Source organism: Neofelis nebulosa, chromosome 8 (assembly GCF_028018385.1).
Source record: "Neofelis nebulosa isolate mNeoNeb1 chromosome 8, mNeoNeb1.pri, whole genome shotgun sequence".
NCBI classification, from domain to species: Eukaryota; Metazoa; Chordata; class Mammalia; order Carnivora; family Felidae; genus Neofelis; species Neofelis nebulosa.
This window is the reverse complement of record NC_080789.1, coordinates 7576456-7679909: the sequence shown is the minus strand read 5'-3', so window position 1 is coordinate 7679909 and position 103454 is coordinate 7576456. Positions and strand designations below refer to the sequence as shown.

The following is a 103454-nucleotide window of genomic DNA, read 5'->3' as shown; positions in this document are numbered from 1 at the left end:
GATCTGAAGCTCTAAGGGCTTTTCCCACACAGTTAATAGTATTATTGGCAGCTTCCTCAACCTGCAAGAGCCTTGGGGCAGGTACTCTACCCATCTTGACAGCATCTTTTCCGGGATGAGGCTATCACAGGTGCTTCATTTTCCTCATTTGAACTGGATTGCCATCAGAGTTCCTGGATATTTGCTTAAAATGAGTCATCATTTGAGAAGGCCGAGATGCTCCCAATTAGGCCTGGTGCTATTCCTGTGCTTATTACAACTAGGGCTGATCAAATCAGTCTGGATTTCCCTTGGGGTGATTTCCCAGCCTCTCTTTTCCAGTTTTACTTCCTGTGGCCTTCCTTGGCCCTCTGACAAAGACTTCCTAAAGGGAAGAGGAAGGTGGAGGTAGGACATCTTAGGTGATCTTTCCTGCCCTCGCCTAGCTGATGGATCATAGGATTTTCAGGACTGGAAGGGATTTTTTTTTTTTTTTGCCCCTAAGGACTGGAAGGGAATTCTTAGCAGAAACAATAGCCTTCAGGGTGCCTGGCTGGCTCAGTTGGTAGAACATGTGACTGGATCCCAGGGTCGTGCGTTCAAGCCCCACATCGGGTATGGAGCCTCCCTAATGAAAGAAAGAAAGAAAAAAAGAAAGGAAGGAAGAGAGAAAGAGAGAAAGAAAGAAAAGAGAGGTATTAGAAGGTAGTGGGGGCCTAGTGGAGCTTGTGGAGAGCCAGAGAGTAGATGTTCTGCCGGAACATCTTCACATTAAAGCTAAAATCGCAAAACAATCCAGATTCTGTTTGCTGCTCCTGAATCTAGATTCTATCTCAAACCACTTTAAAATGGGAAAACTGGGGGTGCCTGGGTGGCTCAGTGGGTTAAATGTCTGACTTCGTTTGGCTCAGGTCGTGATCTCAGCCTTCGTGAGTTCTAGCCCCGCATGTCAGTGCCTATTTTGGATTCTCTGCCCTCCCATGCTCATGCTCTTGCTCTCTCTCTCTCTCTCAAAAATAAACATATACACCTAAAAACGATAATAAAATAAAATGGGAAGACGGGTTTAAAAAGGAGGAGGAGGTTACCTGAGGGTTCACAGTGAGTCAGAGGAGTCCAGAGCCACCATTGTTTCCAAACAGCAAATTTCTCATCTCTCCTCTCTCTCCAACTCTCTCTTTCCCTTTCAAGTTATCACCTGAGAGCTAGTTTGTTTTCCAGGCCCAGCAAATGGCATCATAGCCTTTGACAGATGGATAGAGCCATCTTAGGCCACCCCTTTCTCCTTTTCAGCAGACAAGAATTGAGAACGAGAGATGTTAAATAACCTGCTCTAATTACACAGTAATTTAGACAAGAGACAGTGGATTTTTTTTTTTTTTAAATAAACTGTGCCCAACATGGGGCTTGAACTCACGCCCCTGTGATCAAGAGTAGCTTGCTCTTGGGCTCAGTCAGTTAAGTGTCTGACTTCAGCTCAGGTCATGATCTCGCTGCTCCGTGAGTTCCAGCCCCGCATCAGACTCTGTATTGACAGGTTCAGAGGCTGGAGCCTGCTTCAGATTCTGTCTCTGTCTCTTTGCCCCTCTCCTGCGTGCTCTCTCTCTCTCTCTCCCTCCCTCCCTCTCAAATATAAAATAAAACATTAAAAAATTAAAAAAAAAAAAGTAGCATGCTCTACCAATTGAGACAGCCAGGCACCCCAAGATAAGAGACTGCAGAAGCCAGATTGCTGGGGTCCATTTTCAACACACATGCAAAACAAGTCATTTTGTGAGTATGAAGCGGGGATAAGGGGAAGGGGAATGTTTTAGATCTTTCTGTCTCTGTTGTGCAGCTCCCCCCCCCCTTTTTTTTTTAAAGAATGTTTTGAAGAGAAAAGCAGGCTGCCTCTGATTAGTTTGGTTTACTTTAACTGAGTGTTTTAAATTCCACTGTGGAGCCTGAAAACAATCTTAATTGCCAATTGTAAATGGAATAAATAACAATATTTATACTGGTTTCCTGAAGAGCAAACCAAGGCTGCAGACTTGCCATTTAGTGAGATCAAAAACAAATGGCTGAATTATGCCAGACATGTGAGGAATGTGGAGAGACATTCCCAAGATCCAACCGGGTGCGGGTGCTCCCAAGGCCGCTAGAGAAAGATGGTCCCTCAAGGGTCACCTCCCCTGGTGGGAGGGGTTTGCTAGATCATCTGTTAAAGACCACTCAAACCACATTCTCCCCTGGGTTCAAGCCCAGGGCTCCCCATCAGAATACATGACCTTTTCAAACTTTGATGACTAACCATAATTAAAATAATTCATTCACCCCCACAAATCCTTATTAAGCATCTACTATGTACCAGGCACCATTCCAGCTCTGGGAATCCAATGGTGAATGAGATAGAAACGGATGGCATCTGTAGGGGAGCTTAAATTTGGGTCTAATGTTTACAGAGATTTTCCTGATACCAAATGCTTTCTGTGGATTATTTTCTCTTTTAAGAATTCTTTTGTTCCAAAATGAAAATAATGTTTTAAATGAATACTGACAGAAAATTTTAAAAATAGTATAAATGCAAGAGAGTCTTCAGAATAAAGTTAAGGGTGGGGGTGCCTAGGTGGCTCGGTGAAGCACGGGACTTTGACCCAAGTCACGATCTCATGGTTCATGAGTTTGAGCCCCGCGTGGCGTGATATCGAACCCTGCTTCAGGTGAGCCCCTCTTCTCTCTCTCCCTCTGTCTCCCTCTTTGCCCCTTGTGGGATTCTCTCTCCCTCACTCACTTGTGCCCTCTCTCCCTCAAAAAAAAAAAAAAAAAAAAAAGTTAAGGGGCACCTGACTGACTTAATTGGTAGAGCCTGAGACTCTAAACCTCAACCTCGGGGTTGGGGTGGAACCCCACGTTGGGGATAGAGTTTATTAAAAAGAAAAGAAAAGAAAAAATTAAAAATTACCTGTCTTAGGGGTGTCTAGGTGGCTCAGTCGGTTAAGCATCTGCCTTCGACAGGTCATGATCTCACGGTTTATGAGTTCGAGTCCCACATCAGGCTCTCTGCTGTCAGCACAGAGCCCACTTTGGATCCTCTGTCCCCCCAACTCCCCGTCCCTCCCCCGTTTGTGCGCTTTCTCTCTCTCTCTCTCCAAAATAAATATTTTTTTTAATCTTAAAAAAAAAAAATTGTTACCCGTTCTGTTTTAATGTTTATTTATTTATTTTGAGAGAGAATGCTACAGCACAAGCAGGGGAGGGGCAGAGAGAGGAAGAGGGAGGGGGAGAGATAATCCCAAGCAGGCTCCATTCTGTCAACACAGGGGCTGGATCTCATGAACTGTGAGATCATGGCCTGAGTCAAAACCAAGAGTTGGATGCTTAACCGACTCAGCCACCAAGGTGCCCGCCCCTGTTTTGTTTTGTTTTTAACAAAAATGTCATGTAGATTGTTAGGTGGATGGATGGATGGATGGATGGATGAATAGGTGATAAAGTAACATAGCAAACTGTCAACAATTTAGCATAAACTAGGGCATGTGAGTATTCACTTACAGTCCTTTCAGCAATGTGACCATGTTTTTAATTTTTATTTTATTTTATTTTATTTTATTTTATTTTATTTTATTTATTTTTTTTTTTATTTATTTTTGAGAAACAGAGTGAGACAAAGCGTGAGCGGCGGAGGGGCAGAGAGAGAAGGAGACAGAATCTGAAGCAGGCTCCAGGCTCTGAGCAAGCAGTCAGCACAGAGCCTGATGCGGGGCTTGAACCCACAAACTGTGAGATCATGACCTGAGCCGAAGTCGGATGCTCAACCGACTGAGCCACCCAGGTGCCCCATTATTTTTTTAACGTTTATTTATTTTTGAGACAGAGAGAGACAGAGCACGAACGGGGGAGGGTCAGAGAGAGAGGGAGACACAGAATCTGAAACAGGCTCCAGGCTCTGAGCAGTCAGCACAGAGCCCGACATGGGCCTCGAACTCACATACCGCGAGATCATGACCTGAGCCGAAGTCGGACGCTCAACCAACTGAGCCACCCAGGCGCCCCTATTTTTATTTTTTTTAAGTAGGCTCCATGGCCAGTGTGAAGCCCAATGTGGGGCTTGAACTCACAACCCTGAGATCAACACCCGAATGGAGATGAAGAGTCAGCCACTTAACCGACTGAGCCACCCTGGAGGCCCGTGGCCTTGTTTTATTGCCTGCATTTCATCTCCTGTATACTAGTCTGGTGGGTAGCCTCTAGGTTCATGGGTCCCTCCCCTTCTCTCTCCCTCTTTTTTTTTTTTTTTAACGTTTATTTATTTTTGAGACAGAGAGAGACAGAGCATGAACAGGGGAGGGTCAGAGAGAGGGAGACACAGAATCGGAAACAGGCTCCCGGCTCTGAACTGTCAGCACAGAGCCCGACGCGGGGCTCGAACTCACGGACCGCGAGATCATGACCTGAGCCAAAGTCGGCCGCTTAACTGAATGAGCCACCCAGGCGCCCCTCTCTCCCTCTTTTTAAAAATGTTTATTTATTTTTGAGAGAGAGCGAGCAAGCATGTGCGCAAGTGGGGGATGGGCAGAGAGAGGGGGACAGAGGATCCGAAGTGGGCTCTGCACTAATAGCAGTGAACCAGATATGGGGGTCATGGGGGTCGAACTCAGGAACCGCGAGATCATGACCTGAGCCAAAGTCGGATGCTTAACCGACTGAGCCACCCAGGATCCCCCACTTCTCTCTTTTTAAGTCACTCTCATCTCTGAGAATCTGAATTCTATGATTAGTTCCTAGAAGAACATATTACTTAGTTTTAGTTAGTCGCACATTTATCAATGTTTTGCACGCAAGCGCTCATTTAATCCTCAGAGTGACCCTATGGGGAAAGTACTCTTATTATCACCAACCTAAGCCTCAAGTTGTACTTCCCTTGCCCCAAGTTAAGATCCCCTGCTGGAGGGCTGGGATCTGGGACTTTCCTGGAGCTGTGGGGACATGGGGTTTCTCTGTAGTCTAGGACCCAGTGTGGGGCCTGGCAATGAACCTTTGTGTTTGTTGAGTGAAGGAATAAACTTTGCACATGGTTGCGGCAAAGGTTGCCATGCACTCAGACTCTCCTCAGTCCTCTCTGGCGGCCAGACCATGGCAGGCCTAAGCTTGGTACAGGAGGTGATCCCTGGAGAAGGGATAAGTGAAAGACATAACTGTCATTTCCTGAAAGGTGAGACCATGAGTGTCTGACTCTCCTTCTCTAGCAACCCTCTCCGGTGATTGGTCCTCAGATGTTATAAAGGATGCATCCAGACTTAAATTGTCTCCATCATGGCGCAGTGGTCAGGCTTTCTAGGGAGACAGGCCAGGGACTAAATTCTGTTTCTGCCTCTTTCTTAGCTGTGTGACCTCAACCAAATCACTTAACTGCTCTGTGTGTTTTTTCACCTCAAAATAGGTAAAAACAGTCCCCACCTGATAGGGTTTTGCAGGGGGGGGGGGGAGGGGATAAGAGAATCAACATGTACAAAGTACTTGGCCCACAGTAAGTAAGCCGTGGTCTACTGCTACTTAGGCTTTAATGTGAGGACGCAGAGCATTTGCTGCCCCATAATTTTGGGGCTTCCCAGAAAACAGCCTGCTGGTGCCAGCCTCGAGAGTTTTCTTTCAAAAACACCACCACATAGGGTTGACATGTTGTAAAGGCCATTTACCATCTCAGGCGGCTTAGTTTAGTTGATCTCCAATTGAAAGGGGGAGCTGATGTCCAGCTGAATCCCCTTTAAATGACGGACAGTCTTTTAAGAATGTTATTGTCCTGGCAGATTGGGATGGTGGAATTATATCATTTACCAGCTAGTTCATTTGAGGCAAGGTGTGGTGGTCCAACTGGCCTCAGCATTCTCCTCCGTAACATGGGAGTGATAAAAAATAGTGGTGTCTAATGTCATCAACTGTCAAGAGTGTTTCACTGTAAGTTGTAAAGGGGTTATGTTTATTAGGTGTTCTTATCCTTATTTTTAAATTTTTAAAAAAGTTTATTTATTTGCTTTGAGAGAGAGAGAGCAGAAGCTTGAGCAGGAGGAGTAAAGAGAGGGGGAGAGAAAGAATCCCAAGGAGGCTCTGAGTTGTCAGTACAGAGCCCGACGCGGGGCTTGAACCCACGAACCGTGAGATCATGACCTGAGCCAAAGTTGGACGCTTAACTGAGCCAGCCGGGCAACCCTGTTCTTGTCCTTATTTTACAAATGAGAAAACTGAAGCTGTGAGACTGTCTAGGGTCCCCCAGCTAGCAAGTGGTGGGAGCTGGGACTCTGACCCACCTTGGCCTTCCTAATGCCAACATACCACCCCACCTCCCTAAATTGCCAGGCTATACATGTGGCTGCCTTCAACCCATCATCTTGGGGACACCTAGGTGGCTCAGGTCGTGATCTCACGGTTCGTGGGTTCAAGCCCTGTGTCGGGCTCTGTGCTGACAGCTCAGAGCCTGGAGCCTGCTTCAGATTCTGTGTCTCCCTCTCTCTCTTCCCCTCCCACACTCACACTCTGTCTCTGTCTCCCTCAAAAATAAATAAACCTTAAAAAATTAAAACAAAAGCAAATATGTGGTTTCTGTAAAAAAAAAAAAAGTTTCATTTTAAACGAACCCCACTCTGAAGGTCTCTGGACACTGTTTTCATTTTTTAAAATTACATTTATTTGTTTAATTTACGTCCAAGTTAGCATATAGTGCAACAATGGTTTCAGGAGTATCTCAGCTTTTCATTTCTGAATAAAAAATCCCCATCCTCTTCATGCCAGAAGCTACCTTTTATGTTCTTTAATCTTAGAGTATCTAAGAGACAGAAAGCACACACAGAAAAAAGAGTCTGAGAAATTTCGGATGGTGCAGGTGCATCCCCCACCCACCCCCCCACCCCCCCTTTCAAGGCTTCCTTAAGGCAAATAGTAGAAATCGTAGGAGTATGTGTAGAACACACAGGCTCTGGAGTCAGAACTGCCACCTTGGACGGGTCACTCTCCCAGCCTTAGTTTTCCATCTGTAAAATGGGCATGCCAAAACCAACCTTCCAGGATCATTATGAGAATGAAGTAAATAGACACAGCCCCAGGTTCTTGTCCCACCTAGCCCTTACCACAGTGTGTTTAAATGTTTAAAATTTGTTCCACCGCTGTATCCCAGCTTCTAAGATGTGTCTGGTACAAATGTTTGGGGAAAAGATAACATTTATAAAAGTCCACCAGGCTCACAGCTGATCTTCAATAAATTAAATGCACACATACACACGTGTATATACACACACATAGTATATATATACATACATACATACACATACGTATACATATGTGTAAATATACGTGCATATATATGTGTGCACAAAATTAAGAGGTGGAAAGAAGGAAATCTCTCACAGAGATGTGGGAGTCCTCCGGAATCAATGGAACAGGTAGTAATAGCGTGGATGACATTGTATTGGGATCAGAGGCTCTGGGTTCAAATCCAGTCTGGTCCTGACCAGCTCTGAGGCAGTACCAAGCGTGCAAGAAATACAGCCAGTCTCTCTGGTTAATCTCCCTTCACCTATTGGATCTTCCAAGCAGCCTCAAATGCTTTCTGGAAAGATCTCACACATAAAACACCAGCCGATTGAGGGTCTGATTCCTCTCTGAGCCTCCAGTCGTCATCCGTGAAAAGGGCACAAGCAGCTAAGGTTTGGGGGAGCCTGCAGTGAAAGCACCTGGCAACCCGGGGGGCCTTTTACACCCAGGGGGAAGGGCCGTGGCGCGGAGTCTGACCAGCATCAGTCCAGAAATGCAGACTTGCCCAACGAAAAAGCCCTGAAAGGGCAGGCCACGTTTAAAGAAAATAAAGGTGGATTCCAGGCATGAGCTTACCACGGGGCAGGGGGACTTCCCCGCCCCCAGGTGCGCCGCCCGCGCCGCCCACCCCGGGCGCCAGGCGAGGGAAGCCGCGCTCTAGGACCCGAGGAGGAAGAGCTGCGGGGAGACGGTGCCTCCAGCGGGTGCTGCCGCGAGCGGCCGGCCGAAGGGGCTGGAAATGAAAGTAAAGCGCTCCGGAGCCACATGGACTGAGCTGCCGGGGCGGCGGCGCCGGGAGCAGGATGCGGCCGCCCGTAATTAAATAGCATTTACTCTTATTATTACTAATAATAATAACGTAATCATACCTCTAGTCATAGCATACCATTTATCGGGCTCGGCGCAGGCCCGCGGGGAGCGCAGCCCGGCCGAGGTGAGTGCTGCGCGGGGCCCGAGCCCGGAGGGGCAGAGGCCGGGGCCCGACCGCGTCCCGGCGGCCGGCGGCGGGAGGGCTCGAGGGCGCCCGGGGGCCGGGCCGGGCCGGGCGGAGGCGCGGGGGATCCGGGCCAGGCCGGAGCCGCGCGGGGCCACCTGGAAAGTGCATTTTGCAGAAATAAAGCAAGAGCCGCCAAATCCTCATTTCCTCCTTTTTGGGGCTTCCCCTCCCCTTCCCCGTGCCTTGCCCCAAAGTTTCAAAGTTGTGCGGCCGGGGGCACCTGCCGCTGGGTGATTTGGCTGTCCCTGCAGCTCCCGGAGGGGGGGGGGGGGTGCTTTGGAATTTTGTGTCGTGGGGGGCTCCCGCCCCGGCGCCCGGAGCTTTGGGGTGCGCGGATGCTTTGCCGGCCCCCGCGAAGGGGGCCGAGGAGGCTGGCAGGGGCGTCTCTGGCAGCGCGCCCCTTCCTTTTGTGTGCGCAGCGCCAAGAGTTGGAGGGACCGCAGCAAGGGCCGTGGACCGCGGCCGCCGACGGGTCGCCTCTGCCGGCTGCCGCGGCCACGCGAGCCCGGGGATCCGGGGCCTGCGGCCCGGCCCAGGGGGAGGGGGTGGCAGGAAAGGGGGGCGCGGTCTGGGTAGGGGGGAATTTCCGGTCGCAGGATTCATCTCTGGGCTCGAAGGAGTGATCCGGCCCGGCCGCCGGGCGGGGAGTGCGCGGGGATTGCGGGGTGGGGGTGGGGGACGCAGCTCCAGCACCTGGGGGGCGCCCCGCGGGGATGGGCGCCCCGGAGCCGCGGACCCCGGTCTCGGACCCTCCTCCCACTCTCAGAGGGCCTCAGGAACCCCTTCGGGCCAGCTCCCTCCTACCCTCCCCCCCCCCCCCCCCCCTTTCCCCTTAAAATCTGTCTGGCTCGGATGTTTATAAGATGTCTGGTTTGGGGGTCTTTCACACAGACAAAGCAGTTTTCCCAGGAAGAAAAAAAAATCGTAGGAACGATTTACTCTGACCCCGATGGCTGGGGTGCCAACAGGGCATCAACGGGGAAGAGAAGGGGCTGGGGGCCGGAAAGGGGGGCTGGGGAGTCTGGGGTAGAAAAGCCTATTGGGCCTGGAGTGGGGGCCTGGGGGCCCACAGCAGCTTTGTTAGGGATTTCATGTCTCTTAGGTTGCACACACAGACTTTGGTGCCTAGGTACCAGACTTTGAACCCCAACTTCTTACCATTTTCCTCAGCGTCTGCAATTCATCCAGCCCCATGAAAATAGCAGAATGCAGATCCTTGGCTTTTCATACAAACACGATAATTATAGTACATTTAGCAACTGTTTAACCCAAAATTCCGGCAGAATCTTTCCGTCTACTACCAAGACTACTACAACCCCTCTCCCCACATACAACCAACCATACCCGCCAAGGTCTTCTTTCCCCCTTTTGACATCCCATAGAAATTAGACTGCATACAAGTGATGCATGGCCAAAATGCTATTGGAACAGGTTTGAGGCATGGGGTACCTTAAGCTGGGAAGGAGAAACCTATGCTCAGGAGGGATGAGATCTGAGCATGGGGAGAGATTTTTGTTGGTCCTTGAGCTGGGATGAGGTTTGTGTTCTGTGGATGCTGTGAATTACACACTGTTGGCTTTTTGTTTGCGATGGACAGTTAAGAATGTGGGTGTGGGTGGATTATTTGGGACTAAGAAGCTCTGTGGGATGAGCTAGTCTCTAGGTATAAGAAAGTTAAGGCGTCAGTAGGTTTGGCTTGGAGAATCTGAAAATAAGAATCCCTTAAATAGCACTTTTTGGTTTATAACAAAAGGGCTTTCACATATGCTGGCTCATCTGTCCTCCATAGCAACCACATCAGGTGGGCATTTTTCAATCCTCATTTTCCAGGTGGGAAACCTGAGGCTTATAGAATCAAAGGTCTCTCTGTCACATAGCAGAGCTAGGATTCCCACTTAGTTGTCTGGCTCCAAATCTTCAGTCTTTCCCAGAGTCCTGGGCCACCGTAACAAGTTAGTTTTCAAATGTCTCCTGTGAGCATGGTGAGGTGCTAAAGGGCAGGCTTGGGGTTGAGTTTGTCACTGAGAGCCTGACCGGAACCCACGATAGGACCAGGAAATGCTCTAATACCAGAGTCAATGCAGTGGGAGTGAACAGGAGAGAGAGCTCTCAGGGTAACCTGGAAAAGTTAGGAGAGGCTTCCTCCAGGAAGTGGATCTTGAGCTTGAAAGAATGGGGAGGCTTGGCTGGGGGACAGAAGAGGAAGGAATTCCTGAGCTCACCATGGTTGCTTCTGTGCTGGGAGGTTGACGTACATTCTCTCTGATTCTTACAGTGGTACCATGAGGAGTGGGCATTCTTCTTTTTTTTTTTTTTAAGTTTATTTATTTATTTTGGGAGAGAGAGAGAGAGAGAGAGAGAGAGAGAGAGAGAGAGAGAATCCCAAGCAGGCTCCACACTGTCAGCACAGAACCTCATGGGGGCTCAAACTCACAAACCATGAGATCATGACTCGAACTGAAGAGGGGTGGGCATTATTATCTCCATTTCACAGATGAAGAAACTGAAGAACACAGGATTAATGCGGCTGGCTCGATGTCACCCAGTTGGATTTGAACCCAGGCCTTTGTGACTGTTGAGTGTGCTACGTTGGAATCGATGTCACAATTGGGCCACCTCCATTTCGAATATGTAGAGACCAGGATAGTGTGACTGGGCAGATGCAGTGGGGATGGGGGCTTAAGCCCAAAGACCAGCAGGCTCTCCAAAAGGCCAGGGAGTTGTACTGAACTACCGTATGTCCCAGGGCCTGGTCCTGTGAAAGTATTTAGGAGATTTCTGGGGCGCTTGGGTAGCTCAGTCGGTTAAGCATCCGACTCTTGGTTTTGGCTCAGGTCATAGTCTTGCAGTTTGTGGGATCAAGCCCTGCATTGGACTCCACACAGTCAGCAGAGAGCCTGCTTGGATTCTCTCTTTCCCTCTCTTCCTCTTCCTGCTTGTACTGTTTCTCTCTCTCTCTCTCTCTCTAAATAAACCTAAAAAAGAAAGAAAGTACTTAGGAGATTTCTGGAAGCATGCCTCGAGAAGGCAGGATGAATGGTGGTGAAGGAGGTCTGGGCCCTGAGTGTGGAATCTGAGTCCATTTCCCTAAGGCCTATGGGTGTCTGGCTTGACACCTTGAAGTAGCTTGTAGATTGGAAAGGACGAAGATATGGTTGATTAACCCGAGCTTCCCAAGAGCAGAACTGGGTCTGATTCACCCCCTGTGCCCCAGGCTCAAGTGGAGGTGCCAGGAGGACGCTTTCGGCCAGTGTGTTGTCATGTTGAATTATACCCCAAGTGTAGAGGAGGGAGGTTTATTTTGCCCCAGGGTGGAGGGTCTTTGTAGAAGTGCCATTCGAACATTTGAGAGATGGGTTCAGAAAGGCCAGAGAAGGCTTTCTGAGAAGAGGCACTGAGTCGGGCAAAGGCAGCGTAAACAGCGGGGCAGGTCACCTGGTGCGGCCACCATGTGGGTGGCAGGCATGAGATCAAGTTCAAGTCAGGCTCTACCGCTGTGGTCCCTTGGGCTCTCTGGGCCTAAATTTCCCTTTCTGAAAGCAAGCCTTGAGGTTTGATAGTGTGTGTGATGGTAAGCTGTGGGAGATGCCCAGTGCCTGAACTGGAAGTGGAGGGGTTTTTAAGTTTGTCATCACTTAGCCATTAACCAATCCAGCAATTACTGATAGTCAAGCCCTGTTGTGAGTGTTTTTTTCCTAGATGAGCTTACTTAATCTTTGTAACAGCCCTGAAGGTAGGCACTGTGATTGTCCCCATTTTGCAGATGAAGAAACTGTCAAGGGAGGTTAAGCGGCAGAACTGGAGAGCAGACCCGGACGACCAGGCAGCCTGGCTCTTGACTTGGCCCAGCGTGGGACGAGGGGTGGCTGGGAGAGGCGGGGCAGGGAGGGGAGAGCGACAGGGCCCCCCCCCCCCCCCCCCCCCCCCCGCAGTGGTAACTTCAGGTGGAAGAGGAGGAGGTGTCCTCTGAGGGGGTCCTACTGCAACCCGAAGCCGGAGCCTTGGCCCAGGCTGATGAAGTGACTGCTACGTGTCTGCTCCCAGGAGCCTCCACAGAAGCCAGCTCCTTTCATCACATTTAATGGCCCATAGAAAACGGGCTCGGTTTCCTCTTCTCTGTCATCACCAGCTCCGGGGCTCCTTCCCGTCTTATTTATTTCCCTAGGAAGTCTGTTCCCCTGCGAGTACCCTGATGGCTTCTGCAGGTGTACGAGCACTGTGTCTGCGTCAGGCTGTGGGGACCACTGCTGCGTTCCAGAACCCAGCTGTAGCCGACTTCAGTTCGGCCGCACATCCCAAGCCCCGGATCCGAGGTTGACAACGCAGGCTTGACGGCAGCATCGGCAGTAGTGACGCCAGCCACCGCGTATTTAAGGCTGCTGTGTGTGGCCTGGCGCTCTCTGGGCCTTCTCTTATTGACTCTGCTTGACAGCTCTTGGAGGCAGGAACACGTATTAGCAGCCCCATCTTGCAGATGAGGAGATTGATGTTCCGGGATCACATGGCTGTGGTAGAGCAGGGAGTCGGCGGGGAGGGGTCAGACGGAGCCAGGCATATGACACCCCTGAGCCCGAGGTCTTTGCTGCTATGCAGGAGAAGTGCCTTCAAGTTATTTTGTTAGTTAGTTAGTAGTCTGTACACCCAACGTGGGGCTTGAACTCATGATCTCAAGATCAAGGGTCGCATGCTCTGCTGACTGAGCCAGGCAGGCACCCCTCAAGTTATTTTAGTCTCCATGAAGGTCTTTTCTTATCCTTCTGGAAATCCCAATTATCTGTTGTTTGTATTGTGCTTTTGGCCATATTCTCATTAATCCTCTTGATGCCCCTTTACGGTAAGAAGTCCCTCTTTTGCAGAAGAAAATCGAGGGGTCCAGCCTCCAGCTCTTGCTACCCTGTCCCTGCTATGACTTTGGAAAGGGGACAGGGTGTCACATTCCCTTGGACCGAGAGCCACGTCTTCCTAAGTGCTGGGGCCGGCCAGCGAGCATCCACTGAGCACTTCCTGTGAAGGCTGCAGGGGGAAGTTGAGGCTGTGACCCTTCTGGGGTTAACAGAGGTCCATCTGTGCTCTTGTTCTCTGGCGCATTCCATGTCATGCCCTGTCCCCCTGCAGCCAGAAGAACTTAGGGCAGGGAGTCCAAAGTCCTGAGTTTCACTCCCAGCTGCAGCACATACTAGCTGCATGTTCAGGGGCACAATCATATCACTCTTGGCCTCAGTTTCTTGTTCTGTGAAATGGCCTCACTGATTCAGTCCTACCTTCCTTGAGTTTGCTGTGAGGCTCAAATGAAGAGGATTTGAAAACTATAAAGGCCACTGGTGTGACAGCGTGGTTGTGGTGGCCATAACCTCCAGAATGTTCCTGAATCTTCTCCACTGCCTACCTCGATCCAGGCCTGGACCACTGCCGTAGCCTGCTAACTGACCTTCCAGCCTCACCTCTTGTCATCTGTCTTCAGTGCAGCAGCCTAAGTAAGGGATCTTCTCAAGATTTAAGTAGGACCTTGGGGTGCCTGGATGGCTTGGTCGGTTAAGCGTCCGACTTCGGCTCAGGTCATGATCTCACGGTCCGTGAGTTCCAGCCCCGCGTCGGGCTCTGTGCTGACAGCTCAGAGCCTGGAGCCTGTTTCGGATTCTGTGTCTCCCTCTCTCTCTGCACCCCCCCCCCGCCCCCCCCCCCCCCCGTTCATGCTCTGTCTCTCTCTGTCTCAAAAATAAATAAACGTTTAAAAAAATAAAAAAATAAAAAAAAAAAAGATTTAGGTGGGACCTTGTCACTCCTCTGCTGAAAACCTCCCAGTAGCTTCCTGACTCAGAACACAGCGCTGGCTCCCCAGTGTGGCTTGCATGCAGCCTTCTAACCAGCCTTACTCTGCCCCTCGAAACTTGCTTCCTGCTTGGCTTGCCCTCACTCCAGCGCTGCAGTCACACTGGACTTCTGTCTTTTCCTTGAACATTCTGAACTTGTTCCCACCTCAGGGCCATTGCCGTTGCCGTACCTTCTGCCGGTGCACACTTACCTACCTTCTGTGTTCCCATGGTGGGCTCCATCTTATTTCTCTTAAATGCCACCTTCCTGAAGGGCCATCCCTCAACTCCCAGCACCGCTACCCCCTGCCCCCCATCACTCCCTGCCACATTTCCTATTTCAGCGTGTTTGTCACTCTCTGTAGCTTTGTCTTGTGCATTTAACATTGCCCTATTTGTCTTCCCACGCCTGGACCACATGCTCCACGAGGTCAGGGACATTATTAACCCTGTTCCCCCAGCATCTGGCATATAAAGGTGTTCTTTGGTTATTTGTTGGATAAATGAATAATAGTAGCAGGGTGGTCCAGATCAGCCCTTGCCAAAAAAGAGTGGCCTAGATAGATAAACTGCAAAGGAATTGGTGTTGACTGATCAAAAAGCGCTTACAGGGTAATTTTGCAAGTTGCCAGCGCTCTCTGACAGTACAGGTTCAGCAGAAACACAAATTTCTCATCTCCTCTTGGACGTGGGGGTTAGGGGCCCACGATATAAACCTGCAAAGCAGCCTTGCAAGTTGGGTATCATTAGCTCCCTCTTCCAAATGACAAAACAGAGGTTCAGAGAGGTGCCCTGAAAGCCAGCTTGGGGCTGTGGCGGACTCCCGGGCTCAGAGTCCTTTGCACTGCCCCAGCCTGCCTCTCTGTCTTCAGACAGTGAAGCGGGCTGAGCAATCCATGGAACACTCTTGGTGCCCAAGTGGTATGACCACAAGGATTCCTGAGCTTCTGTGCACAGGGCCAAGTGACTTCTCAATTGCTCAAAAGAAAAAGCACTCCACAATAGTAAGTGATCACTCTGAGCTATGGGACTCTGGATGATTTCTCCCCGCCCCACCCCCCGTGTATTATATTTGCCCATAATTCCCAAGCCTTTTGCAATAAGCTTGTTTCTTTTCTTTCCTTTCCTTTTCTTTATTTTCTTCCTTCCTTCCACTCTCCCCAGAGCCTGACCATGCTGGTGCCAGCAGTGTGAGAAATATAGAAATGCATCTCTCTTGTTTTTTAAAATTTTTTAAGGTTTATTTATTATTTATTTATTTATTTTTGAGAGAGAGAGAGAGAGACAGAGCACAGTGGGGAGGGGCAGAGAGAGGGGGAGACACAGAATCCGAAGCAAGCTCCAGGCTCCAAGCTGTCAGTGCAGGGCCTGATGCAGGGCTCGAACTCACGAACCGGGAGATCATGACCTGAGCCGAAGTCAGATGCTCAGCTGACTGAGCCACCCAGGTGCCATGAGCTTCTGTTACCTTTCTTTGAAAGAGAAGTTACTTTAAACATCTCATCTTCCCTTGATAGCTGGGAAGTTGTGAAGAAGCTGGAGCCCAGACCTCTGGAGACACAGATGTGGGGTTGAACCCTTCCTGTGCAGTTTGGCCCCCAAGTAGCTGGGAGGGTAAGGCAAGAGAGTAAAAGCCCTTTGTAACTGCTGACTCTTAGTTTGGCTTATGGTGGCGCCGTGGGGGAGGCCTGAGGGAGGTTTCCTGAACTTTGGTTTCTGTTCAAGGTAGTTAAAAGAAAACAAACTGCAAGTTGCTGAGGCCTGTGGGTGGTCCTTTTCTCTCCGTCATTCCTTGACAGGTGGTTTCTGGTGGAGCCTGAGGTGGTACCTACGCTTCTTCTGGCTTTCTTCCTCAGCTGCTGGGTGGCCTTGGGCAAGTCGTGGACTCTCCAACCCTCACCTCTTTTTAAAAGATAATTTTTTTCTTTTCTTTTCTTTCCTTTTTTTCTCCACCCTCCCACCCCCATCCCCACCCCCCGTCCCTTAAGTAGACTTCATGTCCAGTGTGGAGCCCAACCCGGAGCTTGAACTCACAACCCTGAGATCAAGACCTGGGCTGAGATCAAGAGTTGGATGCTTAACTTACTGAGCCACCCAGGTGCCCCAAGACTCTATTTTATTTTTTTCAAGCCTAGCTTTTCTGTGGAGAGTGGACATGGTGCCACCTACCTTTGAGATTATTGTAGGGATAAACATGATTCCTTAGGACAGGGCTTCTAAATCATCTCTGTCCTGCAGACCCATTGGGCAGCCTGGGGAAGCCCGTGAACACCTTCTCAGAATACCGTTTTTAAGCGGATAAAGTAAAATATGCAGGATTGCAAAGGAAACCCAATTCTCTCGAACCGTAGCTGGGCTTTTTATCAGTGCACTGAGAACCAGATCTGGCAGTGAGTCTAACATAAGCGCCATAATTCTGAAGTTGTGATGAGTGTGAACAATATTTTGTTGTGCCTGCAGTAGCTGAAATGTGAAGGAGCTGGGATTCCTAGCACGACACCATTGCAGCGTGTTGCCTGCCTTTGTAATTGAAGGGAATGCTAAATACCAGGTAGGGGGTAGTGAAAAAAACTTCTAAATGTTTGCCCATCCAAGTTCGTGGACTCCTGAGTTCTCTCTGGGGGCCGCAGGCCTAAAACCCTTGGCATAAAAGGTGGATGACACCCAGCACATAACCTCCAGAAATGAGCCAAGACCCCTGCTCGGCCTCTTTGGAGCAGAGGGGCCTCAGGTGGACAGACAGGGTGCACGGGGACCGTGGGGAAGGGATTCGTGCAGACCCGGAATTCTGACTGGTGAGGTCGAGGATGGCGAAATTGAACCTTTGCTGGTCTCTGAGTAAGCTGTCACCTTTGAGCCGGGAGGTCAGAGTGTGTGGGCTCCAGAGCCCAACTGCCGGGGTTCAAGTCGCCACTCTGTCCCTTATAGCCTGGGTAACTCTTGCAGGTTAGTTCACCTCCTTGTGCCTCGGTTTCCTCATCTGTAAAATGGGGATGGTGATAGTATTTTCCTGTGGCGTGTTGTGAGAATTATGTGTTCTATTTAAAGCTCTTTGAACAATATCTGGTAGGCGAGAGCGCTTACTAAAGGACTGAAATCAGCACCTTTGCTGTTATTCGAGGGCCTGTGAGATTCCGCTCACATAGCTGGAGAATAGGTTGGAGAGCGCGGCTTCTCTGTGCTGCCCAGAGATGAATCAGATGCAGCGTCTGCCTTCAGGAAGCTCAGGGTTCAGGGAGAGGGGGACACAAGCGCACGCTGTCCTTTAGCTAGGGTAAGTGCAATGGTTGTGCCGAGCTGGGGTGCTGTGTTAGCTGGGGGTTGGGGAAAGGGTCTTCCCGGTAGAGGAGCCACCTCAGCTGAGCTTTAAAGAGGCGCCGGGCACTAGCCAGGGTGGGAAGGAAGCAGTGGGCGTGAAGGCTGTTCCACACAGAGCGGGCAGCTTGGGTTTGACACTGTCGGAGTGTGACATTCCAGGCCAGTCATGGGGCCGGAGGGAGGCGAGGTACTTCCTATGGTGTGGTGTGCCTGGGGGGAGCCGCTTGGCCTTCGTCCTCCTGGTAGTGGGTGTCGTGAAGGTTTTGTTTGTTTTTCGATTTTTTATTCACAGGAAGTAGCAAAAACAGTACAAAGAATTCCCTTCACCCAGCCTCGCCTGCTGATGGCATATGGTGGTTGTACATTATCAGAATCAGAAAATCGGCATTGTTTCATTGTGAGACTACCGAGCTTATTCACCTTCCATCTTTAAAAAAAGGGTTTTTTTTACGTTTATTTATCTTGAGAGAGAGAGAGAGAGAGAGAGAGAGAGAGAGAGAGAGAGAGAGAGAACCAGCAGGGGAGGGGCGGAGAGAGAGAGGGGACAGAGGATCCACACTGACAGCGGAGAGCCTGATGCGGGGCTGGAACTCACAAACTGTGAGATCATGACCTGAGCTGAAGTCGGATGCTTAACCACAAAGCCACCCGGGTGCCCCACCTTTCATCTTAAAAAAAAACAAAACAAAACTGCATTCATCTGTGCGTGCGCCTATGTGCACCTGTTAAGGGTTTTGAGCAGGGGAGTGACGTTGACATGTGTGTTAGGCAAATATCCTCAACCACCAAATGGTAGACTGGAGGGGGCTCGTTGGAGGCTGTTAGCAGGAGCTGCTGAGGGCCTGAGACCCGTGGTCATGGAGATGGCAGGAGGAGCTGCAGGGTGGAGGATGTTTCAGAGGTAAGGGTGGAAGGAACTGGGGACTGAGAACTGGATGGCAGTTGGAGCTATGAATGGAGTTTGGGGAAAATGGAGGAGGAGCGGGAGCAGGGGAGATGCTGCGGAGTTTGGATTGTGGCAAGTTGGAGGAGCATCCAACTGGGATGGGCACCAGGGAGGACTTTGTGGACACATGGGCATCCGAGCTGGGTCTTAACGGATGAATAGGAGTTGGCTAGGTGTGTGTGTGTAGGGAGAGGGCATTCCAGGTAGAGCGCCTAGGATTAAGAAAGGCATGGAGGTCATGAGCGGCCTGGGTGTTGGACATCTAGGTGGCACTGCCCAGGGGTTAAGAGACATGAATCTGAAATATTGGGGAGGGGGTGAGCCTGGCAGGAGGAATAGATTTGTGAGTCATCGACGTGACTCACAAGATCATGACATGCAAGAGCTCCTCTGGGGAGAGCATGTAGAGGGAGGAGGACAGAAGTGCTGTCCCTTAAATGGAAGCTCAGGTGCGTTGGTCTTGAGACCTGGGCAGAGGAAGAGGAGCCCCTGACAGAGCAGGAATGGTCAGAGAGGTGTGAGGAGGATGTGGCAGACGCAGCCGAGAATGTACTGAAAAAGGCAAGTGAAGAACTGTCCCTCTACGGGACTCAGCAACTAGAAGGTTCCTGGAATGGGGAGGACCCTTGGCAAGCACCTTCGGTGGAGTGGGACCGGGGCTGCTGAGATTTGAGGGGTGCAGGGGGAGGTAAGGCTCTAGAGACAGTATGGACAAGAAATGTTGCCAAGGAGGGGCGTCTGGGTGGTTCAGTCGGCTAAGCGGCCGACTTTGGCTCAGGTCATGACCCCGCGGTTCATGAGTTCGAGCCCCACTTCGGGCTCTGTGCTGACAGCTCAGAGCCTGGAGCCTGCTTTGGATTCTGGGTCTCCCTCTCTCTCTGCCCCTCCCCTGCTCATGCTCGCGCGCTCTCTCTCTCTCTCTCTCTCAAAAATAAATAATAAAAACATTTTAAAAAGTTAAAAAAAAGAAAAAGAAAAGAAAAAGAAATGTGACCAAGGAAAGGAGGAGAGGTTGTGTATGATCCAGAAGGGGAGGCAGTTACTTGGAGGTGGGAGAGACACCAGCATGCTGACAGGCTGCGGGGTCCTGGGACTGGGTCCTGTTGCCTCATGGGCAACAGAGATAGTGATATGTGTGGGCCCTGGGGCCAGGCTGCCAGAATTTGAATCCCAGCTCTATCGTGTACCAGCTGTGTGACCTGGGGCAAGTCACTTCACTTCTTTGTGCCTCTCTTTTCTCCTCTGCAAAGTGAGACTAATAGTCTATCTCACAGGGGGTGCTAGAAGATATTATGTATAAAGAGATCGTGACGTGCATAAAAAAAAAAAAAAGAGAGAGGGAGATCACGACAGCCTCTGGCATGAGGTAACCACTCAGAAAATGTTATTATTACTTGATTATTTCAAGTATTTCTGTTTTTGTCATTTATTTAACACTCATTGGTTCTTTTTTTTTTTTTTAACGTTTATTTATTTTTGAGACAGAGAGAGACAGAGCATGAACGGGGGAGGGTCAGAGAGAGGGAGACACAGAATCCGAAACAGGCTCCAGGCTCTGAGCTGTCAGCACAGAGCCTGACGCGGGGCTCGAACTCACGGACCGCGAGATCATGACCTGAGCCGAAGTCGGCCGCCTAACGGACTGAGCCACCCAGGCGCCCCTCATTGGTTCTTTTTTAAAAAATTTTTAAAATATCCATTTATTTTTGAGGGAGAGACAGAGTGCAAGCGGGGAGAGGGGCAGAGAGAGAGAGAGAGAGAGAAGGAGACACAGAATCTGAAGCAGGCTCCAGGCTCTGAGCTGTCAGCACAGAGCCTGACAAAGGGCTGGAACCCATGAACCAAGAGACCATGACCTGAGCCGAAGTCAGACTGGGCCACCCAGGCGCTCCAACACTCATTCATTCTTATCTATATAATGCCTGGGTTGGATGAGTTAATATTCATTCATCCATTTCTTTTGAATTTCTGAGTCTTTCATCTTCAAACTCTTCTCCAAAGTGGGGGGGGGGGGCGGGGGGTGAGGGGGGAGAAACACAAAAAGCAAACAAACAAAAAACCCCTTCATGGTTCTCAGGTCAATGGTTTGGTCTTTTTCTTGGGAAGAACAGCCCATGGACATTCGGGCAGACCTGCAACACTGGGTTTAAAACCAGGCTGCTGGGGCGCCTGGGTGGCTCAGTCGGTTAAGCGGCCGACTTCAGCTCAGGTCGTGATCTCGCGGTCCGTGAGGGCTGTGAGTTCGAGCCCCGCGTCGGGCTCTGTGCTGACAGCTCAGAGCCTGGAGCCTGTTTCAGATTCCGTGTCTCCCTCTCTCTGACCCTCCCCCATTCATGCTCTGTCTTTCTCTGTCTCAAAAATAAATAAATGTTTAAAAAAAAATTTTTTTTTTAAACCAGGCTGCTGGTTCCCACTTGGGCTCTGCCCTACTGGGTTGATCTCAAGTCAGTCATCTCATTTTGCGTTTTAGATTCAAGGTGAATACTCTGTGGGGAAAAAAAAATCTAAATTATTCTAAGGTGTACAAAGCAGAGTGTTCTGTGTCCTGTTGCCCCTTGGCAGGTCCCAGTCCCCAGAGAGAACCAGTTAAATTGGAGAATATCTTGCAACCTTCTCGATGTAAACACACATTGCACACAGATGTGATCATACGACACACAGTGTTCTGGAATCTGCTGCTTTTTTTCTTTCTCAGTGTTGTAGGGCGGCATCTCCATGACGATGCACGTAGATTCAATAGCTGCACTGTACGGGGTATTGTGTAATTTAACGGATTAAGCTAATTCTCTACTGGTGGACATTAAAGTTCCTTCTAGCTTTTCACTCTTTAAAAAAAGACATCCTGTGCAAATATAATTGGGTGCTTGTACAAGGATTTGGGTAGATTAAGTTCGCGGAAGTGAAGTTTCTGGGTCGAAAGGGCGCTTTATCATTTAGAAGGAGTTTGGCTGCAAGTAACAATTCCTACCTCAAACCCGGAGTTTATTATAATCTCACGTGATTAATGAGGCGGAGCAGTTCCAGGATCAGCTAATTTATTGGGCTGGACACGTCATTCAACAGCTTTGCTCTGTCTTTGCGCTCTGCCGTCCCAGCGTGTGCTTCTCGATACTCCCCGTCCTACAGCAGCAAGTAACAGATCATTGCTTCTGCCCTGTACTAAGTGTGAAGAAAACCGTTCCTTGGCTGACTTCCCTTCCTTTCTCATTGGCCAGGACGATGTCACATGCCCTTACCTAAGCCAATCACTGGCATCCAAAGGGACTGTTGTGATTGGCTTAATCCAGTGCAGGTTCACCTGAGTGACTGGGAAAGGAACAGCCTTGGGGCTGTGCAGGGAGGAAGAGGGGCAAACCCGCCGGCTTCCTGGTTTTGGTAGATGTTGCTACGCCGCTTCGCAGCGATGCTGTCATTTCGCCCTCTCAGTGTATTTGCAGTGTTGGAAAGTGCCCATTCCTGCACCTGCATCCACTAGGCTCTCTTCTCACCGTGCTCTCAGAGGTGAAAAGTTGTTGCTTATTGTGTGGTTCTTTTATCAGTGAGTTTGAGTGTCTCTTCTTCATGATTCATGTTTCCTGTGGGTTTCCTGTTTATGTTCTCTGCCCCTCTTTTTAAGTAATCATAATGATTATAAAATAGTAATGGTTGACATTAAATGCTTATCCTGCCCCTGGCATCTCATTGAACCTTCGCAACAGCCCTATAAAGAAGGTATTAGTAAAAAAAAAAAAAAGAAGAAGAAGAAGAAGAAGGTATTAGTATCCCTGTTCTAGAGATGCGGGGACGTGAAACACAAAGAACTCAAGCAGCTTGTATACAGTTAATAAAGAACAGGTCTCGAATTTGAACCCAGGTATGAACCTGGGTATGTGGTCACAGACTGTGCTGACATGTTGGAATTGTTTCCTGTTGGTTCCTTAATTCATGGCTATTTCTGCGAAGAGCTGTTTGAGGTAGGTCCCGCTTGAAATTCCCAAATTATAAGAACATGGACCTAGAGTAGGGGGGTGGGGACTTCCCTACCTGGCAGTGGGGTCCTGGGGAGACTTGGGCCTGTTTTCTCCCTTGACATTTTTTATCCCTTGCACTTTTTTTCTTTAAAAAGATACAAGATTCGGGGTGCCTGGGTGGCTTAGTCAGTTGAGCATCCGACTTCGGTTCAGGTCATGATCTCACAGTTTGTGAGTTTGAGCCTTGCATGGGGCTCTGTGCTAACAGCTGGGAGCTCAGAGCTTGGAGCCTGCTTCAGATTCTGTCTCCCTCTCTCTCCACCACTCCCCCACTTGCTCTCTGTCTCTGTCTCTCAAAAACAAATAAACATTAAAAAAAAAAAAAAGACAAGATTTGGGGAGCTGGGCGGCTCAGTCAGTTAAGCATCCTACTCTTGGTTTCAGCTCAGGGCATGATCTCACAGTTTGTGGGTTTGAGCCCCATGTCGGGCTCTGTGCTGACAGCATGGGGACTGCCTGGGATTCTCTCTCTGCCCCTCCCCTGCTCGCTCTATCTCCTTTTCTCAAAATAAATATTACAAAAAAATAAAATAAACTCGTTTAAAAAAAAAAAGACAAGATTTGGGGAGCCTGGGAGGTTCAGTTGGTTGAGTGTCTGAGTCTTGATTTTGGCTCAGGTCACGAGCCCCACGTTGGAATCTGCACCGAGAATGGAGCCTACTTGAGATTCTCTCTCCCTCCCTCTCTCTCTCTCCCTTAGCCCCTCTCCCCTAGACACACACAGTCTCTCTCTCTCAAAAAAAAAAAAAAAAAAAAAAAAAAAAAAAAAGACAAGATCCATTGGCCCATGTGCTCCTTGCTCTTCTAGCAAGTGCCCTGAGCATGTCTCACCCCTACCCTCACCAACCATGCCCTACCCCTACCCTCATCATCAAGGAACTCACCTCCCTCTTCAGCTGAGAACAAATGATCTTTGAACCACTGTCTCAGTCTGCTGGGGATGCTGTAACAAAATACCATAGACTGAGTGGCCTAAACCACAGAAATCTATTTTCTCACAGTTCAGGAAACTAGAAGGCCCAGGTCAAGGGGCTGGTGGATTCAGTTTCTGATGAGAACCCTCTTCCTGGCTTGCATATGTCTGCCTTCTCATTGTGGCCTTATCTGGCCTTTCCTCTGGGTGTGGACAGGGAGAGAGAGGGAGTGCTCTTTAGTGTCTCTTCTTTTTTTTTTTTTTTTTTTCCCAACGTTTTTTATTTATTTTTGGGACAGAGAGAGACAGAGCATGAACGGGGGAGGGGCAGAGAGAGAGGGAGACACAGAATCGGAAACAGGCTCCAGGCTCCGAGCCATCAGCCCAGAGCCTGACGCGGGGCTCGAACTCACGGACCGCGAGATCGTGACCTGGCTGAAGTCGGACGCTTAACCGACTGTGCCACCCAGGCGCCCCTCTTTAGTGTCTCTTCTAATAAAAACACTAACCCTGTCAGACCAGGGCCCCCACCTTATGACCTCTGTGGAGGCCCTATTTCCAAACAGTCATATTGGGGATTAGGGCTTCAACATGTAATTTTGGGGGGATACAAGCATTCAGTATATAAATTCTGCCCCTTACCCTCCTCCCAATTCATGTTCTTATCATGTGCAAAATGCATTCATTCTGTCCCAACAGCCCCCAAAGTCTTAACTCATTCCGGCATCCACTCTAAGTCCCAAGTCTCATCTAAATATCTAAATCAGGTTTCATCCAGAGTAAATTCCTCTCTGGCTGTGATCCTGTGAAACCAGACAGGTTATGTGCTCCCAAAAAACAATGGTGGGACAGGCGTAGGATAGACATTCCCATTCCAAACGGAATCGGTCGCAAAGAAGAAAGAGGTGAGGTGCTCCAAGCAAGTCTAAAACCTGGTGGGGGCAAGTTCCATTTGCTTTGAAGGCTTGAGAATCCTCTTTGGCTTGCTGTTCCTTCTTGCTGGCTCACTGGGGCACAGCACCAGCCCCCCAACGGCTCTTGCAGTGGGTCACCCCCTGCAGCTCTAAAAAACGAATTGGCGGCCCCACCCAGGCAGCTCTGATGATCTGTGGATCGGGGTCAGACTTCCTTTTTTTTGAAGGATAGAGCGTGTTTGCATCCAGATAGCTCTATGGTCCGGTCCTGTAGAATTCAAGAAGTCCAGCAGCCTTCCTGCATTCTGCTGTCCACTTTTCTCTGACCCCTTTGGTTCTAACGGGCAGAGTTTCTGTTGATATAACCCCATCTCTATTTCTGACTTCTGCCGCTAGCTGATTAAGTCTGTGGTTCACACCCATACTCACCTCATCAAATGGCTGTTCAGCCACATCCTTACTGTTCTCTTCAGAACACGTGTTCCTTTTTTTTTTTTTTTTTTTTTTTTTGCGATATGAATAGACTGAGAATTTTCCAGCTCTTCGAATTCTGGTTCCTTTTGTTTAACAAATTGAATTCTTCAATTCATCTCTCATCTCTCAAATTTTACTATAAGCAGTAGGGAGGACCCATGCCACACCTTCCATACTTTGCATAGAAGTCTCTTCTGCTAAATATCCATTTTCATTGCTTGCAGATTCTACCTCTCAGAAGAAACTGGAACACAATTTATCTATCTATCTATCTATCTATCTGTCTATCTATCTATCTATCTATCTAAGTTTATTTATTTATAATCTCTGCACCCAGCACGGGGCTCAAACTCAACCCTGAGATCAAGGATCGTGTGCTCATCCTGCTGAGCCAGCCAGGCTCTCCACTAGAACACAATTTAGCCAAGTTCTTTGCCACTTTGGGACAAGGATCACCTTTTCCTGAGTTTCCAAGAACTTATTCTTCATTTCCATCCGAGGCCTCACCAGAATTGCCTTTAACACCCTTATTTCTACCGGTCATCCCTTCGTGGCAATCGGGAGTTTTTCTAGCTGCACCTCAAAGCTCCCTGAACCTCCTCCATATGTTTAAGGTATTTGTTACAGCAGCACCCCACCTCTTGGTACCAAAATTTGTACTCGCCTACTCAGGCTGTGGGAATAAAGTACTGGCTCAGAGCTCTACCCTAATGACCTCACTTAACTTGAATTATTTCTTAGAGGCCCCATCTCCAATACAGTCCTACTGGGGATAGGGTTTCAACGTACGTATTTGGCGGGGCCACAAACATTCAATTCATAGCAACCACCCATACAAAGGTTCTCCCAGAGGAAAGACATTGGGAAGGAGGGAGGGGTGTGGGGACTCAGGTGTTTGCTGGGGCTTGGGGGGCTTTTGCTTATTTGGCACTTTAACAAGGCTGTCCAATGCCCATCTCTCCAGGCCCTTTGAACCCAGGCTGTAGGGTCACTGTGTGGCCTTGAGCAACTTTCCTGGCTTCTTGGAACACTTTTTCCCTCCCTGATGGGGTTGTAGTGAAACTTAAAAAAAAAAAAAAAAAAAAATCACATTTATTTAACGATGTCTCATTTTCAGGTACGGTAAAGCCAGACACAGAGCTGCTTTTTTGTTCAAAACCTGTGACTTCTCATCTTACTTTAGGGTGAAGCCATGGCCCTTGCTCTGCTGATGGAGACCTCACATATGGTCTTCCCTGGTAATGTCACAGACCTTCCCATACACCACTCTTCCCACTGCCCACTCTGCTCCATCCACACTGGCCTCCTTGCTCTTCCTCAAATACACTGATCAGTCTCTACCTCAGGACCTTTGCACTCACCATTCTTTCTGCTTGAACACGTTTCCCCATGTGGCTTGCTCCCTTCCATCATTTTGATCTCTGTTCAAATTTCAAAGTTCAAACTTCCCTGAGTCTGCTATATAATTATAGCACCCTGTCACTCTATCACCTTATTTTTTTCCTTTCCTATGTGTATCCTTCCTGTGTGACATTATACATTTATTTCTTCTATCTCTCCTCCACCTGCACATATACTCTAAAAGAGGACTTTGTCACTTTTGTTAATTGCTAAATCCCCAGGGCCTAGAACATTTTAGGAATCCCTTAAGGGCTCATCGCACGGGTGGCTGGCTGGCTGCCTCCAGTGAAGCTCCTTTTTCTTCATGTTGTGGCTGTGGCCCTGCAGCCTGGTTTCCCCACTAAACTGTGAGGGGCAGGGGTTTCGTTTCTGTCATGGCTGAGTCCCCTGCCTCCAGAGCAGAGCTTGGCACAATGGAGGAGCCACTCACATTTAATGGCGGACTGAGGTCCTGATTGTTGCTCTGCCCACTTCCCCCTGCTCGCACAGGGCTGCTGCCTGGCAGCTGCTGTGGTTTTCCTTTCCAGGTGGTATGCTTCATACTTTACTTGCCCCTTCCATCTGGGTGTCTGGCACTTAGCAGGTGCTCTTTAGCTTACTTTCTGAGAGGCGCACGACTGGGCAAACCCAGACGTAGTACCAGACCACGCAGCTCTTGGGGTGGTCTGTCCCCCTCCTCGTTAGCAGGGCCCACGAGAGCGACCAGCAGAAGGTCCTTCAATCAGGGAGAGGTGAACCCAGTATCTGGTACATGGTAGGCACCCGGGAGACGTGGGTTTCCTTCCCTTCCTGCCACCTGACCTTCCGGCTTTCTCCTAGTTGTGGGCCAGGCCTGCTGGCTGACCCTTGTTGGCAGCCTCGAGGCGGGTTGGGGCCTGGGCTTCCCCATGCTCGTGTCTGTGCAGATTGAGGGGTGCCACAGGGACTTGTTGGGGGTGGGGGGAGGCTCAAGCCAGTCTCAGTGTGAGTGTTTCTGGACAGGTGTCCTGTAAGGAATGTCCATTCTCTCCCAGTCTCCTCAAGAAACTTGTCATTCTCCTTCACATCCAGCTCAGGAACCACCTCCTGCAGAGCCTTCCCCGGTTCCCCCAGTGGACCCACCGCTCCTTCCTCTCAGGTCCCAGGCCCTTTGCACCCACAGCCAGCCTGCATCACAGCTGACGGCCCACCTGTCTTTCCCCCTGCCCCCCCGCACTGGACCAGGAGGTCCTGGTGGGCGGGACTGGGCCTCAGCCACCAATTCATTTTGTATCTCCCCTGCCCCCACGCCTAGCACCAAGTAGGGAGGGCATAAATGTTGGTTAGACTGAACTGTACCCTCACTCTCCGGGGCTCTCTCAGAGGATACTAACTCACCAATGTGTTGGGGGAGTCAGAAAATCTTCCCGAAGGAGGGGGGATTCCCTCCTCATCCTGGGCCCCAGTAAGACCTGGGCCTCCAGCTTGGTGTTAGTTTGTATTACTCTGAATTTTAGCAGTGGTTATACTCTCACTGGAGAGGGGGTGTCTGAAGGCCCAAGCTATATGCATCTCCCCCAAGCATACCTGGTTTCTGGCTGATCTTGCGTATGGTGGCACTTTTTTTAAGCACTGCAAGGGCCCAGCCCCTTGGGACAGCCCTACCAGCCTGGCAAGATTGCTTATGAAATAAAATCGGTTTGCCAGCCCTGGCCTAGGGTCTGTACTCTCAACTGAATGACCCTAGAGTGGTCGATAATAGATCCTAGGACAGGACATTGGAAGAAGCATAATATTTTCACACAGAAGTCTTCCCCCAGATTGCCCCAGAGACCTCTGCCTTTCCTGGGCCATGAGTATTCAACACCAAACACGGGCTGAGGTGCCTAGGAAGGTTCCTAAGTGGTTCTACCTCTACTGTACCCTCGAGGAGGGAGAGCAGCAGCCTCTTTCCTGACCTAAAGTCAGCATTTCCAGGCCTGGCCCCCACTTGCTGGCTGCAGGCCTCGTGACCTCTCCGAGCCTCACTTTCTCCATCTCTCAAATGTAGGTCCCAGATCGGCTCAGCCCCGAGGGTCATCCGAGTCAAGATCAGATAAAATGTGAGAGATGTCAGGGATTTCATGAACTATTGGATGCAGCCTGACAGACGGCCTTCCCTTCCCTGACACCAATGAGCCAACTCCTATTCACCCTTCAAAGCCCAGTTCAAATGTTACCCCCTTTGTTTCCCAAATGTTTCAACTTTTTTGTGCCTCATCCCAGCCTGCGTTTACCACAGGAGTCTGGTTTGGGGTGGGGCTGGTGGGATGTTCTTGCCATGTCTCTAATTAGGTTATAAGACCTGGGTGCAGGTGGCCACGCTGGCCTCACCTTATAAAATGGGCCTGTAGCAAATGTTGAATGCCCCCCATAGAAATCCTGACCTACAAGCTACCACTTGTAAAGTGTCTGCTATGTGCCAGGCTCTGAAATGAGGACCCTCCTCTGTATTCAGCCCACCAGGAGGTGCTGTTTGTAATCCTCGTTGTACAAAGCAGGAAGCTGCTGATCAGGGAGGTAGAGTAGCCTGCTCTGGGATTTGAACCCTTCTCCGTGGCGCGGGCACACGGCAGTGCTGCTGCTCTGGGTTTTTGGTGGTCAGAGAGGAGGATCCGCCCGAGGCTGTGTGCGGAACCTCCTTCATAACCACCTGGGGCAGGGAGTATTTTTTTCCTTGGCATTGGATGCAGACTTAGGAATTCTCACTTGGGATGGATCTGGGCAGTGCTTGTTTCTGGTAGGTCTGCTCAGACTCCAGGGCTGGGAGGAGACTGGACAGCACTGCCCTCTGACTGCTGCAGTTTTCTGAGAGAACTACAGGCTGAACAGGGCTGGGGGAGGGCAGGGGGGCAGCCGCTCCCACCTGGTGTGAGCTGGTGTGGGGGTGTGGGGAAATGTGACCAGTGGGAGAGAGTCCGTGAAAGAGACTCGGAGTTAAAGAGAGTCATCAGACACTCTAGGTAGGGGAGGGCAGGGTCGGATTTGTGGGCCTGAAAGCACCCCCCCCCCCCCGCCGTGATGGCCTCAAGGAGGTGGGGGGGGGGGCAATGAGGCAGCTGGTCCCCTTGGCTGGGGGCAGGAAACAGCCCAGGTGGTAGGGAGGAATGGGGGCTGGATTCTGACCTAGGGCAAAGTGACGGGGCTTGGTGGTCATGGCCGTGACCAAGCCCTGTAGTGCTGGTTGTCTAGGCCCATGGGGGTCTGCTCCCCTGCCACAGGTCTGCTGCCCACTCTGGGCCACACTGTGTGGTGACGGGTGCACCCTTGCTTCTCCCACCAGGTGAACCTCTCTTCCAGGGCCAGGACTGGTCTCACCCATCTGTGGTTCCCCAGGCTCCCAGGAAACAGGACAAATGGGTATATGATGGTCCCATCAAAGGGAGGGAGAGAGGGGCGCCTGGGTGACTTAGTCCGTTAAGCATCCGACTTCGGTTCAGGTCATGATTAGGTCGCAGTTAGTGGGTTCACACCCCGCGTTGGGCTCTGTGCTGACAGCTCAGCGCCTGGAGCCTGCTTCAGAGTCTGTGTCTCCCTCTCTTTCTGCCCCTTCCTCCTTCCTTCTCTCTCTCTCTCTCTCTCTCTCTCTCTCTCTCTCATGAAAAAAATGAAAAAAAAGGGAAGGAGAGAGACTGCATGGAGGAGCTAGGCTTTGAAGGAGGAATGGGATTTCCTTCACAGGATGGCTGCCCAGGTGGAAAGAAGTGCAATGGCAAAAGTTGGGGGACAGGACGACTACCACAGACCATTCTGGCTGGAGGCCTGGAGGGGAGCTTGAGTGTGGGCGCGATGAGCACTGGTTTCCTAGACAGGAAAGCTGAGGACAGAAAGACTGACCAAGAGGTGTGCTTGACAAGGCAAGGTGGTCAAGACCCATCACTGCCTGCCTCCTGCAGGAGAACAGGGTCATCCCAGGAAACACCTGAAGTTTTTTTGCAGGAGGGAGGAACAGGGTTGGATAACACATATCCCCAAGGTTGTTGGACTTTATTTATTTATTCATTCATTCATTCATCCATTATTTTTTTTTTTTATGTTTACTTTTGAGAGAGAGAGAGCACGAGCAGGGGAGGGGCAGAGAGAGAGGGAGAGAGAGACTCCCAGGCAGGCTCCGCACTGTCAGCGCAGAGCCCGATGAGGGGCTCAATCCTGCAAACCCTGAGATCATGACCTGAACCGAAATCAAGAGTTGGTTGCTTAACCGACTGATCCACCCAGGTGCCCTGTGGTTGTTGGACTTGTCCTGCTCCAAGCGCTCTGCACGTGCTGTCTCCTGAGCCCTCCTGACAGCCAGTGGTGCAGGAGCTGCCTTCAGCCCCATTCTCCCCATTAGGAGACCATGGCCCAAAGTCACACGGCAGGTGTAAATGCTGGCATTCACACTCCCATCTGTTTGAGTCCAGAGCCCTGACTCATGGCCCTGGCAGGGCAAGCAGATGTCTAGTGGGCACATGGGCCCTGGCCCTGCCCAGTGTGAGGATCTGATGTGGAGTCTGAAGACTCGTGTGGCTTCACCCCTCCCTGGGAAGGACACATGGGAGGAGCGAGATCCAGGGAACCGAGATTCCCGATCTCACACTCTTAGAGCCTCACAGCCACCCTGCCAGGCAGGGCTTATCAGCTGACAAGTTACACAGAGGAGGAAAGTGAGGCACAGAGAAGTGAGATGGCCTGCCCTGGCCACACGGTGTCTCACAGCTGTGGGCATGGCCAAGGATGTGGCATTTGGTCTAATAGAGCTGTTTGCCTGCTCATTGGTTGAGTGGCCTTGGCAAAGAAATTTCATTCTTTGTGCCTCCCTGTCCTCATCTGTAAAATGGGTTAGTGACACCTGCCCCTCTTACTGGACAGGATTGTGAGGATGTGGTTGACTGGATGGAAATAAAGAACAAGGTAAGGAAGTTTTAGAAGGTATTAACACACTTGCTCCCTCCCCAAAGTATCTGGGTGTTTTTATACCTGTTTTTTTTTTTTAATTATCTTTTTAAAAAAATTATTTATTTATTTTTAAATTTACATCCAAGTTAGTTAGCATATGGTTTCAGGAGTAGATTTCACTCCTGAAACAATGATTTCAGAAGTCGATTCTTTAATGCCCCTTACCCATTTAGCCCATCTCCCTTCCCACAATCCCTCCCTTAACCCCGTGTTTGTTCTCTATATTTAAGTCTCTTACATTTTGTCCCCCTCCCTGTTTTTATATTATTTTTGCTTCCCTTCCCTTATGTTCATCTGTTTTGTATCTTAAAGTCCTCATGAGTGAAGTCATATGATATTTGTCTTCCTCTGACTAATTTCACCCAGCATAATACCCTCCAGTTCCATCCACATAGTTGCAAATGGCAAAATTTCATTCCTTTTGATTGCTGAGTAATACTCCATTGTATAGATATACCACATCTTCTTTATCCATTCATCCACCGAGGGACATTGGGCTCTTTCCATATTTTGGCTATTGTCGACAGCGCATGCTATAAACATGGAGGTGCATGTGTCCCTTCGAAACAGCACCCCATATCCCTTGGATAAATACCTAGTAGTGCAATTGCTGGGTTGTAGGGAAGGTCTCTTTTTAGATTTTTGAGGAACCTCCGTACTGTTTTCGAGAGTGGCTGCACCAGCTTGCATTCCCACAAACAATGCAAAAAGGATCCTCTTTCTCCGCATCCTCCCCAACATCTGTTGTTGCCTGAGTTGTTGATGTTAGCCATTCTGACAGGTGTGAGGTGGTATCTCACGGTGGTTTTGATTTGTATTTCCCTGATGATGAGTGATGTGGAGCATTTTTTCATGTGCCAGTTGGCCAGCTGGATGTCTTCTTTGGAGAAGTGTCTATTCATGTCTTTTGCCCATTTCTTCACTGGATTATTTGTTTTTTGGGTGTTGAGTTTGATAAGCTCTTTGTAGATTTTGGATACTAACCCTTTATCTGACGTGTCATTTGCAAATCTTCTCCCATTCCGTCGGTTGCCTTTTAGTTTTGATGATTGTTTCCTTCCCTGTGCAGAAGCTTTTTCTTTTGATGAGGTCCCAATAGTTCATTTCTGCTTTTGTTTCCCTTGCCTCTGGACACATGTTGAGTAAGAAGTTGCTGTGGCTGAGGTCAAAGAGGTTTTTGCCTGCTTTCTCCTCAAGGATTTTGATGGCTTCCTGTCTTACCCATTTTGAGTTTCTTTTCGTGGATGGTGTAAGAAAGTGGTCCAGGTTCATTCTTCTGCATGTCGCTGTCCAGTTTTCCCAGCACCACTTGCTGAAGAGACTGTCTTTATTCCATTGGGTATTCTTTCCTGCTTTGTCAAAGATTAGCTGGCCATACGTTTGTGCGTCCATTTCTGGATTCTCCATTCTGTTCCATTGATCTGAGTGTCTGTTTTTGTGCCATGTTTTTATGCCTTTTTACACCTTGGTGCCCCTGCTCATGCCTTCGTACCAGCCTTCTGCTGATGCAGGCCCACCTTCCCGGCTGCCCACCATCCTCTCTCTGTAACCACCCGATGGGGGGAGAGTGAGGGCCACACTGTGGGGCAGAGCGTGGAAGAGGCCCGTGAGTGGCCTGGACGGAAAATGCTGGCTTGAGACCAGGCAGCTTCCAGCCCCTTTCCCGCGGGGTGATGGAGCCCCAGGCTCAGGTTCTGACTCAGGAGGAGGCCCACCCCACTCTGGGCTGCCACTGGGTGGGAGCAGCTGATCCCAACTGATCTTCTAGCCCATACATAGTGCCACGGAAGCCAGCTGGGCCGTCTGGGTCTGGCGGGGAGCTCCCAGCCCCTGGGGGCTTTGCCCTAAAGACCAAACCTCTAGCTCTACTGCCGAGCCTCCCTTCTCCTTAAGCAGTTTCCACTCGCTGCCTCTCTGGAGCAAGCCCCCTGCGCGTGCTCGGTGCCATTCAATTGCTGTGCAACTTCAGGCCTGTCCTCAGCCTTGCAGAGCCTCTGTCTTCCTCATCCAGAACATGGGTGATTCCCTCCCTTGCCAAGACAGGGCACACACCATGCCATCTGGCCTGCTCCAGGCCAGGCTGGTTCAAAGTGCAGAGGGGCTGCTGGTGGTAAAAGAGGATGGCCTGGGTTCAAATCCTGCCTCAGCTATGAGCGGGCTCAAGACTGGGGCTCCCTGAACTTGTTTTCTCCTTGATAAAATGGAGACAAAATGACACCTGCCTCGTGGCACTGTTGAATGATTCAAAGAAACCCTTATACAAAGTGTGTGGTGCTGCATTGTAGCTATAGTCACTGGCATCGTTTTGCATTTTCCCTGTCTCTTCTCCCTGGACTGAGTTTGCTGTTCAAACAAGGTGTTCTCCTGGGACTTGAGGGTATCTGGTGCAGCACTGCAGCCCAAGCCATGTGTGAGAAAGGGCAGGAGGCCTCCATGCAGCTCCCTGCCCATCAAAGGAACAGCACAGAACCAGAGTCCAGTGGGGCCTGGGCGTGCAGGGCAGGAGCTGCGTGGTCTGGTTCAGACGGTCTCTATAGGTCACTGCCCCTCAGCGTCACCTGTGAAATGGGATGAGTGCAGGAATGAGAGGGAGCGCACAGTGGGATGGGGACTGCGACCAGCCACCGGCCCCTGCTAACTGATGGACTGTTCTCTCCCCCAGAGACTGATGGAGAGGCAGAGACGGAAGGCGGACATCGAGAAGGGGCTGCAGTTCATTCAGTGAGTGTGGGGCTGGCTGGGCGGGTGGGGGGCCAGGGACGGCCATGCCCGGGCTCTCTCCAGCTCTCCCTTTTCTTCTCACTCATCCTTTGCTGCTCAGGCTCCCTTGTGTGCTGGGGAGTGAGGAGATGGGTTGTGCTAGGAAGGGGCTGGCATGGCAGGGGCTGGGCGGCCGGGGGGCGATCTGTGAAACCACCCCCATGCACACACACTCCCTGACCCTGGTCACCCTTCAGTCCCGCTCAGCATACCACTGTACCTTCGCCCTCCTTACACGCTGGCACGCTCCCTGTTAATTCTCCCGCTTGCCTGTGCACAGCTTATAATCAATCAGTAAATCAGTTTCCACTTATTAAGCACACCTCTCAGGCTCTGTGCTGGGCCCTTCATGTCCATCATCTTCTTAATCCTCACAACAGCCCAGTGAAGTAGGTGGTCTTTTCTCCATTTTGCTCAGAGACGTTAAGAAACCCGTTTATGGTCACACAGCTATTAAGTAATAGGATTCTTTTTTTTTTTTTATGTTTATTTATTTTGAGAGAGAGCACAAGCAGGGGAGAGGCAGAGAGAGAGAGGGAGAATCCCAAGCAGGTTTAGCACTGTCAGTGCAGAGCCTAAGGTGAGACTCAAACTCACGAACTGTGAGATCATGACCTGAGCTGAAATCGAGAGTTAGACACTTAACCGACTGAGCCATCCAGGCGCCCCCAGTGATAGGATTCTAACCCAGGTCTAGCTGACCCCAAACCCACATTTCTTTCCATTATTTGTCCCTCAAACACATGCCATGTTTGTTTTTAATTTTTTTCTTTACACACAAAATATTTTCAGTAAATTTTTTTTACCTCTTAAATAGATCTCCAGAGGCGTATTTATCACGACACTAATGAAGTGTAATCTGCAGGGCCCCTGATTTGTGTGGGTCCTTTCCAAAGCCCTGGAAGGCTCCCTTAGCAATTCTTAGTTTCTAATTTTGTGTTCTTTTTCTTTTCTCTCTCTCTTTTTTTTTAATGTTTAACTATTTATTTTGAGAGAGAAAGAGAGCAGGGGAGGGGCAGAGAGAGAGGGAGACAGAGAATCCCAAGCAGGCTCCTTGCTCAGCAAAGAGCCCACCATGGGGCTCGATCCCAGCACTGAGAGATCAAAACCTGAAGGGATATCAAAAATTGGACCAGGAAAAAAAAAAAGTTGGACCGATATCAAAAGTCGGATACGGGCACCTGGTTGGCTCAGTTGATTGAACCCCCGAGTTTGGCTTGGGTCATGATCTCATGGTTTGTGAGTTCAAGCCCTGTGTCGGGATCACTGTTGTCAGCGCAGAACCCACTTCCAATCCTCTGTCTCCCTCTCTCTTTGCCCTTTCCCCCCGCTTGTACTTTCTTTCAAAAATAAACGAACATTTTAAAAAAAGAAGAAAATATTTTTTTAAAAAGTTGGATGATTGGGGCGCTTGGGTGGCTCAGTCGGTTAAGTGTCCGATCCAGATTTCCCCTCAGGTCATGACTTCGCAGTTCGTGAATTTGAGGGCGCGTGGGGCTCCACGGCAGAGCCTGCTTGGGGTTCTCTCTCTTCTTCTCTCTCTCTGCCCCTCCCCCCCTCCCCCGCTCACTCACTCGCATGTGTGCACACGCTCGCTCTCTCTTTCTCTCAATAAAGTTAAAAAAAAAAAGTTGGGTGATCAACTGACTGAGCCGCCCTGATGCCCCTTGTGTTTCTTTTCTTAAATAGGAATCCCCACAAAACTAGGATTTATGTCTACAAACCCTCATATAAACTCCCCAATTTTGTTCTCTCACACTGACCTCTAAAACACCACCTGCCTCTTCACCACAGACTGGGTCCCTTGTCACACACACGGTGTTCCCATCGCTCTGATGGTGCTTGTGTTGACATTCACATGCTGTCCTTCCTCAGCTTGCAACACGGTCACTTTGTCTTGCTCAGGCCACTGCGAGGGCTGTGGCCCACCTTTCCCTCTTCTCTAGGCCAGTCTTCCGTTTGGGGGAGGGATTTTTTTTTTTAAGTTTATTTATTTATTGTGAGAGTGAAAGAAAGTGCAAGCAGGGGAGGGGGAGAGAGAGAGAGGGAGGCAGAGAGAATCCCAAGCAGGCTCCTCACTGTCAGTGCAGAGCCCGATGCGGGGCTCAAACTCACAGATCGGGAGATCATGGTCTGAGCCGAGATTAAGAGTCTGTTGCTTAACGAACTGAGCCAGATTTGGGGGGAGTGTTCAAATTTTATTCAGAGGCCAGTCTTGCAGATACAGTGTTTCGTAAGAACTCTGTCTTTATCAACGTTTTTTTTTTTTTTGTTTTGTTTTTTTTTTTAATTTTTGGGACAGAGAGAGACAGAGCATGAACGGGGGAGGGGCAGAGAGAGAGGGAGACACAGAATCGGAAACAGGCTCCAGGCTCTGAGCCATCAGCCCAGAGCCTGACGCGGGGCTCGAACTCACGGACCGCGAGATCGTGACCTGGCTGAAGTCGGACGCTTAACCGACTGCGCCACCCAGGCGCCCCAAGAACTCTGTCTTTAACTTAAGTCACTGATTTCTCTGGAGCTGGACCTTTGAGCCCTGCCTTCTGAGTCTCCCCCCCCCCCCCCCCCCCACCTCCCTGGGTGAAGTCCATACCTGCGAAATGAGACAAGGCCCCTTCCCTCACAGAGGCATTGTGCTGGAGGTAAATGGTAGGTCGCTCTGTGTCCTCCTTCCCCTTTCCAGAGAGGAGCTCCTAGAAGGTTCAGCAATAGGACAGCCTCCCGGGAACCCCTATGTTAGTCTCCTAAGAGTTTGCTTTACAGGGTAACACAGTAGGACCTGCTGGTTTTATTTTTCAACATTTTTTTTTTTTTTTTTTAATTTTTGGGACAGAGAGAGACAGAGCATGAACGGGGGAGGGGCAGAGAGAGAGGGAGACACAGAATCGGAAACAGGCTCCAGGCTCCGAGCCATCAGCCCAGAGCCTGACGCGGGGCTCGAACTCACGGACCGCGAGATCGTGACCTGGCTGAAGTCGGACGCTTAACCGACTGCGCCACCCAGGCGCCCCCCTGCTGGTTTTAAAATTAACTTTTATCACATGTAGATTTTGTGTGCTTAGCATTTATTAGGCACCTCTGGGCACGGAGCACTGTAGGAGCTGTGAAGCAGCTTGCATGGGTGGGGTGGCACTGGCTTGTGTGGATGAGGTAACCTTCAGGTCAGAGTGTGCCCTACTGACCCGGGAGCTGGGGCTGGAGGGGAGAGGCTGGAGGTGGGAAGCCAGGCAGGAGGGTAGCCGTGGGGCCTGCCTGGGCAGTACAGGGAACAGGGATGGGCCCTGGTCCCTGACGGTGGGGAAGCAAGGAGGGCAGGATGGGAGCCCCATTGTCACAATCAGGGACACCACCTCCCTCACACACACAGGGGAGGGACCTCGGTGTCTTCTCTCACCCCTTTGGCTGACTGGCTCAGGCTGCTCTCTCTTGCCCAGGTGCCAGCAGCAGCTCTGGGCAAAGGAAAGAGCCCCAGCCCTGTGCTTTAGTCCCGGCTCTGATGCCGACCTGCTGTGTGACCTTGGCTGAGTCACTGTCCACTCTGAGTGTCTGTTTTCACCTCTGTGACATGAAGGACCAGGAGACAAACCCCAGGTGCTCTTCCAGCTTAGCCCTTTAGCCTGACAGATGTGGCTCTGTTCTCCTGGACTGATGCTTTCTTCTATACTGAGCTGGCATTTTGTGGGCCACAGGGGAGGAGAGGGTGCCCACAGCCCCATCTGCTGGGCTGGAATGAGGAGTCAGGCTTTGACCTGGCGTTGGCCAAGGTCATGTGTGTTTGGGGGGCTGGGATGGGAGAAGGGCAGAAGCTGTCCAACTGGGGGGACCTGAGGTGGACTTTTCCTGCTGCCTGGGGCCTGCATTTACAAGTTTAGCGTGTCGGGGGCATGGTCATTCCCAGAGAACTGGTTTCTCAGGAAGAGGCCAGCTGGCTGGCCTTCTCAGCATCTGCACCCGGAAAGCCTGGGGCAAACACAAGGCCTTCCTCCCTCCCTTCCAGCAGAAACGGAAGACCAGCATGTGTTGGTCTGGGGAGAAAAGGCTGCTGTTCCCTTACCCCAATCCACCAGGTGACATCTGAGGTCTGAGGTAGAGGAGCCCACTCCTGGAATGATCTGGGGCCTTTGGCTCTGGCTCCTGGGGCCTCCATGAGGCTGAGACCCCGGGCTCACCCAGACTCTGTGTCTCTCTCCTTTTCCTGCTAGGTCGACACTACCCCTAAAGCAAGAAGAATATGAGGTGAGCATCGGCGGCGGGGCCGGGGGAAGGCAAACGGCAGGGGTGCCCCGGAGAAGGAGGGTGTAGAGGCCGGGTGCCAGGGCTGGGGCCGCATGCAGACCCCTGAGCCCCCTCTACACCCCACTCCCTGGTAGGCCTTTCTGCTCAAGCTGGTGCAGAACCTGTTTGCTGAGGGCAATGACCTGTTCCGGGAGAAGGACTACAAGCAGGCCTTGGTACAGTACATGGAGGGGCTGAACGTGGCCGACTACGCTGCCTCCGACCAGGTGGCCCTACCCCAGGAGCTCCTGTGCAAGCTGCATGTCAACAGGGCCGCCTGCTACTTCACCATGGTGAGCCCGCACCCCCCTCCCCTCTTCACCCTGCCCGCCGTTTCCCGCAGATGCCCAGCCAAGCTGGACCCACACCCCAGTGAGCCTCTGCAGGCCCGGCTCCTCCACCCCCGCCTGTGGGAGTGTCACCGCCTGCTTCCGTGGCTCTCAGCCCCAGCTGCACCACAGACTCACCTGGAGAGCCCTTAAAGTGCTAATACATGGTACAAAAAGTGGTTTGTAAGGATACGGATGCCTGAGCCCCACCCCCGATGAATTAAGTTAGATGTTAGACTGTTAGACGCTCATCAGGCTGGCCTGGGCATGGATAGGAGTCTGTAGGGAGTCAGGGCTGAAAACCGCTACCCTCATCGTGCACTGCCTCTTTCTGCAAACCCCTGGCCACTCCTGCTCCTTCCTCCTGGGCTCCCTCCCATCTCCCCCCATCCTCCCGAAAGCTCTGGCCTCCTCCTCTTCCCTGTCCTGCTTGCTCACTGACTCAGTCACTCACCAGATCCTTAGGGATGCTCTGCTGTGAGCTCTTTAGAGGACCCCCTAACACCTCTGCAATCCAGAGTGGACTGTTCTGGATAAGGTGCCAGGTACCTGTTCACACCGTGTTCTGTACCCTGAGCTGCCTTCTTGATTTCACTTCCTCTCAGAGGTACCTTGATTACTCTTGGGCCGTGAAGTTCTCAGCTGAAGGCAGATATGGAAGTAGGTGTGTCTGAATGGCCAGGCTCATTGCTACAGAATTTGAAGGCCATCCCCCAACCTCCAGTGGCCTGCCAGTGCCCGTTGCAGCCCCCTGAGCTGGACGTACAGTTGCCCTTGACCAGAGTATGAATGTCAGAGGTGTTTCCTGGAGCTCTGAAGCCCCCTCCCCGATCCTCTAGCCTCCCCCCGTCTCTGTAGGGAAAGGGGTGGGAGGGAGGTAACCAGAGCTGACCGTGTGGCCTCCCACTCCTCTCCGCAGGGCCTGTATGAGAAGGCACTGGAGGACAGTGAGAAAGCGCTGGGCCTGGACGGCGAGAACATCCGGGCGCTGTTCCGCAAGGCACGTGCCCTCAGCGAGCTGGGGCGTCACAAGGAGGCATATGAATGCAGCAGCCGGTGCTCCCTCGCGCGGCCCCACGTGAGTGCCCTGAGTCCTGGTGCAGGGCTGGGCTCTGCTGAGCCTGTGTCCCCCCCTGTGCCATGGACCGGCAGATACTGATATTTACACTGAGCTCTGGTTGTGTTTCAGGCACTGCTGAAAATACACAGTGTGTATTAACTCACTTAATCCTTGCATCAGCCCTTTGAGTTAGACGGAGGAACTTACCCGGGAATCACAGCTGTGGGCTGCAGAGCTCACACTTGAACCCAGGCAGTCTGATTCTAGAGTTGGCATTCCTTTTTTTTTTTTTTTTTTTTAATTTTTTTTAATGTTTATTTTTGAGAGAGAGACAGAGCATAAGCAGGGGAGGGGCAGAGAGAGAGGGAGACACAGAATCCAAAGCAGGTTCCAGGCTCTGAGCTGTCAGCACAGAGCCCAACGTGGGCTGAAACCCACGAACCGCAAGATCATGACCTGAGCCGAAGTCAGACGCTTAACTGACTGAGCCACCCAGGAGCCCCTAGAGTTGGCACTCTTAACCTCTAGGGTTGCAATAAGGACACAAAGGGGTGTCACATGTGTGGGGGTCCTGATGTCCAAGCTGTCACTAGGTGGGAGAGAGGCAGGGAATTGACCAGTAGTGAGCCTTGCTTGCCCTGGCCCACACACAGCTGGGCGCATGCCCCCTCCTCCTTTATTCACCCACTTCTTAAGTACTTAAGTATTTACTAAGCACCCACGAACTACCCAGATCTGTGCCCTTCAGGGACCCACAGTCTGCTGGGAGACGTGGAAACATCCCTGGGGTTTAGGTCTGACTCCACCACTGACCCCCAGCATGACCTTGGACAAAACACTTCCCCCATCTGCTCATCAGCTCCTTGTCTATGAAGCACCCCTCCTATTTTATCCCTGAAACAATGAGTGTCAAAGGGCTCAGAAAAGGCTCAATTCTGCCCAGGAGTGATCAGGATCTTGGAGGGCTCCCTGGAGGAAGGTGGGCTTGAGTGGGACCAGAAGAAGCAGGAAGGATCTGGTGGTCAGAACAGAGAGTGGGAGGCCATGTGCATAGTGGTCAAGGATGTTGGTGTCAGAGGGCTGGCCTGGGTTTGAATTCTAATCTTGGGTTAGCCACCTACTAGCTGTGTGACTTTGGACCCACAGCTTAGTCTCTCTGAGCCTCGGTTTGCGCCCCTGTCAAACGGGGGTGGTAATATACCAGGCATCATAGAGCTATGAGGATGGAATCTGAAAATCATACAGTAGGTTCAGAAAACATTCGCTGTTACTGTCCTTTTGTTTATTAGTCATGCTTCTCCGATTCAGCTTAGTTCACAATTGAGAACCTTTCTTATGGCAATAGTCCCTGGTCCTACAGCGTTTCCTAGTGTCCCCAGCAGGTCCACATCCAAGTCTCATGTCTGCCATTCCTTGGCAGGCAGGGTGGTGCTTACCTCACTGTACAGGTGAGGACTCCGGGGCCCAGTTAGGGCCTCTGACTCTGAGTTGGGGGATCCCCCCATGCTCCAGTCTTTGTTGGCAAATACTGGCTGAGCCCTGCTCCGTGTTGGGTACTGGGGACCGGAGATGACTCAGACTCTGGCCCTGGGTTCCAGGAGCTCGTCAGGTAGGGAGGTGGACAAATGCACGGGGTATTACAACATCCCTGTTGCCCCTTTGCTGCCTGGACCACAGTCACGGTTTCTTTTTTACTGGTTAGTCTCTCCCACTAGACTGGAGCCTCCTCGAGGCCTGGGCCCCATCTGCCCTCTGCTAGTGGCGTCTCTGGTCCTAGCCCTTGCCTGGCACTTAATGCATGTACAGTAACACAGCCTTGGAGGGAGGAAGGGATGCTGGGTGCTGTTATCGAGCACTAACTGTGGGCCGGCTGGCTGTGTTCCAAACTTCCTGCATTCTCGCTCCCGTGGGCCCGGGCACGACCCACATGTCCTTCCTTGCAAAGAGTTCCGGGACATCGTGTGGTGAAAGCAGCAAGTTGTAAGTCGTAGAGCGATAGGTGTAATGTGATCTCACTTATGTTAAAAAAAAGAAAAAAAATCCTCACAAAACAAAACTGAGCATCCTTTATATCCTTTATAGCGTCCTGAGCATCCTTTATAGCATCCTTTTATATCCTATATAAAGGATAAAGATATATCTTTTGTCTGTAGGCACGTTATGCACATTCCTGGAAAAGAGCTGCAGGGCAGCACGTCAGACCACAAGGCATGTTCCTTCCGGGGAGGAGCCTAGTGTGAGGATGGGGAAGGGGGTGATCCAGGGGAGCTCTTGCTCTCCCTGCAACATTTCAACCATCTACAGTAGAGTGACACTACGCCTTGCTGAATTTTAGAAATAGAAAGATAATTTAATTTTGCCTCTTTTTCAAAAAATTTTTTAAAGTTTATTTCTTTTGAGAGAGAGAGAGAGAGGGAGTGCAAGTGAGGAGGGACAGAGAGAGAGAGAGAGAGAAGAGAGAGAATCCCAAGCCAGCCTAGCACTGTCAGTGCAGAGCCCGACGCAGGGCTCAAACTCATGACCCCATGAGATCCTGATCTGAGCTGAAGTCGGATGCTTAACCGGCTGAGCCACCTAGGTGCCCCTAGAAATAAAAAGATAATTTTAAAATCCAAAGCAAAAATTATTCCTTTCCCCTCCCCACAGTGAAAGGGAAAAAGGGAAGCGTGGGTTCTGGTTCAGCCCCACCACATGCTAGTCGTGTGACCTGGGCAGCCAATGACCCCTCTTAGGGCCTCGCCTCCTTGTCAGTAACATGGGGTGGGGCGCTCGGCTGGTTCCATCTGTAGAACTTGGGGTAACAGCAGACCCCCCCACCCCTTCCCTGCAGTGCTGTTCAAGGTCTCTGGAGCACAGCTGCATGAGCTAGGGCAGACTAACCCCCTCCACCCTGTGTCTTGCTGTTGCAGGATGAGAGCGTAACTCAGCTTGGTCAGGAGCTGGCTCAGAAGCTTGGGCTTCGAGTTCGGAAAGCGTATAAGAGGCCCCAGGTAGGTGGGCTCTGGGTGCTGGGAGTCCACGGGGGTGGAGATGGGGAGGTCTGAAGGGAGCCCAGGCACCTTTGGGGAGAAGTGGGGGAGGGTGGCCAGGGCCAGGCCAGGACAGAGAGGAATGATAACAGGTGATCTTCCCTCTCTGTTGGCCGAAAGCCCTGGACTGACTTCCAGAACCTTTTGGAAAAAGGAGAGAACAGTCAAAGCTTCCAATTCACCTTAGACACCAGCTGCTAACACCTCCTCCTTCCCCTGCCCTGGCCGACTTAAGCACCCCCGAGATGGCCTGAGATGACACCGGTGTCTTTTCCGCCTCATGTTCTCACATAACCTCTGTATAGTGCAGATATCTATTTGGCTCGTTTAGATCCACACTTATTCACTTGGCACCTATTGTATATGCCAGGAAGCTGCATGTAGGAGAGGGTACGGCTCTAGAGTCTGCTGTGACCTTGAGCAAGTTAGTTCTTGCCCCCCCTGTGGTTTTTACATCTGGAACATGGGGATGATTATGCCCATCTCAGGGGGTTCCTGGGCGGATCATCAAAATCAAAGAATGTTTGATGTGGCACCTGGCACACAGTAGGAGCATGTATGTGGAGGTCCGTCCTCTGCCAGGTCACAGTTACAGGAAGAAAACGTCCAAATCTGCTCCAGAGAGAGAACAGGTAACTTCTGACAGGCCTTGGGGCAGGGAGCCTTAGGGCACTATGGACGCTCAGCTGCCCTAATTGATGGGACCCTGAGCATCTTTCCTGAACCTTCATCTCTTCCCACCTCTCTATTCCCTGCAGGAATTGGAAACATTTTCTCTGCTCAGTAATGGCACTGCAGCTGGCCTGGCGGATCAGGTAGGATGGGGGCTGGGACCCCAGGCCTCCCTCCCTGCCCCCAGTATCAACCTATCTTGGTTCATCCCTCATGAGAGCTTTGGATTCACTCTCTGGGGGTATCACGCCCCCAGCAGTGGATCCTGGGCCATTAGATTGAAGGGCTGGGTTCAATCTGTCCCGGCCCCCACTGATGTGAGCCATACACCTGGCTGATAGCCTGGGCCTGGACCAGACTAATAACACCTCTGGGACGCACAGCACCTCCACCTCTTAAGAGGGGCCTCCTGTGACCACAGGGGCAAAGTGTGGGGACAGGCCGCGGCCACTATGGGCAGGGAAGTCTCACCCCCACCCTTCTTTTGCTGTTTTCCTCCTCACTGGCCATTCTGCATCTAGGCCTCTGGGTCTCAAATGTCTCCCCTCCTCCATACCCTGCTTTCTCTGCCTTTTCATTTTCAAGGCCCAGCTCAAGTATACACCCCCCACTGAGACCCTTCCCGATACCCCTGCCTAAGCAACTGCCAGGGAGATGCACAGAAGTGGGGGTCAGAGCTCACACCTGAGACTCCTTCACTTGAGCAGAACCTTCACTTCTGAGCCTCAGTTTTTAAAGCTGTGAAACGGGGGTGTTTTCCCTCGCCCAGAACGGGAGTATACCCGGAGGAGTGTGGCACCGAGGGAGTTGAGGAGCAATAATTGCTGAGACTACAGCATTACCCTGGGTTTGGGACGTCCCCACTCCTCGGGGCCAAGACCCTTGTGCCACCACCAACAGACCCGGCTCACCCTCGGGGCGGTGCCAGGGCCCAGCACACACACTGGACTCTCCCACTGCTCGCCACACATGCTCAGGTAGACTTCGACGCCTTTTGGAAGACCAGGGACGGGCTCTAAGAGCGCCGGTGGAGGCTGGTGTCCTGCCTTCTTGTACGTAAGGGGAGACTGAGGCACAGAGTGAGGAAGGGACTTGGCCAACATCCCACAGCAAAGCAGCAGCAGGCCTGCCTGCCTTCTTAGCGTTAAGGGTTTTCATTCACTCACTCAGCAAACTCCCAGGGAACCCCTTCTTGGCCCTGGGCTGGGAGCTGAAACATAGCTGAGTTAGGCACATCCTTGCCCTTGGGACTCCTGGGTGCTGAGGGAGACCAGTGTGGATCTGCCCGTACAGCCCTCCTTGTGGATCGTAACCAGATATTATTGAGCCTGGCACATGCTGGATGCTCAAAAAAAAGCTATAGCATTTTGCTCTAACAAATTGCCGTGAACTACGTGGCTTATAAACAACAGTAATTCATTTCTCACAGTTTTGGAGACTGGGGAGTCCAAGATCAAGGTGCTGGCAAATTCAGTTTCTGGTGAGGACCCACTTCCTGGTTCACAGATGGCACCTTCTAGCTGGAACCTCACATGGCAGAAGGGGCAAGGGAGATTTCTGGTGTCTCTTTTATAAGGGCACTAATGCCATCCATGAGGGCTTCACCCTCAAGCTAATCACTTCCCAAAGACCACACTTCCTAATACTATCACTTTGGGGCGTAGGATTTCAGCATATGAACTTGACATTCGTTGAACATATCACAAACATCCAGACTATAGCACTGACTGACTGACTGAACAATTGCAAATAATTTCACACTGCTTGAGGGAGGTACTGCCTACCCCTATTACCAAGGAGAAACCAAGAAGTTGGGTGACTTGTCTGAGTCCACTGAGCCTGGACTAGGTACATGGAAAAGAAAACAATCATGGTTCCTGCTGTCAAAGAGCTCACAGTCCAGGGTGAATGGACACTAGCCTGATTATTTCTGGTTACAAACCATCATGAAAGCTGTAAAGACAACGTGTGGGGAGCCATGGGCCATTGGAATAGGGAGGCCTGATTTAGACTGGGCATCAGTGACCTTTAAAATGAGACCGGAAGTTTGCGGAGTAGGCAGCGCATGGGGTGCTGGTAAAACAACATTTCAGATGGGGCGGTATATGAAGGGATTTATTGAGGGCTCCTATGTGCCCAGCATAGAATTGACTGGAGATACAGCTGAGAAAGAAATAGTCAAGGAGCCCCACCCTTGTAGAACTTACAGTCTAACTAGAGGAGACAACAAATAAAAAGTGATAAGTGCGGTGGAGAAGGGGGCTGGGGAATGCTGGGGCAATTGGGAGGGGTTGCAGTTTTAAACAGTGAGCAGGGAAGACCTCAGTGAGGAGACACTGGAGCAAAAACCTGAAGGTGAGGGATGTGCCTTGAGGAGGTCTGGGGGACCAGGCAGACGGAATGGCTAGTGCAAAGGTCCTGAGGCAGGAGTGTGCCCAGTGTGTGGGGAGAACAGCCAGGAGGCCATATTGGCTAGAGGGGACTGTGCAGGGCTCCTCGTTCCTCTTTCTAGAGGGTTTAGGGAGGCAGGGAGTTATTCAGGCAGATCTTTTTTTTTCTTTTTCTTTTTTTTTTAAAGCTAGCTTCCTTCCTTCCTCCCTTCCTTCCTTCCTTCCTTCCTTCCTTCCTTCCTTCCTTCCTTCCTTCCTTCTATACAAATAGGGGAGGGGCAGAGCGAGAATCCCAAGCAGGCTCTGCGCTGATCAGTGTAGAGCCCAATGTGGATTCAGATTCGCAAACTATGAAGAGATCATGACCTGAGCTGAAACCAGGAGTCAGCCACTTAGCCAATTGAGGCACCCAGGAGCCCCCAGGCAAATCCGATTCAGAGTTTCTGGGTATCAACAGCTCCTGCCCCATTCCTAGAGCTCAAGCAATGGGGGCTCCCTTCTGTTTTCTGCTGATAGTGACATGTTGTACCTTAAAGGACTACTCTGGGGTGATCCTGGCTAGGTACGTGATGGGGTACCCCTGCTCCTTCCTTCTCTTCCCACGGTGACTGCCCTGGTTAAGGCCACATCCCAGTCTTCGAGGTTGGGCTAGCCTCCCCTTCTTGTCCCCCAGGGTGAACTCTGACAGCCAGGCCTCATGAGTCTCTCCCCAGCATGGAGACCCTCGGTGGTTATTAATTAAAGCATCTGTTTAGAAGTAAAAACTCTGGATACTCTTGCTTGGCGTTCAGGGCCCCCTGCAGTCTAGATCTGCCATCCCTCTCCTTCCTCACCTCCTCCTCACGCACCAGATGGTGTGTGTGTGTGTGTGTGTGTGTGTGTGTGTGTGTGTCCTCGGCTCCTTGACAAGCTCATCTGAGAGCAGGACCATGGCTTCCTCTGTTCAGTGCCTCTGCCTGGCGCCACTTCGGAGTCAGGTCAGGGATGCCCGGCTCCACAAGGGCCCGCCCTCAGTGCCCACTGAGTCTGTAGCCAGGGGACCACAGAGGGTGCCACTCATGGCATTGGGCACCCCAGCCCCTGCCAAACCATCCCCGCATCCCCGCAACCGTGCTGGGGCCCCCACCACATGCATAGGGGCCAGGGCTGGCCATGGGGGTCGGGGTCTGTGAGGAGCCCAAGCAGAGTGGACTCCACAGATCCTGCCTCTGTGGGCCACATGGTGCTGCGCGTGTCCACATGCGCACACGCACGTGCATACGCCCAGTCACATCCACACGCTTCTGTGTCCACATACCACGCACACACAGCCACATACTTACATGCATACGTACACACACAGTGGCCTAAGGCTCCACAGAGTAGTGAGGGGGGAGCGTTCCAGCCGGATCCCCTGACCCGGAAGCTTGACACACACACCGTGTGTGAGCCTGGCTGCGGGGATCCTGGCAGGGGTCCCCGGCACAGGAGTCCCAGTCATTCAGCCGGTCAGTCATTCCACGTGTGTGACCGGCAGTGGGGACTCATGAGCTGCAGCCACCGGGAGCTTCTTACGACCTGGAGGTGACACGGGCAGGCACGGGGTCCGTGCCAGCGCTCCCGTCGGCAGCGTGAGGGGCGAGACACGAGGGAGGCCGTGAGTTCTAGGAACAGATTAGAACCCGAGGCAGCCTTGGTTGGGGAGGAGGGAGCCAAACTCAAAGACAGAGACACAGCTCGAGCACAGGCCTAGCGGCAGGAGAGAGAAACGCGTATCCCAGGCCACAAGACTAGTTCTAGTTCGGAAGAAGCCGGGCGCTACAGGTCTTGAGCGCACCCTTATCTGAGGTGGCCACTCCACCTCTCGGAGAGCTGCTAGGGCCTGCCATTTGGTGACAGCCACGGGCACAAGGCTCGCCGGGGCGGAGGTGCTCCATACTCGTTGCTACCTGAGTGTCCCTAGCAGGAAGGGGCAGGGAGAGATGATGGGCTGGAGCTGGGTGGCTGGCGGGGGCCCTGGCGAGCCCTGGACAGCACCGAGCAGGGAGACGCCCGGCCGTCCCTAGAGACGTTCCTCTGGCACCTCTGTCCCCACCTCACGGGTTTCATATGCTTCCCGTGGGAGTAGCAGCTGTTTGTGCAGCCAACGCCCGCCCCGCCCCGGACGTTGAGCGGCACAACTTCTCCGTGCAGGGCCAGGCTCCAGGGCACAAGAAGGAGGTATTCTGTGCCGGTGCCCGGGCTGGGGTCAGACAGCCCCTCTCTGGCCCCGGAGTGGCCGCGTCCCTGGACCAACGCCTCCTCTGTGTGGGGGGAGAACACCTCTCAGGGCACCTGGACCTAGGGCTGCGCTTGTCTGGCTGGAAAGTGCGGGCCCGGCCTGGCGTGAGGCAGGGTCCTGGGTAAGTCTTGTTGCTCTTGGTGCCACTGTAGATCCACGGGGCCACGTGGCCAGCAGTGAGGCTCTGGTCCCCCTGCTTCCCTCGGTGGGTGCACAGAGAACGTGGGGTCGCCCAGGGGCCCCGCTGGGGAAGGGGAGGATGTGCCAGGCTCGAGAAACGACTCGGCCCGCAGCCAGAGGGGGACGCCAGGCAGGGACGATGCGGCAGGCGAGTCTGTGGGGACAGAATGTGGAGGCTGGTGAGCGAAAACACCCAGGCCCCCCAGGCCAGCCTCCTGACAGACACAGAGAGCACTTCCTGTGTGTCAGGCACTGTTCTGGGTTCTATGCAAATGTCAAGTGATTTCAAACTTCTAACTGTCCTAGAAGGTGGGCGACTGTATTATCCTTACTCCACAGAAAAAGGAACAGGCCTAGAGAGGCTGAGGAACTTGGCAAGGCCACAGAGCAAGCTCAGGCCCAGCTTTCCCTCCAACAGCAGGTCCACCAGTGGCAGTGGAATCTCACCAGGGCTCATTCGGCCTGGGGCTGTAATTGGGGGAGTGACACTGGTGATTCGAGGGGTGGCACTTTTGCCATACAGCTGCAAACTATCCACGCAGGGCACAGGTGTAGGAGGGCTCAGTAAAATCCTAGCCACCCGGCCCGGGGTATGGACCCTATGCTGTGACGGGTAAGGAAACCGAGGCTCAGAGGTTATATCTCTCCCTGCCCGGGGCTCTCCTCCAGCAAAGGGCAGATGTGAGACTTGTGTGACTCCTGCCTCCTGACTCTTGCCTGTCCAGACCCGAGCTTAATTCCAGCAATAGGGCAACTGGGTGGCTCAGTCGGTTGAGCATCCAACTCTTGATCTCAGCTCAAGTCTCGATCTCAGGGCTGTGAGTTCAAGCCCCACGTTGGGTTCTGCACTGGGTGTGAAGCCTACTTAAAAAAAAAAAAAAAAAAATACCAGGGCGCCTGGGTGGCTCAGTCGGTTAAGTGCCCAACTTCGGCTCAGGTCATGATCTCACAATTCTTGAGTTTGAATCCCGTGTCGGGCTCTGTGCTGACAGCTCAGAGCCTGGAGCCTGCTGCGGATTCTGTGTCTCCCTCTCTCTCTGCCCCTCCCCAACTCGTGCTCTGTCTCTGTCTCTGTCTCTCTCTCTCTCTCTCTCTCTCTCTCTCTGTCTCAAAAATAAGTAAACTTAAAAACTACCAACAATGGTCACTGAGGTGGGGTACCGTGGAGGAGGTACCATGGCCTTCCCAGCCCATGTCTGCCTGACCCTCTGTGTCTTTCTTCCCACAGGGAACTTCCAATGGATTGGGGTCCATAGATGACATCGAAACAGGTAGTGTCCCTGATTTGAGGGGACAGGGTGGAGATGGGACCCCAGGGAAGGCTCAGATGCTCCTAGCCTGGGCCTGAGGGCTCCCTGCCCTGGGGTTTCCCTCTCAGGGAGAGGAGGGTGGGGGGTCTGCCACACAGTAAAGTAACACTGGTCTCATGTCCTCCACTCCAGGCCAGCCCCTCTCCCAACTGAGAGTCCCCTTCTCTTCCTCACTGACTTCCAGGAAGAGTCACATTTAAAAAGTGTCCCTTAGAGAGGGCATTGCTTAGCCCAGAGGGACAATATTCAGGCACTGGGCCAGGCCCATTGGAGAGATATTGTAGGACTGAAGGACCCTCTCCTGTTTTGTAGAGGCCTTCTTTCACTATGACTGAGCCTCCAGGCATGGGGTCAGGTGGGCGGGACAGGCAGGATTCCTGACAGGAGCTAGGGAAAGGAGGGAAGGTATTGCAGGAGAACCCTAGGGCCCTGGATCACCTCCCCATCCCACCCCCGACCAAGCAGGACCCCCTGCAGCTACTGAACCCTCCCTCTCCCATCCATAGACTGCTACGTGGACCTGCGAGGCTCCCCGGCCCCCCTCCCCTCTACCCCCACAATGCCCCTGTTCCCTCACGTTCTGGACCTGCTGGCCCCCCTGGACAGCAGCAGCAGGGCCCTCCCTGGCACTGAGAGCCTGGACGACTTCTCCGACGGGGATGTCTTTGGTCCGGAGCTGGACACCCTCCTGGACTCACTGGTGAGCCATGCTGCCACCATTCTTCTGCTCCCCTGATCCCCTCCCCTTCCCCAGGGCCCCAACACCTTCATCACCTGTCCCACAAGGGGTGGAGGGAGGGTCCCATTCCCATGTCACAGTTGGGGAAACTGAGGCCTGGGGAGGGAAAGGGACCCGCTTCGGGTATAAACCTGAAGCTCTAGAATACACAACCAGAGGGACCACAAAGATCCTTAGCTCCACTCGTGGGATGGCTCTGGGCTGAGGCACGGAGGAGTTGGCTTGCCTGGGGTCCACAGTGCCTGTCTCTGCCCAGGCCTGGGTGGTCGAGTTCTCCTCCAACCCCTCCCTCTGTTCCCCACCTCGCAGTCCCTGGTCCAGGGAGGCCTGCCTGGCAGCGGCGTGCCCAGCGAGTTGCCCCAGCTGATACCCGTGTTTCCCGGTGGGACCCCACTGCTGCCACCTGTAGTGGGTGGCTCCATTCCCGTCTCCAGCCCACTGCCCCCTGCCTCCTTTGGCCTCGTCATGGACCCCTCCAAGAAGCTGGCCGCCTCTGTGCTGGATGCCCTCGACCCCCCAGGCTCCGCACTGGACTCCCTCGACCTGCTGCCATACTCGGATACCCGGTTGGATGCCCTCGACAGCTTTGGGTCGACCCGTGGCTCCCTGGACAAGCCCAACTCCTTTGTGGGTGAGACCTGGGTGGGCACATTCACCCCCACCCCCTTGACTGTTCAAGTGCCACCACATCGCCAATCTCTGGAGACTGGAGTCAGGATTATGGCTCTATTCGGCCAAAGCCCAGGCCCTCTCACCCCATTGTGGTCCAGAGCCACAATGGCCTCTGAGTTGCTGTGTCTCCTGCAGTGCTCAGCACAGTGTGGGGCTGAGGCCAGAGGGGTTGGGTGTCTTGTTCAAGATCAAACAGCAGAGCTGGGATAATCCAGGACTCCAGACTTGCAGTATGTTGCTCTGTGCCCAGACTTCTGGGGCAGGCTGGTAGGATCCCATGGGGATGTTCCTGAGGCTGGGGAAAGCAGTGCGAGCCTGCAAGCTCCTTCATCACCACTCTGAGCTGGGTGCCAGGGACCCAGAGAGGAAGCAGACCTGTCTGGGCCCTTACTGGACCAGCTTTCTGACAGTTGGACCTAGCCCAGGGGATGAATCTCTCGGGGATCCATGAGGCTGCAGGAGCACAGATGTGCTTCGCTCAGCTCTGGGGTCAGAGGAGACTTCCTGGAGGAGGTAATGGCTGAGCGAGGTCTTGAAGGAGAAGGTCTTAAAAGAGCAGTAGGATACAGGCCTGCCTGATGGACAGACTCTCTGACAAGCAGAGTAGTCAACCAGAGGAGAAGGGCCTTGAAGACCTGAGGCTGGTGTCAGAGGACCTTTGAGCCAAGCTGAGAGCTTGGGCTTTCTCCCAGGGGGAGTGGGGACCACAGCAGGTAAGCACAGAATAGACATGTGCAGGCTGGGACACTTCTCTGTTCCTGGGCAGTGATCTTGAGAGTAGAGTCAGGGGATCAGCACAAATTAGAAGTGGATGTGTGGCCTGGGGGGTTCCTACAAGTTAGAAATGCATACAAAGAAGTCCTCAGAGGGCTTCTCACGCCCTTCAGAGCAGAATAGGTGACCTCTGTGTTTTCTTGCCCAGAGGAAACCAAGTCCCAGGACCATCGTCCCCCAAGTGGTACTCAGAAACCAGCCCCCTCGGTGAGTACTTGGCCCAGATCCGCGACCAGGCACTTTGGGCCCTCCCAGGGGCGGCAGGGAAGTGGTTGTGGGCTTGAAAGTAGGGGTGAGCCTTCTGCATGAGATGGGGTACTGCATCTCCCAAGGAGAGGCACCCTCAGAATGGATGGGCCAGAGATGGTCTCTTCCTAGCCCTTCTGGACTGAGCCGCCTGCTGGCAGGGTGAGCTGAGGGCACGGCCCAACCCTTGTCCTACAGAAGAGGACGTTGAGGCTCAGAGGGGTTAAGTAACTTCTCCGGGGTTCGTAACACCCCTGTTCTCGGGACTCAGCCAGGTTCTGAGTTTAGGAGAGCACTTGAGCAGGTGTCAGGCAGCCTGCGCTCTGCACTCTGGCCTCAGCCTAGACACGAGCTGTGTGGCCCTGGGGAAGTAACCTAACCTCTCTGAGTCTTGCCTCCTCCCCCATCTGCTGATGTGTTGGGGGCTTGGGAGATAGAGGCTGGGAGTGGGGAGGGCATGTGCACAGGTCCCAGTCGGGCCATTCCTGTTTCTCTGCTTTCATGTTGGGCTTTTGCTCAAAGGAAGATTCTGGGCCACTGTGTACCCCCACTAGGGTATTCTGATCCCTATGTTATAGATTCTTGGATCATGTTACAAGGAATTCCTTGCCCGGGAGGGTAGGAGAAATAGGAGGGTAGCACTGAACTACAGTTCTGATCTTGGGTGGGTTGCGGGGGGCGGTCACGGGGTCCCCCAGCCTCTGGTGCCCAGGCTGGCCCTGGTGGCTCTGGCCATGGTCCAGTGCCCAAGATGGCCACCCTCCTCCCATCCCAGCCAGAGCCCTCCATGCCCAACACCGCCTTGCTCATCAAGAACCCCTTGGCTGCCACCCACGAGTTCAAGCAGGCCTGCCAACTCTGTTACCCTAAAACAGGTAATGTCACCCCTCTGTCCAGAGATATTGGGAACCTGGAGAGTATCACATCCCCAAATAACAGAACCCTCGTGTACCCGTCAGAAGCATGGGAAAACAGAATCCCCGCCGGGTATTTCAAGCAGGTGGGCGGGGGAGTTTGGATGGTATAGAACATGGGAGTTTGGGCTTTCGAAACTGCTAGAAGGGCTGGAGGAGCGGAAGCTGGGAGGCTCCACTGGCCTCTAGGCTGCTCTTCCACAGGCTGAGGACCAGAGTCGGGTTGTGCTGCTCCACACAGCGACCGGGGGGCCGCTGGACCTTCTGGCCTGAACCACAGCTGCCCACAGCCCGGAGGCTGGTTCCTGGCCATGGAGTGGAGGCCCACCGGCTGTTGCAGGGACACCTTGGCCCACACCTCACTCCACCTCCACCTCTTGGTCCGCTTCTCACGACTGCATCTCCTTGGCGAATGCAAACTTTGCCTGGAACCCAGGTGGCAGAGGAGTCTGGGAAATGTGGTTCCTAAATCCCCAGCTCCCAAATCCAAGGGAAGCTACAGAAGTTTGGAATAGATGCCCAATGCCTAGAGACCATTTTCAGCACACCTGGAATCTCAGAATTCTAGACTAAGACTCATTTGCCAGAAGCCCTGAAGTTTTCATGGGATACTCTCTTGGGATGCCAGGGTTAAAAATCTTAGCAGTCTAGAATTCTCTGTCTCAGGGGTATTAGGGTGAACAGGACCTTAGAGGTTGTCTAGTTGCTGTCGTCTACCCCCTACAAGACCTCCCCCTTCATCCCCCTGCCACGTACATGTCATCCATGAGAGTCATCTCACCGAAGTTCCCAGGGGCTTGCGGGGGTGGGGAACAGAGCGCCATCTTGTTGGATGGCTATGCCCACGCCGAAGTTCTTCCTCACAAGGACCTCGGACTGCCTCCCCAGTCCACACGCCCGCTGCCCCTGCGCTGAGAAGCTGACAAATGCCCCATGAACTGCTATGCGCCTGGTGCTGGCACAGCCAGGTCATTCGGGGTCCCCACAAGGGCTGATTCCTCACTGTCAGGGCAGAGGAGGCTCTGCGTCAGAAGACTTGGCAGGAGCAGGGCGGGGGAGGGTGAATCGGGGCAGTGCCACGCTGGGCAGGACCAGAAAGGGGCTGGCCTGCTCTCTGCCAGGTACTGTCTTCACGATACCTTCTAGGGAAACACAAAATGTCTGGCTCACTGGAGGGTCAGGAAGGGGGCTGGGTGCCTTAGAAAGGGTGCTTTGGAGGGGGCCTCCCCTCAACCTGCCTCCAGGAAACGTGTGGCCAGGAAGAGTGTGGCAGGAACTGGCAGGAAGCCCAGGTGAAGGAGGTGTGTTTTTAGGCAGGAGTCCAGTTCCCATGGCTTGGGCCCGTCCACTGTCACCCTTCATTTCTACATCTGAAGTTCGTCTCTGTCCACGTGTACCCACAGGCCCGAGGGCGGGTGACTATACCTACCGGGAGGGCCTCGAGCACAAGTGCAAGCGCGATATCCTGCTTGGCCGGCTCCGCAGCTCCGAGGACCAGACCTGGAAGCGGATCAGGCCCCGGCCCACCAAGACCAGCTTTGTGGGCTCCTACTACCTGTGCAAAGGTGGGTGGGCTGCGGCAGGGGTGGGCGGCACAGCCGGGGCCTCGCTCCTCTCACGCCCACCTGGGCTCTGCCCCTCATCACGGGTAGACGGGTGGCCATTCCCCGAGGATGAATCCCACACCAGAGTGAGCATCTAGCTCCCCACCCCGACAGCTCCACAGACTGGTGGGAATATTCGGGATGTTCCGTTCCAGCTGGAGCCCCTGCTGAGTGGGAGGGTCAAGCAGTTCACAGAGAGTGGTGGTTGTCCCTGCGGTTGTCGCAAAGGCTGTTGGAGAGATGTGGAGAGAATCCACATAAAGCATCTAAGACTGGCACATAGTAAAGGGCTTGATGAATAATAGCTTTTATTTATTTGGTTATTTATTTTAAGTTTATTTATTTATTTGTGTGAGAGAGAGAGAGAGCACAAGCAGGGGAGGGGCAGAGAGAGAGGAAGATACAGAATACAAAGCAGGCTCCAGGCTCCGAGCTGTCAGCACAGAACCCGATGCGGGGCTTGAACCCACGAACCGTGAGATGATGACCTGAGCTGAAGTCGGACTCTTAACCGACTGAGCCACCCAGGTGCCCCTATTTATTTATTTTTTTTTCAGTATCACTTTGAGGTTTTTATTTACATCCTAGTCAGTTAACATAGAGTGGATAATAGTAGCTTTTATTTATTTTTTTTTTAATTTTTTTTTTTCAACGTTTTTTATTTATTTTTGGGACAGAGAGAGACAGAGCATGAACGGGGTAGGGGCAGAGAGAGGGAGACACAGAATCGGAAACAGGCTCCAGGCTCCGAGCCATCAGCCCAGAGCCTGACGCGGGGCTCGAACTCACGGACCACGAGATCGTGCCCTGGCTGAAGTCGGACGCTTAACCGACTGCGCCACCCAGGCGCCCCAATAGTAGCTTTTAAAGCTGCTTATGTTGTCATTTTCCTCACTTCTGGCTCATGTGGATTTGGCCGGTATTTGACGGACGTTTGTCACATACCTTATTTGGGGTCTTCTGTTTCCCGACCAAGCGTCTTGGCACGGTCTACGTGGCTCTGCGTGAACAGTCATGACCTTGTAAAGCGCTTTATCGTGCCACCCTTCTGTACGCACCATCACGCTCCTCACAACTCCACATGAGGAAACTGAGACTTTGGGAGGCTCTGCCTTTGTCCCCCCACCCAGCTCATGGCAGTAGCCCCAGGCTTTCTGGACCAGCTCGCTGTCCTCCTAGCAGGATCTTGAGGACATGTCACTCCTGGGCTCAAAGGCCTCAGCTGTCCCCTTGCCAGTGTGGGTGAAGTCCAAATTCTGTGAGCCTTACAAGTCCCCCCCTCTGCCCTAACCACCCCCCAAATACACTGAATCCTGACTCCTTTGCACACTCCTTTGAACTTGGTCAAGCGGCAGCCAGATCTTAGGAAGCCACTCCCTGCAGGGCTCCCCACGGGGTGCAGGACTGGTTCCAGCACAGAGCAGCCAGTGGTGATCGTCTGTGCACCGGCTCACTTGTCCTCGTGTGTCTGCAGCCTGGCAGCAGGATGGGGCAGCGCAGACTTAGAAAGAGCGTGAGCAGGGGAGAGGAAGGAAGAAAAGCAGTTCCTGCCCCCAGGAAATGGCAGGGCTCTGGGTTGTGAGCCTGCTGCCCTCCCAGCTCTCTGGTCTCCAGGAGTTTTTCGGTTTTTTGTTTTTTGTTTTAAAGTGGGCTCCACACCCAACATGGGGCTTGGGCTCACAACCCCAAGATCAAGAGTCGCACGCTCTACCGCCTGAGCCCGCCAGGCCCTCCTGGTCCCCAGGGGTTTTATTTATTATTTCACTTAACCCTCACAACAGCCCAGTTCTCTGTTTATGGGACCAACAGCTGAGGAATCCCAGGGAATCCCAGCCCAATCTGCCTAGGCCCTTAACCAATGGTATTTTCCTGGTGACTAGTAAGAGAAACACCCCTCCTGTTTATGTAGAGGCTTGTATTCCTCTCCAAAGCCCTTTATCCTACCTTTCATCCTGCCCGACCCACGTAAGGCGGCTTTGTGAGGTGGTGGGGTGGGGTAACTGCATGCTTTGTAGATGGAAAAACAGGTCCTCCCCCCAACACAGGTGCAGAGCAAAGAAGGGACCTGGCCTGAGAAGGGCTTCCCCCAGCTCTGCTGCCAGACCCCTCCCCAGTCCTGTGATGAGCAGGTCAACCCCCCACCCCCACCCCCGCCGTGGCGGAGATAAACCTGGGCCCGGCCTGCCGCAGTGGCGGTCCCAGGAGCTCTGCGGGCTGCCGTCCCGCCTGGCAGAACGTGTGTCCTGTTGCCTCTTTGCAGACATGATTAACAAGCAGGACTGTAAGTACGGGGATAACTGCACCTTCGCCTACCATCAGGAGGAGATCGACGTGTGGACAGAGGAGCGGAAGGGCACCCTCAACCGTGACCTGCTCTTTGACCCGCTGGGGGGCGTCAAGCGTGGCAGCCTCACCATCGCCAAGCTCCTTAAGGAGCACCAGGGCATCTTCACTTTCCTCTGTGAGGTATCTGCCCACTCGCCTGCCACTTCCACGGTCAATGGCGCACATGGGGCTGGGGGAGGGGCTCCCCAGTGCACTCCATTATAAAATGTCCGTCTTGGGACCGTGGCTTTGGGAGGCCTGACTTTAGAATCAGTAAGTCCTTGGACTGTCAGAAAGGCCCATTGGACCCTAGCATGCTAGAGCCCAGATCCTATCCAGCCCCTTCATTTGGGGGAGGCTGAAACTGAGCCCAGGAAGAGAGATAATCGTACCCCCTCTTTCCTTCTGACCATCAAAGGCCAGGCTCGGCGCCGGGGGCTTTCAGTACTCATCTTCCCCACACCTCCTTGTCTCACTGTGCTGACTCCAATGCCCATCACAGCTTCCTACCCACTCCCCTGCCTGTGTCCAGGCTGCCTCCTGTCCTGGGAGTACCCTTCCTGTGTTTCTGCATCTCAGACCCTCCGAGGCTCCACTCTGATCCCACCAGCACCACCAAGTTGTTGTTAGTTCCTTCCCCGAGTTGCCCCAGATGACCCTGCTGGCCCCCTGCTTCCCCCCGCCCGATCAGAGCATGATGAGGGCAGTGACAGTGTCAGGCCCACGTCCGTGGAGTGAGAGCTCCGGATCCAGGCTGCTGGTCCAGCTCAGCCCAACCCCGACCCTTTGCATGGCCGGCCCTTCCCCCCAGCTCTTCGAGCAGGTGGACCAGCTGCTCCCTTCAGAGCAGTCAGCCTGGAATCACCGCTCCCAGCTGGCAGCTGCATGTGCTCTCAAAGCACTCGCCATTCTGTTATGTCCTTTCTGAGCTTCACAGTGAACCCATGGGACAGCGGGCATGGTTACCCCAGCTTACAGTTGAGGAAACTCGGGCTCAGAGAATTGGAGTTACACCCCCCCGCCCCAGGCATTTGGGGTGGGGGGACCAGAGAGAGCCACAGTCCAGGCTGTGAGCTAGAGCCAGAGAGATAGGGGCCACAGATCCTGGGGTTCCCTTTCTCACTCCCCTGACTCAGGGCAGGGCTTGCAGGGACCCAGTCTGTCCCTCCCCGGGTGCCCATGCCAGGTCCCAGCCCACCCTCTCCCCGGACAGATCTGCTTTGACAGTAAGCCCCGGATCATCAGCAAAGGCACCAAGGACTCCCCGTCTGTCTGCTCCAACCTGGCTGCCAAGCACAGCTTCCACAACAACAAGTGAGTGGGACTCACAGCCCGGGCCTGGGAGCAGGGGCACACAGAGGCTTGGGGTAGTTCAGGTGCCTGGGGAGCAACTGAGGCCAGAGGGTTGACTTAGGGCATCAAGGCAAGGGGCAGAATCCAGCGTCCACCTGGAAAGGACGAAACCCCATTTATTGAGATCTATATTCCAGGCATTCTCTCATGTATTTGAATGGTCTCCTCTGTCTTGCGAGGGAGGAGACACAGTCTCTGTTGTACTGATGAGGCTTGGGAGTAGCTCACGCAACAGGCACGTGGGAGGCCACATCTCCGACTCCCATCTGGTGCCCTCCACTGTCGTGACATTGGCCTTGGACAGTGAGTGGTAGGGGCTGAGTCAGGTCTGACACCCAACCTTCGCTCCCTCTGACTTCCCTTGGCTCTGCCCCAGCATGGATGATAAAGTCCAGGCCCTGGGGTCAGATAAACCTGGGTTCAGATCCCAGCCTGATCAATGCCTGTTTTATGCCCTGCGTGCAACCCTTGGTTTCCCTGTCTGTAAAGTTGCTAGGGTTGCTGTGAGCGTAATTAAAATTCCCGTCCCAGAGGAGATGCTCCATGATCGTTCCCCTGGCCGCAGGAGTGGCTCTGGAGCACTGAGCTGGGGAACCTGCCCCTTCCCCCATCCACGGGCCCTCCCTTCTCCCAGCCTCATAGCAGGTGGCATCTGTGCCCTCCTGCTGGCAGCTCCACCTTTGAGCTGACCCTGCCTTGAGGCCAGGGGAGAAGCGTACAGCCGAGTGTAGGATCCCCATGTCTTGCCTATTGTGGTGTTGTGTTCTAGAAGTGGTTACTAGGGCAGGAACACCCAGGGAGAAGCCTCTCCCCGCAGGCTTGCCCGGCACTGGGGAGACTGGCCCTGTCCAGAGTAGTGGCAGTGGGGGTAGGGGGTGTTGGGGCTGCAGACTGCATTGTGCCTTCCGCCCCCATGCCCGCCAGGTGCCTGGTGCACATCGTCCGCTCCACCTCCCTCAAGTACTCCAAGATCCGCCAGTTCCAGGAGCACTTCCAGTTCGACGTGTGCCGCCATGAGGTGCGCTACGGCTGCCTGCGGGAGGACAGCTGCCACTTCGCCCACAGCTTCATCGAGCTCAAAGTCTGGCTGCTGCAGCAGTACTCTGGTGAGGGGGCTGGGCAGGGGCGGGCAGAGGGCGGCGACAATTGGCTGAGGGTGGATGGGCCGGCCCGTGGCAGGTGGCAGAGGGGGACTCGAGTTCAGGAGGGGCAGTTAGCGGGGGAAGGGGTGCCTCTGCAGGAGCCAGGGCTCCCCAGACATCACAGAGGACACAAAGCCTTGCTCTCGGGGAGCTTCCAGGCTTGGAGGGTCCTGGGTTGATCCCTATCCAAGCCGTGCCGGGGGAAACACATATGGAAAAGGGAGAGGGGGCAGAGCCGGGCTGCCTGATTGGTCATCAGCAAGGTCACTTCCCCCTCACTGAGCCTCCGTTTGCTCATCCGTGAACTGGTGATCCTAATCTCCACCTCAGAGCTGAGGAGATGAAAAGATATCACTCCCTCCCTCGTTCATCTAATAGGATGACGAGCGCACCTGCTCTGTGTCAGGGACCGAGCAAGACTACTCGAGGTCCTTGCTCTCAGAGAACATCTGATATCTGTAAGCGGGGGCAAGGCAGGCAGTGCAACAAGTAGGTAATAAATCCCGTATTCCATCTGTTCGAGGATGCACATACCCCCCCATCCCCCACTGCATGTGGTAATCTAATTAGCATTGGGGGGGTGTAACATAAAATAATGGCGCATCTAACAATTGATGTCTTCTTAGAGTTGATGAAATAGGGTTATGTAATTTCAGATGTGCTCAGTGCTGTGAGGAAAGTAAGGCAGAGCAATGGGATGGGGAGGGACTCAGGCTGGGGCATTTGGGATAAGAAGGTTGGGGAAAGCCTCTCTGAGGAGAGGGGCATTTGAGCAAGGAAGGGTAAGGGGAGCATGCCTGGCAGAGGGAATGGCAAAGCTGGAGGCCCTGAGGCCGGAGCAAGCTTGGTACAGAAAGGCTGGCTGTGACAGCCGAGTGGCTGAGCATATGGGGGGAGGAGGGCCTGAGAGGTAGGTAAGGACCCACATGTGTACAAGTCTCTAGGCTGTACATAGATGTTCTAGATAGGATGTGCAGGGTCTGGAGGGTTTAAGTGGGTAGATAGTGTCTGATCAGTATTTTTAAAAACTCGCTCTGGCTACTGGGTAGAGAATAGAGGGGTGAGGGTGGACAGAGGGGGCCCAGGGAAGGTGTGGCTCAGGCCAGGGTGACAGCAGCAGGGTGGAAGGAGTGATCAGATTCTGGGAATACGTTGACGGTGGAGCCAGTGGAGTTGTTGATGGACCGGATATGAAGCATGAGACAAAGGACGGCATCAAGCAACTGCAAGATTTTTGACCAGACTCACTGGAAGAACGGAGTGGCCAGAAGGGGAGGCTGTAGGGGGAGCAGGTTTGGGGGGGTCACAGCAGGGCTCGGTGTGGGAAGTGGAGATGTTGAGCAGGCAGCTGGATGTGGAGGTCTGGAAGTTCACCACCGAGGTCTGGGCTGGAATATTTGGGACTCATCAGCCAGCAAGTGTGTGTCAGGGACAGTGCCTGATCCAGACTAAGCCCCAGTGACAAGCAGCCACCATGGAGCAGGAGGCCTAGGACAAGGTCGAAAGGAAATCAGTCTGAGAAAGAGACTGGAGGGGATGGGAGCAGGGTATGCTTCACGAAGAGGCTCCACGCTGTACCTCAGAGGGTGGGCTCGGCGTCAACAGTCAGAGTGGGAGGGTCTGGGCCACCAGGGGATGTCTGCCCTTTGCTGACCTGCAGGGGTCCCTCCATGAGCTAGGGAGCCAGGCTGGGCCAGGCACGGAGCCCTAAGAGCCACTGGGCTAGCGGCTGCCAAGCAGGAGTGAGGCCTGAGGCCCCACTGAGCGAGGTAGAGGTGCTACCTCAAGTCGAGGAAGGGTGCTGAGCAGCTGCCCCAAGAGACGGAGCAGCATGAGGGCAGGAGAGCCCCCACACCATGCCGCAGGGCCAGCCTCTCTCTTGCATTTTCCCACGCTTGGCTGCATTTTCTGCTCCTGCTCCCTGGGAGGGCTTTGAGCAGGTCCCCCATTCCCAATTGCACGTGAACAAACAGGCCCAGAGAGCGTGAGTGCTCTCCCTGTACCCCACGTCTTTCTGTGGCAGGGCCCATCTGGGGGGTGGGGGCCTGGGCCTGGGCCTGGGCGTGGCACCTGGAGATGCCCCGCCTTTCTCCTCACTGAGCTTCACGGACGCCTACACGTGGTCCCGCCCTCCACAGGCATGACCCACGAAGACATTGTCCAGGAATCCAAGAAATACTGGCAGCAGACAGAGGCCCATGCAGGGAAGGCCAGCAGCAGCTTGGTAAGGCCCTGGGTCGGCGCTGGGCAGGGGGTGGCATCAGGCCCCTGAGGGCCACTCCCCATTCCTTCAATTGAACATAATTTCAGACTTACCAGAAATTTGTAAGAATAGTACAAAGAATTCATGTATACCCATTTCTCGATTCCCCAGACATGAACCATTTGACCACGTTCCACTCTCACTTTGTCCTGGTATGTGTGTACATCCACACAGAGACACTTATCTACAATTATAACCTACCTTTTTCTGAATCACTTGAGAATAAGTTGTAGCCATGATGCCTCATCATCCCCCAAAACTTCAGTGTGTATTTCCTAAAAATAAGGACACTGTCTTACATAATGACCGCAGTACAATTATCAGCATCACAGAACTAACATCGATGTAATTATTCAGATTATGATGTCCTATTTATTCAGATTTTGTGAATTGTCCCCAAGTCCCAAGTGACACTGCATTTATTTGTTGTGCTGTCTGGTCTCTTTTAATCTAGAGCAGTCCCCCAGTCTTTCTTGTCTTGCATGACATTGATGGTTTGGAGGAGCAGCTGTCTTATAAAAGGTCCAGCCGGGGGCACCCGGGTGGTTCGGTTGGTTAAGTGTCCGACTCGTGATTTCGGCTCAGGTCATGATCTCACAGTTCATGAGATCAAGTCCCGTGTTGGGCTCTATGCAGACAGCTCGGAGTATACTTGAGATTCTCTCTCTCCCTCTCTCTCTGCCACTCTTTGTCTCTCTCTCTCGCTCTCTCTCAAAATAAATAAGCATTTGGGATTATCTGATGGTTCCTCAAACCCCAGAGGTGATGTTCTTCTCAGTTCACTCATCAGGAAGCACATCATTTCAATTTGTCCCATTACTGGTGATCGCTTGATTAAAGGTGCCTCTACTATATGGGTTTCTCTCCTGTGAAGTTACATTTTTCCCCCTTTGTAATTAATAAGTACATTCTGGGGAGATACCTTGAGACCAGGTAAATATCCTGGTATTCCTCAAACTTTTCACCTACTGATTATATCATTTCCATCTCTTTTGATCCTCATCCTGCTCCTGAGGAAGTGAGCTGTGGCATTTGCAGATGGGGAAACTGAGTCGTAGAACATGCTAGAGACTCACCCAGGGGCACACTTAGTGGAGTAAATGCCTGGTTCTCTGACATCTTGTCCTGAGCTCACTCTGCCCTCCCATAATTGTGCACCATTCCTGCCACCCCTGAGGATTCCTAACCCATAAAATGGGGTCATAATCCTGCCTCCCATCTCCCAGGGTAGGTGTGAGGCTACAGAAGCTGACCAAGCTATAGCTTGCTGGGTCCCTGCTCTGCACCAGGCCCTGTGCCATCCCGATCCTCATATGCTTCCCTAAGAGGTAGGGATCGTTATAGCCATAGATGACAGTGGGGACAGAAGGGGTGATCTCAGGCCCAAGAGATAGCGTGAGCTGAGGCCCCTGTGCCATCCAAGAGGACCCCCTCCCCAGGCCAGGCATACCTACTAGTCAGCTTGGGAGAAGGCCGGGCCCCTAGCCCCTCCTGAGGCCAGCATGGGTGTGGCAGTGAGCCAGGGAGCGGGGCAGGCTGGTTGACGGGGCTGCCTGGCCCCCTTGGGACTTCCCTCCTCTCTCTCCCTAGTCCTTCTTTCTGTTCCTTTTTCTTTCTTTCTCTCTCATCTTCTTGGCTGTTTCCCTCCTCCGCCCCTTCCTGTGCAATCCTCTTTTCCCCTCCCTCTCCCCCTCCCTGCCGTGTGGTTTATTTTTTGCTCCTGGCCAGGATCCCGGCTGGAAAACAGTGAGGGGCTTAGGTTGGATCTGCAGTGTTATCTTCTAAGAGAACTCGGAGTCCTCACCACCTCTACCCCTTCTTCCTACTCAGGGCTGCTGCAAGGGTCCCCAGAGATGGGGGCAGGCCCGGCTGCCCAAAGGTGCCATGACTGACTTCAACCCACTCTTGCTGCCAAGGCCCACCCCGGATACCACCCTTGGGCCTGGCTCAGGAACAGGGCTTCTGTGCCAGTCCTGGCCGTGACCAGGGCATGAGGGGTCTTGGCTGCCATCCGAGGGCAGGGCCAGTAGCACCGTGAGGCCGAGAATGAGATGCCAGGGTGGGAACTGCTGAGGCCCAGTGCCCACGGTGCCATAGCGGCGCCATCCCACAAAGAAGCATGAGCACCCGCCTCTTGCCAGGTCCCTGTCCTCAAGCCACTTACCTGTGGGGAGATTAATAACCTCTCTGAGCCTCTGCTTCTATCCAATCAAGTGGGAACGAACCCACCTACCCCCCAGGGCTGCAGCAAGGAGCTGGTGAGGCTGTGCGGTTGTGGAAAGGGAAGGCCAGTGAAGTGGCATGGCTGTTCATTAGAGCAGTCCCCACTTACCGCACCTGTGAAATGAGTTCCCTCAGGCTTCTGGAAGAATCCAGTGGAACACCTAGAAATCAGTAGTGACATGGAGAACCTACTGTCCGCTCTGGCACCGGCCATGCCCCAGCTACAAACATGCCTCTACCTTGTTACCAAGGTGACGTGTGGGTTGTCCTGGGGCCGAGCCAGGCTGCGAGTGTTCCAGCACCAGGCCAGGGTTCAGTTCACACACACGGACAGAGCCCCTTCCTGCTCAAAGACAGGCCCTGAGCTAGGTAGTGCCAGGGACACAGAGTACTCCCATGGGAAGGGACATGTGCCCTCCAGCCTAGAGGAGTGAAGGCTGCCCGGAGGGGTAACCCTACATCTAAGGCTCCAGGGAGGACAGGGAGGCTCAAGGTGACAGGAGAGCTCATAGGTTAGCCAATATAGCTGGGTGAGGGGGTTCAAAGTGGCAGAAGACAAGGCTGGGTGGCCACTTCCCCCACCTCTCCCCCTACCCCCACCCCAGACGTGCAGAAGACCAGGCCCTCCTGTCTGCAAAGGAAGGGCTAGGAGCAGAGGATGGGGAGTGAACAGGGTGGGGCCGGAGGGAATCCAAGGCTGCCCAGAAGTCTGTTCCACAGCTGGCTCCTGTGCAAGTGGCTTCCCACCTGGGCCCTGCTGTCCACAGGCCCGGCCCTTGTAACTAGATAAGTTGATCAACATGAGGTAGTTCGGGTTCTGTGGGAGGCCCTAGGATGGGCAGCTGCCACTTAGCAGAGCCCTGGGGAAGGTGTGGTGGTTGAGCTGAGGTTTGGAAGTTTCCAGAATAAGCCTGAAGCAAAAAGGAAGGGCATTCCAGGCAGAGGGAACAGCATGTGCAAAAGCATGCCACGCTCAGGGAAATGCCAGCAGCTGCAAAGAGCAGACCCACGGGGACTAGCTGGATAAGGCAGAGAGTATTCAGTCAGGAATCTGGAGCCCTGTCCCAGGCCTGGCTCCCACACTGAGAGGCCATGAGCCCTGGGGTGGGGAGGTAACTTCCCTCTGGTAGTGGACTGGCTCATTCTAAGGCTCTAGGTGGCTCTAACGCGGTTGGAGGCCACCTGCGTGACACACCCCAGGCCTCAGCCCTGGTGCCTGTGGATTCACCAGCCCCTTTCCCCAACAGGGTGCCCCTCGGACACACGGGCCCAGCACCTTCGACCTGCAGATGAAGTTTGTGTGTGGCCAGTGCTGGAGGAATGGGCAAGTGGTGGAGCCTGACAAAGACCTCAAGTACTGCAGTGCCAAGGCCCGGCACTGGTGAGCCAGGCGCCCCTCGGGGGCCGGGGTGGGGGGTGGGGAGCCCACCCAAGCGCCGTGAGTCGGGAGTTAGGAGGCCAGGGCTCTCTGTGGAGTTCACACAGCCCGAGGCTCTGCCCTGAGCTCTCCCCACCATCTCCCCCCCATCCCCCCCACCCTGCTCTGCCCTACAGCTGGACCAAGGAGCGGCGGGTCCTTCTGGTGATGTCAAAGGCCAAGAGGAAATGGGTGTCGGTGAGGCCGCTGCCATCCATTCGCAACTTCCCACAGCAATACGATGTGAGCGCCAGGAGTGGGGTGCAGGGTGGTGGTGGGAACTCAGACGTGGGGGCTGAGGGGCCTTCCGAGGGCTTGCCTGCCTGCTGGGGCTATAACACAATCCAGGGGAGCTCAGCAGGCTCTCCCCGCGCCCACCCGGCAGCTCTGCATCCACGCGCAGAACGGCCGCAAGTGCCAGTACGTGGGAAACTGCTCCTTCGCACACAGCCCGGAGGAGAGGGACATGTGGACATTCATGAAGGAGAACAAGAGTGAGTGGGAAGACTGGGCAGGGTGGGGGCCTGGCCCAGTGTCCCCTCACTGCCAGACACCCCGAGTCATCAGTCGGCCCAAGAGCACCTGCTGTCTCTCCCTTTGCCACCACCCAGGCCCTCCTCCTGCCCCCCGCCCCCGACCGTGCCCGCCCAACCACAAGGCCTGGGATGCCCCCAGCTCCCAAGTCCAGGGGGTGTCGTGGGGCAGAACGGATGAAGAATCCCCTCTCACCAAGCACTCTGGCCTCCATTGCCCACCAGTCCTGGACATGCAACAGACCTATGACATGTGGCTAAAGAAACACAACCCAGGGAAACCAGGGGAAGGGACCCCAATCAGTTCTCGGGAAGGGGAGAAGCAGATCCAGATGCCCACAGACTACGCCGACATCATGGTAACCCCCTCACGCGTGCGCGGGCCCGGGTCTGAGCCGGACCTGGGAGGGCGTAGGGTGGGAGAGCGGTCCAGGCGGAGGTGCGAGGAACGGGCACCCACGGCGGTTGTGCCCCCAGATGGGCTACCACTGCTGGCTCTGCGGCAAAAACAGCAACAGCAAGAAGCAGTGGCAGCAGCACATCCAGTCTGAGAAGCACAAGGAGAAGGTCTTCACATCCGACAGCGACGCCAGTGGCTGGGCCTACCGCTTCCCCATGGGCGAGTTCCGGCTCTGCGACAGGTGCTCCGGGGAGGGCGGGGCCCGTGGGGCGGGCATGGCGGGCCTGGAGGAGCCTGGCAGGCTGCAGGGTGGGCCTGAGATGAGCCTGGGGTCTGGAGACAGCGTGCAGAGAGTGGTGTCCTGAAACAGCTGCTCCTGGATGTGAGGAGCACGGGGAGCAGGAGCGGGGTGGGGAGGGACGGGGTGGGCTCAGAACTGCCAGACCCCTGCCTGCAGCCCTGAGGCAGATCCTCGAGGAGGCTAGGACGTGCCAGCTTTCACCAGGACCGAGGCTGCCCAGGGGAAGGCTTGTCTTGCGAGGGGAGGTTGAGCTGCCGGCCCGAGGTCCACAGCCCGTGGTGGACAGGGCTCGGGCTTGGGCAGTGAGCCTCCTGCTGCCTGCCCGCAGGCTCCAGAAGGGCAAGGCCTGCCCAGATGGGGACAAGTGCCGCTGCGCTCACGGGCAGGAGGAGCTCACCGAGTGGCTGGACCGGCGTGAGGTGCTGAAGCAGAAGCTGGCCAAGGCCCGCAAGGATATGCTTCTGTGCCCGCGGGACGACGACTTTGGCAAATACAACTTCCTGCTGCAAGAGGATGGGAACACCGCCGGTGCCGCCCCAGAAGCCCCTGCTGCTGCCGCTGTCACTGGGGAATAGGGCCATTTGTGGGCCTCGGGTGAAGTCCTAGGGTCAGGGGGCGGGGGTGGGGACAGAGGTCCTGATAGGAGGGCCAGGGCAGGCCAGGGCTGGGGGCGGGGGGCCGCCCTCGTCAGGCAGCCCCCGGCCCCCTGGGGCCCCGTCCGTCCTCCGTCCTCTCTGCCCCCACCACCTGTGTGCATACCCAGGTGCGTGTGCTGTAGCCCTAAGCGGTCCCAGGGTCCTCGTCCTGCTGGAACACCCTGGGCAGACACCCCCAGCCCCCGCTCTCCTGGTTGGGGAGGGAGGGGCCTGGCTGACCCCTCCAGCTTCAGCCTACAGCTTTAACTTCTGTCTGCTCCTAAAGGGGGCCCAAAGCTCAGGGCTGGGGAGCCTGGGGTCCCCACTTGAATCTGCAGCAGGAGGGTCCTTTTCCCTGCCCCACCCTCACCTCATCCCCACCTCCCTGGGGGCAGATCAGTACACAACAGAGGGCTGGCGGCCCCAATTAGCTTTAAAATGCAGCCCCAGGGTGGAGCTGGGAACACAATACTGGTCGCTTGCCCTCTGGGGCCTCAGTTTCCCCTTTGGTTGGAAGAGTGGGAGGGGCTGGGCTAGATGATCTCTAGAGCCTCTCCAGTCCGGCCACCAGCCCAGCCCTCCTCCCTTGTGAGGCACCAAATGTAGACTTTAGGTCCTAAGAGTCCTCAGAGATGACTCAGCTCAAGCCCCCCCTATTGCAGATAGGAAGACTGAGGCCTGGAAGGGAGGGGTGATCTGCTCAGGGTCTCCCGCCCACGGCACAAGGTAAAGCCAGAGGCAAACTAGTCAAAAGGCTCAGGGCCAGTTGTCTGCTGGAGCCTCCAGGCTCTTGGCAGGGATATGACAGTCTCTGAATCAGTGTGCCACGGGGGGCTCCAGGCAGTGGAACTTGTTGGCTGAAGAAGGGAGGCTCAGGGGATTGGTCATGGCAGCACCCTGTAGAGGGACGGTCCCCTCCTGAGGATGGTCGTAGCGAGTGTAGCAGCAAGTTGCTTCCCACGCCAACTCAGGGCGGTGGTAACAGGCAGGGCACCCATGGGCTCAGCTCCTGCATGATGCACTGGGAAGAAGGGGAAGGGTGGGGGTCAGGGAACGTGGAGAGAAGGGAGATGAATGCCATGGGCCACTCTAGGATATCTGAGCACCATGGGTCACTTTAGGATGGGACACAGCTCCTCTTTCTTGAGGACCCAACATGGCCCTCATCCCTTTCTCCCCAGACCCAGACATACAGTCACGCCTGTCTGTCCCAGCCCTCCCTGATTCCCGGCCCTGCCAGCTGCCTGGGACCTCAGCTGACCCCCAGCCCCTACCTCCAGCCACCAAGCCCTTTCCCATGCCTCTCGTCTGACCTGTCTGCGTGCACCCCCTCCTCTCCATCCCACCCACTGTGGGCAGACCCGGCCTCCCCTGGTTCCTGAGACATTCCAGAACGCCCCACACTGTTGGCACAAGAAGTGGGGCCCCCCGGAAGGAACCGGGGACCACAGCTGGAGTCAGGGGTGGGGGGTGAGACAAAGAGAATGGAATCCCCCTCATTTCTCCTCAAGCAAGGATCGATAGTGAGCAATGATGTGATTATGGGCACCCCAGACGCAGAGAACCTTGTTCCTCCTGCTGTCACTGCCCAGCCTTTCCCAGTAATCGTGGCATGCATCCTTTCTTCTCCCTGCCCCCTTCCCCCAGCAGGCCAGCAGATTCGTGCTGGTGGCGTGGCTGGAGGGGAGGAGAGACCACACCCGAGGTGGGGGCCGTGGCTGTGAATGTCGATGACACTTGTTTTCCCTGATCCGTGGTGTTGCAGTCTGTCGTCACCAGCCTCGTTTTTAGTGTGTATATATGTCGCCCCCGTGATGCATATATACACAGGTATTAAATATATCGCTCTATATAATATTATATATGTGTGTGGTATCCAAGGAATCACTTCTAATGAGGGCTAAAGATAAAGAATTTGGCCAGAAAATGCAGCCATCCTGGTGTGTAATTAAGAGGGATTTTTCAGATTCGGGGACTTGGGGCCATGGGTTGGAGGTGATTTCTCAGCAAGGGCAGGAGTGGCCTCGCCTGGGCCCAGTTTCCAGACCACTCCAGCCTTGCCGGGAGAGAGCAGTGGTGCTCCAGGAAAGAAAATGATTGGCGTTTGTCTCCTGCCCAGAAGAATAGGATTAGTGTCCAGATTTTTCTTCTTCAACATGTTACCCATCCAGGGGCCCCTGGGATCTGGGGCTCCCTGGCCTGGCCAAAGCTGGATCCCCCACAGGGTTGGGAAGAGGGCCAGAGGTGGGGGGCCTGGGGACAGGAGTACACTTTGAAGGATGAGGGGGATTATTTCAGTCATGACCCTGACTGGGAGGCTTGGAGAGTTGAATCAGGGGCCCGTGCCTACTGCCAGCAGGCAGGGACAATACTTTAAGCATAGTGATCGGGGGGCAGGCGCCCCCAATGTGAGTATCCCTTTGGAGTAGGGCGAAGGAGGGACGCTGCATTTCTCAGCTGGGCAGTAATCAATTTAATGGTCCTTTTAAAATGTCTGTGTATTAAAAATTTAAGAATACCACACTTTAATATTAAATATTCATAAGGTCTAGTATCTTGATAATAATGTAGATGTTTTAATAACAATTTTTGTCCTTCTTAAAATAAAATGAAAGAAACTTGATTCTTTTAGCCTTTGTTCTAGAAAATAAACATGTGCACTTTGACCTCTGTCCCCGACCTCTGTCACTCCTGTTCCTCCCTGCCTGGAGCTTGTGCCCAGGGGCCTGGGCTGCTCTGTCCACATGGGGCAGAGCTGCCTGGTGCTGGGCATGCCTAAAGGCAGAAATTCCGAGGGGTGAGGGGCAGAAGGTCTGTGTCCCTGTGTAAACAGGGCCACCCAGCTGACCCCAGCTCAGGCAGCGCCTCGGCTGGCAAGGACAAGCTGTGCTGTGTACAAGAGGCCCCAGCAGCCACCCTTCACTGGCTCTCCTGCAGCCTGCCTGCTCACAGCCTTCCGCATGGGGGTCCCGAGGTACCCACACCTCCCTGCCTTTATCAAGGACACCGTCCTGAATTCCAGAGGGTCGGCTCTGTGCCCTCTCTGGGTGTGGTTTTTCCAGAATAGCGAGGAGGCACGCCATGCTTTGGAATATGATTCTGACTGCAGCCTGGACTCCTCGAGACCCAGATTTCTCATCTTTAAAAGGAGAGAGTATATTAGATTGGGAATTCTCAATTCGGGGAAGTCCATATCTGCTGGGATGGGAGGTACTTTCTCAAATCTCTTGGGTTGTGTGTGTTGCAAGGGATGGAGGGGGACCCTGATGGGAGGGGCCGCATATGTTCAAGAGCAAGCTCTCACCAGATAGCTGTCAACCGCAGTGTGGAGTGACACCAGGAACAGGGGGCCAAAGGTGCATAGGGGCTCAGGGGCTTGATAAATGACCGGATGAGCAAGAGAAACCAGCAGCTTGATTGAGCACCTGTGCACCAGACCCTGGATGCAGCACGTCTGTTCTCCACGACAACGCTGCACATCTGGTGTCCACATCTTAGAGACATTCAGCAAAGGTTCCAAGGACCCTCAGGAGACAGTAAAACAAGAAACACTGGGAACTGGGTGATTGGCAAAGGTCCCTTCAACGCTGACGGTCTGGGGTTCTCAGCACCCCTGGTAGCACCGTGAAAAACCAAAGTGGCGTGGCAAAGTACAGGCCCCCAAAGGAAACCTCCAGACCCATCCTCAAGCTGGAGAGATCATGAACCTGCATCCAGACCTCCCATGAGTTCAGAAAATCAAAGACCGTAAGATAAGCAGGACTTCAATGTGCCTGGTGGACTAAACTCTTAAATTCTCTACATTCCCCTAAATTCTCTTCTGGGCCTCCTTCAGCTCAAGTTGGTAAACATTCACTGAGCACCCACTCTCAGATCCTGGGAGCAAGGTTGCTGAAGAAATGTGGCTTCCCGGGGCGCCTGGGTGGCGCAGTCGGTTAAGCGTCCGACTTCAGCCAGGTCACGATCTCGCGGTCCGTGAGTTCGAGCCCCGCGTCAGGCTCTGGGCTGATGGCTCGGAGCCTGGAGCCTGTTTCCGATTCTGTGTCTCCCTCTCTCTCTGCCCCTCCCCCGTTCATGCTCTGTCTCTCTCTGTCCCAAAAATAAATAAAAAATGTTGAAAAAAAAAAAAATTTAAAAAAAAAAAAAAAAAAAAAAAAAAAGAAATGTGGCTTCCCTTGAACCCAAGTCCGCCAGGGGATACAGACCTACATGGGAGAGGGCAGGATGGTTTGACAGGCACTGCGGTGGGAGGCATTGCAGGTGCCAGATCCAGGGAGGGCTTCCTGGAGGAGGTGAAACTGGGATAGAGGCTTCAAAAGATGACTGTCCCATTGTCAATGCGCACTCACTGTCCTGCATCTTTCTTTTTCTCTCAATTGTATTTCACGCGTGTCTCCAAGCCCTGATGTAACTTAGGTATTATGATCAGTGGCCGACACTTTATTCATCAAGGGACCGGAGCTGACTTGAGCAGCCCCCAGTTATTGAACACACGTCTGTTTCTGGTCTTCCTTCCTGTGAGTAAGGGTCACAGTGAGCACCACCATCACCACCACCATGGAGCCCCAGCAGGCTTCTCCCTGCCTCTGAGGAAGCTGCTTCTGAGGGAGGCCCTGGGCAGGTGGGGTGGCTGTCAGGGACCTACAGATGGTGAAGGGGCTCTGCACCTCTCTAGAGAAAGCCCTTGAGGGCTTTGCCAGAAACTGCATCCACATATACCCCCTCCCAGGGGGGCCATCTCTAGTAGGCATCAGACCTCTGAGCCAGGAAACCCAAGAAGTGCAGACAATCCCAACACGCCTGCCATGCGGCCCCTTCCAAGTGTCTCCGGGTTTCTATGCGGCCTCCCCTTTCCCCTCTCTACCCTCTCCAGCCTCTTGACCCAGCAACCTGCTGCGTGGCCTCTGTGAGAGCACAGGTGACACTGCCAACTGGGCCCCCCCGGAGTAGGGGTGCCACCTGGACTGACTTGCAGTGGCATGAAAATTCCCTAAGGGCGGGGACCTGCCTGGCCGGGTTTCTTACTTAACTTTGAATCTCTCACAAAGTCTTGGCTGGTGCCAGGTATGCAGCAAGTAGTCACTTATGGTCTTAGATGCTTAGCACATCTGTACATTGGAAGGGTTCTGCAGAGAGTTCATAGAGACAAATGTCCGAGGACGGAATGTCACTTATCAGGTGGGTATTTTTGCGACACAGGGCGTTTCCTGTTGCCTCTGGAATCATGCTCCGTGGGCACCTACCCACCGCACCTTTGTGGTAAGCCAGTCTAGCACACGAGAGAGTTCTTAGGCCAGGGAGCGGTTCAGTCAGCTCCAGCCTGCAAATCCCAGGTCAACCTGAGGCAACCTGAATGCGAGGCCCACCTCACCCTCGCTGCCCAGGGTCTCGGAAGCACAGGGCACTAGAAGGATAAATAGGAAACTAAATTTGTTATGAGGTAGAGGAATGGGGAGGAAGGACAGGGATAGAAATTACATATGTGCATATAATGTTTATGTATTTTTTTTTTATTTTAATTTTTTTTTTTTAACGTTTTATTTATTTTTGAGACAGAGAGAGACAGAGCATGAACAGGGGAGGGTCAGCGAGAGGGAGACACAGAATCTGAAACAGGCTCCAGGCTCTGAGCTGTCAGCACAGAGCCCGACGTGGGGCTCGAACTCACGGACCGCGAGATCATGACCTGAGCCGAAGTCGGCCGCCCAACCAACTGAGCCACCCAGGCGCCCCATGTTTATGTATTTTTGAGAGAGATTGGGAGTGGGGGAGGGGCAGAGAGAGACAGGGACAGAGGACCCAAAGAAGCAGGCTCTGAGCGGACAGTAGAGAGCCCGATGCAGGGCTCGAACTCATGAACTGTGAGATCATGACCTGAGCTGAAGCCAGGGGCCCAACCGACTGAGCCACCCAGGCACCCCTGACATTGTATTTCTAAAGTATACCTTTATCAAAAGTGTTGAGCTTTGAGCCATATAACGTTCTTTGTCTTCAAAGCTTGAAATTAACTTTTAATTAATTTGGGAAAAGAGCATAGTTTGGGGAAGGCTGTTAGGGAGGAGGGGAGGGTAAGTAGAGGACAGGCTGAGGGCTGTTGGAGAGGCCAGGGGGATTCCTGGAGTATTTTTGCTTCTGTACAAAATATTTTTGGAAAACAGTGAAGAACTGCATAGAAATCATCTATGCGCAGGGAACCAAATGCTTGTTGCGTCTATCTGGATCGTCAGAGACATAGAACCAGAGCTGAGAGGAACCTTAGAGGTCACAACACTGAGTAGTTTTGGAACCGAGACCCAGAAGGGCCATGCAACTTGTTCAAGATCCCATGTCCGTGTGCGGCCTGACACCATCCCCCCCACCCCCACCCCCACCCCCACCCCGCCGGCCGAGTTTGATTTGGGTCTTCAATGGAGGGAGGCATACAAAATCTTGGCTTTGACCACACATTCAAGTGGCCTGGGGACCACAGAGGCCAATGTCCTGGTGAGAGGGCCAGAGAGGGGGGTGGCTACAACAAACAGCCAGTTGCCACGCAAGTCCCCAGGATGGGCCGGGCAGCAGGACATCACCCGAGACCAGCCTCCACCAGGTTGGCAGAGCTTGCTCCCTTTCAATGGTGCCTGCTCTGCCTGCCCTCCCAGGGCTTGTCTGCTGGGCACCTGCCTCTTTCCCCTCCCCGGAAGACCAAAGGAATCCCAGGCTGCAGATACTCTCACTTCTTTTAGGAGCGCAGACTTCAGGCTCTGCAGACGGCACAAAGCCGCAATCGCACACACCACACGCAAACCTGTGTGCCTTGCAGGACACATGTGCGGAGCATACAGATACCTGCCTCAAAACATGCCAACAAACCTCTCTGGGCTCACGAGCTTGCAGGTGAACGTGTGATGCCCCTTCCCGTGCTAGTGTGTGCCAACACAGAGCGTGTCCTCTGTCCTGAGCTGCCCGGGGTGCCAGGGTCTCAGGTTCCAGCCCAAACTGATCTCCGTGGCCGGCCCTGCCCTCTGCTGCACTTGGCCACCGGGGCCCCTCGGCCGAGCGTGCCCGAGTGCGCAGGGCACACTTGCTGTGGGCGTGGAGCCATCTCCCTGTTCTCACCTGGCAGGCCCCGGTTATGGCTCCCAGCCTGGGGGAGAACTTCCCTTTGCAAAGTTAGATAACAGCCCGGGCTCTCTGTCAGAGGATTGGCGCGGCGGCTCCACGTGCTGCGGCTGGCGCAGAGCCAGGCCCGCCCTGCCAGGCAGCGGGAAGGGAAGGCCTGGCTGCAGCCGGAGCTGGCGGGTGGCCGAGCTGGGGGCGGACGGGTGGGCCGGGGCCCCTACTGCCCATTGGCTGCCTCGGGCTCCCGCCCCGCCCGCCTCCAGAGCCTGCGGCTCCCGGGCCAGCTCCTGTCTCTCTAGCTGCTTCTGAACTCCGGGAGCAAGCACCTCCTGCCGGGCCATGTCGAGCTGTGACCGGATTGGAGTGGCCCCTGCCATGGACATGCCTGAGGTCCTCAAGTCCCTGCTGGAGCACTCTCTGCCTTGGCCAGAGAAGAGGACAGGTAGGAACAGAGGTGGCCTGCGTTGGCTGGCTGCCCATGTGCCCGAGGGGTGGGGGCAGTCACAGGCACCAGTGGCAGGACAGGCGTCTCCGGGCAAGGGAGGGTCCTCTGTAGGGGTCTGCCCTTGGCCCCTTCCCGGGCAGGCGGAGGGCTGGGTGCAGAGAGGGACACAGTGGGGGGGGGGGAGCGCCACTGCAACCCCGGGGGGCTGCCTCCGAGGCCTGCTAGCTTTGGGAAGCCACGGCCAGTGTGTGGCCGCTGACAGGTGCTGTGCTCACGTGGGACGAGGGCAGGACCGGAGCGCCCTGCCCAGAGAATGCACTGAATGCTGACTGCTTATCTGGTTCCTTCCCTCCGCACGTTGGGATGGCAGCGGGCTGGCAGAGACTGTAGATGTGGGCAGCCTCCTGTGTCTGGAGAAGAGGCTTTCCTCCTTTCGCCTGCTTCAGCTCCCGCTCGCTGGAGGGCTGAACCCCTGGATGGGATGGAAGCCGTTATGTAACAGGACCACAGGCTCGCAGCCCCGGTTCCTAGGATACACAGGCAAACACGGGGCCAGGGAGCCAGCAGAGAGGGCGTGGACCGAGGGGCAGCGCCAGCAGCCAGCGCCAGGTGTCTCCTGAGTTCTGCCTGAGACACCGAAGCCCACGGCTAGATTTGGGGGCCAGGGTGCTCGGAGTGCGCCCTCCTGATACATCTCTCTCCAAATCTCTTCTAAGGTGTCCGGGGCTCACACCCAGGTCCTCGGTGCTCAAAATCCACATGTGCCTTTAAAGGAGCCCAGCAGTCCTCTGCTGCCGGTGTCTGACTTAGGAGCCCCGGGTGTCCCCTCAGGGGACCTTTCTTAGGCTCTCCCTCATCCTGCTGTGCTGGCGCCAGATCTGTCTCACCACCAGAGCCCTGGTTGTCCCCACAGGACTTCCTTACAAAGGACTCTTAGCTATTCCCAAACTCTGGAGCCTGAAGACAGAAACCACAGCCCCTGCCCTCTTTCTCACCCCACTGGGGAGTGAGGAGACACTGCCCAAGGCGGGGAAGGTGGTTCCCAGAGGTCAGGGCACGGTCCCTGTGGGCTCTCCCACAGAGCTCTGGGCCCAGGCCCCTCAGACCACCCCCCGGTGGTTTTGAACGCTGAGGCAGTCGGGGCCACCCCCAGAGGTGGGTATCATAGAAGGAGTTGGCTCAGGCCCCCAGCTGTTAACCAGGAGAAGCCCATCTTCCCTGGAAACCCTCAACTCAGCCTGGGCGATAAAGCTGCAGCTGACTTTTTCTTGACATCTCTGAAGGGCCGTGTGGGTGGATGAAGCTAGAAGTCCTTGCAAAAGCTAGATGTAGGTCCAGGCACCCAAGGAAGGTAGGGTGTCCCCGGATGGCCCAGTGCACGCACAGGGAGCACCTGGGCGACCAGCAGCCCTGCAGGGACAGCTGTCAGCTGGGCAGGGAAGGGTTCTCGGGGCAACTCGGGACCAGGATGACAAGGCTTTAGAAATATGACAGCAGCTGCTGGCCGCTGGCTTCCAGCTGGTCCCTAGAGCTAACGCTGGAAAGTCCCCATCGCTTTCTGTGGATGGGCAAAATCGGGGTCTGGCACTGAGGGGGCTTGCCCAAGTTCTCAGGCCGAGCTTTTCCAAGAACTGGCGAGTTCTGGCCGAAAATCAGTTTGGCTGGTACGGCTGCGTTGGTCCAAGGGTCATGGACCAGATTCTCATGCCACCTCCTATCATGTCCCTCTCCTCATCTTTGATAAAAATGAATGTACCTACCTGAAAACCAATATTCCTTGGTGAAAAGAATACACGTGCCACACAGAATGAGAATCTCCAGCAGTCATGCAGCGAGTACTTTATAAGTTTTCTTCCCCTGTGTCCCCTGACACTGGCATCTGCGCTCAGTGGCAGAACAAAAGGGTCGGCTAGTCGCCCCACAGCGCGGCCGGTCCTCGGGATTGCTCACCCTTTGCTTTGGTGTGAAAGGGGTGGTTTCTCCGTGGGGGACGGCGGCCTGTTTACAAACCGCCCCCCCTTCCTCCAGCCCAGTGACCGCTTCGGCACACATTTAGGTCACATGCAGAGCATATCTTGCTCCAGCGTGAGGGAATTTTAGAGGCAAGCCGTGCACGGTGTGAAAAAACCCAGGTGTGCTCTCATGAGACCCTCCTCTCCCTGCAGCCGTGTTCTAGTATAAAGATGCTCCCTAGCACCCAACCTCGGGGCCCCTCTCCCTCTTGCTGCCCTGGGCCTCCCACCCCAGCCTGCGCTGACCTTCACCTCTTTCCTGTCCCTGGTCGAGCAGACTTTCTCCAGCACAGCTAACCAGGCTGGAGACTCCCATGGCTTCAGGTTCTAGTGGCCACCTGGTGGACCCTCACTCTGGCCGCCAGGGTGACTGACTTTCCTGAGGGCAGACAAATCCATATCCAGCCAAAGAGGGGCTCTGTACCCTAAGCCCTGACTCGGTTTCTTCTCTCTCTCTCTCTCTGGTCCCCGATCCCTAAGGATTATTCTTGCTTCCACTCCTGCTCTTTCTCCTGAGGCTCCTCTTCCAAGAGGTAATTCTGTTCCCGCACAGTCTCTCACTTTCTTCTCCAGCTTCTGGAAAGACCCCGGTTCCCTCAACCACACTTAGGTCTTTACACCCTATCCTTACCTCAACGCACGGGGCCTCAGCTACGCTCAGAGGCCGGCCCCCCATATTTCTACCACCTTTGGTCCCTCGGGCCTCCTTTTCAGGGAGATAAGTAGCATGAAAACACACCCAAGGTCGGACAAGTCCCTCGCTTTGAGCTGGGCAGACAGGGTACCTGCCTCAGGGAGCTTTTGACTAGAATTGTTTTTTAATGTTTATTTATTTTTGAGAGAGAGAGAGAGAGCATGAGCAGGGGAGGGGCAGAAAGAGAGAGACGCAGAATCTGAAGCAGGTTCCAGGGTCCGAGTGGTCAGCACCGAGCCTGACTCAGGGCTTAAACTCATGAACTGTGAGATCATGACCTGAGGGGAAGTCGGCCGCTTAACTGACGGAGCCACCCAGGCGCCCCTTGACTAGAATTACTTGTGGGCCACCCAGCAGGGGAGCCTGGACGTGTCCCCCCTTCTCCCCCCCCCCCCCAGTCTGTAAAAGGGCAAAAAGAACACCTGCTTCCCAGGTATGTTGCCAGGATTAGAGGAGTTGTCCTACGTGGAAGCCTTTGCAAACTGTGAAGTGCCACAGTTTTCTCTGCGAAAGACAAAGAGCAGCTGAGCCTGGTAGTCTGCTCCTTCCACCAACATCACATTTGTAATCTGACCCTCATTCCCTGCTTTCCACCCTCCTTCCCATGGATATTCTCCTTGAAAGAACTGGATGTTGCAAGTTTGTGGGAGCACGCACACGGGGCTGTTTCCTTGGAAACACGAGCTGAGGCTCCCAGGGCATGGTGCCATTGTCTGCACCTAACGGTGCCAGCTGTGCTGGCCGGAGAAAGGGCTGAACAATAGGCTGGATCCTCGGGGGACTTGCTAGGGCAAAGGCAGGGGTGCACAGGAAGGGCCTGGGCGTCCTCCCCTTGGAGGACTGAGTTAAGCGGCCCAAGAGGTAGGCTCAATGCGGCCTGGGCTGTCCTGAGTTTGGCCTCAGTAAAAGTCCGTGTGGTTGCCTCCACTCCCAGCCCGGCGGAACCAGAGAAAAACTGGGAAATCGGGAAGTTTGCTTTCAGGGAAAAGGAGGGGAGCTGGTCTTCTCTGCACTGGGCTCGTTACCTCCTTTAATCTTCACTGCCGCTTTTAAACGAGGAAGTGCACTGGCCGGTGTGTGGGCCAGCCTCTCTTCTTCCCTCCTACCACAGGGACCCAGAGCCTTCTTTTCTGTATGTTCCCCACCATCACCAGGCAGAGGAATGTGATAAACTCATCCTCATCCAGTTCCAGAAACTATCAGTTAGTGTCCAGGAGCGCCCCTTCCAGGTGGCTCTGCATCTTTATGAGCTTGGCCCAAGGCTAGGTTGCCAAGGGAATGAATCCTGATTTTAAAAGCGCTGTTTCCCGAGTGTGAGCTTTTACATCCCCATGCGTGAAGTGGCTTTGCAAGGGGGTATGACTGTCCGTTCCACAACGAGGAACGCTCAGGAAAGGGAAGGCCGCATGCTTGTCAGGAGTTCCAACCCAGCTCTGCCTGCTCCCAGGCTCCTCCCCTCCCACAGGATTCCCTAGGGTCTCTTCAATCATCCAATCAGATGTCTTGACTGCTTATCGAGCGTTTGCTAGCTTGTGGCACGGGGGCGAATGAGGCAGACACTGCCCCCTCGCCTGCGTTTGCATGCCAGTGGGGAGAGGCAGACCATCAGCCAGGAGGGGAGGGTCGCGGCCAGCCTCCCCGAGGGAAGGGGGTGACACTGGAGCTGAGGCCTGGAGAGTGAGGAAGAGTGAGCAACCCCAAGAACTTTCAGGCTGAGAGAACAGCACCTGCAAAAGCCCTTTCCTAGGGGAGGAAAGACACGTGTCTGGGGAGTAAAAGGCCACCATGGTGGCCGAAGGTGAGCATGGGGGAGAGAAGGAAGAGGTTAGGTTGGAGAGACCCGCAGGGGGCAGAGCCTGCAGGGCCCTGAAAATCATAAAGAAGAGTGAAGCTGTTACCACCCTGCCTGAAGGTCGCCGCCCACCCCCACTTTTCTTGGGGAAGTGGCAAGTGGGGACGAATGAGGTATTCCCAGAACAACCCAAAATGTGATTATGCTGAGTTAACTTCAATGGAGCGCTTGCTCTGTGCCAAGTGCTGTTCTCCGCAGCATGCCTGCATTGTCTCCTTTTGACATTCAGGCACAGAGAGGTTAAGTAATTTGCCTAAGGTCACACAAGAAGTAGTCAAAGCAGGAACCGGACCCAGATGGTCTGGTTCTAGAGCCCACACCCTACCACTGTGCCGTCAACACAGCTTTCACTGGAGACACCGTGGCTGTCAGGCGGTGGCTGTCGAGACGTGGCACAGGCTGGATGGAGGTGATGGCTTGTCTGGAAATGGCCCTCTCAGGGCAGCTCTCCATCTGTAATCCGAACCCTGGGAGTGGACAAGATGCAAGCCAAACAGGAAACTCGCATTGAAGAGATGGGCAAGAGTTAGTGAAGAGCCTCCACCCACCACTTCTCCCCTAGAACACACTGAGACCAAGGTACACACCACAGCCCAGAACTATGCAGCCACAGGTATGTGGGTCGTTGGCCAGGCTTGCGCTGGGGGATTTGCCACAAGGGTGGCTCCTGTTTGTTATTCCAGGTTCCACTGTGAATCAACACGACGACTGTTCCTTAACGTTAATAACATTCCAAATGTATACGACTTGGCTCTGAAAGATTTTGTTAACCTTCCTACCAGCAGCACTGCCAACAAAGCCAGCCAACGGCTATTTATCTACTACCTTGAACCAAGTTTTGTGCCCCCCTGCGTTGGGTGTTGGCAAAGCACACAGATAACCGGGCTTTGTCGGAGCTCTGGGGAAGCCTTCTCATTGTCCTGCTCGCACACGCACCTTGCTCACGTCACATCTCAGTAGGCCAGAAGATGAGGTCTGTCCTAGCAGATGCTGAGCATGTGGCCAAATAGATCATCGTGGGGTATCTGGCCAAAGGCTCCCTTGCTGGAGTTTTAGCTCCTCTGAACTTCAAGCTTAAATGATAATACTCCCAAGTCTACACAATGGCTTAATGAAAGGTCCTTGTTCTGTATATGCTCAGTTAAGTTTTGAACTGGGGTTGGTTAGCAGGTTTCCGGAACACTAGGGAGAATTTAAAGCCAGCCTCGCTATGGAAAACGGCCATTTCACATCCGTGTCTCTGCTGTAGTTTGACTCTAGAACCCAGCCTCCCCAAAATAATTCTGCTCCTGACCCAACAGCACCTGAATGAAGGGGAAGGGCGGAGGCCCACCCACTCCATGCCATACACTGTTCAGGTGGGCACCTGAGAGCGCTTGTCACACATTATCCTCATAACCGCTCTGTGACGTAAGCAAACCCATCTGTTTCCAAGAGAAAAAATCACCGAGACTTAGGCAGGAGAAGCCACTTGCCCAAGGCCAGGTGGCTAGTCAGCGGGCTGAGGGGAGACCCAACCAGGCCTGCTTTCAAGCCCACAAATTCACTGCCGCCCCCTGGACCACGCTTCCCTCGAGACGTCACTGAATTCCAACCCTGTCACTAAAGAACACTGAGGTACCGCTTCATACCTTTAGAGTCTTAGCCATGTAATGACATGTTCTTTTTATGGAGATTTTCTTCTTCGTAGGGCTCCCAGACACTGTGGAAATCAGCTAATTACTCCTCACAACACCTATTCCTCCTCTAGGAGCAGGGGTGAGGCCACGATGTTGTTCCCACTTTACTGATAGGAGACGGGGGTAGACAGGGGGCTACCGGCCAGCTGGAGAAGGGAAGCCCCAATGGAATGGCTCCCGCCCCACCTCCAGGGAGGTGCTGTTGAAGCTGCCGGTCCACAATGTAGCTAACCTCCTAGTTTACAAGCAAGCACGAGAGAGAACACGTTTGTAGTGTTCCCACAGTGTTTGTGACACACCATTTAGCCTGCAGTTATCCAGGAGGAAAAAAAAAAACCCTTTCTAGGGAGTGCCAGGACACGAAAAGAGAATGGAATCAAAACTGAGTTGTAAAGCCCTAACCTGCTTGTCTCGCTCACCAGTGTCGTTGGCCTGTTACGTTGGTCGCTCCAGGCTGGGTGGTAAGTGGAGTTGGCATTATGCCCTCTGGATAACTGTAGCTTACAAAGATATCTAAACCTTTACTCCTTCTTACTACACCCCACCCTTGTTATAAGCAAATGTTAAAACTTTCCACTGTTAAATGATCACAAATCCAAACATTTTTTTCCCCTTCAGTGATGTCATATTAGCCATGAAAATATACATTTAACTCTAAAGCAGCAAGTCTCTCCATGGTCAATCTAGCCATTTTTTTTTTTTTTTTTTTTTTACTGTTTATTTATTTTTGAGAGAGAGAGAGAGAGAGCACGCAAGCAGGGGAAGGGCAGAGAGAGAGGGAGACAGAGCAGGTTCTGAAGCAGGTTCTGTGCTGACAGTAGAGAGCCCAATGCGGGGTTCAAACTCCCGAATCGTGAGATCCTGACCTGGGCCGAAGTCGGCTGCTTAAACGACTGAGCCACCCAGGCGCCCCAAAGTAGCCATTAAAAAAAAAAAAAAATCATGTCTATTTCCTTGGGCTACCCTTTGAAATGTGTTTCTAAAAACCTCTAGGTCAGTTTCTCCTAAAGATATCCTTATTTTTAAGGATTTTATTTGTAACTAATCTACACACCCAACCTGGAGTTTACAATCCTGACATTAAGAGTCCCATGCTCCACCAACTGAGCCAGCGGGGTGCCCCCTAAAGATTCCTTTGCTCGGCCACACTCAGAACTCTCACGAACAAGTCTGCAACACAACAGGTTTTCTGTGCACAATTTTGGTATTTCTACTAAACAGAGAATCACATGGGCATACATCAAGCAGTAGAGATGTACCCAAGAGTTTTAGTAAAATTACGAAAAATACCATTTGTTGCAGGGTTACAGTTGTGCTAGTGCATTGGCTTATGGAAACCCCACAACGTAGATCCTGTCCTATCTCCATTTGATATATTAGGAAAGGAGGCCTGGCGAGGTGAAGCCATTGGCTGGAGGTATGAGCCAGAAAGTGACCGAAGTCTAATGAGCATGGCAGTCAGAACTTGAATTTGGAGTCAAATTCCATCACCCTGTCCCAACCATCCCCCAGAGGCCCTTCAAACCTCCTGCTTTCCAGGCCTGCTCAGGGGCCCAACTTCTTTCCTCCTCAACTCCCAGCAAAATTCTGATTGCATCAGCTTGACAGCTTTCAGCTTAGCTGAGTGTTGCACCTACACCCAGCCCCAAGGACTGCAAGCCGCCATTCCCCAGCCTGACTACTGGAAGGCCCAGGCTCACTGGTGAGAAACGGGATAGACGGGCCAAAGCGCCCCCTCCCCACCCACCCCTACCCGGCTCTGGGAGTTTAGACACGGAGAGTGTAGTACTGTTTGGGTGCAAAGCAGAGCATCATTTATGCTTTCATGAGATACAAAGTTCCTGGGCGCTGTATAGGAGCAGCTTCCTCTACCGTCTCCACACTTTGTGGACCCTCTCACATATTACATTTGTACGTGTTTCCGGAAGAAGTCCCGGGGAGTTTTTGTGTTTTAAGGGGGAAAAAAAAGGAGGTTCTCCCACAAAGCGTGTAATCGGTACCCTGTGCAAAAGAATATTGTTTTGCTTCGCTTTTACCCAGGAAAAGGAAGGAAAGGTCCTGCAGAGGAACAGAATTTCAGAGCTGTATAGGATTTTACAGATTAGCCCAACCCCTGAATTGTATGGATGAGGAAACAGGCTCTGAGTGAAGCCACGAGACTTTCCCAAGGTCATAAGCTAGTAAGTGGGAGGGCGGAAGCGTGTACCCGGGCACCGGCTCGGGGGCGGCCCTTTCTCTCCACCCGCGGGCCTCAAGAATGCTCCCGCCACGCTAGTGTTTATCTGGCCGCCACACCCGCACCAGAAACCCGGATCAGCGGGGAACCTGACACCTCCCCCGCCCCAACCCCCCCAGCAGCGGCCAAGGTAGCTCTGGCCAACCGTACGGGCAGGGCAGGTCGCCGTCTGCGGCCCTGCCCTCAGCCAACCTCTGGGTCGCGGGGGAGGAGCGGTGCCACCGCGCTGGTTTTGCGTTCTTATCCCACGACCCTGGGCAGAGTCCCCGGAACAAAAAGGCCCGCCCCTCCCCTCCGGGCCGCAGCCCCGCACGTGCTGCGCCTCGTGCAACGCCCCGGACCCCGCCCCCGCCCTCCATTGGCTGCTCGGTGCCTTCCTCTTCTTTCCCCTCCCCCCACTAGGCTAGGGCTGCGGCTCCACGTGACCCGCGGGGGGACGGCCGCGCGGCCCGAGCGGGCGAGTTGATAGGCTCCCTCGGCCGGCCTGACCACTCCCAGCCCAGCCTCTCTTCAGTGGCGCGTCGGGAAGGTGGCGAGATTGCGATGAGAGTGAAGGGAAAACGGTTACGGTGGTCTGGGAGGAGAGCGGGGGTTATGAAGAGGGAGGCGATGGTGAAACCACTGGTAGAGGGTAAGGGGCTGCGGCGGAAGAGGGCCCGTGACACCGACTCCGGCAGGCGCCAATCAGGTGACACGGGCGGACGGGGCGGGGCCTCCGGCGTTACTCCTCACCTGGCCCCACACGTGCCTCGCTTACCCCGGCGGCCTAACCAATCACGGCCCAGAAGGCTGCGCCTGCCCTCCTCACAGCGTGGACCAATCCAAAGCTGCGATCCGGGGATGCTGGCCTGGCCTCATGAATAATTAATGTGCTAGAGCCAGTCTGCAGGCGGGGTAGGGATGGAGGGAGGTGGGGGTGCCGCTGGGCGCCTGCGCAGTAGCTGCCCGTGTCGGCAGCTGCGGCGGGTCGCACGGCTCCGGCCCATCTCGGGGGGCGGGCGGGGGAGGCGAGGCGCGCTAGCAGAGCCCGGGGCACGATGTCGGACGCGGGCGGTGGAAAGAAGCCGCCTGTGGAGCCGCAGGCGGGGCCGGGACCGGGACCGGGGCGCACCACCGGAGAAAGGGGCCTGCCGGGCTCCTTCCCACTGGTCCTGAAGAAGCTGATGGAGAACCCCCCGCGAGAGGCGCGCCTCGGTGAGGGGAGGGGGTCCGCGCGCGCCTGGGGGCGGGGTTTCCGCAGGGGCGGGGCCCTGTGAGGGCGGGACCGGGAGGTCGGAGGTCAGGTCCTAGCTGTGCTGCGGAGGGGCCTGCAGGGCGAGGCAAGGGGGTTGGGAAGAGAAGGTCGGGGTGAGTCGAGAGAGGCTAGGGCAGATGGGGGTTGGCGGGGAAGGGGCAGGAGGGAGAGGGTGGGGTGGGGGTCACGGTGAGGAGGTTCATTCGGGCAGCTTCACGGCGCGCGACGTGGAAGGGTTACTGAGAAGGCTGATGGGGATCGTGGCAGCCACTTAAAGGACGCTCCAGGGCGTCCCTGAGGATGTCTGCACCAGAATCTGTTGGGATGCTAGTTTACAATGCTGGTTCCGGGGCCCCACCCATCGCCCACCCAATCTGTGGCTGTTGGGACAGGAATCTGCATTTGAAGGAGCACCCCACCTCTGTGATTCCAAAGTCCACTAAAGTTTGAGAAGCGCCAATTGTCTTTGTCTATGGACTTCCCCGATCCTGGGAGCAGGACCTTACTTCGTCCCTGCGTGTGCCTATCCCCGGCTACTAGGTACACACGGGAGATTTTCTGCTGCTGAGGTGGGGGAGGGGTGTCAGGAGAGGGGATGGGAGGCGCTCTCCCAGGGGGAGAATGGGGCCAGGCAGGAGGCAGGTAGAGGGACGAGGGTCAGAATGAGGCCACTGTGCCCCTTCACCTGGTTGTTTGGGGCTGAGTCTAGACTTCGGGGCCACTATAGCAGGGCTGGGCTGCTTCTGGTTTCCTAGGCCACAAAGGTCCCTGGGGCCTGTGTGGAAAGCAGGTTTGGCCCTGTTTTTTGGCCTGAGAACATGAGGTTCAAGGCACAGAAGGAGTGCCACCTATTGTGAGGTTTTAGGGGCACTGAGGTCTGCTTTCTGTCGGAGATCTTTGCATTTCTAAGAACCATCAGTGTAGTTCAAGGATTTGGGAAGGAAAATAAGTCCTCTGTGAATGACCTGTCTTGAGTTTATTTTCTTCTTAAAAATGCCATTTCTCTTGTTTTTCTGGGTGTGTTCTGAGGCTCCCATCTCTATGGCTGTCATTGTTGGGTTATAAATAGATTCAGCACATCAGGTAAGGCCAGGCTCCCCCCTCCTGCTTTGGAACCTCATATGCACAGACCCTTTTCTTTGTTTTGAAGGCACTGCATTATCCCGGATGTGAGGATGAGACAGGCTGCTGGAACAGGTGTACACATCTCTCAGGTTCTTATTCAAGATTGCCAAGTAACAATCATCCATAACAATAATTCTGCCTTGCATTTGTGTAGTGCTTACAAAGCACTTTGACAAATTCTTACTTAGTCTTCCATACTAGTCCTATAAGGTATTATCCCCACTTCCCAGATGAGGAAAGCTGAGGCTCAGAAGTGAGGATGCTTCCTCAAGGTCACCTAGCTAGGCCTTACAACTCGCAGTCTGGCCTGGTGCTTTTTACTGTATCACTGGCAATCAGTGATGTCAATCCCTGTGTCCTGAGTGATGGGCCTAGTTCTTTATCATCTCTTATAATTAAAAGTCCATCTTATAAAAACACTGATTAAAAATATTTTTGGGGCTCCTGGCTGGCTCAGTCAGTGGAGCATGCGACTCTTGATAGTGGGGTCCTGAGTTCAAGCCTCACGTTGGGCACAGAGCTTACTTAACAATAAATTTAAAAATAAATAAACTTAAAAAGTAAAAAAGGTATCTATTCTTAATTGCTTAGGCCAGGTAAAACCTCGAATTTATTGTTACTTGTCCTTCAGTATAGCTGTTTTTCTACCTCTTTCCTTTTCCTACCTCCTTTGATCCCCATGATCCCACCCAGCACTGGTCACAGTTATTTCTGAACAGAATGTAGAGTCAGGATTTCCGAGGAGGAGAACAGGGAGGCCATCTGGCCCACCCAGCCCACCAAAGCTTGGCTTTCTTACTTCCCATTTGGTTTTAAACCAAAGCTTGGTACAGAAGGCAGTTGCAACAATTCAAGTTAGAAGCCATGACCAAATTCGGTTTGTTAAAACCTCCACCTTTTTAACACACTGGGTGTGTCCGTTTTTATTGGACCAACAGGCTGCTTTTTGACTGACTGTGGCCTAGGAGTCCATGCATGACTGCTTTATTTCCAACATAATCATGTTTGATTTCTCTTTTTCACTTCAGAATCCAGAGTTCAAAGTTGTCTCCCTCAATTTGAAAGCCCATTATGAACTTGTCATGATTTTATCTCCTACTTCCCTGATTAGCCTCCCTGTCACTTTGATTTCCTTCTAACCTTGTCACATTTCTTTCGTCTTTTTTTCTTAATTTGCCCTTTCTTGGATATCTACGTGCATAACTTTTGGGCTGAGACAATTAGGTGGGATCCGGTCTCCACTAATTGATTAGCTTTGTTTTGAATGGAAACAAGCTTTTCTTCTTCAGCTCCAGCCTCCCCTTCTTCCCAGAAAACCTGCCTTCAGTCTTCTCTGCTTATTCAGGGATAGAGGTCTCTTGAAACGGTTGCTCTGAAAAAGGTCCTGAAAAGACAGCTCCAGGCTCTCTCTATCCAGTAGACCTAAAGGGAGGCAGGCAGTTCGCAAACCCAGCATTTTTCATTCAGCATGCTCATTTTCCCTCCGCCTGCTCCTGTAGTGGCCCTTGAGATCTAGAAACGAGACAGACATAGTTCCTGCCCTCAATGAGCTCACAGTAGTAGCAGATGCCTGCTGTGTGCTGGGAGCCCTACAGGACACATATCTCTAGGGGCGCCTGGCTGTCTCAGTCGATGGAGCATGCAACTCTTGATCTTGGGGTTGTAAGTTCAAGCCCTACATTAGGTGGAGAGACTACTTAAAAACCAAAACCTTAAAAAAAAAGTTACCTCTAGTCTTCACCAAAGAGTCTGCTTTATCCTTACAGTGGAGTCCACTGAGGCCAGGAGAGGTTCAGTAACATGGCTAAGATCACACATCCTAGCAAGTGGGTGGCAGAGCTGGGATTCAAGCCCTATTCTGGGTTGCTGTGGAGAAGAATAGCTGGAGGGGACAGGACAGGAGGACACAAAAGTTCTTGGCCTGAAGAATCCTAAAATATCCTTTCCTAAAATATCACTAAGACACCAGAAACTCCATTTTTTCCCCTGAAACCTGTCCCCCGCGGATGCCAGTCCCACAGCCTATTCTGAATTAAACCTGGGGCCCCGTCGGGCCCCGGAACTTGCGAACATTCTGGCAAGCCCAAGCATGGACGAGGTCGTGCAGCCGTCTCTAGAGGAGGCCAGTGGGCCTGGGTCAAACAACAGGTTATAACTGGAAGGCAGAGGGGGCTCTTGAAATTGCTGGGATGGGTCAGGGCTCTGAGAGAGAGGAGTCAGCCCAGGGGGGCCCACTGCTTGCCTCCTGGGATTGAGTTACCCTCTTGTGTGGCGTCTCATCACAGATTCTGTGTCTGCAGATAAAGAAAAAGGGAAGGAAAAGCTGGAGGAAGATGAGGCTGCAGCAGCCAGCACCATGGCCGTCTCAGCCTCCCTCATGCCGCCCATCTGGGACAAGACCATTCCGTACGATGGCGAGTCTTTCCACCTGGAGTACATGGACCTGGACGAGTTCCTGCTGGAGAACGGCATCCCCGCCAGCCCCACCCACCTGGCCCAGAACCTGCTGCTGCCCGTGGCCGAGCTAGAAGGGAAGGAGTCAGCCAGCTCTTCCACAGCATCCCCGCCATCCTCCTCCACTGCTGTCTTTCAGCCTTCTGAAACCGCGTCCAGCACAGGTTGGTGCCCGGCCACCTGTCCCAGCCCAAGAAGCCCGGTTCCCACTGAGGGCTGCTCGCGTCCACACACCCAGGGAGGCCTTTCTCTCGGAGCAGGTGCTAGGGGGCTTGCCGCGTGGAGAAATCCTCTGCTCCCCACCCTTCAGCGCAGTCCGCTAAGGCTGGGGATAAAAATAGAAGTTCCTCGGCGCAGCTGCTGCCTTTCTGTTGGTCGGTGTGCTGCAGGTGGTGAGGACAGTGGAGTGAGCCCTCCAGTCTGAGCCTGACGCGACAGAGACCCCATCCTGCATCTCCTCAGCACTGCTCTTTACCTCTGCGTGCGCTTGGCCACAGCTTATCGGGAGGCTCGGGCAGGAGTAACAATAGTAGTAGTTGTAACACTGGTAATAACAGCAACAACAATAACACCAACGAGATCAACGACAACAACATCAGCTAACGTTTATTTACCACTTACTCTGTACCAGGCATTAACACATAATCCTCACAAGAACCTTAAGAGATTGATACTCTAAAACCTGTGATTTTAGGTGAGGAAACCAAGAAGTTAACTAACTTGCCCAAGGTCACACAGTTGGTAGGCAGTGGAGGCAAATACTTAAAGCCAGGATGCCTGACTCCATAGCCACGTACTGCTTAGGCACTGGCACAAGGAAGGCATTCCTGCTGCCAGGACAGACACCACCTTCAGGACTCCTCCTTTATCCTCTTGTCCCTTTCCTGTTTTACCTCTGGGGATGGGTGGGTTGGTGGGTTGCTTGGTTGGTTGGTTTTCATGATGCTTGGACATGAACCCTTCACAAGAGACATGGTCCCTGCCCCAGGGAGCCCTACAAAGGCATACAGACCAGTGGATCCCGGGAAGGATCCCAGGAGCCAGTATGGAACCCAGGGGACCCACACCCAAGGAAGTCTCATGCTCTATATTTATTTACTTTATTTTTTTACTGTTTATTACGGAAAAATTTTCAAACACAAAAGAGACTACTATAATGAACCTTCATGTAACCATCATTTGGCTTTCATAATTCTTAACTCATAATCAGTCTTGTTTTCTATAGCCTCTTCCATTCTCTCACCTGATGATTTAAAGTCAGATCCTAGATACTATATCATTTCACCTGTAAATATTTCAATATGTATGTAAAATGTAAGGGTGCTTTCAAAAAACATAACAAAAATACCCGTTTTCCATATAAAATTGACCATAAATCCATCAGCATTCAAATTTCCAAAAAGTTGTCTCATAAATGTTACTGTTTTGCAGTTTGTCTGAATCAGGATCCAAACAAGACCCACACATTTCATTTAGTTATGTCTCTAATCTTCTGTAATCTACAGGGTCCCCTCTCCTTTTTTTCTTTGCAATTTATTTGTTGAAGAAACTCAATCATTGGTCCTGTAGAGTTTTACACGTGCTAGATTTCTCTGACTGTATCCCCGTAGTGCCATTTAACATGTTCCTCTGCCCCTTGTTTTTCTCCTGTAAAATTAGATCTAGAGGCTTCAGCTGATTGCAGCTGAATTCTTGCTTGAAGGCAGCTCATTTTGTGCTCCTCAGGTTATCCTGGAAGGCTGGGTCCGTGGGTGGGGAGGGGGCAGATCTGTAAATGAGCCCACATTTTGTACCGTAGGCAATCTAGGTAGCGAAGCATTTGCCTTTGTTTTGTTTTTAAGTTATCCTTCTTAACGAAATACGGCATACAGAAGTGCCCGTATCACAGCTCGGTGGATCTTCACAAAGTCAACCCACCCACGTAATTACCACACAGATCAGGTTATAGAGCACTGTTGGTATCCAGGAAATGTCTTGTGGCCCCATTCAGTCATTACTACCCAGAGATAATCACTGTCCTTATTTCCATCACCAAAGATGCATGGAATTGTGTATATCATACATGGAATTGTGCATTAATTGAATATATGTGTATATTATATGTTACGTTTGTTTTTACCTATTATAAGTCAATTATGTTTATATTCTGGCATTTATAGGTGCTTATAGCTAGCTTGATAATACACATACAAATTATGTGGGCATCAAAATCTTTTTTTTTTTTTTTTAAGTTTTATTTATTTTGAGAGAGAGCATGAGCAGGGGAGGGGAAGAGAGAGGGAGAAAGAGAATCCCAAGTAGGCTCCGCGCTGTCAGCACATAGCCCAAGGCAGGGCTCAAACTCACCAACCGTGAGATCGTGACCTGATTCGAAATCAGGAGTCGGATGCTTTACCGACTGAGCCACCCAGACACCTCAGGGGTTTTTTTTTTTTTTAATTTTATCTATTATTTTTTGAGAGAGAGGATCCCAAATAGGCTCCATGCTGTCAGCATGGCATCCAGCATGGGAATCAAACTCACAAACCATGAGATCATGACCTGAGCCAAAATAAAGAGTCTGACACTTGACCAACTAAGTCACCCAGGTGCCCCCAGAATCTCTTTACACTAACAAAATATATTTACGAAACATGCTTATGGAATAGCTCTGTGGCAGAAGAAAACCACAATACAGGTAAAGTAAGATTGATATTGAAGAATTGTACACGTGGTAGAAATGAAAGTAGCATTTCCTCTTCTAATTTTTCAGTTCCTTCTGTTAAAAGATATCAGTGGTATGTGTGCTCTGTCTCGCTTCTTTTCTCAGATTTGTGAGAATCGTGCCTATGGCAGTTTGTTCATTTTCGTTGCTTGGATGATATTCCCGTCGTATGATCACACCACAGCTTATCCATTTTGAGGCTGATGGACATTGGAGGTGTTCCTAGTTTTAGGTTATGCGTGGCACTGCCATGAACATTTATGTGTGTGTCTTTTGGTAAATACATCTGTGCATCTCTGTGGGGCATTTACCTAGGAGTGGTATGGCTGGGTCATCAGATACGTATACTTTCAGCTTTTGTAGATCCCTCCAAATAGTGTACAAAGTGGTTGTAGCCACGTCTGCTCCTCCCAGCAGGGAGTGGGAGTTCTAGTTGTTAGTCTTTGGCACCTTGGCTCTTTGTTTTACAGGTGTAGAATTTGAGGGCTGCACTATTCCCATAGTTACCACATCGGTCCCTGGTCATTTCACTCTCCTGATTACAATTCTTTGTAATTAACTTCCTCTAATAGGATCCAGTGAGTTTACGTACATGATCTGGTGAAAACCTATCATGTCACACCTCCACTCAGAACCCTCCAGTGGCTTCTCCCATCTCAGGACAAAAGTCAGAATCACTGGCACTGTTGACATTTGGACCAGATAATTTTTGTTGTTGTTGGGGGAGGGGGAGGGGGAGGGACTGTCCTGTGCATTATAGATGTTTAGCAGCATCCTTGGCTTCTACCCACTGGATGCCAGTAGAACACCCCCCCCCCCTTCTTTTATGTGGACAGAATCGTCCCTGTTGAAAACCACTGCTTTATTGGGATTAAAAGCCCTATATTTTATGTTTTGGACCAATCGTGTCAGTCTGTCCTCTCACCCTTTTGCTTCAGCCACATTGGCTTCCCTTCTGTTTCTTGAACATACCAGTGCTTGCCTGCGCACATCCTGGTACACTTGATGTTCATTCTTTCTGAAATGTTCTCCTCCCAAATAGCCACATGGCATCCAACACTTTTATAGATATTTTTAATTTATCTTGTGTAATGTCAGCCTTCCCCCGCTAGAATAACATTCCACGAAGGCAAGGATTTTTACTTGTTTTGTTCACTGGTTTGTCTTTGCAAGGACGGTACCTGGCATATGGTAGATATTTAACAAATATCTACTGACTGAATATTTTGTGTGTTCCTATCAGTAGCACTGAATGAGCAAGCCAAAGATACAGTTTTTTATATATAACTTATTTCTAATAATACACAACTTTTGAATTCTGAAAGTGCCTTTAATCCAATGTCCACTCTAAAATGGTAGCCAGAAAGGGCAGAGAACAGGATTCAGAGTCAGCTAGACCTGGACCCAAATTGTAGTTGGGTCACCTACCCTCTGTGTGACCCTGGGAAAACCAGGTTGTTTCTCTGAACCTCAGTTTCTTCATCTGTGAGATAAGGTTAACACCTGTCTCCCTTTCAGAGTTGTCCAAAGACTAAATGAGCACAGTGACTGATATGTCTCAAGGGACTCAAAAATGGAAGCCATTTCATTGTTCAGTCTGTGTCCTTAGCTCATAGTATTTCACAGAGAAATTCAGCTGTTTCTCATTATTTGAGAACTTGAAACCACAGGAAGTAAAGGGGGTATAATGATTTAATGTTTGGCTTAACATTTCTGGGGGGAAAAACACAATCGGAAAATCCTGTCTTTTTTGAGAACCTCTGTTTCCTTTTGAGCATTTTGTTCCTAAAGGAAAGAATTCTTTCCATATTTGTGTTGTTGAATTGAATCACTTATGCCAGTCTGGCTTGGGGGTTGATGCTGCTGTGGTTTTTCTTCACTCCAAGTGGCAGTGGCTGGTGCAACCTTGAGATTCAAGCAGGTGTCTGGGTGTGTGACATGAGTGAGTCTTTCTGTCCAGCGGGCTGCTTTGGGAACCCCTGCCTCTGTGTCTTTCAGAATCCTCCCTGGAAAAGGAGAGGGAGACACCCAGTCCCATTGACCCCAACTGTGTGGAGGTGGATGTGAACTTCAATCCTGACCCAGCTGACCTGGTCCTCTCCAGTGTCCCCGGTGGGGAGCTCTTCAACCCTCGGAAGCACAAGTTTGCAGAGGAGGACCTGAAGCCCCAGCCCATGATCAAAAAGGCCAAGAAGGTCTTTGTCCCCGATGAGCAGAAGGTAACCTGATATCTGTTATAAATGAAGGTACAGTGTTGGTTCAGGAGCCCAGGGGCTGTGTTTCTTTCCATTTGATTTTATGTGGAGGACCCTCTCTCCTCGCAGATACTATTTAGAAAGGCATGGGTTCAGAGCATAGAGTCATATCCTGCAGCAGTTGGTAGAAAGAAAGGGAGTCAGGTAGCATTTGGCCCAGTGCGACTCCCTGTACCTTCTGTCTTTTCTTACCGGCCACCACTGTGTTGATGTTCCCACTTCCCTGGCTTTAGCCCAGCCTTCGGGCAAGAGCTCACCAGGCCACAGGAACTGGGGTTGAACGAGCCCTTGCTTTGAAGGACAAAAGATAGTTGTATGTTGCCATCCCCAGGGAGGAGCAAGCAGCTTTCAAGCTGATGCTTTTGTAGGAACTCAGAGAGGGGGAGAGAGAGGAGGATTTTGTAGTCTTTCCATCCTTTTTTATGAAAAACTCGAACGTATTTCATCCAAGGTTTGGAATCAGGCAGACCTAGGTTCAAACTCTACTTTGCCACCTAAGCCTAACTGAGTCTCAGAGTTCCATCTGTAAAATGGGAATAACCATACCTGCCTCTCAGGTTTCTGAGGCTTTAATAATAATGACAATGAAAATGGTAAACATTTGTATATGTTTACCTTCTATGTTATGTAAACCTTACTATAAGCCAGGGACTATTGTAAGCACCTTGTACGTGTTAACTCATTTAATCCTCAAACAACTCAGTGAGGTAGTTACTGTTCTTATCCCCCATTGTAAAGATGAAGGACAGGAGACATTGAGAGGTTAAGGAACTCAAAACAGCTCCACCACTAAGAGGCAGAGCCAAGATTTAAACTCAGGGGACCAGATGCAGGGATGCAGGCCCTTAGCCATAACCAAAATGTGCAAGGCAAGTGCGCATACAGCCAGTGCCTTACGTTGAAGTAGCACAGAGCAGGCTACCAGTGAACCCCCTTCCCTCCACCACATATCCTACCCAAGGACTTCTGTTTGTTATTCCACCTTCCTGGGGAAAGGTTAGGGCCCCTCCATGTCCTTGACACATGCAACTCCTTCCCTGGGGTCCCAGCTTTCGTCTGGCCGCACCAGATGTGTTTTATGAGGAGCATGGAGTGTGGGGTGCGGCAGGAGGGGAAAGGTTGGGTTCCCTCCTGGGGAAAGAGGAGAGACCCACAGAGAACACTTTCCCACAGGATGAAAAGTACTGGACGAGACGCAAGAAGAACAATGTAGCAGCCAAACGGTCCCGGGATGCCCGGCGCCTGAAGGAGAACCAGATCACCATCCGGGCAGCCTTCCTGGAGAAGGAGAACACAGCGCTGCGGACGGAGGTGGCTGAGCTGCGCAAGGAAGTGGGCAAGTGCAAGACCATCGTGTCCAAGTATGAGACCAAGTACGGGCCCTTGTAACCCGTGCCCCTGCTTGGGCAGCACTGCCTGCACCTCAGACCTCTGCCTGGGGGCTCCCTGAAACCCCACACACGCGTGGAGACTTATGACTCGTCACGGTCGAATGGTGGCACACCTGCTCCAGGAGCGTTCACGTTCAAGCTTCATTATCACAAGGCCAGCGCACGTGGCGACTTCTCTGGGGGGCCAGCCTCCTCACCAGTGGGGATGCGAGAGAATCTACGTAGACGGGTGAATCAGCCTTAGTTTCTATTCTTGGATGTCCCAGTTGAATCGGAAGGGGACCTCTGGGGTACAGATCTCCTTTCACAGGGCGCTCAGGCTTCCCTGACTCTCCCTCAGTCTCCGGCCTAGGCCATCGAGCCTTTCTCCACAGAATGAGTCGTGACCCTTGTCGCCCGATGTCTTCTCAGGTAGCGGGGCGCATTTCCAGGTGGGGTGTGTCTGTCATCCACCTCACCCTCCCCAGAAAGTCGTTGAGAGAAGCATCCGTTCCCATCCCCCTCAGAGGTAGAAAGACACAGCAGCTCCTCCATAGTGTCCATATGGGTGCCAGGCCACAGGAGCAGGGTCTCTGCACAACGGGATGGGGTGTGGGTCTGGGGCCTGCAGCACAAGTGCACCCAGCTATTCTTAGCTCCCACACCCCTTTTGTCCTGTGGCTCTGAGGCCTGGAAGCCAGGGAGGAGGCCCTGGTGATGGTCTCTCTCCACTTTCCATCTGCTTTGGAGGAGGGACTCCCTGGGCGGCTGGTCTTCGAGTCTTGACCACAGTGCAGAGGGAGGCCTTCTCATTTCCTCTTCTCCAGGTCGGTCACTCATGGAGGCCACCTGAAACTTCTTTTTCCCACTACACTGGGCCTCTGGGCCTGCTGTTTCTTTTCACCCAGTGATCACGCTCAGATCTTGGATTTAAAAGGAAAACCCCCCTCGCCTAGGAAGCTTAACTTCCTGGAGCCAGGATGCACCTTCCGCATGGTGTTTAGAAAACCGGCCTCCATAGCCCCTTACACTGTGGGCGGAGAGCTGGGGCATGTTTCTCAAGAAGTTCCTGTTTTTTCTTGCTCTGCTCTCCAGTATGGGCCAGGCCAGAGTCCACTTTCCCTAAAAACAGAAGAGGGCTTCCCAGTTCTTGCTTCAGGACCCCTCCCCCGTGCTAGCTGCCCGGAGTGTCAGCCAGCAGGACCTGGTGAGGGATCACCAGGAGCACAGCTCAGCTCTTACACGGAATAGCAGCCTCTTGGGCCGTGCAGTTGGGCTAGGGTCCCTTCTGTCTGCATCCCAGGAGACACGGGCCGCCCACACAGGCCTGGCTGTGGTGTGGAGGGGAGGGGTCTTCGCAGCTGTGGCTCTGCTACCTCACAGCTGCTCCTTTCTCTTGTGTCGGCGGACCCAAGTCGTCCTTTTTCTGTACCTGGAAGATTGAGGAAAGCCGTGGAACCCTCTGCTCACTGTGGTCAGCAGGGGTACCTGGAGATGGGTGTATTTATTTGCTCAGGGCGGGCAGCCTGTGGTAAAGAGGGGTCAGAGGTGAGAGGCGCACTTTGTCGTGCTTAACCACTGGCTTTATTTAAAGTGGTGGCTCCGAGTCCAGGCCCTGACCCTAAAAGACTTTTCATAACAGATGTTAAGACTGGGGGAAACCATGCACTGGCCATGGGCCACACCCCAGGAGAATGCCACGGCCCTCTGGGGACCTGCACACCTGCCCTTCCAGGGTACTTGACAAGGGTCCCCGAGGCCAAGGGAGGCCGCCCCCTCCCTCTTGATTTTTACTTTGTGGTTCTATAAAAACCGTGTTCACTTTCACTGTATTGTAACCACAACAGGGCCGTTGCATCCGGCATGTCCGTGTCCTGCCCCGGGCAGCTCGCCCGCCCGGGCACTCTCTCTCTGGTCTGGCTACCCACCAAGAGGGCAGTTCTCACTTTGTAATTGGTAGAAGAGCCTCCAGCTTAAAAGCTCTTCATTTTCTTTGGCCAGAAAGTATATGGCTCGTGTTTGTTTTGTTTTGTTTTGTATTTTTAAGGATGGACATTTAATCTCCGGATGGTGTCCATGTTCCGACCCCAGCGGGTGGAATGATGGCCTGGTGTCTCTCCTCTTTGTCTCACCTTCTGCCTGTTCATTGCCCTCCCTTTCTTCCCCACCAGGCAGTGGGTGTCTGGTTCCTTCCCAAAGTGCTTACTTGGAAAGAGTGTGGCTGCTGACCTCTTTTAGAAGAGCTCCTTTGAGTTGGGAGCCTGGCAGGGACAAGAAGGGGGAGTCCACAGAGGTTGACATTTTGAGGAAGAGGAGTGCTCAGGTAAAGCATGTATCCTTCCCAGGCCTAAAAATCGGGTGCTTGGAGCAGGAGAGGCCTGCTGCCTGCTCAGTATCCCGTCAGGAATTGAGAGTCTCCTTGACTCTCTCCTGGACCCTTTCCGTCTTGGGGCTGACAGCCAAAGAGTGAGGCTCCTGTGCTCAGACCTTTGACGTCTTTTAAGAAGCACTGGAGGCTAGGGAAGCCAGCTAAACGGCTTTCCGTGGGTTTATGATAGCTTGGGGAGCGCATGCCTTCCTAAGCTCCCTGTCTTCAGCTTCATGGCAGCCTCATTGCAACCTCAGAACAGACAAACCAAGAATGAGCTAGAATGTTGAAAGAATATACATATAATAAATGTATATTTAGATATAGAAATATATATAGATAGATAGATAGATAGATAGATAGATATTTAGAGAGAGAGCTTTCATGATGGCTAGCACCTTGTGGAGGACCTGGGTAACTCGTACCCTTGGCCAAAGGAAGAGGTTTGCCTGTGTGGGTCCCGAGGTTGGGGAGGGCACTTGGCAGTGACCCTGAACTCTGGGTAAGCATTGCCCTGTGAAGGGGGCTGCTGTGGCCCCAGGCAGGCAGCTCATACAGTCCTCTAGCCTGAGGCGGGGTAGCAGGCCTGGGAACCAGCAGGGGAGAGCCCCTTCGTGCTGGGCAGCTCTCCATCCAGGCCCCTGGGGGCTCTGCTCCAGGTGACACAAAGGGCCAAGAACCCCTGGTTTTCGTGGCAGAGCCCCACCCCAGAGCTCCTTTGACATCTGTTAATTAAGTGCAATAAATTTTTCTAGAAAATGGCAAAGATGACTTCCAGGTGGATATTGCTATCATATGGTGTTGGGGATGCCAGAACACCACTTGGTTTTATTTTTCTAAGTGCATGTGACAGAGTGTGTGGGGCTCTGCACCCTCCCCTGGGAGCTGGCATTCCAGCGGGCCCCTCGCCCCTTTACCTTTGGTGGGGGAAGGAGGCAAGGAGAAAACCCCTTCTTCCCAGTTGGAGAGGGCAGAAGCAGACTGTAGCCCATTGGCCTTATGTGCGTGTGTGCGTGCGAATGTGTCAGTGCTGGTGGGCCGGAGTGATGTGGCAGGGAGGGAAGCCGGGAATGTATCCTTTTCCAAACAAAATTAAATATTTTGAGATGAGAATTGTGGGGCTGTCTCTTCTGTCCTCCTCCCTTCCCATGTTTCCTCTGGGTGCATTTCAGCCTAGGAACCTGAGGGACATCCAGGCACCCATGTGTCACCAGCTGGGTACTCTCGGCCAGGTCACCCAACCACACTGTGCCTCAGTTTCCTCATCTGTCAGATGGGAGCAATTCTGCCTGCTTACCTCACAGTTCATTGAGGAACAACAAATACCAGATGAGAAGCAGTTTGAACAAGTAAAAGTGCCGTACACATACTAGAAAGACAGGGAACTGCTCAGGGAGCAGTGGGCGGCAGCTCGGTAAAAAGGAAAAAAGCACACAGACTGAGAGTTGGGTCCTGATGGTGGGATTCTGGGGGGTTTCCTTTTCTCCTCTTGCTGAATATTCTGTCTGTGGCCATCAGACCATCACAATTAAAAGGTAAGTTTATAGGGGCATCTGGGTGGCTCAGTTGGTTAAGTGTCCGACTTGTGGTCTCAACTCAGGTCATGATCTTAGGGTCAGGGTCACTGAGCACTGTGCTCCGTGCTGGGTGTGAAGTATACTTAGAAAAGAAAGAAAAAGTAAACACAAGGGTGCAGCCACTTGGGACCCTTGTTGTCACTACTGATTTGCTCAGCATTGGTGTCCCCAGGTCCACATCCCCTGCTCAGGGCTGGCCTGGGGTCCCTGGGGGCCTTCATCGGGGGTGGGGGCAGGATAGGGTGCACCATCCGACTCAGAGCCTGCTGCAACTTCCCATCCTCCTCCTGCATCTCCGCCCTGTCCTCGCCCTTCTCCCTCGGCCCCCTCTGTGCGCAGAGCCGGTGGCGCCTGCTTCCCCCAGGAGGCCTGCAGCTGCCTGTTTAAAACCAAGACTGTTCTGCCCTCTGCCTCCCCGTGCTGCACGGTAGAAGTGCTGAGGGTCGCTGTGTCTTGAGGGACCAGGAACCAGCCCTAATTTTGTTTCTGAGGGGGAAAAGTCTGCATTTAGAGTTTGGAGACAGCAAGGTGGACTTTTAAAAATGGCCATTTTACAAGTAGAAAAGCAAAGTGATATGCCCCAAATAATAGCAGTGGAGCTGAAATTCAAACCCAGAGTAGGTTTCAAATTTTCAAGTTCCAATTCCCTGAACAGTAAAGGGAGGCAGACTATTGTTGGCCCTGGGGTCAGGGCAGTACCATATATCCTGTCTTTTAACCAACTGCACCCGTGGGTCTTCCTGCCTCCGCACAGCTTACAAAGGCCTTACAGCCCAGCCTCCTGCTCATGCCAGCTCCCAATACCTTGAGTATCTTCAAGTATCTTCTTTTAAACATTTTTTTAAATGTTTATTTATTTTTGAGAGAGACAGAGTGTGAGCCAGGGGAGGGGCAGAGAGAGAGAGACACACAGAATCCAAAGCAGGCTCCAGGCTCTGAGCTATCAGCACAGAGCTCAACATGGGGCTCGAACTCATGAACTCTGAGATCATGACCCGAGCTGAAGTTGGACACTCAACCAACTGAGCCACCCAGGTGCCCCACTTCTAGTAACTTCTATAGCCTCAGCCAGGGCTTGGTGTTTTGAGATACTATCTTGTCTGAACTTCACTGGGGGTGGGAGGAATGTTCAGCCCATTGTACAGAAGGGGAAACCAAAATTTAGAGAAACTTCATCCAACAAATATCTATTAAGTGTCTATTCTGTGTCAGCTCCGCCTCCTGCCCTCACAGTCTGCTAGGAAAGACAAACATTCCACAGATGAAAATAGGGAATGATGGATTGTACTAAGTGATGTGGCTGTAAAGACTGGGAACTACGAGAGAGACCAGTCCTACTGGAAGGGGTCAGGGAAGACCTGTCTGCAGGCAGCATTTAAGCTGAGACCAGAAGGGTGAATGGATGTGACTTGCCCTTAAGACTCACAAGTTGGGCACAGCTGAGTCCTGTGGGTGGCTTCTGACCTCTGTCCGTATGCCTGTTTCCTGGGCAGACACGGCCGTCCTGCTGTCTAGAGGGGTGAGGCACAAAGAGACCAGTTAGGGGAAGACCCAAGGTGAGTGGAACCTTGACGCTCCCACCCTCTTGTCATTGAGGTTGGGAATGGGACACCAAGAAGCCTGGGAAAGCAGATGTAACTTAAACCGAAGCTCGGGCCCAGCGGCAGAATCCTCAGGCAAAGGCATTGTGTTGGCCTTTCCCCACCGCCTGAGCCACCTCGGGGTCTTCAGAGGGCTGCTACATGGTTACTGACCCAGCCCTGGACACAGTTCATTGGTCAACGAGTAAACATGTGACTAAACCGGGCCTATAGGGTCCTTCCCTGAAATCTGTTTCTCCCTGAAGGTGACCTGCCCTAACCCACTACTCTGTGCTCTCATATGGATGCTCCCACCCAAAGCAGAGGTTTGTGCAGCCTTGGGAGCATAGGGGATTCGGGCTCAAATCATGGCAAAGCTACAAGATCTCTGCCGAGCACGTGGCAGGTAAGAACACAGGCTTTGGAGTTAGTCCTGGGCTCAAACCTTGCCTCCATCACCAATTCAGGGTGTGATCTTGGGCGAGTCACTGGCCCTGTCTGGGCTTCTGTTGTTTTGTTTTGTTTGCCTTCTTTCTTTTTCTTTTTTTCTTTTTTCTTTCTGAGAGAGCACAAGTGGGGGAAAGGCAGAGAGAGGGGGGCAGAGGATCCAAAGTGGGCTCTGCATGCTGACAGGCTGACAAGCACTGGGCTTCTGTTTTTTTTTTTTTTATCTGTAGAGTGGGACACCAGCTTCACAGGCACCTGGGAAGTGCTGACGCCACCGTAGCAATGGTATAGAAGGTGCGACACGGACCAGGCCTAGCAGCTGGTCAGTGTGGGATGCAGCCAGGCTCAGACCAGCTGTGTGGCCTGGGGTGAGTTATTCCACCTCCCCAGGTGATTTCTCTGTCTGCACAAGGTGAACGTGCTACACAGAGGATGTGTGAGTGCCTAACACCATGCATTTCTCCCTCCCACCTCACCGGAGGACAAACTTCCAAAGCTGGACACACACCCCCTTCCTTAACTGTACCCAACTACCAGACAGCCCTGGTACATCTCCCAAGGCTATGCCAGGCCAGCCCCGCTGGCAGCTCCTGACGTCGGCTGCTAATCCGGGAAAGCTGCCAGCCAGAGGTAGGGGTGAACAGCAAAGGAAGTCAGAAACAGGTTAGAAGGTGGGTGCCCCCAGCCCCCGGCCCCCAGCCAGCCCTTCCTGTGCTCTCATCAGCTTCTTACTTCAGCAAACCCTCCCAGCCTCACAGGCTGATGCCCGGACATGGTGGAGCAAGGGCCTCTTATCGTGAGCCACCGGCTCTGAGGCTGTAAGTGTCTCCAAGCTGGGTAGGGGGCATCCTTTTCGGCCTGGGTTCCAGGCTGACTCTAGCTGGTGCCATGTGGGCTGCAGAGAAAGCAGAGGAAGGAGGAATCTCAGCCAGTTCTCTGAGCCTAAGCCAGGGACGCCATCCCTCATGGTCTCCCGTCATCTCAGCCTCACACCACCCAGGAAGTGCATCGTTTTACAGAGGAGGACACACTGAGGCTCAGCCAAGTCCTATGTGACTTGCGCAAGATCTCATAGCTACTAAGTATCAGAGCGAGATTCTAACCCAGACCAGGTGGTTCCTGAGCCCAAGCTCTTCCTCCGTCACAGCCATCTCCTGGCCAAGGTGCTGTGCTGCCTCGGCCTGTCCGCGTGCAAAGCACACCCCCACCCGCCACCTCCCTCGGGCCGGCGGAAGTCAGCCAGCCAAAGCAGCCAGACCAAGGCCTGGTCTGACATCTTCCCATGGACTGTCCAAGCCGCCCTGGCCAGCAGTAGGGAGGCCAGGCCCAGCTGCTGGCGAGGGGGAGGAAAGACTAACGTTTGTCCCACACACTGGGCCAGGACCTTCACAGTGTCCCCCATTGGACAAATGTGGAAACAGGTTTGGAGAGGGGAAGTGACTTCCCTGAGGCGATTCTGCTTCTCCTCCCCACCCTCCTCCCAACCTCTTCCTTGGTCCTCACCCCCCGCCCCCGCCCCAGACCAATGTATTTCCTTCTCCTTCCCTTACAGCGTGTCCTCTCCTCCTCGGTGCCAGGGCCAGAGGCTCTGGACCACAAGGACCTTAGAAGTTATCCTATCCAGGCCCTCCTTGAATGGATGGGCAAGGGACCCAGAGAGAGCGAGAGAGAGGAGCTACCCAAGGCCACGGAACAAAATGAGATTTGGGCTAAGGGATCTTGCGTCTCCATGTTTCCTATCTCCCTGAGATCACATCGAAGCTGGGTGACCCTTCACTCAGGAGGGCACTGGCTGTCCCTCCTCGTACCCAACCACCAGGTGCTCACAAAAACCTGGGCTCACATGGAACCAGCCTCATCCCAGGTCCATCTCCAGCTTGCTGTGTGCCCTCCTGCAAGCCACATCCCTCTCTGAGCCCCTTCTTCATCAGTGCCATGGGATCAGAATCCCCTGTCCCGCCCACCTATCAGGGTTGCCATGAGGATCCTATGAGGTGCTGGATAGAAGCCCCTTGTAAATTGCAAGGGATGGGACGTAGGACAGTGTCCCAGCCCAACACATTTGGGACCCAGAATATGATAGATGCCTCACTCCACCCTCACCCCCCACCTCACACACAAATCACTTCCCCATAGACTTGCCAACGCGGGCTAGTCCACCATTAGAAAAGCTGTCTGGAGGGCAGAGACAGGTAGGTAGAGGCAGGAGATAAGGCTGCAAATCAGCAGGGCCAGGCCACTCAGGGCTAAAGAGCATGGCTGTCCTCCTGAGGTCTGAGTCCACAACTGCTTTAAGCACATCTGTGGCAGGCTGGGCTATACCCCCAAGCCTGTTACTCTGAGAAGCTGCTGGACTGAACTCAAATCACCTTGAAATCCTATCCGAGAACTTTGCTGAGGCCCCAAGTGAAGGTCTCAGGGGTGTGACCAGAGCAAGTGGAAGCACCCAAAGCTGGGACTGGAGTCCTGGGCCAGGAGCCAGTGCCCAGCCTACCAGTTACTCACTGAGGCCCTCCTTGCTCTGGGTGTCAGTTTCTCCATGTGCCCAAGGATACTGGAACTGTGGGTCTCAGCACTGATGTTCAGATTCTGCAATACAGCATCACCAGGCCTTTGTCCATACTTGGGCAAGCTCAGCCTTCCCTTCTGCCTTTTCTCTGCCTCACAAATTCCCACTCATCCCGCCAGGTCCCAGTCAGCAGTCACCTCCACCAGGAAGTCTTCACCAACACCCCTGGGGACAAGGTGCCCCTCCTGCATGATTCCACACCTTCTTCGGCAGGCCTCCAGTCAGACCCAGTCCTGCCCTCAGACTTGAGGTGAGGCTCCAGTGAATTAAAACACATGAAATCTGAAGAGCCTGGTTACTTCTGTAGCTTAAGTGTCTGACTCTTGATTTCAGCTCAGGTCCTGATCTCACAGATTTGTGAGTTCAAGCCCCAAGTCGGGCTCTGACAGCACAGAGATTGCTTGGGATTCAGTCTCTCTCTCTCTCTCTCTCTCTCTCTCTCTCTCTCTCCCTCTCTCCCTCTCTCCCTCTCTCCCTCTCTGCCCCTTCCCTGCTAATGTGCACACATGCACTCCTTCCCTCTCTCAAAATAAATAAACTTAAAAAGCTAGACATGAAATCCTTAGAATAGAGTAACACAGAGCAAGCAGCCAGACAGATCATCTATACCCCAGCAACCTGCCCTGTGTACCTCCACCCACATCCTCTCCCCTAAGCTCCACACACTAATCTGGCACCTCCATGTGGACGTCTCACAGACATTTCCCCTTAGCCTGCCCAGAGGCTCCTGGTCTCCCCCAAACCTGCTCCTCCTGTGTCTTCCCTTCAAAGTAAAGGGCCCACTGTTCCCCAGGTGCTTAGACCAAAACCTAATTCCCTGCTTTATCTCACAGCCCCATCCAATCCATCCACAAGTCCTATCAGCTCTAGAATCCAGTGGCTCCGTACTATCCCCACTGCCACCCCTGCTGTCTGAGCTGCTTCTGTGTCCTACCTGGATGGTGGCAGCACTCCCTCCCCCCAAC

At 53.1% G+C, this 103454-nt stretch overlaps 2 protein-coding genes and 4 long non-coding RNA genes across 10 annotated transcripts; 4 read left to right on the top strand and 2 right to left on the bottom strand.

Moving 5' to 3' along the window:
* Positions 1-6616: 6616 nt before the first annotated feature.
* On the bottom strand, positions 6617-7759 carry LOC131518793 (uncharacterized). Its single transcript, XR_009265283.1, has 2 exons — positions 7080-7759; positions 6617-6778 (listed from the first exon to the last, which is right to left on the bottom strand). It is a non-coding gene; the product is annotated as an uncharacterized LOC131518793 (long non-coding RNA).
* Positions 7760-7989: 230 nt separating this feature from the next.
* Positions 7990-69410, top strand: ZC3H7B (zinc finger CCCH-type containing 7B). Its single transcript, XM_058741197.1, has 23 exons — positions 7990-8197; positions 33644-33702; positions 37944-37977; positions 38112-38309; positions 39265-39423; positions 42315-42395; positions 43193-43249; positions 49165-49207; positions 49753-49946; positions 50295-50616; positions 51580-51638; positions 52453-52552; positions 53995-54156; positions 56456-56661; positions 57734-57834; positions 58798-58979; positions 61154-61239; positions 64749-64882; positions 65056-65161; positions 65304-65412; positions 65677-65810; positions 65929-66092; positions 66481-69410. The coding sequence occupies exons 2-23, from the start codon at positions 33650-33652 to the stop codon at positions 66725-66727; spliced, it is 2931 nt and encodes a 976-aa protein (XP_058597180.1). The 5' UTR covers positions 7990-8197; positions 33644-33649; the 3' UTR covers positions 66728-69410.
* On the bottom strand, positions 15333-15619 carry LOC131518795 (uncharacterized). The gene is made up of 2 exons (XR_009265285.1): positions 15507-15619; positions 15333-15455 (listed from the first exon to the last, which is right to left on the bottom strand). It is a non-coding gene; the product is annotated as an uncharacterized LOC131518795 (long non-coding RNA).
* LOC131518794 (uncharacterized) lies at positions 35917-36440 on the top strand. The gene is made up of 2 exons (XR_009265284.1): positions 35917-35969; positions 36215-36440. It is a non-coding gene; the product is annotated as an uncharacterized LOC131518794 (long non-coding RNA).
* A 4695-nt stretch (positions 69411-74105) lies between the features above and the next one.
* On the top strand, positions 74106-97429 carry TEF (TEF transcription factor, PAR bZIP family member). Of its 5 annotated transcripts, none has more exons than XM_058741193.1 (4): positions 74106-74330; positions 87451-87783; positions 92322-92542; positions 93752-97429. In XM_058741193.1, the coding sequence occupies exons 1-4, from the start codon at positions 74228-74230 to the stop codon at positions 93965-93967; spliced, it is 873 nt and encodes a 290-aa protein (XP_058597176.1). In that variant the 5' UTR covers positions 74106-74227; the 3' UTR covers positions 93968-97429. The 5 variants fall into 5 exon arrangements, with proteins under 5 accessions (XP_058597176.1, XP_058597177.1, XP_058597175.1 ...); XM_058741194.1 differs by having other exon boundaries at positions 74110-74330; positions 87466-87783; XM_058741192.1 differs by lacking the exon at positions 74106-74330 and adding an exon at positions 83315-83494 and having other exon boundaries at positions 87466-87783.
* A 277-nt stretch (positions 97430-97706) lies between these two features.
* Positions 97707-102776, top strand: LOC131518791 (uncharacterized). The gene is made up of 2 exons (XR_009265282.1): positions 97707-100288; positions 102609-102776. It is a non-coding gene; the product is annotated as an uncharacterized LOC131518791 (long non-coding RNA).
* The last annotated feature ends 678 nt before the right edge of the window (positions 102777-103454 follow it).

What these genes read in the sequence shown, in the direction of transcription:
- TEF (XM_058741190.1), top strand. Translation starts at nt 83,844, where the DNA reads ATGTCGGACGCGGGCGGTGGAAAGAAGCCGCCTGTGGAGCCGCAGGCG. An exon ending in CCCGCGAGAGGCGCGCCTCG is followed by an intron (nt 84,001 to 87,450) that starts GTGAGGGGAGGG and finishes GTCTCATCACAG; the next exon opens with ATTCTGTGTCTGCAGATAAA. An exon ending in TTGTCCCCGATGAGCAGAAG is followed by an intron (nt 92,543 to 93,751) that starts GTAACCTGATAT and finishes ACTTTCCCACAG; the next exon opens with GATGAAAAGTACTGGACGAG.
- ZC3H7B (XM_058741197.1), top strand. Translation starts at nt 33,650, where the DNA reads ATGGAGAGGCAGAGACGGAAGGCGGACATCGAGAAGGGGCTGCAGTTC. An exon ending in CAGCTGGCCTGGCGGATCAG is followed by an intron (nt 43,250 to 49,164) that starts GTAGGATGGGGG and finishes TTCTTCCCACAG; the next exon opens with GGAACTTCCAATGGATTGGG. An exon ending in TCTTCACTTTCCTCTGTGAG is followed by an intron (nt 56,662 to 57,733) that starts GTATCTGCCCAC and finishes CTCCCCGGACAG; the next exon opens with ATCTGCTTTGACAGTAAGCC.